This window comes from Giraffa tippelskirchi, chromosome 12, assembly GCF_054371585.1.
Source record: "Giraffa tippelskirchi isolate mGirTip1 chromosome 12, T2T-mGirTip1v1.2.pri, whole genome shotgun sequence".
Taxonomy (NCBI): domain Eukaryota; kingdom Metazoa; phylum Chordata; class Mammalia; order Artiodactyla; family Giraffidae; genus Giraffa; species Giraffa tippelskirchi.
Window position 1 is genome coordinate 39,367,880 of NC_137286.1, and position 114,951 is coordinate 39,482,830.

A 114,951-nucleotide genomic window follows, 5' to 3' on the forward strand; every position below is an offset into this window, starting at 1 on the left:
GACACAAGCTTTGGGTGGCTTCTTCTCACATACTCCACTCTAGTTTACAACTTGGCTCTAAGACTACAACTTAAGACTTGGGCATGAAGGCATTCCTCTGCCTCGTGCCCATTTTTCAAAACAGCAACCTAAAAATATTGCTCTGAGTTACCTCAGTGCTGGGGTCTAAATGATACATGAACTTAAAAACTTTCAAGGGAATTCCATAAAACAAGTTAAAAATTGGCAGACCCTCAAGAAAAATACTTTCAATCATAAATTCTCATCACGCTGTTTTAAAAAAATAGCCAAGATGCTGATCACCATGATTTATAAGAGTTATGAGAATCAAGAGCACAATGAGGGATCATTTTGCACCAGTGTGAAAGGCCATCGTGAACATTTTGCAGAGAAGAAATGGTGAAAATGCACACAGAATAGAGAACCCATTTATGATGCTCATAGCATGTGAAAGATAAAAACAGTATAGAGATGAAAATGGAACTGCTCAAAGAAATAAGGGAGCTTCTCTGGTTGCTCAGACAGTAAAGAATCTACCTAAAATGCAGGAGACCTGGGTTCAGTCCCTGGGTCAGGAAGATCCCCTGAAGAAGGAAATGGCAATCTACTCCAGTATTCTGGCTGGAGAATTCCATGGACAGAGGAGCCTGGCTGGCTACAATCCATAGGTAGGATCACAAAGAGTCAGACACGACTGAGTGACTAACACACTTAAAGATATAAGATTTTGCAGAAGTACTCCAAGGAATATTTGAGAAGATAACATTTCGAAACACACGTGCAACCAAACATTCACTGGACAACACTTTGCAATCGCCCTGAAATGGAAATAAACGTATTGTTTATGGGGAGATAAATGAATAAAGAAAAAGAGGCCCATGAACACAATGGAACATGACTCTACCAGAAGAAAATGAAATAATGTGATTTTCAGGAGCACTGATAAAACTAGAGATGATCAAACAACATGAAGAAAACAAGAAAAAGGTACATATCTTTAGATATCATTTATGCTGGAATTGATAAACACACAACAATTTATTCACTGAGAAACATGAAAACTTAACAACCTAGAAAACAATCTTCTGATTATTAAGGAGAAAGCAAGTGGAAAGGGATAAAATAAAAGGTTATAGAGTAAACAAATATAATCATTCCATGTAAAAAAGGTAATCATCAAAAAAAAAATTAAAAAAAATAAAAAATAAAAATAAAAGGTAATCATCAAAGACATAGGTATAACAAAGGATTTCTATGAACACATTGTAATGAACTCCACAGGAAAAAATGCAAATGTAAATACATGTATATATATATATATATATATATATATATATATATACATATATGTATATGTAAAACTGAAAACACATTCAGTTCACCTGCCACACCCAGCACATTGTATATCAGTGTTACTACAATATGGAATAAAGATTAATTTAAAAAAGAAAGCTAGGGAAGAACACACAAGCTTTTGGGTGTTTGCTCAGGTACATTCCACATTAAATTACAGTCCTGAATGAAAACTCTCTTAAAGCTTTCATTTCCAGGGTAACCACAATTGGGCATTAGAAAATCCTGCAGCCTTGTGGCCATTCCCAGCAACAGCAACCGTAAAAGTTTTCCTTATGAGCACCTTGTCGTTCAGTCGCTAACCTGTGTTCAACTCTTTGCAACCCCATAGCCAGGTATCCCTGTCCTTCACTATCCCCCAGAGTTTGCTCAGACTCATGTCCACTGAGTCGGTGATGCTATCTAACCATCTCTTCCACTGTTGCCCCCTTCTCCTTTTGCCTTCAATTTTTCCCAGCATCAGGGTCTTTTCCAATGAGTCAGCTCTTCGCATCAGGTGACCAAAGTAATGGAGCTTCAGCTTCAGCAACAGTCCTTTCAGTGAATATTCAGGGTTGATTTCCTTTAGGATTAACTGGTTTGATCTCCTTGCTGTCCAGGGGACTCTCAAGAGTCTTCTCCAGCACCACAGTTTGAAAGCATCAATGCTTCAGTGCTCTGCCAGCTCTCACATCCATACATGACTATTGGAAAGACCATAACTTTGACTATACAGACCTTTGTTGGCAAAGTGGTATCTTTGCTTTCTAACACAGTCCAGGTTTGTTATAGCTTTCCTGCTAAGAAGCAATTGTCTTCTAATTTTATGGCTGAAGTCACCATAAAATCCATAAAATCCACAGTGATTTTAGAGCCCAAGAAGAAGAAATCTGCCACTGCTCTGACCTTTTCCCTCTCTATTTGCCATGAAGTGATGGGACCAGATGCCATGATCTTTGTTGTTATTGTACAGTCACTCAGTCACATCTGACTCTTTGTGACCCCATGGAATGTAGCACTCCAGGCTTCCCTATCCTTCACCATCTCCCGGAACTTGCTCAAACTCATGTCCACTGAATCAGTGTTGCTATCTAACCATCTCTTCCACTGTTGCCCCCTTCTCCTTTTGCCTTCAATTTTTCCCAGCACCAGTGTCTTTTCCAATGAGTTGGCACTTCGCGTCAGGTGACCAAAATATTGTGGCTTCAGTTTCAGAATCATTCCTTCCAATGAATATTCAGGGTTGATTCCCTTTAGGATTTGATCTTGCAGTCCAAGGGACTCTCAAGAGTCTTCTCCAGCACCACAGTTTGAAAGCATCAATTTTTCAGCACTCAGCCTTCCTTATGGCCCAACTCTCACATCCATGCACGACTACTGGAAAAAACCATAGCTTTGACTATATGGACCTTTGTCGGCAAAGTAACGTCTCTGCTTTTTAATATGCTGTCTAAGTTTATCAGAGCTTTTCTTCCAAGGAGCAAGTGTCTTTTAATTTCATGCCTGCAGTCACTAATACTAAGATTATGGATCTTAGTATTTTTTAATATTGAGTTCTAAGCCGGCTTTTTCACTTTCCTCCTTCACCCTCATCAAGAGACTCTTTAAAAACAAAACAAACAAAAAAAAGAGGCTCTTTAATTCCTCTTCATTTTATGCCATTACAATGGTATCATCCGCACATCTGTGGCTGTTGATATTTCTCCTGGCAATCTTGATTCCAGCTTGTAACTCATTCAGATGGGCATTGTTCATTATTTGCTCAGCATATAGGTTAAAATAAACAGGGTGACAGCAGACATCCCTGTGTACTCCTTTCTCAATTCTGAACCAATCAGTTGTTCCCTACAGGGTTCTAACTGTTGCTTCTTGACCCGCATACAGGTTTCTCAGGAGACAGGTAAGGTGGTCTGGTATTCCCATCTCTTTAGGAATTTTCCATAGTTTGTTACGATGCACACAGTCAAAGGCTTTAGTTTAGTCAATGAAACAGGTGATTTTTTCTGGAATTCCCTTGCTTTCTCTATGATCCAGCAAATGTTGATAATTTGATCTCTTGTTCCTCTGCCTTTCCTAATTCCAGCTTGATTGTCTGGAAGTTCTCAGTTCACATACTGCTGAAGCATAGCAGAGGATTTTGAGCATAACCTTACTAGCATGGGAGGTGACTGCAACTGTCCAGTGGGTTTGAACATTCCTTAATACTGCCCTTTTTGGGGATTGGGATGAGGATTGACCTTTTCCAGTCCTGTGGCCACTGCTGGGTTTTCCAAATTTCCTGACATATTGAGTGCAGTACTTTAATAGCATCATCTTTCAGGATTTTAGATAACTCTGCTGGAATTCCATCCCTTCCACTAGCTTTATTGGCAGCAGTGCTTCCTAAGGCCCACTTGACTTCACACTCCAGGATGTCTGGCTCTGAGTGAGAGACTACACCATCCCATCATGGTTATCCAGGTCATTGAGATCTTTTTTGTACAGTTCTTCAGTGTATTATTTCTATCTCTTCTTGATCTCTTCTGCTTCTATTAGGTCATTACCATTTCTGTCCTCTATTGTGCCCATATTTGGATGAAATGTTCCTTTGATATTTCCAGTTTTCTATGTCTACCAACTTAAAAAAATCACTTATCTGTGCACCCACTAGATTAGGCACCAACTTTGCCACAAAACTTCCTGTTCATACTCCAGCAGTAGCCCCCAACATAAGGAAATCGTGAACATGTGCTGCTGCAGAAGAAGAGAAATTCTGAGGTCAAGACTCCTTATCCTTAAACAGTTTGCTCTAAGAAACTCTCCGTAACATCCTTAGAAAGCCCTTCATCCCAGATACGTGGCCATGAGGCTGTCAGCTGTCCTCTATGCCTTCATCCTGCCCCCACTTCCACACAGCAGACACACTGTACTCAACCACCCCATTTCAGAACAGGAGTAATTTATTTCTATGGATATGATTTAATAATATTCAGTAAGTATTCAGTAATCAAAGCTTTCTCTAAATCAGGAAAAAAGAATCCAAAGTAATCAGCAAATATTTTGTGTGTATATATATGTATATACATACATGTAATTTAAAAAATCTCCTTCCATAATTTAGTTCTAACTTCTAAGTGATGGAAGCAGTGAAGGACTCAATGTCAAAGCACCCTGTGATAAGGTTTTTTCAGGGCGATCAGGTTCTTGTGCATTATTCATCATGCTTGCTCCAATTCCACAAGGACTCTACCATAGTCACTGGGATGGAGAAAGATCACTAGTTTTCTCTGTGCTCCTATTTTGGCCTCTTCACTTAGAATATGAATCTTCTTTTCTTTCAAATCCATCACAGCTTCATTTATATTATCCACCTTGAGAAAAGGAAATAAACAAGAACACATCTGAGATCACAAAAAAACACCAAATTATAGTATCATAAGACTTAGAAGAAACTTTGCAAACTCATGTGTCTAACTCCTCTGCTTTTGGGCAGAACAAGTCTTTAACCATCACAAAAATCAGCTTAATACTTCTAGAGACCAAATAAGGGCTTGCTAAATTTTCCTACATGAGGAACCACAATGCTTAAGAATTTTCTCTATTAGTAAACATTTCTCCTTAGGACCTAAATGGTGTCTGTTCCACTCCATAGCATGTTCCTGTGGCAGCACTACTGATGATTCTTCACAAATCATTGTTCCTAAGAGCCTTGGGTTCCTCATTTACAAGAAGGAAATGAGGCATGCCATATAAATGGCCAAGAGATCAAAATGAGATAACAGATAAGAAGTTCTTAGCACAATTTACAGAAGGTACTCAACAAATATGAGTGCTTCCCTAATCTCCAAACCTCGCTTCTGCTCAACTGTCTGATTATTACTTTTATTTTGGCTGTGCAGTGCAACATGTGGGATGCTAGTTCCCCAACTAGGGAGCTGTGAGCATTTCTAGGGAGTTACTGAGCATGAGGATGGGTTTGGAAAACCCTAAATTTGCAGATGGTATCGAGGGAGGGTGGTCTTCTGGAGGACTGTGTGTCCTCTAAACCTGAATTTTGTTGCTGTTGTTCAATTGCTCAGTCGTGTCCAACTTTTTGCAACCCCATGAACTGGAGCACGCCAGACTTCTCTGTCCTTCACTATCTCCCAGAACTTGCTCAAACTCATGTCCTTTGAGTCAGTGATGCCATCCAACCATCTCATCCTCAGTCGCCCCCTTCTCCTCCTGCCCTCAATCTTTCCAAGCATCAGGGTCTTTTCCAATGAGTCGGCTCTCCGCATCAGGTGGCCAAAGTACTGGAGCTTCAGCTTCAGCATGAGTCCTTCCAATGAATATTCAGGGTTGATTTCCTTTAAGATTGATTGGTATCGATCTCTTTTCAGTCCAACGGACTCTCCAGAGTCTTCTCCAGCACCACAATTTGAAAGCATCAATTCTTTGGTGATGGCTGACTTTGCAGTCAGCCATCTGACTACAGTCTGACTAACAGGCATCATATTAACTAAAGTTTACATATATATGCATGCATGCTAAGTCACTTCAGTCATGTCCAGCTCTTTTCAACCCTGTGGACTATAGCCTTCCAGGCTCCTCAGTCCATGGGATTCCCCAGGCAAGAGTACTGGAGTAGGTTGCCATGCCTATATATATATATATATATATACCCCCATATATACATATATATGCATGTGTGTGTGTGTATGTACATATACACACACACATACATTGTGTGTATGTACAGGTGCACATGATGTCCACTATACGCATTATTTTTGTTTCCTTTTTTATTTAAGGTGTCTTAGCAATTTTTCCATGTCAGTATATACAGGTCAACAACTTTTAACGTACTACATAGTATCCTAAATAATTATCTTATAGAAATACAAAAGGTGACCTAATCCTTCCCGTACTAATAAACCTTTGGGTTATAAGAAGGAAAATGGGCTCTTCTCAATGGTTAGGTGATAAACTATGCTTCCCTGGTGTTGCCTGTTGAACAAGAGTTTGGTGCGAGTTTGTGGACACCACTCCACTAGCATCTGAGGCCACATGTACACAGCAGGGACTGGCAGAGACAGAAAAAATATACTAGAGTGAAATTAAGAGATGGTGTACAGCTTCAGATATTCTAACAAACTTGAGCTAAAGAAAAAGGGACCAGATGGAATAACAGAAATATTTGAAGAGATACTTAATAATTTTACATAATCAAAGAGAGATATGAGTTCTCAAAGTAAAAATGCACTTGAGAATGAAGCAGAATAAAGACAAATCAGTACCAATACACATAGTAGCGAGACTGAGTAACATTAGTGATACAAAGAATATCTTAAGAGCTCTGCAAGGCAGGAACAGAGGCACAGACATAGAGAATGGGTTTGTGGACACAGGTGGAGGAGGGGAGGGTGGGAAGAATTCAGAAAGTAGTATTGACATATACACACTACAATGTGTAAAATAAATAGCTAGTGGGAAGCTGCTGTATAACACAAGGAGCTCAGCTCCGTGCTCTGTGATGACCTAGAGGGGTGGGATGGGTGTGGAGGGTGAGAGGGAGGCTCAAGAGGGAAGCGATATATGTATACATACAACTAATTCACACTGTTGAACAGCAGAGATTAACACAGCACCGTAAAGCAATTACATTCCAATAAAAAAAGAAAAAAAAAACCTGTATTTAAAGCAAACATTTTCCTAATTGCTGGTGAAAAAATACAGCTTGAGCTTGTTGTTGTTCAGTCACTCAGTTGTGTCCGATGCTTTGCGACCCCATGGACTGCAGCACAGCCAGCTTCCCTGTTCTTCACTATCTCCCGGAGTTTACTCAAACTCATGTCCTTTGAGTGAGTGATGCCATCCAACCAACTCATCCTCTGTCACCCACTTCTCCTCCTACCTTCAATCTTTCCCAGCACCAGGGTCCTTTCCAATGAGTCAGTTCTTCACATCAGGTGGTCAAAGTATTGGAGCTTCAGCTTCAACATCAGTCCTTCCAATGAATATTCAGGGTTGATTTCCTTTAGGACTGACTGGTTTTATCTCCTGCAGTCCAAGGGACTCTCAAGAGTCTTTTCCAGCACCACAGGTTAAAACATCAACTCTTCAGTGCTCAGCCTTCTTTATGGCCCAACACTCTCATCCGTATATGACTATGGGGTAGCTTGAGCTGGCCAAACCAAATCTTTGTGTATCCCTTCATGTTGTTCATATGTGTACCTGATCTCAAGGCCATCTTCAATATGCTTACTTGTATGCTCTGCATAACAGTTGTTGTTCATTCACTCAGTAGTGTTCAATCCTTTGCCACCCCATGGACTGGAGCACACCAGACTTCCCTGTCCTTCACCATCTCCTAGAGTTTGCTCAAACTCATGTCTATTGAGTCGGTGATGCTGTCCAACCAACTCGTCCTCTATCGCCCCCTTCTCCTCCTGCCTTCAATCTTTCCCAGCATCACGGTCTTTTCCAATGAGTTCAATCTTCGCATTAGGTGGCCAAAGTATTGGAGCTTCAGCTTCAGCATCAGTCTTTCCAATGAATATTCAGGGTTGATTTCCTTTAGGATTGACTGGTTTGATATCCTTGATGTCCAAGGGACTCTCAAGAGTCTTCTCCAGGACCATGATTTGAAAGCATCAATTCTTCAGGGCTCAACCTTCTTTATGGTCCAACTCTCACATCCATCCATGACCACTGGAAAAACCATAACTTTGACTATATGAGCCTTTGTAGGCAAAGTGATGTCTCTGCTTTTTGATACGCTGTCTAGGTTTGTCACCACTTTTCTTCCAAGGAGCTAGAAATTTCATGGCTGTGGTCACCGTCCGCAGTGATTTGGGAGCCCAAGAAAATAAAGTCTCTCACTGTTTCCGTCGTTTTCCTGTCTATTTTCCATGAAGTGATGTGACCGGATGCCAAGATCTTAGTTTTTTGAATGTTGAGTTTTAAGCTGGCTTTTTTCACTCTCCTGTTTCACCTTCATCAAGAGGCTCTTTAATTCCTCTTCATTTTCTGCCAGAAGGGTGGTGTCATCTGCATATGTGATGTTATTGATATTTCTCCTGGTAATCTTGATTCCAGCTTGTGCTTCATCCAGTCTGGCATTTCACATGATGTACTCTGCATATAAGTTAAATAAGCAGGGTGACAATATACATCCTTGACGTACTCCTTTTCCTATTTGGAACCAGTCCATTGTTACATGTCTGGTTCTAACTGTTGCTTCTTGACCTGCATACAGGTTTTCAAGAGGCAAGTAAGGTGTTCCCATTTCTTTAAGAATTTTCCAGCTTGCTGTGATCCACACAGTCAAAGGCTTTAGTGTAGTCAATAGAGCAGAAGTAGATGCTTTTTCTGGAACTCTCTTGCTTTTTCTATGATTCAACTAATGTTGGCAATTTGATATCTGGTTCCTCTGATTTTTCTGAATCCAGTTTGTACATCTGGAAGTTCTTAGTTGACATACTGTTGAAGCCTAGCTTGAAGGATTTTGAGCATTACTTTGCTAGTATGTGAAATGAGTACAGTTGTGTCATAGTTTGAACATTCTTTGGCATTGCCCTTCTTTGGAATTGGAATGAAAACTGACCTTTTCCAGTCCTGTGGTCACTGCTGAGTTTTCCATATTTTCTAGCATATTGAGTGTAGCACTTTAACAGCATCATCTTTAGGATTTGAAAGGGCTCAGCTGGAATTCCATTACCTCTACTAACTTTATTCATAGTGATGCTCCCTAAGGCCCACTTGACTTCACACTCTAGGATGTGTGGATCTAGGTGAGTGATCTCACCATTGTGGTTATCTGGGTCATGAAGATCTTTTTTGTATAATTCATCTATGTATTCTTGCCACTTCCCCTTAATATCTTCTACCATTTCTGTCCTTTATTGTGCCTGTCTTTGCATGAAATGCTCCCTTGGTATCTCTAATTTTCTTGACGAGATCTCTAGTCTTTCCCATTCTATTGTTTTCCTCTATTTCTTTGCATTGTTCACTTAAAAAGCCTTTCTTATCTCTCCTTGCTATTCTCTGGAACTCTAAATTCAGATAGGTATATCTTTCCTTTTTTCCTTTGTCTTTTGTTTCTCTTCTTTTCTCAGCTATTTGTAAGGCCTCCTCAGACAACCATTTTGCCTTTTTGCATTTCTTTTTCTTTGGGATGGTTCTGATCCCTGCCTCCTGTACAATGTTACGACCTATGTCCATAGTTCTTCCAGCACTCTATCAGATCTAATACCTTGAATCTATTTGTCACTTCCATTGTATAATCATAAGGGATTTGATTTTGGTTATACCTGAATGGCCCAGTGGTTTTCCCCACATTCTTCAATTTAAGCCTGAATTTTGCAATAAGAAGTTCATGATCTGAGCCACAGTCAGCTCCCAGTCTTATTTTTGCTGCCTGTTTCAAGTTTCTCCATCTTTGGCTACAAAGAATATAATCAATCTGATTTTGGGATTGACCATCTAGTGATATCAATGTGTAGTCATCTCTTGTGTTGTTGGAAGAGGGTGTTTGTTACATACATATACATTATACTTACACTTACATTTATTTATAAATAAATAGCATTATTTTTAAGATATTGTTTTTTTAAAAGGAAGATGGCTGTTAAGGAAAGTGGTTCTCACCAGACATCTAATCTGCTTGCACCTTGACCTTGGACTTAACAGCCTCCAGACCTGAGAAAAATAAATGCATGCTGTTTCTAAATCCCCTGGTTTATGATACTCTGGTTTGGCAGGCTGAAAGAACTAAGATAACACTCCTTCCATGAATGTTACCGCTTGGGCTAGAACCTAATTTTTCTGGCAGGAAGAGGACTATCACATTGGGTAACAGACTCTCATCAAGGTGCCAGATACACAGTGGAGAAACAGTCCCTCCAGGACTGCTGCCCACCTTGTGTTGGGTGCCTCTGAGAAATAGAAGAGATCCCCCTTCTGGGGGACGCAGTTTGGGCTTGGTCAGGGGAACCCAGGCTGGCTGGACGTCAGTGCCTCATACCATCCTACCCTCACCCCAACACCTAAGCATGGGGCCACAGCACGCAGTGACCACGGGCGACACAAGGTCTCAGGTCCACGTTGAAGGGCAGCTTCTCCCCAAAGCTTCCACAGCCTGGACCCTTTCCTCTGGAGCAACATTTCCTCTAAATCCCTTGGACTTCTCATCACCATGCAGCTGCATCTCATGATAAACAGCCAAGGTTGTTTCCAGAGAGGCAGGGTGCGGCTTCTGCTGATTCTCCTTGGGAGAACCCATCTGGTGCTCACGTCTTCATCTCACGGCAGGGGTGGGGGGCTTGGCAGCAGGCGACACAGGGTCCAAAATGAGCATGGTCGGAGGCCCATGTGGATGTGGGGTCCTGGCATCTTAGAGGAAGATGCTATTCAACCCTTTGTGCCCTCCCCACAGCACAGCAACCAGGCGTATCTCAAAATAAAATGCCAGCCAGGGTTACCTCTGACTTTCACAGCCAACACAGACAGCTGGGACACATCTCTCATTAAGTAACTCCAGTGAGCATTTTCGGCACCACCAACTGGAACTCTTACTGGCCATCACTGTGTGGGGAGAGGCAAGTGAAATGTGTGAACTGAAACATGCTAATGCGGCAGGGACCCCCAAACCTGTCCTTCGTGGAGCTGTGAGAGTAGAACACTATCTGGTAGCACAGGCTGGACACAAAACACCAGGAGCAGGGACCGCTGTTCAGGGCAGAGACAACTTACCTGTGAGAAAAATACACTCATTTGAATAAATTTGTTCTAATAAATGGCCTTCCCAGGTGGTGCTAGAGGTAAAGAACCCACTTGCCAAAGCAAGAGATATAAGAGACAAGAGTTCAATCCTTGGGTGGGGAAGATCCCCTGGAGGAGGGCATGGCAACCCACTCCAGTATTCTTGCTTAGAGAATCCCATGGATAAAGGAGCCTGGGGAGCTACAGTCCATGGGGTCCATGGTGTCGCAAAGTTGGACACAACTGAGCTGACAGACACACACAAGAGGAAGAAGCAGCTGCAGTGGCCAGAGAACCCCAGAAGCACCAGAGACCTCGCTCTGGTGGGGGTGGTCTGGGTCTGAGCCCTTCTGAGGAAGACACTGGGGTGGGTGAGTCTTCAACAGAGCATAACCATTCACAGTCAGAGACCCAGAGGCTTCGGGAGTCAAGGTCAGGGACACGGGCCTCCCAGCTGGCACCAAGGGCTGCTTTGAAGGGAAGCATGAGACCCAAAGTCTAAGTGGGAAGGGGCAGGGGCAGGGAAGGGCTACACCAGAGGTCAAAATAGGCAACGGAGGAAGAATCTGAGGCCATCTACAAGTGTTGAGGCTGATGGAGAGGAGAACTGACCAAGGAGGGTAAATAGGCAATGCCCCCAACAGCAACATCCCCCCAAGCTGACCTGGTGCCCCAGCACTGTCCTGAGCCATAGCCCCTCATCCAAAGTCTAGCTCAGGCTCTCTGACCAATCCAGCCTTGCTGCACCCAGCACAGAGCAAGTGGCCAGCAGAGGGGCAGACTCCGTGGTGCATCAGCACCAAGGACAGCGCACGGCCAGGTCCGTCACCATTCCTGAAGAGGACCATCTGTTCGCTGCTAGAACCAACCGGAGGGACCTGGCAAGCCCAAATCCAAGCATCTGTTCACTCCAGCAGTCTGGGCCTGGGCTTGGTCTCCGGTGGAGAGACCAGCTTTTCTCCTGTGAAGGCTGACAGTGGTCCTGGCAGGGTCTGGAGTCCACTCCCATCTCATGGGGCGCCCTTCTGTGCCATACCCGCTTCTCAGTCTTTCTAAACTGTCCGTGGCATGCTCTAATGCAGGTCTGGGAGCTATTCTTGGTTAGCTTCCTATCACCACATGGCCGTGTCTTTCTTAGTAACCAATTAGCACTGACCATGATCTGAGTGCTTTGGGGTGCAAACCCCATGACTGCCTCCGCCATGCTGTTCCATCTCCAAATCTCATGCTCGGCAATGTGGTCTTTCTCCCTGAACAGAAGCTGTTGCTATATATTCTCCTATGGAACCCAGCACTTCCTGGGGAATGTCATGTGAATAATGGATCCCCTGGGATGTGTCTCAAGTTCCTGGAACATGTAGGGGATGCTGACGGTGTTCAGGGATGGAAGATGCAGGGGGGGCAGCACCCTGCCCCAGTCCCTCACCAACCTCTCTGTTCCCTGAAATCTGCCCTGGACACACACCACTGACACATCTGTGCTGTTCAAGTGAAAGCAGTGCAATTCCAGCTCCACACATGGCAGGTGCCCTCCTCCTTGGCACCTGTTCTTATAGACGCTGCCCAGTCACCCCTTGGTGCTCCCACTCAGGAACCTCTGCCCTGGCCATCCACCTGAGATGCTCAGGGCCTTCCCGATGTCCTGCCCCTCAGCCCCCTTGAGGCTCCCAGTCCCCTGATGACCCAGCTCTGTCCCTCTCTCATCACCATCTTCAAGCCAGGTCCTTCACTTCCACCTGTTCTCCTGGTCCCATCACAACCCCCAGACCCCACTGCACATTAAGGACACCCACAACCTCTATGTTCAGCCCGCCTGATTGGTGGATTCCCAAAAGCCCCCCTCAAAGTCCCAGGCCTCCCTGCTTATCACCCACAAGGGAACCTGTCCCCAGGAAGCCTGCCTGGGACTCATGGGCTGGGTGAGGGTCTCCACTAAGCGCCCAGCCCCACCCAGCTGGACGGGGAGTCTCTCCCTCTAGAACGAGGTTCTCCATGCAAGCTCAAGTTGCTTTCATCTCTGCACCCCAGAGCCTAGCATGTGGCAAGGGCGACTTTCTTGGGCCACATGGAGGGCTTGCAGATGCAGCCAGGCCAGGAGATCGGGAGTGGTGTTGGTGGGAGAGTGAGCACTGAAGGAATGCAAATTACGTTCAGAAACTCAGGAGCCACCACCCTCATAGGGAGGGGGGTTCCCCCACACCCGCTAATGCAATAGCAGTTTCTTTACAGCCCAAGCCCCCAATGCACACAGAACTGCCTTGAATCACAGGAACACCCCGAAAGTGAAGTCAACTTAATGCTTAACAATCTTTAAAAAAAACCAAAAGGCATCAAAGGGAACTTCCAGAAATCTCACAGTGAGTCAATAGGACTTGCTGCCCAAACACAAGCTCTCACGATCTAAACTTCTCAAATTTATGAACTCTTCTGGGGAAAAAATAATATTCATGAAGGCTTTAAAAAATATGAAAGCACATATATGAAATGGAATATTACTCAGCCATAAAAAGTGATGAAATTGGGTCATTTGTAGAGATGTGGATGGACTTACAGTTTGTCATACAGAGTGAAGTCAGAAAGAGAAAAATAAATATTGTATATTAATGTATATGTATGGAACCTAGAAAAATGGTACAGATGAACCTATTTGCAGGGCAGAAACAGAGACACAGATGTAGAGAACAGACATGTGGACACAGTGGAAAGGGAAGGTGGGCCAAACTGAGAGAGTAGCATTGAGGTACATATGCTACCCTGTGTAAAACAGATAGCTAGTGGGAAGGTGCTGTATAGTACAGGGAGCTCAGCTCCGTGCTCTGTGATGACCTAGAGGGGTGGGATGGCGGGATGGGAGGTTCAAGATTGAGGGGGATATATGTATACGTATAGCAGATTCACTTTGTTGTTCAAAGACAACATTGTAAAGCAACTATACCCCAATAAAAAAAAATATGAAAGCAGTTCATTCTCTTTTGTCCATAGAATTAGTCAAATAGAAGTTCCTTCACATGCATATAATAATCATATTTTCTTTTTATACACATGTAAGGTTTTTTTTGAAAAATAGCTTTTCAAAAGTGTTTTATTATAATACACACTTACTTTGCTATAATTAAGAGAAAGTACACTTACGCTTAAATCTGCTGGCCTCATTAGCATGCATTTCTTCTCCAAGACTGCCAAACTTCCAAATAATTATTTGCAAAATGGTTATTTACAGCAAACTGCCAATCACACTAAGGCCCCCAAGCTTTCAGAGAAGTGTCATCAGATTCAACCGCCCCTGTGAAATGTATTCAGTCGCTGCCCCTTGCTGCTGGGCTGCCCCAACCACTGGCTGCAGCTGTCTGCACTTGCCGGCAGTACCAGATCCCTGTGACCGACTGAAACCACCTGGGGAGGGACAACAGTCTCAAGGACCACCCCAACCCGAGCAGATCCAGAGCAAGCAGGGAAAGGACCCAAGCTCTGCTGGGCAGCTGGGTGTCTGCTGGGAGCCCTGGCTGCCAATCAGCCTCAACAGGATTGCTTCAGCATTTACTACAAGCATCCAATGGGTGAACAGGAGTGGCCAGGAAGTCCACGCATAACTGAACACGTGGAGAGCTGTCTCGAGTTCTGACCTGCGGGCTGCACAGACACCTTTGCTCTCAGCCCCTCCCTCTGCTTCTCCAGGGCCAGCCAGAATCTTACCTCCTCTTGGGGCCACTTGGGCCTCTCCTCCAGGGTCCTGGTCTTGGTCTTGAAGCTCCCCTGGGCATCGGCAGGGTGCTTGGCCTCAGAAGGGAGGTTCAGCAACTTGGGCTTGCCCTCGTGTCTGCTGGGGCTGCGGCTGGCCTCGGCAGGCGGGCAGACCTCCAGGGAGTCACTGGGCCCTGGCTCCGTCCACTCCTCTGCCACCTCCTGGCACTCATCCATCTCCAGGTGGCATCTCCAGGTAGCCCTGCCTGTCGCAGTCTGTGACCTGCAGGTAGCTGTTGTCCTCAGGGCAGTAGCGGATGTAATAGGTGACGCCCTCCTCCTCTTCGGGCAGCCCCTCATCATAGTCCTCCTCCTCTGAGGTGTTGTTTACTCTAGTTTGAGCTGAAGTACCCGTCGGGGCCACCCTTCTGGGCAGGCAATGGGCTCTCGGGCCGCAGGGCCACCAGCTCCAGTCCAGTGGGCACGTACTCCTCCAGGGCCAGTTCCTCCATGTCCTTGCTCTCAGGCTCTGGGCCCGGCCTCACCCTGTGGTCCAGCAGGCTGCTCACTGCTCTCTGACGCTTCCAGTGGGCCATGGTGGGGCTTATACGGCCATCGTCACTAGGAGGCAGCCACTGCAAGGAGGAAGGATGACAGGAGAGTCAGAATCCAGCCTGAGGAGCACGCCCAAATGACAGGACACCCCACCTCAGCTGACTCTGGTGTCAGGATCATTGCAAGCCCTGCTAAAGAGACATAAGGGCACCAGGGCTGGAGGAGGAAAAGGGGACCCTGGCAACTCCCCAGGACACCTGCTGCTTCCCCCCAACTCCATGCTCATTCATGACTTCTCTTTTATTTAATCAGCATACAGTTAACTAACCATGCGGTGTTAGTTTCTAGTACACAGTAGAGTGATTCAGTTATATACATCTATGTGTGTGTATGTATATATATATATTCTTTTTCAGACCCTTTTCCATCATATATTATTACAAGGTATTGAATATATTTCCCCATCCTGTACCATAGGTCTTTGTTGATTGTCTAGTTTATATATAGTAGTGTGTTATCTGTTAATTCCAAACTCTCTATTTATTCCTCTCTCCACTCTTTCCCCTTTGGTAACCATAGTTTATTTTCTATGTCTGTGAACCTGTTTCTGTTTTGTAAATAAGTTCATGTATGTCATTTTTAGATATGATGATATTATATGATATTTGTCTTTATTTACTTCACTTAACATGATCATCTCTAGGTCCATCCATATCGGTACAAATGGCATTCTTTCATTTTTCATAGCTAAGTAATATTCCATAGGATAAATATACCACATCATCTTTCTTCATTCATCTGTGGATAGACATTGAGGTTGCTTCTACATTTTGGCTACTGTAAACAGTGCTGTACTGAACAATAAGGGTGCATATGTCTTTCTTGGATATAAGCCCAGGAGTGGGGTTGCTGGATCATATAATAGCTCTATTTTTAGTATTTTAAGGAATCTCCATACTGTTCTCCATAGTGTCTGCACCATTTGACATTCCCAGCATCAGTGTAGGAAGGTTCCCTTTTCACCACACTCTCTCCAGCATTTATTACTTGTAGACTGTCTAACAATGGGCTCTCTGGCCAGTGTGAGATGGTACCCTACTCTAGTTCTGATTTTCATTTCCCTCATGATCAGTGATGCTGAGCATCTTTTCATGTGCTTGCTGGCCATCTCACTAATGACTTCATGAAGATGGTTCCTAGGTGGAGGAGCCCAGGTGACCGAGGCAACAGTCGTAAGATGAGGTTATTTGCTCTCAAAAAGAAAAAGAGAAGCCTTCATTCCAAAAACATGATGAAGCCAGGGAGGAGGTGTCCTGGCCTTCCAAGTCTAATCTGCTGCCCCTAAAGCCCATCTCCAGTCTCCTACCGCTCCTCTCTGACTCCCAGCACATACAAGCCTCTGCTTCCTCTTCGCTCCAAACAACACCACTGACGGGATTTTCCAGGAACCGTCCAGGCTGAGTGCCACGCAGACACTGGATGTGAGCCCTAGCCTCACAGGCTCAGTGTGGCGGGGGCCCAGGATGAGGGGACACCAGAGGGAGGATGGTACTGTGGGCCACCAGAAGAGGGATCCCAGGAGGGTGCAAGGGATGAGGCTGCCACTTCACGGGTACAGGTCATGGTACTGCAGGGCACTGCAAAGATCCCATGGGCCCAAACCAGGGAGGTCCTGAACCCCACCATCCCAGAACCCTACGTTTCATCCCACAAACCATAGAGTCCCTGGGCAATTCTCAGCAGGCTCGAGACTCACAGGATTTCTTTTTCAGCCCCTTGGGGAGACAGTGGGGGATGGGTGGCTGGGGGAAGGGAGGTCAGTGAAAACCCCCTTCCCATCCTCTAGGGAATGTGAGTGGCTCACGTGTGGTTTTGTCTCTACAGCATCGCCAGATGCTGGCAGATCCACAGTGCTTCCCCAGAGCAGCTCACACACCAGACACGGCCCCACAGCAGTAAAACTGTCACTGAGATGGACCCTGCAGGGTCTGAGCATCCTCCTCAGTCACCCCATCCCCAAACCTGAAACTGATGGGAACATTTCAGAGACCTGCTCCCAGGGAGAGGCAAGGTGTCTGGTGTTTCCTAGAACACAGGTGACCACAAGGATACACCAAGAGTACAGAGCATCACTTTACAGCAGACTTCCCATGTTCACTTTGCCACACAGCAGAAACCTAACATCGTAAAGCAATTACAGTTCAATAAAAAGACGACAGAGGAGAAAAATGAAAACGGTTATAATTTTTAAAAAGCGTAACCTTTCTGGAAAGGAATTTGCAAATGGAAATTAAAAACCTTAAAAGATGTATGCCCTCTGGTCTGGCAATTCCAAATCTAGGAATGTACACTAGATAAACAATTGTGTATATGCACAAAGATATAGTCTAAAAAGGATGTCCATCTCACCATTACATTGTTTAAAATGAGAAGCAAAATTATTTAATGTCTAGTAACACCCAATTTGTACATTACGATAAAATAGCTTGACGAGTATTACAGTCATTAAAAATATTACAACCATTTCATGAAAAATACAATAAGTAAAATGCACAGATTATAAAATACTATACTCATCTATGAAAATACATATCTATATTAAATAAATGCATTTGTGTAAAAAACAAAATGAATCAAGGTTACAGATGGTGGCCAGACCTGCCCACTCCAAGGGGACATGTCCAGTCCCTCTCATGGGGAGTTTACATTCCTGGCAACTGGGGCAGTGGTGCAGCTCACAGGCCAGCGAACTTCCTAGTGAACACTTCCTGCCCCCCAGGTGGCATGCACATTGTCCCCTGAAACAAAGAGATGCTGCCGAGAACAGCCCACCTCTGTCCACATTCAAAAAATAAGAGGCTCCTTCCTTCTCCCGCCTCAACAAAGAAAGCCAAGTGGCCAAGTCACTGCAGCCAGTCTGCTGAAAAATCATCTCATGCCCTACTTCAGACTGCCCAACAGTGATGGCATTTTATACATAAGACGTCAGGTCTTTTCACTCAAGATATGTCTCCTCGTTTATTCAAGCCTTAAATGTCAACAGCACTGTGGGCTTCTACATAGCTGTAGACACAGGAAGCTTATTCTAAGACATGTTTTTGTAGCCATGGGGAACAGATTTTTTTCTTATATACCTGTTGCTGGTACATTAAAAAAAAAAAAAAAAAAAAACCTCTGATCTTGTATCAGTCTTTTTATTTATTTATTTTTGACTGTGCTGCGTCTTACTGCGAGGCCTTTTCTCTAGTTACGAGTAGGGGCTACTCTCTAGTTGCAGTGCATGGGCTTCTCACTGCACCACAGTGGCTTCGCTTGTTGGGGAGCACGGGCTCTAGGGTGCATGGGCTTCACTAGTTGAGGCATGTGGGCTCATCAGTTTTGACTTCCAGGCTCTAGAGCACAGGCTCAATAATTGAAGAACATGGGCTTAGTTGCTCCACAGCATGTGGGATATTCCTGGATCAGGGAACAAACCCATGTCTCCTGCGATAGCAGGCGGATTCTTTACCACTGGATCACCAGGGAAGCCCTAAAAGCTCATTTTGAAATTCTAATACTTATAGTTGACCATTTATTTTTCTTTTCCAGTATTCTGTCTGGCTGCCCTGACCTTTCAGTTACATGATGGAGGTACTGGGGTATCCCTGACTTTTTCCCAATTGTAATGAAAATACCTTTACTTTTTGAAAATTTTCATTGTAGTTGCTTCACAGTGTTGTTAGTATCTGCTGTACAGCAAAGTGAATCAGCTACACATATACATAAACTCCTTCTTTTTGGATTTCCTTCCCATTTAGGTCACCACAGAGCACAGGACTGTCATACAGGCTTCCCAGGTGGTGCTAGTGGTAAAGAACTCATCTCCCAGTGCAGGAGACATAAGAGATGGTGGTTCGATTCCTGGGTCAGGAAGATCCCTGGAGGAAGGCATAGCAACCCATTCCAGTATTCTTGCCTGGATAATCCCATGGACAGAAGAGCCTAGCTGGCTGTAGTACCCAGAGTCACAGAGTCAGACATGACTGAGCACTCACACAGAGTGAAGTGAGTCAGAAAGAAAAAAACAAATATCTATTAAGGAAAATGCCTTTATCTTTTAACCAGGGCTGGTCCATGGAATTTGGCAATAAGCAGTTCATGATCTGAGCCACAGTCTGCTCCTGGTCTTGTTTTTGCTGACTGTATAGAGCTTCTCCATCTTTGGTTGCAAAGAATATAATCAATCTGATTTCGGTGTTGACCATCTGGTGATGTCCACGTGTAGAGTCTTCTCTTGTGTTGTTGGAATAGGGTGTTCGCTATTACCAGTGCATTCTCGTGGCAAAACTCTATTAGCCTTTGCCCTGCTTCATTCTGTACTCCAAGGCCAAACTTGCCTGTTACACCAGGTGTTTCTTGACTTCCTACTTTTGCATTCCAGTCCCCTATAATGAAAAGGATATCTTTTTTGGGTGTTAGTTCTAGAAGGTCTTGTAGGTCTTCATAGAACCGTTCAACTTCAGCTTCTTTGGCGTTACTGGTCGGGGCATAGACTTGGATTACCGTGATATTGAATGGTTTGCCTTGGAAACGAACAGAGATCATTCTGTCGTTTTTGAGATTGCATCCAAGTACTGCATTTCGGACTCTTTTGTTGACCATGATGGCTACTCCATTTCTTCTAAGGGATTCTTGCCCACAGTAGTAGATATAATGGTCATCTGAGTTAAATTCACCCATTCCAGTCCATCTTAGTTCGCTCATTCCTAGAATGTCAACGTTCACTCTTGACATCTCCTGTTTGACCACTTCCAGTTTGCCTTGTTCATGGACCTAACATTCCAGGTTCCTATGCAATATTGCTCTTTACAACATTGGACTTTGCGTCTATCACCAGTCACATCCACAGGTGGGTATCGTTTTTGCTTTGGCTCCATCCCATCATTATTTCTGGAGTTATTTCTCCACTGATCTCCATTAGCACATTGGGCACCTACTAACCTGGGGAGTTCATCTTTCAGTGTCCTATCCTTTTGCCTTTTCATACTGTTCATGGGGTTCTCAAGGCAAGAATACTGAAGTGGTTTGCCATGCCCTTCTCCAGTGGACCACAATCTGTCAGATTATATTCTTTGCAGCCAAAGATGGAGAAGCTCTATACAGTCAGCAAAAACAAGACCGGGAGCAGACTGTGGCTCAGATCATGAACTGCTTATTGCCAAATTCAGACTTAAATTGAAGAAAGTAGGGAAAACCACTAGACCATTCAGGTATGACCTAGATCAAATCCCTTATGAGTATACAGTGGAAGTGACAAATAGATTTAAGGGACTAGACCTGATGGACAGAGTGCCTGATGAACTATGGACGGAGGTTCGTGACATTATACAGGAGACAGAGATCAAGAAAATCCCCATGGAAAAGAAATGCAAAAAAGCAAAATGGCTGTCTGAGGAGGCCTTACAGATAGCTGGGAAGAGAAGAGAAGCGAAAAGCAAAGGAGAAAAGGAAAGATATTCTCATCTGAATGCAGAGTTCCAAAGAATAGCAAGGAGAGATAAGAAAGCCTTCCTCAGCGATCAGTGCAAACAAATAGAGGAAAACAACAGATTGGGAAAGACTAGAGATCTCTTCAAGAAAATTAGAGATACCAAAGGAACATTTCATGCAAAGATAGGCTCGATAAAGGACAGAAATGGTATGGACCTAACAGAAGCAGAAGCTATTAAGAAGAGGTGGCAAGAATACACAGAAGAACTGTACAAAAAAGATCTTCACGACCCATATAATCACGATGGTGTGATCACTCACCTAGAGCCAGACATCCTGGAATGTGAAGTCAAGTGGGCCTTAGAAAGCATCACTACGAACAAAGCTAGTGGAAGTGATGGAATTCCAGTTGAGCTATTTCAAATCCTCAAAGGTGATGCTGTGAAAGTGCTGCACTCGATATGCCAGCAAATTTGGAAAACTCAGCAGTGGCCACAGGACTGGAAAAGGTCAGTTTTCGTTCCAATCCCAAAGAAAGGCAATGCCAAAGAATGCTCAAACTACCGCACAATTGCACTCATCTCACACGCTAGTAAAGTAATGCTCAAAATTCTCCAAGCCAGGCTTCAGCAATACGTGAACCGTGAATTTCCAGATGTTCAAGCTGGTTTTAGAAAAGGCAGAGGAACCAGAGATCAAATTGCCAATATCTGCTGGATCATCGAAAAAGCAAGAGAGTTCCAGAAAAACATCTATTTCTGCTTTATTGACTATGCCAAAGCCTTTGACTGTGTGGATCACAATAAACTGGAAAATTCTGAAAGAGATGGGAATACCAGACCATCTGACTTGTCTCTTGAGAAACCTGTATGCAAGTCAGGAAGCAACAGTTAGAACTGGACATGGAACAACAGACTGGTTCCAAATAGGAAAAGGAGTACGTCAAGGCTGTATGTTGTCACCCTGCTTATTTAACTTATATGCAGAGTACATCATGAGAAACGCTGGGCTGGAAGAAACACAAGCTGGAATCAAGATTGCCGGGAGAAATATCAATAACCTCAGATATGCGGATGACACCACCCTTATGGCAGAAAGTGAAGAAGAACTAAAGAGCCTCTTGATGAAGGTGAAGGAGGAGAGTGAAAAAGTTGGCTTAAAGCTCAACGTTCAGAAAACTAAGATCATGGCATCTGGTCCCATCACTCCATGGGAAATAGATGGGCAAACAGTGGAAACAGTGTCAGACTTTACTTTTTTGGGCTCCAGAATCACTGCTGATGGTGACTGCAGCCATGAAATTAAAAGACACTTACTCCTTGGAAGGAAGGTTATGGCCAACCTAGATAGCATGTTTAAAAGCAGAGACATTACTTTGCCAACAAAAGTCCATCTAGTCAAGGCTATGGTTTTTCCAGTGGTCGTGTATGGATGTGAGAGTTGGACGGTGAAGAAAGCTGAGCACCACAGAATTGATGCTTTTGAACTGTGGTGTTGGAGAAGACTCTTGAGAGTCCCTTGGACTGCAAGGAGATCCAATCAATCCATCCTAAAGGAGATCAATCCTGGGTGTTCATTGGAAGGTCTGATGTTGAAGCTGAAGCTCCAATACTTTGGCCACCTCATGCGAAGGGTTGACTCATTGGAAAAGACCCTAATGCTGGGTAGGATTGCGGGCGGGAGGAGAAGGGGACGACAGAGGATGAGATGGTTGGATGGCATCACCGACTCGATGAACATGGGTTTGGGTAGACTCCGGAGTTGGTGATGGAGAGAGAGGCCTGGCGTGCTGCAATTCATGGGGTCACAGAGAGTCGGACACGACTGAGCGAATGAACTGAACTGAACTGAACTGAACTGGTCCATGGTAAGGTAGGCATGACCCTCACCTTGGGCGCAAGATGTAACAGGGTGTCAGGAAACTCAGGAATCAAAACAGATACAATTTTAAAGCAAAACTTTTTATAAATATGAAAAATTAATGCAAAAACACCCACAGTGAACAAGATATTAAAATGTTAAAGACAAGATTGATTATTACTGATTTGGTTCTTTGGGCCTCAGGCTCCAATAGGAAGGACTTGGCTGGCCTCTGTGAATGAACCTTTTTTTTTTTTTTTTTAAAGTTTTCCCCATTACAGACTTTCCTGATGGTTCAGTGGTAAAGAATCCACCTGCACAATGAAGGAGACACAGGTTCGACCCCTGATCTGGGAAGATCCCACCTGCTGCGGAACAACTAAGCCCAGGAACTGCAGCTACTGAAGCTTGAATGTCCTAGAGCCAGTGCTCTGCAACAAGAGAAGCACTTGCAATAAGAAGCCCTCACACCGTACCGAAGAGTAGACCCTGCTCACTACAGCTAGAGAAAAGTCCGTGCAGCAATGAAGGCCCAACGCAGCCATAAATAACTAACTAAATAAAAGTATATACAAAAAAAGAACCCATCTTCCAATGCAGGGGACTAGGGTTCAATTCCTGGTTGGGGAACTATTAATAAGATCCCATATGCCAAGGGGCAACTAAGCCTGTGCCCCATAACTAGAGAAAGCCCACAAGCTGCAACAAAGACCTGTCACAGCCAAAATTAAAAGCAAAGTTTTCCCCCATTAAATACAGTGCTGTTGTCGGCTTTTCCAGTGCTTGATGGTGCAAATCATTCTCTTGTCCGTGGATACAAACGGAAGGACCCAGGATGGCTGCCCAGGATGGAGGTCACATTGTTGAAGGTCTGCAGAATTAACCTACAGCACACTTGTGGTGTAAGAGAAAGTCTCCTATTAAAGATCAAGACAGGAGGTCCTTGTTTCAATTCAGACTTCCATTTACTGTCAGGCCCTCAGTATTATATTCAATGAACATATGGATGGCCTTCCTGTTCTGGGAAACTGGAAATGGTGGTCCTGACTGCTGGGCTTGAACAGAAGTGAACAGGAGAACAACCCACACCGGCCTCACTCCCATGAACGCTGTTTTTTATCCTACTATATACAAGGAGTGGAGAAACATTTTTTTTTAATCTTTCAGCCGCGCCACGCAGCATATGGTATCTTAGTTCCGTGACCAAGGATTGAACTCAGGCCCCCTGCATTGGCAGTGCTGTCTTAACCACTGGACTGCCAGGGAAGTCCTGAGAAACATTTTAAGTGAAACATGAAGAAAGAGAATGCAGTAGAAACCCTCTATTAAATATTATTTAATGGCTATATAATGTTTCCTGTTCCAATAAATGTTGTCTGACTCTTCCCCTATTAAATACACGAACTGTGTCTTATTTTTGTGTAATAAATAGTGTCTTGGTATTTCCATAAGGATATGCTCCAGGCCTTTTGCTGCCCTCCAGGACTTTAACCAGGACCCTTAAAAAACTTTTTTTTTTTCCAGTGTGAGGTCCAGTCCTCAGAAAAGGCCCAGGAGGTGTGGGGCCAGGAGTTTTCAACACTTCTGTGGTGGGGGCTGTAGGCAAACATGTTGAGGGTCTCTGCTTATATATATAATTGAAATATACTTGATTTACAATGTTGTATTAGTTTCTGCTGCACAGTAAAGTGATTTAAGGTCTATATATATTTTTTCATATTCTTCTCCATCATAGTTTATCACAGGATATTGAATACAGTTCCTTGGGCTATACTGTAGGACCTTATTGTTTATCCATCCTAGATATCATAGTTTACATCTGCTAACCCCAAACTCCCAATCCTTCTCCCTCCACCCTCCTTAGCCACCACAACTCTGTTCTCTGGCTCTGTGAGTCCATTTCTGTCTTGTAGATAGGTTCATTTGTATCACATTTAAGATTTCACATATAAGTGATATCATATGGTATTTGTCTTTCTGTCTGACTTACTTCACTTACTATGATAATCCCTAGGTCCATCCATATTGCTATATGCCCATGGCCCCTGCATGGGCACATTGAGACAGCTCTGCCTTCCTTGTTGTTGTTGTTCAGTCACTCAGTCGTGTCCAACTCTTTGCGACCCCATGGACTGCAGCATGCCAGGCTTCCCTGTCCTTCACTATCTCCCAGAGTTTGCTCAGACTCGTGTCCATTGGGTCGGTGATGCCGTCTAACCATCTCAGCCTCTGCCTTCCTTGGGCTGCAACTGACACGTCCTCCCACCCCCTCCCTCCCTTCTGACACTGCCCCTCCCCAGTTTCCTTGCAGGCTGCTCCCTCGAAACATCCACACTTATTTAATCCTGCCTTGGGTCTGCTTCTCAGAGGACCTGACCTAACACAGTTCCTTACAGGAAAGAAAACAGTATAAAAGTCACATACACAAAAAACCAAACTCCAGTACCCTTTAGAAAGCACAGAACCAAAGACACAAGTATATTTATGGGTAAATTTACAATAAAAGTGCTAAGAAAATACAAGAGGCAGCAACTACTGTCGCAGGAAGGGGAGAAGTTTACACCCCCAGGATCAGCTGGCTGCTCACCCTCAAGACTTCCTGAACCTCTTTTTTGTGTGTCAAAATAACCCTCAAGCAAAAAAACAACAGCATAAGGCAAATAGTTTAGCCTACCATGCTACATCACTTCTGTCGTGTCCGACTCTTTTGTGACCCCATAGAACGTAGCCCACCAGGCTTCTCTGTCCAGGGGATGGAATGGGTTGCTGTGCCCTTCTCCAAGGTATCTTCCCAACCCAAGGATTGAACTCATGTCTCATTATATCTCCTGCACTGGCAGCCAGGTTCTTGATCACTGGTACCACCTAGGAGCCCTGATACATGATTATTAAACACCCTGGCAACCCCAGCCAGGTAAAGAGATAGACCTTACCGACTGCCCGAGGCCTCCTCAATGCTGCTCAGACACCAACACCCCATCGTGTGTGCCCTGACCACCTTGACTGTGTGGTCATCACCGCCTCATCTCCTTAACCATTTTCCACTGAGCACCCAGCCCTCAACATTGATTACATCACTTTCAATCCATCGGCTTCTACTTCTCTATATACCCTTGCAATTTATTCACTGCAGACACCGAATCATTTGTCGGAGGGCATTTCCCTTGACTGACATTTTGATGACTGTCCCACAGCTGAGGAGAACACCATCCCCTGACCTCTGCACTCCAGCAGACTGGTAGTGGGAAATGGAGGCTGAGTCGGGTTCAGATTAAAATCTGGAAGCAAACGACTTTCCTGGCAACGTGGTGCCCTTCCTCAAGAGCCAGGAGCTCCGGACACCACTCTCTGCTACATCACTTGGCATCAGCACCGCCACCCAGGGTGTCCGTTCATGCATCCACATGCTGGACCCCTTCTGAACACAGAAACCCCCCTGCCACCAGGCTACCCAGTGCTGCAGCTCATACAGGGAAGCAAGACAAAACAATTCAGTCTCTTCTGTTATTTACCAAAGTTCAAAAAAATCATTCTCCAAAGGTGACCAATTAGGTTGTTTTTTTTCCTCAGTATCATTCAGAAGTTATAGAAAACTCTAATTCGAAAAGATACATGTATCCCAGTGTTCACTGTAGCACTAGTTACAAAAGCCAGAACAAAGAAGCAACCTAAATGACCATCAACGGAGGAATGGGTGGAAAAGGATGCGGTACATATACACAACGGCATACCACTCAGCCATAAAAAGAATGAACTAATACCACCTGGAGCCACATGGATGGACCTAGAGATGACCGTACTGAGTGAAGTCAAGTCAGACAGAGAAAGACAAATACCATATGATATCACTTACACAGGGCTTCCTAGGTGGTGCTAGTGGTAAATAACCTGCCTGCCAATGTAGGAGACATACGAGACAGGGGTTTGATCCCTGAGTCAGGAAGATTCTCTGGATGAGGAAATAGCAGCCCACTCTAATTCACCTGCAATGCAGGAGACCTGGGTTCAGTTCCTGGGTTGGGAAGATTCCCCGAAGAAGGGAACGGCTACCTACTCCAGTATTCTGGCCTGGAGAATTCCATGGACAGAGGAGCCTGGCAGGCTATAGTCCATGGGGTTGCAAAGAGTCTAACACAACTGAGTGACTTTTCACTTTTCACTTTTTTCTAATATTCTTGCCTGGAGAATCCCGTGAACACAGGAGCCTGGAGGGCAATAGTCCATAGGGTTACAGAGAGTCAGACACGACTGAAGCAACTTAGCATGCATGAACACATGACTTATATGTGGAATCTAAAAAAGGTTACAAACTTATTTACAAAACAGAAACACTCACATACATAGAAAACAAGCTTATGCTTACTAAAGGGGAAAGGGAAGAGGGATAAATTAGGAGTTTGGAATTACCATATACACATTATTATATATAAAATGGATAATCAGCAAGGGCTTCCTGTATAGCACAGGGAACTCTACTCGATATTCTTTAATAACCTATAATGGAAAAGAATCTGAAACAAAATAGATACCTGTATAACTGAATCACAGTGCTGTACACCTGAAACTAACACAACATTGGAAATGATCTAAACTTCAATTTTTTTAAAAAACGAACTCCAGATTTAAACTTCTTAGATGCATTTCAATCTGCTGCAGTTTTTCCTCTTGCTGATGTTCAAACTGTCCCATCTTTGGTCTCTTCAAGTCCCAGGTTCTTCTAATACCATTCCAGTAGGTCTGAAGGTTCCTCTGCTCTGACAAAATGTTCCAGGTACAACTTGTAGAGTTCCTCTTCTTGACCCAGAATTTGCCATTTGTCCGAGGAGTCCTAGTTTCCTTTAGTAGAAAATTGAATTTCAAGCCCACCATCAGGGGCCTGGGTATCTTCCTACTGTTGGCGAGGTCACCATTTCCAGGCCTCTCTGGACAACAGAGCTGGTTAGGGGAGTTAATGTTTAATGGGGAGAAAGTCTCAGTTTCACAAGATTAAAGAGTTCTGAACATGGATGGTGGTGATGGCTGCAAACAACATGAATGTACTTAATGCCACAGAACTGAACATTTAAAAACAGTGAAAAGAGCCAATTTCATGTATTTTACCACAGTTTTTTAAAAAAGCACTGAATATATCTGATTTATACAATTTTCACACAACAGTAGGATACAAATTTTATTCCAGTTCCCACAGGCTATAAACTAGAAACACTGGAACATATCCAGGGACATAAGACAAAGCGCAAAAAAAATTATGTTGAATTGATTCATAGTGCTTTTCAGGTCTATTATATCCTTCTGCTCTGTATATTTATTCTATTAATTGTTGAGAGTTTGATATTGAAACTCCAGCTAAAAATCTTAATTTAGCTACTTAAAAAATTGTAATATACAGTGGAACTATATATAACTTTGTTCTCTGTTTTCCAAGTCTCCTGTAACTGTGTTATCATACTTTCAAAATTTTTAAAATAAAAGAGAAATAAATACAAAGCATTGAAAATTTTTTCCAATAAGCGAGTCCCACACAAAAGTCAACATTGACCAGGAAATGAGGGTGGTACCCAAACACTTCTAACAAGACTCTCCTTCACTAGTGAGCAACTGTGGGTGAGGATGAACTAAATTTGTTTCAATGTTACTTTTCAATCAAAGTTTTTAGGACAAATACTAAATCATTCATCCTAACTATTTAATAAGCAGAGCTGTTAGGTATTTCTTTTGTCCTGGAGACTATGTGAAATTAAGGCAAAATGAAGGGTGCTGTGATCTGAGAAAGTTTAGGATCCTAAGGAAGGTTCTGGTTTCTTTTCATCTTAACTAACTCCATTGCCATACGATCCAGCAACCCCACTCCTGGACATATACCTGGAGAAAAACCATACTTCCAAAGGATATACACACCCCTATGGTCATAACAGCACTATTCTCAATAACCAAGACATGGAAACAACTTAGATGCCCATTGCCAGATGAATGCATAAAGATGTGGTATATATAACAAGGACTATTACTCAGCCATTAAAAAGAATGAAACAAAGCCATTTGCAGCAACCAGGATGCAACTAGGGATTATCCTACTAAGTGAATTAAGTCAGACAAAAACAAATAGCACATGATATCACTTATATGAGGAATCTAATATATAATGCAAATGAACTTATCTATAAAGCAGAAACAGCCTCACAGACATGGAGAACAGACTTGTGGTTGCCAAGGGGGAAGCAAGTGGGAGAGGGATGGATTGGGAGTTTCACATTAGCAGATGCAAACTATTATATATAGGATGGATAAACAAGATCCTCCTGTATAGCACAGGGAACTACATTCAACATCCTGTGATAAACCATAATGGAAAAGAACATGAAGAGAATGTACACATGTGTATAACTGAGTCACTCTGCTGTACAGCAGAAATTAACACAGCATTTGTAAGTCAACTACACATCAATAAAATGGGGAAAAAAAAACAACAACTCCATATCTTATGTGGCTTCAGGAGAGCAGCTCAGTTTTACTGAGATTTATGTGCGGGACCCAGTATGGTATAGCTCCAGGACCTAGTGCAGTGCCCTCTGGGGAGCAGCCCTCCCGGGGCCCCCATGCTCCATCCAGCCAGCCAGCAGTGGGCAGAGCCAGGCAACAAACCCACTGTGTGACGTGTGAGTCCAGCCATGGCGGTCACCTGGAGGGGCTGCTGTCCTGCGGAGGCCAGTGCACCTGAGCTTGACCATCTGGATACAGCCTCAGACCCCAGCCCACACAGCTGGGGGAGACAGAATGTGCCAGACAGACAGATCCCATCCCAGGTCCCCCGTGTTGACCACACCACTTCTGACAACCCTGCAGGCAGGACCCAGCTGTTCCCTTGGCCGGGCACACTGGGCACAGGGTCAGATGGCCTCAAGGCCAGTGCCCGGCACACACAGTTGTGTCCTGTGTGCACTGGAGCCTGCTTTCCTGCAGGCACAGCCAGGGGGAGCTGAACAGCACTTGGCCGTTGATCAACTGCTTCCTCTTTCTGCATAAACATCCCTGTCAGATGCACACTGCCATCACGCCCATTTCACAGACAGAAAGGAGGGGAAACAGGCTCAGAGAGGTGGGGGCTCACAGGGGACGCCGGAGTGAGCGGGAAGACGAGTCAGGATCTGTCTCTGCCTCGGGCCCCCCTTGCCCTCGCTGTCACCAGCCCTAGACGCCTGCTGCTACCTGCCCTTGCTCATCACCACCAGATCCCCAACCTGCCCCCGCCCAGGTCCCTCTCTGCTTCCCTTTCACTCCCCTCGGCGTCAACCAGCCCTCCTGCCCAAGGGCTCTGTGAACACTGGCCACTCCCACCCTCTCTTTGCGTCCTAACTCTCATCCCCGGGGGCTAAGCCGTGGAGAGGAACTCATGGGTACCTGATGTGCTGGGCCATGGGCGTGATTACCTTGTGCCGGGAGCTGCCTGGAACACCAAGGGATGAGGTGGCCTGTGTGCTGACCCGGCCACCCACCACGTCCACAGTCCCAGGACCGGCCGGGTTGCTATGCTCCTATGCATGTGTGCATGCTAAGACACTTCAGTCATGTACAACTCTTTGTGACCCCATGGACTGTAGCCTACCAGGTCCCTCTGTCTGCAGGTTTCTCCAGGCAAGAATACTGAAGTGGGTTGCCATTCCCTCCTCCAGAGGATCTTCCTGACCCAAGGAGCAAATCTGAGTCTCTTGCATCTCCTGCACTGTCAGGCAGTTTCTTTACCTAACGAGTTATCTGGAAAGTGTTCACTCAAATAGACGTATATATGGTTTTTCCAGGTTCTTTTCCCATTTAGTTTATCACGGAATGTTGCACAGGATCCCTTGTGCTATACAGTGGGTCCTTTTTTATTATATTTTTATAAATAATGTGTATGTTAATCAGAACCAGCTAATTTCTCCCTGCTCCCCCATCATTTTTCCTAAGTCTGTGAGCCTGTTTCTGTTTAGTAAAGTTCATTTATATCTATTTTTAGATTCCATCTAGAGGTGACATCATGATATTTGCCTCTCCCTCTCTTACTTCACTTAGTATTATCTCTAATACTTTCCTGTGGCTGGAAACGGCACACTTGCATCTTATTCATGACTGAGTAATACTGTATTGTGTATATGCACCCCATTTTCTTTATCCACTCATCAGTCCGTGTACTCTTAGGTTGCTTCCATATCTTGGCTAGTGTACACAGTGCTGCCATGATCGTTGGGGTGCAGGTGTCTTAAAATTTTGGTTTTCTCTGAATCTATGTCCAGGTGTGAGATTACTGGGTCACATGGTACCTCGTGTTTAGTTTTTCAAAGAACCTTGGTATTGTTCTCCCTAGTGGATGAAAATTCCCACCAACAGTGTAGGATTCACTTCTCTTCACACCATTTCCAGCATTTATTGTTGTAGGTTTTTTGAGATGGCCATTCTGACCGGTGTGAGGTGACACTTCATTGTACTTTTGACTTATCTTCCTCTAAGAGTTACTGTTGCTGAGTATCTTTTCATGTTTAATGGCCTTTCTATGCCTTCTTCGGAGAAATCTTTGACTCATTTTTTAAATTGGGTTATTTAAAGAAAAAAAAATATTGACCTGCACTAGCTGTTTGTGTGTTTTGGAGATGAATTCCCTGTGGGTATCTTTGTTTGCAAATTTTTTTCCCACTAGGAGGGTTGTCTTTCTCTTTCATTTATGATATTTCTGGGCAAATGGTTTTAAGGTTAATTTAATTTCATTCAGAATTTGCTATATTTGTCAAAGCATGTTCTGCTTGTTTTCGAGTTTCATGGTATCCATTTTTCCACCTAGATCTTTAATCTGTTTGGAGTATATTTTTGTGTATGGTGTTATGAAGTATTCTAATTTTATTCTCGTTTACCTCCTAGAAAGAACCTGCACACTATCCTCCACAGTGAGTTGAAAGTCACTCAGTCGTGTCCAACTCTTTGCGACCCTATGGACTATACAGTCCATGGAATTCTCCAGGCAGAATACTAGAGTGGGGAGCCTTTCCCTTCTCCAGGGGATCGTCCCAACCCAGGTCTCCCACATTGCAGGCGGATTCTTTACTGAGTTATCAGGGAAGTCCTCCACAGTAGCTGTTCCCAATTTCCATTCCCAGCATCGGTGTAGGAGGGTTCCCTTTTCTTCTTCCCCTCTCCAACATTTATTGTTTGTAGTTTTTCAGTGGCCATTCTGACCCATGTGAAGTGATACCTTGTTGCAATCTTGAGTTTCATTTCTCTAATACTTAGCAACATTGACATATTTTCATGTAATGTTTTTTAAAATGGTGTGAGCTAAATCTACCTCTTGACATTGGCTCCTTGACCATCTGCCTTGTTTTGAATTCTTTTCCGGTGACGCCCCCCCTTGGCAGGTGTTTTTTTACCACAGCCCGGAAGGCCTTGTAAGTACTAAGTGCCCATCAGCACAGGCTTAAGTTGTTTTGGAAAGTGCCCACAAGGTGGCAGCATTTCTCCATGCCCCTTTTTTCTTCTTGTAATTTGTTATTTTATATTGGAATAGAGTTGATTTCTGATGTGTCAGTTTTAGGTGTACAGAAATTTGATTCAGTAATCTATAAACATCTATTCTTGTTTGGGTTTTTTTTTCCCCATACAGGTGATTACAGTGTGTTCAGTAGAGTTCCCAGGGCTATTCTTCAGGCCCTTTTTGATCATCTATTTGATATGAATTAGTGTGTATATATGTCAATTTCAAAATCCAAATTGATGCCTCCCCCCTAACATTTTCTTATAATCATAAATTGGTTTCCCACATTTGAGTCTATTTTGTAAGTTAGTTCATCTGTATGAATATACAGCTTCCACCTGTAAGTAATACAATATTTGTCTTTCTCTGACTGACCTTCTTCTGTTGCTGGCCAACACCTTGGCCTTCTCTGCCCTCCGACGCCGAATGAAAACTAGAGAGGCAGAATTTGGAAGAAACAGAATGGTGGCTTTTATTCTCAGCTAGTGGAGAGGGGAACACAGTATGCTCCTGCCTCAAGAACTGTGCCCCTAAGGCAGGTGCTCACAGTCAGCAGCAGTCAGGAGTAGGTGATGAGGAAACAAAGGTGATAGGATCTTGATTTCTTCCTCTTGCATCATTTCAAAGACAGTCATAAACTGGCATCAGTAACCCAGTAACTGCATCTGGCAGTTTGGTGGCTCTGAGGCCTTCTTTCTGACTTGTAACTACAATGGGAAGGCTGTTGTAAAGATAAACATCAAATAGAGGATGTATTTAGCATAGAATCAAGTGAAGTGTAGCTCCTGCAGAGTTAGGGGACAGAAAAGCAAACTTAGTTACAGACATTCGGAATCAGGAGCAGTTAAAGTAAAATAAACTAGGAATGTTCAGGCCTGCTCACTGTTCTTCTTTATCTTCTTTGCTCTCAGAGAAGTGAAAAAGAAAAACTCATTCTTTTTTTTCCTTTTCACTGCAACAATTGCCCCATCAGTTTATTCCCTCCTAACAATGGAGGAAGGGAAATACATCATTCTTGTCTGGCTGAGGACAAACTTCAGTTTTGCTCTGTTTGAAAATCACCAGCTGTTCAGCCCAGGGACCATCTATCTCCTACTTCAAATTTTCCTTGAGATGTGAACCCCAAGAAATCTTTATTGGGGTAATGAAGGACAGATGGTCAGTCTTCTGTAACTTCTTTAATGCTGACACGGGACTCAGAGACCCTACCTAGTTGGAGTCATGGAGCTCTAGCCCTGTTCTATTAATGGGGCCCAGGGTGACTTTTGTGGTTATTCCTGATGGATCTGTTTGGAGGAGTGGCTGTAATCTCTTTGGGGGCATGGGTTTTCTTTGCACATCATCTTTATCTTGATGTGAATCTGTGTCATCTGGAGAGACAAAACACAACAGGTATTTAGAAAACAAACAAACAAACAACAACAAAAAAAATACAGAGGCATAGATCAGTAAAAGTGTTACTGCAGCTAGGAATCAAAGCAGGAGAAAGAACCAAGTCTTGTTTGATGACAATTTTGATTGTGGTCCAGGTAGAGTCAGTGCTTGGGTCATCCTGTCCAAAGGAATGGAGCCATTTGGACTCAGAAGTAGCTGGAGGAATGACAATCTCAACATTAACAGACAAAATGGAAAAAATTAAACCTGAATCCTAATTTAGATTTAACACTTCAAGGAGACTTGTAGCCAGGTAGCTGGTTGTCGAGGTTTATTTAAGTAGGTCTTAACTTTTAAAGTGGCCCTTTACACATTACACATGCATTTTTTTTTTCTGTGCAACATACGGTCCAGAGCAATTTCTTAGTCTAAACATGTAAGAGTTAAAAGAAGAGACCTTTAAAAAGTAAAGTTGTAGTTATCTGCTGCTTTTATTTTTCGAATGGCTGACAGTATCCAAAGTCTAAAACAGCTCAGAAAACTCAAGTTGTTAACAATACAAGGACTTGTCTGAAATCACACCATAGTGTTACCTAGTCAGTTCCATAGCTACTCTATGTTGACTTTAACTGTAATTTTTCCTTAAATAGCCAAAGCGACTGTCACTGTCAATGATGTCAGTGTTTCTCTAGGTACAAGAAGATGCAAGACTCAGGACTTACAAAAAATCTCCTCCTGAAAGTGTTTAACTATCTGAAGGCCTCTTCTGCCAATTTTTCCAGAGCACAGAGTGCCTCATTCCTAATTTCCACCTTGAATTCCTTTCAGGGGGTGTTAAAGGTCAGCAGCTTCAGTGGCCATGATTTAATTTCTGTAGAGATAGGTGGCAAGTGCCAATTGGCTGAGCCCCTTCAGGGTCATGAAGCTGACCATGGTTTGAGGGCATTACATGACCATTTTGTCCCATGGTGCTAGGAATGCTCATTCCCAAGTCTTAATGAATATTTTGTTGATAGGCCACTAAATGTGTTGTCACTGGACTAGGCCATAAAACAGTATTCAAAATTCTCTGGACTACCTGTGCTTCTGAATCTCTTGTGGTCCAGGAAAATATTCCCTTTTGTTCTTTTTTCCCATATCTAGTTACACTGTTGCAACTACTGACCTTATATGGGACTGTATACTATCATTTAATGCTCAAAATTCTCCAAGCCAGGCTTCAGCAATACGTGAACCGTGAACTTCCAGATGTTCAAACTGGTTTTAGAAAAGGCAGAGGAACCAGAGATCAAATTGCCAACATCCGCTGGATCACTGAAAAAGCAAGAGAGTTCCAGAAAAACATCTATTTCTGCTTTATTGACTATGCCAAAGCCTTTGACTGTGTGGATCACAATAAACTGTGGAAAACTCTGAAAGAGATGGGAATACCAGACCATCTGACCTGTCTCTTAAGAAACCTGTATGCAGGTCAGGAAGCAACAGTTAGAACTGGACATGGAACAACGGACTGGTTCCAAATAGGAAAAGGAGTACGTCAAGGCTGTATGTCGTCACCCTGCTTATTTAACTTATATGCAGAGTACATCATGAGAAACGCTGGGCTTGAGGAAGCACAAGCTGGAATCAAGATTGCTGGGAGAAATATCAATAACCTCAGATATGCAGATGACACCACCCTTATGGCAGAAAGTGAAGAAGAACTAAAGAGCCTCTTGATGAAGGTGAAAGAGGAGAGTGAAAAAGTTGGCTTAAAGCTCAATGTTCAGAAAACTAAGATCATGGCATCTGGTGCCATCACTTCATGGGAAATAGATAGGGAAACAGTGGAAAGAGTGTCAGACTTTATTTTTAGGGGCTCCAAAATCACTGCTGATGGTGATTGCAGCCATGAAATTAAAAGATGCTTACTCCTTGGAAGGAAAGTTATGACCAACCTAGATAGCATATTTAAAAGCAGAGACATTACTTTGCCAACAAAGGTCCGTCTAGTCAAGGCTATGGTTTTTCCAGTGGTCATGTATGGATGTGAGAGTTGGACGGTGAAGAAAGCTGAGCACCACAGAATTGATGCTTTTGAACTGTGGTGTTGGAGAAGACTCTTGAGAGTCCCTTGGACTGCAAGGCGATCCAACCAGTCCATCCTAAAAGAGATCAGTCCCGGGTGTTCATTGGAAGGACTGATGTTGAAGCTGAAACTCCAAAACTTTGGCCACCTCATGCGAAGAGTTGACTCATTGGAAAAGACCCTAATGCTGGGAAGGATTGGGGGCAGGAGGAGAAGGGGACGACAGAGGATGAAATGGCTGGATGGCATCACCGACTCGATGGACATGGGTTTGGGTAGACTCTGGGAGTTGGCGTTGGACAGGGAGGCCTGGCGTGCTGAGATTCATGGGGTTGCAAAGAGTCGGACATGACTGAGGGACTGAACTGAACTGAACTGAAAGGTTCATTTACTGAATTAATTACTTATTTTAGGCTTAGTCAATCCTGACTGATCACCTACAAAACCCTTTCTGGGGTCCATTTTCTACAAACCTTTCATCACTTATTTCAGCACAACTTAAACTCTTTTAAGTTTTAGAATATCTGGAAAGATCCTACAACATATTTCTAAAAGTTTTTTTTACATTTAAATTGGGCCTCCACCCACTTGTGGGTGTATCATACTTAGCATGCTGATGTGTTACAAAGAGTGTATTGACACTCAAGGTCTATTGGACTGACTAGTCCACTACAACATATTTCTAAAAGTTTTTTTACATTTAAATTGGGCCTCCACCCACTTGTGGGTGTATCATATTTAGCATGCTGATGTGTTACAAAGAGTGTATTGAGGCTCAAGGTCTATTGGACTGACTAGTCCACCATCCTGAACCTATTTGATTATATCCAGCCTGTGTAATGTCCTTGGATTATGTCATTCTTTCAATGATTGTACACTGCCCCTTTTCTTCTGTTCATTTCCCCCCTCAGATTTTATTCCTATATTCTCATGGGAAGCAGAGGAGTGAAGGGCTACCTTCTGTAATTGCTTTAAAGCTGACTGACCCCCAGAACTCTTCCCTAATGGGGGCCTGCCCTCGTGTCCATGGCAACGGCCTGTAAGACCTGTTAAGACCAGTGAATCAGAGGAAGAGGATGGTGAAGAGGCTTCCCAGGAGGAATGTATTGAAGGGGAAGGTACCATCCCTTCCAACTCTTCTAAGGAGGCACTCTCAAAGGCTGACTATAATGCATTTAGGAATGGAGTTCCTTTATCCATTGTACCCAAGAAAATCCCAAAGAAAATCATAACCCCAGCTGAGTCGGATGATTCAGAAGGTGGGAGAAGAAAGAGAAGGCCGAAACACAGGTAACCGTCCCCTTGACCCCCTCACTTGCCCATCTCCAGAGGGTAACCCTCTGCCCTTCTGTAGCTGGGCTGGGATCCAAAGTCTTCCCTTTAGCTGGGGAAAGAGGACAGGAAACAGAGATCATTCGCCTTTTGGTACAACAAAATCCAGAACCATTTGGGCTGGCTTGGTTTAGTATTTCAGCACATTCATATCATTCTGGTCTTTTCCAGGTGGTGCTAGTGGTAAAGAACCAGCCTGCCAATGCAGGAAACACAGGTTAGATCCCTGGGTTGGGAAGATCCAGCAGAGGAGAGCATGGCAACTCACTCCAGTATTCTTGCCTGCAGAATCCCATGGACAGAGAAGAGCCTGGCAGGCTACAGTCTATACGGTTGCAAAGAAACACAACTGAAGCCACTTAGCACGCAAGGTCTTTCCTTTCAGCGGCTTCCAGAAAACATGAATTGCACTGTTCATCTGTGGGTGATCTCTTCAACTGAGTGCCTGTTCATCTGTGGGTGATCTCTTCATCTGAGTGCCTGGCACCCCAGGGTCCTTTTCTCCCCCTGCCTGATTTCTGCTCTTCCTCCATTCCACACAGCTGGCCATGAATCTGAATAACCACAAGTATGAAAGTGGTAAGCATCTAGCTCATCACTCACAACACTGGGCATCAGAGGATATTTTGGGCTGCAGCTTTCACTCAGAAGATGTCCCCACAATTTGCACCCAGCCCCTAGATTTCGTTAGGCTGACTTATGACCTGGACTGAGCCTTCTGGCCCACCTACCGACAGCTGAGACATCACTGTTCCAATTACTCTCAGCGCTAGAGTGGGAACCTCCAGTTAGCTGACAAGGAAAAATACCAAAATCACCATTGCCCCCACCCCCTTCATAGATTTTATCAGCGATGCAACGAGACCAGGTTAAAACTGTGTTTTCAAGGCAGGTTTTGTGGGGGCTTCAGCAATTAAAAAAAGAAAAAAAATCACCAGCTAGTTTAGTCATGTCCTCCTCCGTTTATCTCCAATGGCATCTGTGCAAGGAGTCCCCAAAGTACTAGGCCGCCAGTGTGACCCCTTCCGAATGTCAGCTCCCCAGGCCAGAAACCCTCCTACTTGATAGAACTGAGAGCCAGGCTCTACTTTTCAGAACAGATTTTGGAAGGGCCCCAACAGCCTCACAAACTTGGAATTGTCAGTGGTAACTAAACTGCAGAGCTGAGGTAAGAACTGCCCGCCCTGTTCATCCCACTCTCCAGTCAGGTCTGTTCCTTCCCTGAGCCAGCTACAGTCCCACAGCTTGCTGCCAGCACCCAAGCTGGCTCCACTAACCTCCCTCTCTCCACAGTGTGTTGGGCAATCCAAACGTGTGGTCCCAAGGAGGTGGGGGAGGACGAAGGGTGGACTGTGTACTAGGTAGACTGCTCTGTCTCAGTGGAACGATTCATGGACATGAGGAGGTTTCAGGTACAACCTCCCTAATCAGTACTTTGAATCTGACCTTTTGGAGCAGGAGATTCGAAAGTAGACAGCAAAGGGAACCTTCCATAAAGTCAGGGACAGGAGAGGCAGAGGGGCAGGATCCTTGCGGATGACAGGGGACTCATCCATGGAGATCCGGCATTTATCTTTCATGTACCTTGTAGCTGCTACCAGTACACCTGGATGCTATGGAGTTGAAAGAAACTGAGGAAGAGGAGGAGCTGGAGTGCAGGAAGGCCCTGCTTCAAAGGGAAACTCTCATCCAAAGTCTGTGGAGTGTAGAGCAGCTCGCCTGCATGCTGCACCTCAGGCAACAGGGCCAGAAAAAACCCTGAATGTCAGGTGAGGGTCCCTGCGCAGGGTCTCACAGGATAAGGGAACAAGGACTATAGTGGCACATGGTGGTGGCCACAGCCGAGGAAGCTAATGGGATGGTCTGGCAGTGGAGTCCGGGAAAAGCTGTGTATCCTGGGCCTTGGGAATGGGTCTCTTGGCTCCTTTTGCATCTGTTCCAAAGCATGCTTGTTTCTAGTAATGACATCCAGCCAAGAGCTGTCTCACTTACAAGACACAAGCTCTCTATATTCCTGTCTTGCAACCCCAAACTCATGAGTGACAACTAGTATGTTCAAACTACCGCACAAGTGCACTATTTCACACACTAGCAATGTAATGCTCAAAATTCCACATCTGTCCAGGTGCCATCTGCAGAATGTCACCTGGCTAAGAGATCCAGCAGCCATCGACTCCTGCTCGCTGTCAGTGAAGATATCTGGACATCTGGAAGCCGGAGTCAGGCTCCCGAGCCTTAAGTATGCCAAACTAGCCTTGGTCACTCTGACCTGGGTAAAGTCCCACTAGCAAACATTACAGCTGGGATGCTCCCCAAATACTCTATGACACTGCCAACAGTGTGGGAACACGGGAGGGAGTGGAACCATTTATTTACCTCCTTCTATGTATTAGGCCCTAGTGATAAAAATTGCAGAAAGAGTCCCAGCAGTCAATACATGTAATGGGGACATGGACAAGTAAACACACCAATTACAATACCAAACACTAAAGATGCTGGAGGGACGCACGTGATGCCATTCCCCTGTGTTGGTAACTGGGCAACAGATTGGGAAAGAGGTGATTGTGTCTCCTTTGCGAATACTAACTCAGGTGGGACCCATGTTTCCACTGCAGAAGGCCAAGCCAGCAGAAGGCCAAAGCCAAAAACCAAGCCCTGACAGGATCTGTGCCACCCTCTTTAACCCCAAGCTAGGCTATCTCTGCAACGGGAAAGAGTTGTTAAGTGGCTTGTGGACTGAATACACTTTTTCCTCCACGCTGGACTCTGGACACAGTGCAGCCGAGGTCCGGGCTCTCACTCTCTGACCTGCCTCTGCATGCCTGCTGCAGCACACCTCTATATTCCTTGCATCAGGCAGGAGTGAATGCAGGAAGGAAGGCCAGCACTCAAGCTCTCCTGGAGAACCACCCCACCTCGGGTTTCCAAAGGGGCAAAGGTGTTACTGAGTCCAAGCTCGCTCTGCTAGCCTAATGACAGGCCAATGAATCTGAGAGACAAGGTGTTGAGGCAAGGCAAGGAAGAGACTTTAATCGAGGAGCTAGCAGACGGAGAAGACGGCAGGCTAGTGCCTCAAAATAACTGTTTTATTTAATATGTTGATGATAAGACATGTCTGCTGCTGCTGCTGCTAAGTCACTTCAGTCGTGTCCGACTCTGTGCGACCCCATGGACTGTAGCCCACCAGGCTCCTCCGTCCATGGGATTTTCCAGGCGAGAGGACTGGAGTGGGGTGCCATTGCCTTCTCCGTAAGACATGTCTATATCATTATAATTAGATCAACAAACTTACACCAGGTACTAATTTAAGATTAAGTACTTCCCAGTTCATGTGAACCTGAAACTCCTTTAATTTCTCTTGTTTTTAGAACTGTTTGGTTTATAAGCATTTATTACTGTTACTTAAGCCAATTAAATAGAGCTCTTTTTACAGATGAACCGCACCAATGTTATTCAAATATATATATATAAACACACAAACAGCGAGGCCTCCAAACTGGCTTGTCTCGTAAAGGAAAAGCCCAGATTGAAGGGGGAAAATGTTCCCGGTGTGTGTACACCGGGGCAACTTGCCCTCCAAAATTGAGCCTCTCGGCTCTTAACACAAAAGAACACAAAACAAGCAGACTGGCTGAACCAGCTATTGAATTGGGCAGACTCACCCTACAAAATAAATCGAGTCCATTGACTCCAGAAGTTTGTCCGTTCCTTGTCTCAACTGCTAAGCGCTTGGGGCGGCCAGTGCTGCTTCAGGGAACCCTGAAGCAGAGAACCTCAGGACAACAAATGGTCCCGACAACTGCTACGGTCTTGCCCTAATATTCCCTGATCGGGGCCAGCTAGCCACAAGCAGCAAGGCTCCTGGCTGGCTAAGCCAAATTGTTATCAAGTCCAAGCTCCTTCTGCTCGACGCACCACACGCCAATGAATTCCAGAGACAAGTTGCTGAGGCAAGGAAGGAACTTTAATCGGGGAGCCAGCTGACCAAGAAGATGGCAGGCTATCACCTCAAAATTACCATCTTGTCAGGGCCTGGTTGCCAGGTTCTTTTATGGATCTGAGATGGAAGGGTGGTGGAGGTAGGTGAGGAAATAAAAGTAAAAAGACTATTCAATCCTTGCAAATATCCCCTAAAATGGGAAGCCTCCTGACAGTCTTTCACAGGTGGGCAGCTCAGGTTGCAGGCCATTATGAATGTTTACAATAACAAAAAGTGTTCAAGTCACAGAAACAGACCCAGGTACTTAATTTAAAAATTAATCCTTGCAGGTTACACTTATTCTCCCTGGGGAACATTCTCACAGTTCTTCCTTGACTCACCCGGAGCTTGCATTCCACAGGTGAGAACAAGCCCACTGGATGATGCTGCACCAACACTATGAGGATTCCCACCTGGGGTGCTACCAGCAGATCGACCTGGGGATCTACCCGCATACACGGGGAAGTACCACCCTTCCTTAAGCACACTGGCTCCCTCTTCCAGAACAGCTGCTTCCAAGGCCAGGGAGGAGTGTGCCAGGGACTCTGTCCGACCTTTTCTGTCTGCCTGATCCCAAATCTGAATTGCTCCTCTCAGCAGGGTAGAGGCGAAGCCTGACACTTGAGAAAAGAGGAAATGGGGTTATCAATTCTACCAGACTCTTTTTTTTTTTTTCACATCTTGAAAAAAATAGGAAGTTTTTTTTTAATTGAAGTATAGTAAATTATAAAGCTGAGACACCACACCTTCCCCCCGGCAAATGTCACAGCACCAAATGTCAGGTTGGTTTATTTCTCTTCCTTGGTTCTTGTCTAGTCGCCACAAAAATTGAGAGCTATGAACCAAAAGTTGTAGAACAACAAATAACAGCTCAGTTCAGCTCAAGCGGACAGATCTTTTATTAGTCCGACACAACCGAAGAAGTCCTCCTCATCCTTCCTATCGATCCCTCTTGGCTTCCCCCTTTAACACTTCAGTCTCCTCCTGTTTATGCCCAGTGCCAATTACAAGTTATATAACAGCAAGTAATGTTGTTAATGTCTTCCATAATCCCATCTGTTATAATTAGATGTAGAATATTCATGAGCCCTTAACGCCTAAGGTTACTTGGAGAAGTCCCACTTCTATCCACTATGTGCTTAGGGCGCCTATGCAGGAGTTGAAAAGTCCCTGTGGTTATTTTGCAGCATATCTGTGAGCTCTCCTGGGTGTCTGCGATGGAGTTTAGAATGGGCTTGCATCCCTTTCAGCCAGGCCTCTCCTTGTTGCTTCTTCCTGACTTCCTATCTGAGTTCTCTCCCCAGTGCCCTGAAACAACAGAAAAAAGCCATCCAGTTCCAGAAAATTCAGAGACAAATGGAGGTGCCAGGTGCCCCGCTTGGGATCCAGTCATGGGAAGCCATTGAGCAGCTCCAAGACAGACCTAAGTTTTTTGTTTTGAATACATAATACATTACATATGGCTCAAAATTAAAACAGTAAAACAGGGCATATGCTTTGAAAAGTGTTAACCTTCCTAGTGTCCTATGGATCCTCTTTTTAATAACTTTTTTGTGTCACTTTCTAGGTTTCCTTCTGCAAATACAAGCAAGCTCATAAGAATATAGAATCTTTTCACTTTTGTAGTCTGAAACAGAATCTATACATACTTTTCTATACTGTGCTTTATTCACTCAATATATTCCGTTCCACTTCTCAAAAGAGCGCTCCTTATTCTCTTTTGTAGATGCTAAACAAACTGTAGCTTATTTTACTGGTCTTTTATGGTGGGTACTTGAATTGTTTCCACTCACTCGCTGTAACAAATAGTGCTCTAGTACATAACTTTGTGTACATATCAATCTACATATCTGCCAGAAGTATCTGTTATTCACATTCCCAGAAGTAGGGTTGCTGAAGCCAAAGGTAAATGGATTTGCATTTTGATAAATATTGCTAAATAGTCCTCTTTAGGTCATGTTCCACTTTTCATTCTCATCAGAGTAACTCTGGGGTTGAGATTTAGAATAAAGGGTGTTTTATAGAGATGATCACAATTTTATAAGCCTATAACACCTCTCTTCTGTCAGCTTCCTCTTGTGTATTGAATACCAGCCTTTTCAACTCTTCCAACTTCTTCCCTGTCAACTCCCCTTTGGGGATCAGTAAATAACTTTTTCTTTCGGAGAAAAGTCAGGCCATTAGGTAAAAAGCTATTAAAGCCTCTTGGTCTCTTTACCTTCCACTCTCAATCTTGTACTCTATTCACATCACTGGGGAAGTGGCAGTCCTTCACTTATCTAGGACCTGTCCTCTGGGTGCTCTAGGTCAAATTGCTACCTAATTCCTGGGCTTCCCTTCTTCCTCCTGTACCTTAAGTATTGCAGTTTTTTCGAGCTGTGCCCAGGGTTGTTTTATCTCACTCTGCCAGATGCCAGGTGGCTTCAACCACCCCTGCTGTTGGCTTATGACTTCTAGATCCTCCATGTCCGGGCCAAGTTGTTGTTCTGAATCTATAGTCAGCTGTGCACTAGACATCGCTGTTTGGCTGTCACACAAGTTCCTCAAACTCAACATGTACAAAATAGAAATTATTCTTGTTTCCTGACAATTTCACTCTGCTCCTGTTTTTGCTATATTCCTGAATGGTCCAACCAATCACCTATTTTAAAAATACTGACTCTAAGCCTATTTCTTAACCCAATATTTAGTTCCTTACCAAGTACAACCATTTGGTCTTCCTAAAATATATCTCAAGTCTCTTTTCTCTTCTGCTCTCATTGTCCCCGCCTCAGTTCAGACTGCCTGAATTACTGACAGCCTCTTGCCTGATCTTTCCACCTCTGGTCTTGAACAAAAAAAACACTATTACTGAACCAGGTAACTGAACCACATTCGTTTGCCTGATGCACAGCAAGCCCGTGCTGAGACCCTGAGGTCTGCAGCAGAGAAAGCGGTTAATCACAGGCAGCCAAGCAGGGAGACAGGAGAACAAATCTCAAATTGGCCTCCCTGAAGGAAGAGGCTTAGGATATTTATGGGGTAAAGAAGGAGCGTGGGGGGACTTTCTGGCGGTCCAGTGACTAAGACTTCACGATCCCAATGCAGAGGACCTGGTTGCAATTCCTGGTTGGGGAACTAGATTCCAAACTAAGACTCAGGACAGTCAAATAAATAGATATTAAAAAAGAGAAGCAGGGTGGTTTGAAGCTTCAAGAAAGGTTATCAAGGTTAGAAAAAGGTGAAGTAATTGGAGCTGTGCACAGGGGTATCTGAGTTACATGGTTCTTCATGGGATGCACATTCAGAAAATGATGGGTGGCATTAGCATGATCTCAGGATGGAGATTTTGGCCCTCCACATTGATAGGCCATTCAGTGGACACTGGTGCAAGCCCAGGTGAATGGTCAGTGGTCTCAACTGGTTTAAGCTGGGCAAAACTAGCCCCATGTCCTGAATAACAATTTAAGCAACTATTACTACATCGACCCCTTGGCTGAAGTGCTGTCTACAGGGGGCAGTTAGAGGAGTTATGTGATACATTTTCTAGGCTGTGAAGCTGGGAGGGTATGCAGTTTGCAGAACAATTAAAGCACTCTTGGTCAGTGAAAGCAAATTACAGGTTATTATTACTCATTAACATACAGATTATAGTTCAAGGAATCTAATTGACTGCCCCCTATGTGATTTCACTGGGTTGAGCTTCAAAATGAAAATTTGCTCATGGCATTCTGCTGCTTAAAATTCTTCTTTGTTCACTGTTGCTCTGAGATAAACTTCAGTTTATCTTAAGATAAACTTATGCTTAAGTGAGGCATGGTCTTCCTCCGGCTCCCACTGTCACACAGATTGAGCTCCTTCCAACAAAGGTGATGTGCTTCCTTGTATTTCACCTGCTGCCTGCTCTACCATCAGTTCCTTTGACCCCGTTCCTCTCCTCCCCTCTGCCAGCTTGTTACAACTGCTGGTTTTCAGACCAGCTCTAGCGTGAAGCAATTCCTGGGCCACCACACAGGTGTGGTGCTAGCCTGTCCCTGCCTTTCCTTCCCCAGTTCTCTCGTAGCATCCTCGGCTGGGATTCTTCTCAGTGTTGCTGTGTTAATACACCCACCAGATTGCATGTTTTTTTGGAATGTCTACTTTGGGATAGGCCCTGGGCTGGGTATTTATCATACATTGTACCATTCAATCTACACAGCAGTCTTTTTTGTGTTTTGTTTTGTTTTTGGGTGCTTAGTGGGGCAGGTGGGATCTGAGTTCCCCAACCAGGGATCAAACTCACCTGCACTGGATCTTCCAGCTCCCTGCACTGGAAGCACAGAGTCTTCATTACTGGACTGTCAGGGATGTCTGAATCATATGTTCTTTGAAGGGAGAGATCGTCTTCTTGCATCCCCAGGATCTAACTGGAACCTGCCATGCAGTGAGAGGAATCCAGCTGATATGAAATGACTAGGAGTAGTTGGGTGCTGCTGCCAACACAGAAGAATGGACTGTAGCCATTTAGTGGCACAAGACAGAGACTGCATTTGCAGTTTTTCTAAGACTTCTTCTTTTCATGCACTTATCACGAGTGTCACATTATTTGTTATAAGACGTCTTCACAGATGGAAAACCTGCTTCTTTCTTCCATAGATATTTACATAGGGAATTTGCCGTCTTGGTCAGTTCCCAGATTGGGTGAAAGCTGTGATATCAGCACTATCGTGATCCAAAGGGTTTTAAAAAGCAAGTTTGTACCCACATTCGAACAGAAACTGAAGCAAGATCAAAAAGTCCTCAAGAAAATCGGACTTGCCTGCTTCCTCCGGTAGTTCCCAGGCCCTGGGGATTGCTCCAAACTGCTTTCTGCAAGCCAGTCTATATTGGGGCTCTTTGCTGATGCCCAGGGATGAAGCCTTATCCAAAGGCCACAGTCACAGCACAGCTTTGAAAGCTATACAATTGAACACTCAATGATCAAGGAGACAGAAGGAAAGGAATAAAGGAGTCCAGGGCCTGGAGGAGGAGAGAAGAGCTTTATGCCTGTTGCTGTCGCTCTAGGTCACCCCACCAGCGACTGTGGGGGCGCCAGAGGAACTGCCCAGTGACAAGAGGTTGGAAGAGCTGAAGGCAGGGGACCAGATCTTCAGCAACAGAGCCGTGGAGAGGAGACGAGAGTTCTTTGACAGCAACAGCAATGGGAACTTCCTGTACAGAATCTGAGCCAGAGACGTGCCACATGACACACAACCGGGCAAGTATATTTGGTTCTGCCTGGGTTTCTGTGTATGGATTATCCACCTTGGAACTGGGGAAAACGATGAGCATGGAATGTGGGATGAAAGGTTTGAATCTGACAAAGGGCAGAGGACTTCACAGGGCAGATGTGCCTGGGAATGGGGCAGTGACCGGCCACATAGAGTCCAGCCTCCTGGAGCACAGCCCCTGCTCTGATCCACAAGGATCTTCAGGACTCACCCTTCCTTGGGCTCTCTGTGTGTTGAAACCAACCTGTATTGCATGTGTTGTTACATGTTTCCATGATACCTGCAATATGTTTGGGAGGAGATCACCTCTTCTTCTTGATTAATGAACACTAACAGTTCTGGAACTGCTTAGTCAATCTGTTATCTTCATTATGTGCAAAATAAAGCAAAACGTAGCAGTCTGTGTTGACTGGTACTCTGTGGGATTGGAAGGGTTTACCTGGGAAGGGAAGGGAAGAGGCACAGAGTCCCCAAATGTAGGGAGAGAGATGAGACCAGAGGAATCACCAAAAAAGGGCTCTGTACTTAACCAGCCCTGCTCAGTGACGGACTTTGACACCTAAAAACTGGATATTAGGCCTCCCCTGAACACCCAGTATAAAGCTGATCCTCTTTTAATTGCTGGGGCTCTGGAAAATATTGGAGTGTGGGGGTCTGTCCAAACACAAAAAATACAGGCCAGGTACAGGTTTTACAGGCTGTCAGCATAATCTCCTGCCACTTCCACAAGCTTAAGCAGAATCTTATTTTACAGTTTTTATCAGATTTTTACAAGACTCTTGTGATCTAGGCAGAACAGATACTAGATTACTTTTACAAATTCAGTCTCAAGGGTTTTTGGATATACCCACGGCCATGCAACTGTGAGTACGTAACAGCACTGAGACTTGAACCCAGGTCTCACTCTTAATTTAAGGCTTCTAAAATTCCAGGAATCCTGGCATCATTTCTGTTAATTCACTGATTCTTTTAGAAATACTTAATGAATATAATCACCAGAAAGTGATTTATCAAAAGACAGAGACATATTCAGGCAACATAAGAGTCCAATGCCAGTTCTAAACAATGTCTCATTTTAACAATTAACCAGCAAAAACGGGCTAGTCAGAATTTAATATATATGCATTAAATATATGCAGAATGCTTTTCTAATGGCAACAGTGGTATCCCAACCCTGTCATTGATAGTCTGTTCATGTATCTTGGTGCTATTTCAAATGTCATTAATAGCAATTATAGCACACTGACTGCTGTTAACTGGAGAATTTGCTCAGTATAAGTGGGCAAGGCCCTATAACATGTCAGTCGAAGGGAATTTAGGTTCTGGTAACAGAGCAGTAGCCACACATGGCCTTTGTTTTCACCACTCTGTCACTTTCATGTAACTTACAATAAAAAAAACAGTATTTTTATGACGTTAGAATGTAAGCTGCCGTTAGAACCTTAGAGCAGCAAGATGCTATTTGACTGCTTAAATAGGCATTTCTAATTCTTGCACATCATTTGACTCGCCCTTTCCCAGGGGACTACAAAAAAATAAAAGCATTTACTACTACCTTGTATGTTTTCCATTTACCTCATCCCCTACCATCCTAATGCTCACTAGCTTAAATCTTTTGTTCTCCATTCTTATAAATGCTAATCTCAGCCTTTTGCACTTACTAGTTTGCTGTCCCCGAATTTTCACTTGGCTGGGTCCTTACCACTCAGGTCTCAGATCAAATGCTACTTTCATAGGCCTTCCCTAATCACCCTAGTCTAAAACAGCTCCCTTCATGGTCTTAACTATCACCACACCAGAATTAGTTTTTCCCAGTATTTGAAATATATTAGTAATGCATAATTCATCATCACCTTCCTTGCCCCATTAGAAAGTAGATCCCAAAACGGCAGGAGACCTATCTGTTTCATTGCTATAGTTCTACCCCGAACATAGTTGTGTGTTTGTTTTTTTCCCCCATCTTTAAGAATTCTTTTTTTTTTTAAGCTAAGTGGCAAGTGGGATCTTACTTCCCTAACCAGGGATTGAACCCATGTCCCCTGCAGTGGAAGCATGGAGTCCTAACCACTGGACCTCCAGGGAATTCCCCCAACACAGATTTCAATATTGGTTGAGTGAATGAAGAAATGGCTGGGAAACCTGATGTGTGTGCTCAGTCACTTCAGTCGTGTCCTATTCTTTGCGACCCTATGGACTGTAGCCCAACAGGCTCCCCTGTCCTTGGGGATTCTCCAGGCAAGAATACTGGAGTGAGTTGCAATGCCCTCCTCCAGCAATCTTCCCAATGCAGGGATCCATCCCATGTCTCTTATGTCTCCTGCACTGGCAGGTGGATTCTTTTCCACTAACTACACCTGGGAAGCCCAACCCATCAGCCAATCCACAATGGCAGAAAGCCCTGCCTTTTACCTTTGCCAGTCAAGGTGGCCTACACTTCCTGCAGGTTGACCTGTCCCTACTCTATACAGTCAGAGTCTCAGATCCTAACCCACAGGCACTGAGGTGTTGGGAATACTGTCATCCTCATCTTATGCCCAAGCTGGGAGGCTGGACAGGGGAATAGGGACTCATTGGGCAGGGGTCAGAAGACTCCATGGTGCCCTATCCCCAGTCAGTCCTACTTCCTGACACCATGAAGGACTTTCACATCACACTGGATGAGGGTGAGCTGCATTAGAGGGCACATGTGCGGCAACTGCTGGAGGAGGCAACAGATGACAAGATCACCCAAGCTGGAGTGAAACTGACCCTGGACGGAATGGGCAACTCACAGAAACCTTGGGGCCAGACTCAAGAGGCTAGCAAACTTATGACAGAAGGGACTCAAGTCCCTGTGACCTGGAGGATGTATGTGTCACTCATCTGCGAATCGCAGCTTCTTCCTTTCTGTGCAGCTGAGATTTGATCTAACTAAAGGGGAGGGGGTGAGAAGAAGCTCAGTAAAAAATACTTGATGAGCACAGAAGGTTTGTTGTTTTTGGTTAATCTATTATGGAAGTTTTCAAACAATCAAAAGCAGACTATTGGAATGCAATGAACCCCTGTGTACCCATCACCCAGCTTCAATATTTAACAAATGGCCAATCGTTCTTTGTTAACATGAATACCAATCAACTCCCATATTTCCCAGGGCTTTCTGGAGACATACCATAGACTCCTCTGCCAGGACCTCACTAAAAAGCAAAAGAGAAGCCAGCTACAGAAGCCACTGTCTCCAGTCTAAAAGCAGTATTTACAGAAACAAAAACTAGTTTCTCAGTGGGGTCAAGCCTAAAAAAATTGGAAACAGCATTCAATTTAACTCATCTTTAACTACTCCCCTATGCTTCCCCCTCCAACAAAACAACCCTGGCAAAGCAAAATCCAGTATCATGTTATACTGTGGAAATTCAATATTTTGAATAACACTCAGAATCTAGACTTCAATGATTCTACCAACAGCAGTATAATACAGAATTTTAAATGCTTTTATTAAAGAAAACACTGACAAAAATGTCAGTGCCTATAAAATAGCTCGGAGTTTATTATGAATTTGTTATTCATTTTTTTACCTTCCAGTTTTATTACACTATAATTGATAAAAGGCACTGTGTAAGTTTAAGGTATACAGCACAATGATTTGATTTACATGTATCATGAAGTGTACCACAATGTTTCGTAAACATCCATCATCTCATATAGATAAAAAATTAAAGAAATAAAAAATTACTTTTCTTATAATGAGAACTCAGTATTAATCTCTTAACAACTTTCATAAATAACATACAGTCATGCTATGTTTATCATGTTGTACATTATATTCTTATTACTTATTTATCTTAAAACTAATTCATCTGGACTTCCCTGGTGGTCCAGTGGTTAAGAATCCGACTGCCAATACAGGGGACATGAGATCAGTCCCTGCTCTGGGAGGACTGCACATGCCATGGGGCAACTAAGTCTGTGCACCACAACTACCAAGCCCACACACCCTAGAGTCCGCGCTTTGCAAGAGCCCGTGCTTTTCAAGAGAAGCCACTGCAGTGACAAGTCTGTGCACTGCAACTAGAGAGTAGCCCCCACCCACTGCAACTAGAGAAAGCCCACAAAGCAACGAAGACCCAGGGCAGCCAAAAATAAATTAAGAATTAAATTAAAAAAACTTTCAAAACTGACTTAAAACCTTTTGATTGCCCTCATCCAATTCTCCCTTCTCCCCACCCCAAGACTCTGGTAAGCTAAAACCCTAATCTCTTTTTTTATGAGTTTGTTTTTGAAATATAATTGACTTGTAACACTGTTAATTCTTGCTAGGGAACATAGTGAATATTAGTAAATATACTTCTATACATTTCAAACTGATCACCACAATAAGTCTAGCTACAATATGTCACCATACAAAGGTATTACATAGTTATTGACTATATTCTGCACACTTTCCATTTCATACCTGTAACTCATTTATTTTGTAACTGGAAGTTTGTATTTTTCTTTTTTTTAGTTTTGCTGCACTGGGTCTTAGGTGCTGTGGGATCTTCATTGCAGCATGCAGGATCTTTCAGTTGTGGCATATGGGATCTCAGTTACCCGACCAGGGATCAAACCCACATCCCCTGAATTGCAAGGCAGAATCTTAACCAGTGGATGACCAGGGAAGTCCTTGGTAGTTCTATTTTTCAACTTTTCCATGGTGGTTACTCCAATTTACATCCCCACCAACAATGCACAAGACTTCCCTTTTCCCAGTATCCTCACCAATACTTGTTATCTGTCGTCTTTAACAGTAGCCATTCTGACAGTTGTGAGGTGATTATCTCATTGTGGTTTTGATTTTCATTTCCCATTTGATTAGTGATGTTAAATAAGCATCTTTTCATGCACCTGTTGACCATCTGTATGTCTTCCTCGGAAAGTGTTTATTCAGGTCCTCTGCCCATTTTTTAGTCAGGTTGTTTTCTTAATATTGAGTTATGTAAGTTCTTTGTATATTTTGGATATTAACCCCTGATCAGTGTTGGTGAGTATATAGAAAAGCCGGAACCATCATATACTACTGGTTGGAGTGAATTAGTACACCACCTTGAGACTGTTGGCAGTAACTGCTAAAGTTAAACTCTGAATGTGTTTTGCTACCGCTACCAGTCAGCCAGGAGGCCTAGACCAAGTTACTGAAGCTCTTCATGTACAACAGATGAGGCTAGAGGCTCTCACTGGCCCCCTCTCTATTGCAGCATTTTCAGGGGTTCTGAATCACCAGCCTAGATCTACAGGATCATCAGTTTCTGCATCAGTTCAGTTCAGTCGCTCAGTCGTGTCCGACTCTTTGCAACCCCATGAACTGCAGCACGCCAGGCCTCTCTGTCCATCACCAACTCCCAGAGTCTACCCAAACCCATGTCCATCAAGTCGGTGATGCCATCCAACCATCTAACCATAACTATGCATAGTTTCTGCATAGTTTTAATATATTCACTTCCAAGACATTTTTTCCTAGCTAAGAAATCCCAATGTAAAGGTTGCCTGTCCTAGTTGAAGAAAAGCTTTTACACAAATACTAGTTGCCTATACCAGATGGCAATATCAATATCCACATAATCAAGAGTGTTTAAAAGAATTTACTGAGACTTCCCTGGTGAGCCAGTGGCTAAGAATGTACCTGCTGATGCAGAGGACATGGGTTCAATCCCTGCTCTGGGAAGATTTCACATGCCGTGGAGCAACTAGGCCTGTGCGCCACTACCACTGAGCCCATGCTCTAGAGCCTGTGTTCCACAGCAAGAGAAATCATCGCAATGAGAAGTCCATGCACCACAAAGAGTAGCCCCCACTCCTCACAAGAGAAAGTCTGTGTGAAGGAATGAAGACCCAGTGCAGCCTAAAATAAATAAATAAAGCTGTATCGTTCTCATTATGCCTAAGTGTAATCATTATACCAGAGAGTTAAGCAAGAAGCATTAACTCTCCCAGACTTCAGACAATACTGCAAAGCTACAGTAATCAAAACAGCATGGTACTGGCACAAAATTAGACATTTGGATAAAAGAAACAGAATAGAGACCCAAAATAAACCCATACATCTATGGACAATTAATCTTCAACAAAGGAAGCAAGAATACACAATGAGGAAAAGACAGTCTCCTTCAGTAAGTGGTGTTCAGAAACACTTCCTAGATATGTCACTGGGCAGTGTGTGTCACCCCACCTGTTCTGCCCCCAACCACACCAAGATGCCCCCACCTCTCCAAGGCTGCTCAAGCCCGACAGTCAGGACCCACCACCTCTGGCTCTGACCTGCCCAAACCACATTATCCCACCACCAGACATTTGGCCCCCACCCCCATACCAGGTACCCCAACTTGAGACTGGCCCCTCTGCCTGGAGGCTCTTCTGGCCTGAGCTCTAGATGGGCAAATCCACCCACTCTTCCAAGGGGGTACCAAGTCCCCTCTGCCCCATGCTAGGTGCTCACACCTTCCAGCCTAGGCTCCTCTGGGGCCAGAGTCACACTCGGGGTCTGATCTCCCACACACATCCCATCAGCCCCCCTCCACTCCTCTCCTGACTCCACCCAGTCTAGACAGGAATCAGAATGATGGAACAGAGCAGGCACTTGGGAAATACCTGTTGGATGGACTGCTGGATGGCTGGATGGTTGGGTGGATGGACAGGTGCTGGACTGATGGCTGGATGGATGAAAGGATGGATAGATGGTTGGATGGATGTATGGACGAGTGGATGGCTGGATGGATGAACGGTTGGATGAGTAGATGGGTGGTTTGATGGTTGGAAGGACAGACAGCTGGATGGATGGATGAGTGGATGGGTGGATGGACAGATGGATGGATGGATGGGTGGACAGGTAGGTAGGTGGATGGATGGATGAGTGGATGGATAGATGGATAGATGAATGGATGGATGGTTGGATGGAGCCCCTGGCAAAGGGGCTCAGTGGTAACCAAAGAGAAGGCACCCGCCCCAGCACTAGCACTGCAGAGACCTCACAGATGAGGGGGCTGGGAGGGAATGCTAGGGGCTGCCATTTAAGTACCTGGCACCCCTTTTTCCATTATCAGATAAGTCATCTCATAATGGATGAAAGGAGCAACACATGCAGAGTTAAGGCAGGGTCCCAAAGCTGGGAGTGAGGAGAACACTGCCATATCCAGAAGCCCCCAGGGCAGCTCCCTCATTAAGTCGATGCAAGCAAGAGATGTCTCTGCCTCTGGCGGGGTGGGGGGGTGGGGGTGTCACAGCCACTGAAGCTGCATCGTTCTCACTGCTGATTAAGCACTGACCAGCTTGTGATCAAGAAGAAAACCATTCCTTGAGGAAACACAATTAACTGAAAAGCCGAAACCCATGAAAGCCCAAAGGAGACACACAATCAAGAGCTCTCAGTCAGGAGGGGCTCCTGCTCTGAAGAGTTGCAGCGCAGGGATGTTCCCCCAAGAGCAGATGGCACCGTTCACCCTGCCACACACCAGCTCCCTCCTGTCCGCCCCCTGAAGAGCAGGGAAAGGTCACTGGTAGAATCTTTGCTGCACACGGACACGGAAAAAGGCACGTCCAGGCAGGGCTGAGGTCAGGCCTGCCTCAGGGACTCAAGATCAAGCAGTCAGGCCAGGTGGGCAGTACCAGGACGTGCTCTCTAGCTAGAGATATAAGGTAGCTCCTGGTGTGTAGGCCTAGCAGGCAAGCTGGGACACACACACACAAAACACACGACTGACACTTAGCAGGCACTCTACTGTAACAAACGTTCATGCACATATTTCTGGTCTTGCTCCATCCTCGCCATAGTGGCTGGCTGGCAAGGAGGGAAGAGCAGGCCTCAATGTGCCCCTCTCAGAGGAGGCCCTTGCTGGCCGGCAGCTGCTGGAGGTTTCCTGGACCTCCTAATTCCCCATTCCATAGCTGTTACCGTCTCTGACAGATATCAGAACACACGGCCCATCATCACACTGGAAGACCCAAGAACACAAACTGCATTTCATTGGAGATACGTGCACCCTTGTTGCCCAGTGAGGGTGGGGTGGGGTGGGTTGAGAAATCCATCACTGCTAAACACCGGCACTGGCTCAGCAAACAGGTCTCCTAGTTTCCAAATAATGGATCTTTCCAAGACTTTGACAGACCAACCCGGGAAAACTACACAACATTTCTTTTTCCAACTTTAAACTTTTCTTTTGTATTGGGGTATAGCCGATTAACAATGTTGTGATAATTTCAGGTGAACAGCAGAGGACTCAGCCATACATATAAATAAAAATCTCTCACAGTAAATATTACAGGCTACTCAACTACAAACACCACAAATGAGTAAATTATCAGATGTGGTATTTGTGGGCTCCAAGAAGAAAGACTCATCACGGACAAAGAGCTCCACAAGCTGAATATTCTAGAATATGTTCAGTCTACAACCACTGTCCATGCCCAGCAACATCAATACACTACTGCTTTATTTAAAAAAAATAGCTCTTTTTGGAGTGGAAAATTAGGTCTGGAATTAAATTTCTGTACCTGTGTTAAACCATATGCTAAGAGTGAACCATGTGAATTCACTTTGTTAGTATTTAATTATGCTTCCAGAGTTCAAAACCTGAGTTGGTCAATACGTCTGTCCACCAAATCAGGCAATTTTTAAATCTTTCCCCCCTTTCTTGGTAGATAAACCCATTGAAGTTTGAGTATAAACTCCTTGAAATACCATTTTTAGTCACTAAGTTTGTGTTAAGGCAAAAAACTCAAGCTGTCATAAAATGTACCAAAACCAGAAAACAGCTGAGCTAATGACTTATTAGTCATGAGTTTGAGCAAGCTCCGGGAGTTGGTGATGGACAGGGAAGCCTGGTGTGCTGCAGTCCATGGGGTCACAAAGAGTCGGACATGACTGAGCAACTGAACTGAATAACTATTACATATTATACCAGAAAACAAGAAATATGCCAAAAAATGTATAACAAAACAGCTGTATACCCTAGTGTCTATAATATTTTCATCATACTACAAACGGTTCAGCTTTGCTCCAATATGTATTTACGTTACAACCGTGCAAGAACTAAGAAGCATATGCTGCTATCATTTTATGACACAAAGCCGCCTTGTAAATTATAAATAAAAATTGCTTTAAAAAATCTAGTACTTTTTATTTCAACCACTGAAATTTAAAAAGTATTTCACTTGTTTATCCTTTATGGCAACTTTTACAAACCGAAATAAAAAAGAAAAAAATTAACTTTGAAATACTGAAGGAAAAGACTACCTGAGTACAGTTATCTTTCAAAGACAAGCTCTACACGGAAACTCTTTTGTGGCCAAAATGAACCTAATGAGCCTCTTGAAAAGAACATCATTTAACCCTTTAGACCACTTAAGTATTCAAAGTTATACTGCCGAACAGTCATAACGTCACTTGTTGGGAGTTAGTCCAACAAATCTGAAGAACCATAAGCATAGAAGCTCACCCTATACCTTAAATCAATGGGCTATATAAGGTATCCAAGAATAGCTAACAAAAGTTGTAGCTGTGCTTTCTCAAAGTCCAACTAGTCAAAAGCTACATTGCAAAAACAAATTCAGTTAAAGAAAAATACTTATAACACATTATTTTTAAAGTTCATTAGTTTACACAGGCAATAAGCTATTCTGCTGCAGCAAATAGCAAAGTGACAGATGAAAAACATCTTGTGTTCTTCTTGTGGGCTAAGTCGTCTCAGTCGTGTCCGACTCTTTGTGACCCTATGGATCATAGTCTGCCAGGCTCCTCTGTCCACGGAATTCTCCAGACAAGAATACTGGAGTGGGTTGTCATGCAGTTCTCCAGGGGGTCTTCCCAACCCAAGGATAGAACCACATCTCTTATATCTCCTGCACTGGCAGGCAGGCTCTTTACCACTAGCACCACCTGGGAAGCTCCATGTTCTTAAAAGCAGCCAAACAAATTAAACTAAATTAATAGAGGAAGTCATTAACCACGAAAAAGTGATGACCATCTGGTTTTGGATTTTAAAAGTTTTTATCAGAGGCAAACCATGAGAACCACAATAGTTTAAGTTATTCCAATCGCTATTTAAAATTGTTCCCCAGTGTGTTTCTGCTGCCAGAGCAGAAAAAGCTACCAGTTTAGTAGAGCTTGCCAGGAGCTGGCAACAACAGAAACAATTTTTAATGACATAAATGATCAATAGGACTTAAAATGCATTTATAAACTGTATTGGTATTATACCATTAAGATATATGTACACACACATAAGGTTCTTGACCATCTCCATGAATCCAATTTCAGCCATTTTAGAACTTTAAAAACATACATCTATTATGTATTCAAAATAAGTAAAATGATTAGCAACATATTTTTCCCAGACAAAAACTATTCACCAAGAACACACAGAGAAACTGCCTTTAACTAAATATTACACTGTTTATTATACTGCTTATTTTTTAAAAAACTACAACTGTCAAATATAGTTGACACATTTCAAATATCTGTGCTAAAAGTTAACAGAAACAAAATACTAAGAATACTAAAGCATCATCCCATTTATCTCTGGCTAAATGTAAAATCAGTTTTTATTACCTGAACATAACATCAATACACAGAAAAGGAACCCCCCAGGATTCAAATTTTGCCCAACAATCCAACAAATAAAAGTTAAATGTACTCATTTTAAATGTTAGCTTTATCTTTAATGTAATTACTCAGTGCTTACTCAGCGAACTATCAGTCAGTCAGTTCAGTGGCTCAGTCGTGTCCCACTCTTTGTGACCCCATGGACTGCAGCACACCAGGCTTCCACAGTCCATCATCAACTCCCAGAGCTTGCTCAAACTCGCGTCCATCGAGTCTGTAATGCCATCTAACCATTTCATCCACTGTTGTCCCCTTCTCACCCTGCCTTCAGTCTTTCCCAGCATCAGGGTCTTTTTCAATGAGTCAGTTTTTCACATCAGGTGGCCAAAGTATTGGAGCTTCAGCATCAGTCCTTCCAATGAATATTCAGGACTGATTTCCTTTAGGACTGACTGGTTTGATCTTGCAGTCCAAGGGAGTCTTCTGCAACACCACAGTTTGAAAGCATCAATTATTCGGCGCTCAGCTTTCTTTATAGTTCAACTCTTACATCCATACATGACTACTAGAAAAAACCATAGCTTTGACTAGACGGACCTTTGTTGACAAAGTAACGTCTCTGCTTTTGAATATGCTGTCTAGATTGGCCATAGCTTTTCTTCCAAGGAGCAAGCATCTTTTAATTTCATGGCTGCAGTCACCATCTGCAGTGATTTTACAGCCCCCCAAAATAAAGTCTGTCACTGTTTCCATCGTTTCCCCACCTATTTGCCATGAAGTGATGGGACTGGATGCCATCATCTTAGTTTTTTGAATGCTGAGTTTTAAGCCAACTTTTTCACTCTCCTCTTTCACTTTCATCAAGAGATTCTTTAGTTCTTCGCTTTCTGCCATAAGGCTGGTGTCATCTGCGTATCTAAGGTTAGTGATATTTCTCCCAGCAATCTTGATTCCAAGCTTATATATGTTGTACCATTGTTTAACAAGAGAAACTTACAAGTTTAAAAAAGAATCATGAAAAAAGCTTTCCCATTATTCATATTTTCACCATTACAGAAACTCAATTCTTCTTCAGTGTTTTAATAAAATTGTTAGTTCCAAAAGAATATTCCTTTTTCCTTACAAGAAAGGAACTAACTAACTTTGCAACCCCATGGATTGCAGCACGCCAGGCTTCCCTGTTCTTCATTATCTCCTAGAGTTTGCTCAAATTCATGTCCACTGAAGTCTGTGATGCTATCTAACCATTTCATCCTCTGCGGCCCTCTTCTCTAATTCACTGCGGCAGCAGCACATGGACACACCTTTACTCTATTTCCTCTCCCACTATCATTCCGCCAGTTTAGAAGTAAAGCACTTCTTCCAGAAAGCCATCCTTAACTATCCCAAATCTGCGTGATTTTCCTTTGATGTCCTACAGTGAGGATTAATTTTTTGTGCCATGGATCCTTCACAGTCCGGTTGTCTTTGGGCGTTCACCCAGAATTTTTATACAAACATGTAAAACAGTACTACAAAAGAAACCAACTGTATTGAAAGAGTTATAGAAACATTTAGAATATCATGTGCTGTGGTATTCTATGAGCTCCTTAATTGCTACAACAAACATTTAGCTGCTGATCCAAGAACTACCACAATTCTGAAATAACGAACAGCATATATTACATCTGAATGTATCTCCCACAACTTTATGCTGGGATGTGAAAACATACAGCTAATACTACTGTGGGAGGGTTGTTTTGCTTTTTTGTGGGGGAGGAAACCTAATCATAACTGAACTACAAATTTTAATTAGAGAATAGAAAAAAAAACTTTCTCCCGTCAAAGTTCAAGGGGTGTTCTGAATTATAAACACCCTACATCAAGAATCTTTGCTCTAAAACATCTGGTTTCAAAAAAGCAATCCACAGAAGTAGTCACATGGCTTCTCTGAGTGGGAGAAAGCAGGTATTAAGAGTCAGTTACAGGGAAAACACCCTCGGCAACCTCTTAAATATTCCATAGTTACAATACGCTTGGGTTTTGTGTATATGACTAAAAGTAATTCTAACGCACATCAAAGTTTGAAAATCCATACAATTTTTTGCAGACATCTCGACATCCATGGTAACCCCCGTGGTAACTAACACGTACAGCCATAATAATGAAGGAGAATTTTAAAGTTGCTCGCCTTACAAAACTTTAGTTCCACTTTACTGTTAAGTCTCCACTTCAACGTAACTTAATAGGTGCAGTAATTGTGAAAATTACAGAGCTGTCTTCCCCTGGAAATCAAGCTCTCTACAGTCAGCCTACACGTTGATCGGAGATAGTAAAAACTCAACTTTCAAATCACTGTTAATCAAATATTACCGCAATTAGCCAAACCACTGCCGTACTTAAAAGGCTGACATCAAGGTAACGGGACTGCTAAATGAAAACATATTAAGGCAGTTCTCAGTTATTGTTTTATAAGCCACCGCGCGCCAAGAGCGCGCTCACGTTCCCATAGGACCTTGGCACTCGGCTTTTCGGACAGCAAAAGGATACCTTCGGGCGACACAAAGCCGACTCGGATGCTCGCGCTTTTTTCTCCTGTCCCCACCCAGCTCTCCCCAGGCCACTGCGGAAGAACTGGTTCCCGCTCCGAGGCGGGGGAAGAAGGAGGTGTTCCTCTGCCCTAAAGCCGCGTGTGCGGCCGCGAGCCGAGAACCCAGGCGCCGGCGCCTGTGATGGGGCGGCCATCTTAAAACGCAGTTCTCCCATCCCGAGGCGCAAAGCTCACGCTCTCCGCGAGGAACTTCGCCTCCCGGCTCCAGGCTGCCCCGGAGTGCCAACCCTCGAATGCCCACGCGGACGAGGGAGCCCCGCACGGCGCCCGAAACAGCCACAGCCGCCGCCGCCTCCTCACCCCCACGCCACATCACTTCCCCTAACGGCCGCCAAGGAGCGCCTGCCCGCGCCCTCTTCCTCTCAACGACAATCACGGTACCAAGGCTGTGCCACGGGGCAAGGGCTCCCTCTCCCACTCTAACGCCTGCCTAACGCTTTCGCCTCCCAAAGTATTTTTTTCCTCACGACGCACAGAAATACCCCGCCGCGATGCGCTTCCCCCGCACAAACCCTGCCCACCGCGTCCCCAGGTCGCGACCCCCGCCATCGCTGGCCCCGTCTCTCTCTCCGGCGCCGTTAGATGCCTTTCCCCAGGGGTTCAGACTCACCTTCCTGGAATTTAAGTCTCCAGGCCCTGCTTCGGAGTCATTTATAAGTGATTCACCGCCGCCTCCTCCTTCTCCACCTGCCGCAACTACCGCCCTCTACTCTACCCCACGCAGCTTCGTGTCACAGGCGCCATCAGGCACCGCCAACTTTACATACTGGGCCGGATTTGCCACCGCCCGCAGAACCCATCTCCCCAACCCAGGGAATCGCCGGTCCAGCCAACGGCTGCCCACCGTGCACGGGCCCCTGCGCCCGCGCCGACCTGGGGCACGCCGGGATTGGTAGTTCCCACGCCGTGGAGGCGCACCGCGGGGCGCGGACCGGTCGGAGGCCTCCCGCACTCCTACACCCTTAATGCCCAACCCCCACTCCCGCCCCCGAGGCGCTGGCGTTTTTCAGTTCAGTTCCGTTCAGTCGCTCAGTCCTTTCAGACCCTTTGTGACGCCCATGGACTGCAGCACACCAGGCTTCCCTGTCCATCACCAACTCCCAGAGCTTGCTCAAACTCATGTCCGTGGAGTCAGTGATGCCATCCAACCATCTCATCCTCTGTAGTCCCCTTCTCCTCCTGCCTTCAATCTTTCCCGGCATCAGAGTCTTTTCCAATGAGTCAATTTTTTGCATCAGGTGGCCAAAGTATTGGAGTTTCAGCTTCAACATCAGTCCTTCCATTGAATATTCAGGACTGATTTCCTTTAGGATGGACTGGTTGGATCTCCTTGCAGTCCAAGGGACTCTCAAGAGTCTTTTCCAACACCACAGCTCAAAAGCATCAGTTCTTCGTTGCTCAGCTTTCTTTATAGTCCAACTCTCACATCCATACATGACTACTGGACGAACCATAGCTTTGACTAGATGGACCATTGTTGACAAAATAATGTCTCTGCTTTTTAATATGCTGTCTAGGTTGGTCATAACTTTTCTTCCAAGGAACAAGCGTCTTTTAATTTCATCTGCAGTGATTTTGGAGCCCAAGAAAAGAAAGTCTGTCACTGTTTCCATTGTCTCCCTATCTATTTGCCATGAAGTGCCATGATCTTCCTTTTTTGAATGTTGAGCTTTAAGCCAGCTTTTTCACTCTCCTCTTTCATTTTCATTAGAGGCTCTTTAATTCCTCTTCACTTTCTGCCAAAAGGGTGGTATCAGCTGCGTATCTGAGGTTATTGATATTTCTCCCAGCAATCTTGATTCCAGCTTGTGCTTCATCCAGCCTGGCATTTCGCATGATGTACTCTGCATATAAGCGAAATAAGCAGGGTGACAATACACAACCTTGACATACTCCTTTCCCAATTTGGAACCAGTCCATTGTTCCATATCATTCTAACTGTTGCTTCTTGACCTGCATACAGATCTCAGGAGGCAGGTAAGGTGGTCTGGTATTCCCATCTCTTGAAGAATTTTCCAGAGTATGTTGTGATGTACACAGTAAAGTCAGTAAAGCAGAAGTAGATGTTTTTCTGGAATTATCTTGCTTTTTCGATGATCCAAAGGATGTTGGCAATTTGATCTCTGGTTCCTCTGCCTTTCCTAAATCCAGCTTGAACATCTGGAAGTTCACGGTTTATGTACTGTTGAAGCCTAGCTTGGAGAATTTTCAGCATTACTTTGCTAGCTGTGAGAATAGTGCAATTGTGTGGTAGTTTGAACATTCTTTGGCATTGCCCTCCTTTGGGATTGGAATGAAAACTGAGCTTTTCCAGTCCTGTGGCCACTGCTGAGTTTTCCAAGTTTGCTGGCATATTGAGTGCAACACTTTAACAGCATCATCTTTTAGGATTTGAAATAGCTCAACTGGAATTCCATTACCTCCACTAACTTTGTTCGTAATGATGCTTCCTAAGGCCCACTTGACTTCGCATTCCAGAATGTCTGGCTCTAAGTGAGTTATCACACCAATGTGGTTATCTGTGTCATAGAGATCTTTTTTATGTAGTTCTTCTGTGTATTCTTGCCACTTTTTCTTAATATCTTTTGCTTCTGTTAAGTGCATACCATTTCTGTCCTTTATTGCGCCCATCTTTGCATGAAATGTTCCCTTGGTATCTCTAATTACAGCCTAGATTTAATTTTACATTATTGTCAGGGTGAGAGAAAGCCCTGTTAGGTTAGCCTGGTTAAGCTTTGACTAACCCACACAAAAGTAGGGGAAAGGCCCAGTTGCAGAGGTCTATAGGCAATATAGGACTGCAATGATGTGGGCTTGGGAATGGCCAGAGAGAAATAGCAACTTCTGAAGCCCCTTGTCAATAGCATTTTGAGCAGCTTCTGCACAGGGAAGCTTCAGGGCCAGCAATCTGGCCAGAAAGGGAGTAGGTCATGGAGTCTGCATCTGGATGTTTCATCATTCAGCAAGCTCACTGCCAGTTTATTTGGTGGGACTGACGGCCATCTCTGGGGTCCTGCGCCTTCCCTTCTCCACCAGGGTCCTGCGGAAATGGGACAAAGCGGGCGACACTGGGCAGGCTGAGGAGTCGACCTCTGGCTTTTTGAGATGATATAGCTCTGGCCGCCACCAAAAGAGGCAACCGTGAATAAAACTACATGATACTAAAAACAAAAAAACATGATACTGACATTGGGGTTCTGTACCTGTCTTACATGTGCAATTTTTGTCACTTAATTGTTATTAGGGAACAGTTAGGTGCTGTTACTGAATATACATGAGGCTGCCCGCAATGCAGGACAAGCGCGACCCGCAGGTTCGCTCCTTGGGTGGGGACTATCCCCTGGAGAAGGAAATGGCAACCCACCCCAGTATTCTTGCCTAGAGAATTCCATGGACAGAGGAGCCTGATGGGCTGCAGACCATGGGGTCACAAAGAGTCAGACACGACTAAGAGACTGAGCACTATTGAATATACACATAATTTAAAGGAATTTTCTCCTGTTGTTCACCTGTTCAAAAAGTCCTTAGTTTGCTCAGCTGCAAAATGGGGAGAATAAGACTACCTACCCATCAGTTTCCTATGAGAATTGCACAGACAGGCTGAATGGCGAACTGGTGCTCAACAAACGGTTAAGGAGGACACATCCCAAAGTCCTTACCTTGGAGTTTGAAGTCCTTGCACAAACAGCCCCCAACTGTCCCTCCAGGCTTTATTCTTGTCCTCACAGCTTTCTGAACCCTCCTATGAACAGGGTGTGCACCCCATGAATTCCAGACCCCTCTTCATTTATCTGACTCCAGTTTCTCCTTCAACTTTCCCTTAATACAACCCCTTCTCTGACCACAGAAACCCACAAAGAACCCTCAGTCCCTTTTTCTGTACAGCATCTGCTCTGTACTACTCCTGAGAATATCGAAGAAAGAGGCAGCGGCCTCCTTGTGACCCCACCACCACACCAAAACTCTGAGATAAATGTCTTGTTTTAACATTTTGAATACAAAATATTTTAAAATCATTGAAAAAGTGAAAGTTGCTCAGTCATGTCTGACTCTTTGTGGACCCATGGACTATACAGTCCATGGACTTCTCCAGGCCAGAATACTGGAGTGGGTAGCTGTTCCCTTCTCCAGGGCATCTTCCCAACCCAGGGATTGAACCCAGGTCTCCCGCATTTCAGGTGGATTCTTAAACATTAAACACCTCCCTATTCCCCCTCTGCCCCTGGTAACCACCATTCTACTTTTTAAATATTTATTTAATATTTATTTATTTGGCTGCACTGGGGGCTTCCCTGGTGGTTCAGCGGTAAAGAACCCGCCTGCAATGCAGGAGACCTGGATTCAATCCCTGTGTTGGGAAGAGCCCCTGGAGAAGTAAATGGCAACGCACTCCAGGATTCTTGCCTGGAGAATACCATGGATAGAGGAGTCTGGCAGGCTACAGTCCATAGGGTCACAGAGTCGGACATGACTGAGCGACTAAAACCATCACCACCTATCTGGCTGCACCAGGTCTTAGTCGAGGAACACAAGATCTTCCACCTTTGTTTCGGCATGTCGGATCTAGTTCCCTGACCAGGGGTCGAACCCAGGCCCCCTGCATTGTCAGTGTGTAGTCTTAGCCACTGGACCACCAGGGAAGTCCCTTTGCTTCCATCTTTTGACTCCTGTGAATCATGCTGCTCTGAATGTGGTGTACAGATATCTGGCCGATTCCCTGCTTTCAGTTCCTTTGGGTGTCTATGCAGAAACGGAATTGCTGGATAACGTGGTAATTCTATGTGTAATCTTTGGAGGAAGTTCCTTTGGAACTTTACCCTCTATTGTAAGTCACCTCCATAGTGCTGGCCTCTGGTAGGAGACGGAGGGGAAAGATGAGATGAGAGGGGAGGCTGAGATAAGGCAGGGCTTAAGGAGGTCTAAGAAGCTCAGCAATTTGTGAACACCTGGGAAAGTGAAGTGAAAGTGCTAGTCGTTCAGTCATGTCCGACTCTTTGTGACTCCATGGATTGTAGCCCACCAGGCTTCTCTGTCCATGGGATTTCCCAGACAAGAATAATGGAGTGGGTTGCCATTTCCTCCTCCAGAGGATCTTACCAATCCAGGGATTGAATCCAGATCTCCTGTATTGCAGGCAGATTCTTTACCGTCTGAGCTACCACAAACATGCTGGTTGCCCTTCCTTGAGCCTCACTGAGTGTAAGGAGGAAAGCTTTCCTTATTGCAAAAAGGCACAACTTGATTTCCACTGGATATTGGGCCTGGGGACCCCTAGAGTTAGAGGGTGGAGGATGGGTGGCCAAGGTTGCACCAGTTGGCCTGGCGGCATGGCTGGGACCCCTCTGCCTCACTGCATCCCAGTCCAGCATTTCCTCCTCTCCTCCCTCCAATTCTCAGTTTGCCTGTTCGTATTCAGAAGAAGAGGGTGAAGCCAGAGTTGAGGCATGTCTGCAATCCAAACACTCTTGAAACTGTAATAAGGAAATTGCCTTGAGAGGAACTGTAGCGTCTTCCAGTGTCATCATGGAGATGGCTGAGATGAGCACTCTGAAGACCCTGGTATGCCCATCTTCTTTTCTTCTCCCTCTGGGTGTACCAGCCGAAGCTAAACCCCACTCCTTAGTGGTCTGGAGAGATCTTTGTAGCCAGCACCATCTTTCTGCTATTTCCTTTAAAACTCTCCAAGGTCGTCCACTGCCTCAGGATCAAGCCCCAGGTGCAAACACCTTAACAAGACCTGTCTGGTCCTGGCCTGATCTTGCTTCAGTCTACCTCTCTGGTCTTGATTACCCATCCCCTTTGCACTAGATGCTCCAGCCACATTGGGCTAGAAAGAGCAAAGCCCAGTGGACTTTCAAGCTTCCAGGATGCCATGTGTATTTTTTGTTTTTCTTCTTTTTTTCTTGGCCATGCTGCTCAGCATGCAGGATCTTAGTTCCCCAACCAGGGATCAAACCCACAGCCCTTGAAGTGGGAGTGCAGAGTCTTAACCACTGGACTGCCAGGGAAGTCCCCCACAGTTAATGTTTAAAGACACTGTGAGAGATGGGAGGTCCAGAGATGATGGCCTGGAATTGTCCTCAGTCTTGGTTGGCTGAAAAGGAATTAAGTATCATTGGAAGAGCTTGGTGCTCCAGGGCCAGGCAGACATGTGAAGGGACCAGGGCTGCCTGAGAGACTAGAGGTCTGACCTCAGGGGAGCCGCTGCCGGGCAGGCAGGCCCAGCACCACCAGCTCTTCTGACTTTATGTAAAAAGGAACCAGAAATCTGGATTTTAAGCAGAAAGGCCCAATTTACAAATGTTGACAACTCTTTTAAAATGCCAAGATGTGTCGGCTGAACAAAACCCACCTGCAGGTCACTTGTAACCTGAAGACTGCCAGTCTTCACCTCTGGAGTGAACTGAGTGAGTCCCTGAACCTTTCAGGATGGGTTCAGTGGGCGGGCACAGGCCTCCATGCCTTCCTGCTGTCTCAGATTGGGTGGGAAGAGTCCTGCCACCAAGGGTGAGAGCAGGTGCCCCATGCCTGTCACCAAAGACACCCCTCCCTAGCAGCCAGCACCTCCCACCCTGAGTCCCCCAGTCCTCAAGGAATTAGCACCTGATCTGGTGGGTCAGACCAGGATGCCAGGCTAGGACATAATGGGGGTGGTGGCTCAGGCAGTGATGGGAGGGAAGCAGGTGCAATAGCAAGTGCAGAGTCAAGTCTAGAGTCCAACTTCCTGTGCCCGTGTCCCTGGGGGTTATTCTGAACCCCTCACCCTTTGTCTCTGTGGCCAATGTTTCTCATAATAGTGTCAATTTCGTCTCTTGTGTCTGAAATTTGTAGTGTATGTGTTATTGACACTTTTATCTTTTTGTTTTCTGTTTTACAGTATGAAAGTGAAAGTGTTAGTCACTCAGTTGTGTCCGTCTCTTTGAAACCCCATGGACCCACCAGGCTCCTCTGTCCATGGGATTCTCCAGGCAAGAACATTGGAGTGAACAGCCATTCCCTTTAGGGGATCTTCCCAACCCAGGAATCGAACCTGGGTCTTCTCATTGTAGGCAGATTCTTTACCATCTGAGCCACTAGGGAAGCGTCTTTTACCATATAGAGCTTCTCATTTAGTTTTCCAAGTGAACATTAAAGTCAGCTTGTCTGACTGCAAGAAGGAAAAAAAAGTGCTTCTATTTCTTATGGGATCATGTTAAATCTACAAATGAGCTTAGGAAGAAACGAGTACAGTCTTCCACGTTTAGGACATAGTGTGTGAGGTTCTACTTGTGTGCCTTTTGGCGATAGTATCATTTTCCCATATATGTGTTTCACACATCTCAAGTTCACTTCTCAATATTTTTGCTTTAATTAACATTATAAATGAAATATGCTCTTTCATTATGTCTTCTAACTCCCTTTTGTTTCTTGTCGTTGTTCAGTCATGAAGTCCTACTTGTTGTGACCCCATGGACTGCAGCATGCTCATGTCCTTCACCATCTCCTAGAGTTTGCAAACTATGTCCATTGTGTTGGTGATGCCATCCAACCATCTCATCCTCTGTCATCCCCTTCTCCTCCTACCCTCAATCTTTCCCAGCATCAGGGTCTTTTCCAATGAGTCTCCTCTTTGCATCAGGTGGCCATCGTATTGGCCAGTGAGTCCTTTAGCATCAGCCCTTCCAAAGAATATTCAGGGTTGATTTCCTTTAGGATTAACTGGTTTGATCTCCTTTCCAGTTCAAGGGACTCTCAAGAGTCTTCTCCAGCACCACAATTCAAAAGCATCCATCTTTCGTTTCTGCATGAAGGCTATTTTTCATGTATGTCAGTTCATCCTTTTTGTTCATGCTGTTCACAGACTATGCCTGGCCATCTGCCTCCCCCTTGTGGGGACATGGGTGCATTGCCCATTCTAGCCCCTGTGGTTGGATGCACCCTTTGCCTTAACTGCCTTTTACCAAAACTCCATTCGTTCTTGACTCACTGGAACTCATCTTCTAGTAATCTTCTCATGAAAGATCCATCCATTTGACTAGTATTTCCAGAATTCATACATGTTTTTAAATTATATGTCTGTAGCCTTTATCCATGAAGAAATAGCCTAGATGGGTATAAACATTTCTCAGCTCACACCTCTTTATTTCTTTCAGTATCTTGTAAATGTGGCCCCCTGTGTCTTCAGGCATTGAATTTGGCTGCCAAGAAGTATGTTACCAGCCTGACTTTCTTTGTAGCTGACATATTCAAGTTATTCTCTTTATCTTTAAAACTTAATAATATTATGAGGCTATCATGGTGTTGATTATGTTAGGACAGTTTCCTTGTATACAGTATGCCCTTTCAGTGTGTAGATTGAGTGTTTACATCAGAAGTTCTCTCTTTTGAAAGACTAAATCTGTGAGTGCTGGTCTTAGATTTCGCTTTTAAAACTGCCATCTCCTCTGCTCTGGATTCTCCTCCACTTTTCTCTGATTGAATATCCAAGATCACTCTACGATGGCTAACCATTTTTGTCTCTTCTTTTCCAACACAGACATCATATATTTTTATTTTATTCTTTTAATTATTTTTTATTTTTTTATAAAGTTTTATTAAAGTATAAAGGAGATAGAGAAAGCTTCTGACATAGGCATCAGAAGGAGGCAGAAAGAGTACCCCTAATTATTTTTAAAAATTTTATTGTTGGAGTATACTTGCTTCACAATATTGTGTCAGCTTCTGCTATACAACAATGTATATCAGCTATCTTTATACATATATCCCTCATTTTGTTTCTTCTTAATTAATGAAAGGATATTAAGGGGATTGTACATCTTAAGTTCTTTTAGTATTTACATTTGTGTACAAGCAATTTTTTCTGAAATGATGAGATAAAGCCGAATATATGTGCATGGTGATTGTTGTTGTTGTTTAGTTGTTAAGTCATGTTCGGCTCTTTGCGACCCCATGGACTGTAGCCCACCAGGCTTCTCTGTCCATGGGATTTCCCAGACAAGAATACTGGAGTGGGTTACCACTTCCTCCTCCAGGGGAACTTCCTGACCCAGGGATTGAACCCATATCTCTGTGTCTCTTGCATCTCCTGCACTCATAGGCAGCCACTAGGAAGCCCTCCTTTACCTCTAGTCTCTTCTGTGCCATTTGCCTGTAGCCTTTAGTCTACGACTCTTCTATTTTGTTCACTTTACTAATTTTCATTTTTTACAGTCCTTACTATGCTGGCTGTTCCTGTTCTCTCTCTGCTCCCTTATAACTGAATTTCATCTCTGAAATTATTTTAACCTTTTTTTTGGTTTGTTTTTCCCGAGTTTAGTCAACTCTTGTTTCACATCTCCCTGTGGGCTCATATGTCTCTGCTTCAAGGTTTTCCTTCATGGAGGGGATGCTGTAGTGCTAAGTTAAAGCATGATATACCCCTTTGAGAGACAAAGCAAAATACACCGTTTAACTTGAGGTCAAACCCCACTTGATGTTCCTTTAAAGACAATACAAAATAAAATGAATTAGAAGTTTAAAGCACGTCACTAGCAAACTGTGCTAGAGGGTAAAACCCGTACCTGCTGCCCCTGGGTCACCTGCCATGCATGACAGTCACAAACCCATGTGGAACCCACAGAAACTGCTCCTAACAGATGACTATTCTAGAACAATGTTTCCCAGATTGGCTTGATTTGAAGATCCATGGATGCTTATTTAGAGTACTTGGCATGGAACTCTCCTCAATGTTATGTGGCAGCCTGGATGGGAGGGGAGTTTGGAGGAGAATGGATTCATGTATATGTAAGGCTGAGTCACTTCGCTGTTCACCTGAAACTGTCACAACATTGTTAATCGGCTAGACCCCAATACAAAATAAAAAGTTCAAAAGAAAAAAATAGAGTCCTTGGGTCCGTTTTCTAGACACTCTGGTTGGGTTGTCTGCTGCGTGGGGGCTTGCCTTGGGCGCCTTTACCAAGCACTCCAGGGAGCCATGCGCCCGGTCTACAGAGGGAGCCTCTACCCGCTGCCCCCACCCACGGGTGGGATGCTGGGCCAACCCTCTCTGTTGTCGTAGTGACTCTTGGAACTTTGGGAGTAGCTCCTGGGTGTGGTCCAAGAGCGGCTGTTTGGGAGCCAGCCCGCAGTCTCCCTGGGCGTTGACTCGCCGCATTTCAGCCCTGGGAGGGCCAGCCTGTGTGTCACGCCACACCAAGGCAGGACCTAGCTAGTCTGAGGTCGAAGCAGGGCAAGCCGCCCTTATCTCCCAAACCAGAGCACAGTGCCGCCCAGCTCCATCCACCTGAAAAGGAAAATCCGGGGGCAAACCGGTTTTTCCCTTATGGGGGGAGGGGCGTGGGGTGGGGATGAGTTGGATGGAGTTGGTGAAGAGGATTAGCTGTGTAACTTTGTCAACACTAGAGGGCAGCACGGAGCCAGTGTTTCCGATTTACAAGAAAATCCACTATTCATGGTATTCTATCTTAGATTTTTATGTATTTATTGATTTGCCTTTCTTTTTATGCTATGACACCCTTGCTACGAATCTTGGGGAAATGACACCAAACTCACAGCCAGCACCTGGGGGTGGGGAAGGAGAGGAGGAGTAAGGAAGAGGAAGTCAGGTAAACCTTGGCAGGAGCCCTGTCCCCCGTTTCCTGGAGTGGTGCCTGGGGGCTCAGTGTCAGAGATGGGGTTCTTGGTGCCAAAGGAAGCAGCATGCGGGAGACCAGAGATGGGGTTCTTGGTGCCAAAGGAAGTGGCATGCTGCTGCTGCTGCTGCTAAGTCGCTTCAGTCGTGTCCGACTCTGTGCGACCCTATAGACGGCAGCCCACCAGGCTCCGCCGTCCCTAGGATTCTCCAGGCAAGAATACTGGAGTGGGTTGCCATTTCCTTCTCCAGTGCATGAAAGGGAAAAGTTAAAGTGAAGTTTTTCAGTCGTGTCCGACTCTTAGCGACCCCATGGACTATAGCTTACCAGGCTCCTCCGTCCATGGGATTTTCCAGGCAAGAGTACTGGAGTGGGGTGCCATTGCCTTCTCCGAAGTGGCATGCAGGAGACCCTAGGTGCTCAGTCAGGATGGGAGAGAGAGGCTCCAGGGCAGGAACAGGTGAGGATGAGCCCAAAACAGGGAGGCTCCCAGCTCACCAGCTGTCAGCTTCTCATACGCTTCCCCAGTGATGAAGGGGCCCAGCCACACCTGCCGCCTGAGCCAGTGGGACAGCAGAGGTGAGACCTCCTGGTGGAGGTCCCGGAAGGATCTGAGTGAGGCTGCAACAAGGCCCTGCACCCACGTGTACCATCCCCTGCAGAACTTCACACCCAGGTCTCCCTCCACCAGCGACTGGCACAGAGCCGGGAAGTCCGCCTCCAGCAAACCAAGCAGTGGCCTGGCCAGGCCCTGGGCTGTGCTGCTCTGCTGGGCCTGCTGTGCAGGGGGTCTGCAGGGCATCTTAGTGCAGCCTCCGCCAACCCCCCAGCAAGGCTGCCGCTCTGTTTGAGGGCAGAAATGGGGTAACTCCCACTCTCTCTCCCCATTCTCTCTGCCCCTGACAACAGGGGTCAACACATCACTAGGGTGCTGATCTCACCAGGCCCAGAAGCGCCCCTGCAGATCCCAGACAAACCTGCAAACACGGGCCTCTGCCCCAGCCTTTCTGATGTGGGCCCAGGTTCCTCCCCCCAACCTGAATCAATCCATCAGGGCAGAGAGGGGCCCATCTCTCGTCGTCACTGCCTTGTCCACCTACACATTCTCTCATGGGAAAGCTTGCTGGCCGGCCTGCCCTAGAAAGGCTTGCCAAAGCTCCCTAGGTCTGCAGTTCACCACCTGACAGCTGAGCAGTGTGCCACCAGTCTATCCTGTCCTGGGTACAGGATGTGAGCTCCTCTGGCCAGGATCCTTGGATTCCTGGGTCCTGCACCAACACACATTCGCTGGATGAATGAATGTAGGAGCAGGTGGGCCACCAGCCCTCTCTCCCCTTCTCTGGGAGGAGATGGGCAGGCCTGGCCCCAAGCCCCCTCCTGGGTGACTCTCTGTGGTGCCCCATCTGACCCAGGTCCTTCCTCACAAACTGCAGCAGCAGTAACAGCTTTTTTGGTATGCTGCAAGGAGGGCACCCGCTTTTCAGCCCATGTCTCAGCCAGGTGATGTCTCCAACTGTTCTTTAGCATCTACAGTAAAGAGGAAATACTTAAAACGGTTAGTGGTGGTTTTGAAAGCTCTAGACATAATGCCCCTACCGGTGCAGAGGTTCTGTGTACACCTCCATTTGGTTTCCTTCTTATTCTTTTTATTGGCTGTGCTGGGTCTTCCTTGTTGCATAGGTTTTTTTCTCTAGTTGTGGCAAGCAGGGGCTACTCTCTAGTTGCCGTGGAAGGGCCTGTCATTGTAGTGGCTTCTCTTGTTGCAGAATACCGGCTCTAGAGCACACACTCAGTAGCTGTGGTTTGGGCTTAGTTGCTCCACCGCATGTGGGATCTTCCCAGATCAGGAATCGAACCCGTGTTTCCTGCATTGGCAGGCAGATTCTTTACCACTGAGCCAACACGGAGGCCCTTTCTAGGCATTCTTATCTTCTGAGATTAAGCAATCATTCAATTGGAAACCTAGCATCACTTTAATGAAATTTCCCTTTAAATCAGTGTGTGGGCAATCATGTCTGACTCTTTAGGAACCCCTGGACTGTGGCCCACCAGACTCCTCAGTCCATGGGATTTCCCAGGCAAGAATACTGGAGTGGGTTGCCATTTCCTCCTCCAGGGGATCTTCCCCACCCAGGGATTGAACCTGTGGCTCCTGCATTGGCAGGAGGGTTCATTACCGCTGAGCCTCCCAGGAAGCCCTCCATACAGTTTCTTTAATCACGGAGACATCTGGTCTCTGTGGCCCTTTCCTGTCCTCAGTGAGGGTTGCAGGGGCTCTGAGCCTCCACCTCCTCCTGGGCCACCTGTCACAGGTCTCTGTCTTTTGCATTCCAGCCGGGATCCCTCTGAGGGCCTCTGCACTTTGCAGTGGGCCCTGGGAAGGACTGGGGGTGGGATAACGCCAGCCGGGCGGGACTAGTAAGATCCTACTCTATGCTGCCTTGCCCAGTGCCCTACAGGGCGGCAGGCTGTCACCGGGTTTCCTGGGAGAGGCTGGGGGGGGGGGTGCCTGGGGCTGGCCGCCCTGCGGGCGGGGTACACACGGGAGAGCTGGGCTTCCTCTCACTCAATGTGCCTCTCTACAAACACCGATCCTGATCCTGTCGCTAGAAGCTAAGCTGGACCTTCGCAGCTGCATGAATGTGACACGGTTATGGATCCCTTCCGAGACCCGCAGAAGCCTGGCGCGCTCCGGGACAGACCGGCTGGCGGGGCGCATCCTCCTCCACGCGGGGCCTCCCAGGGCTGCCCTCGGCCCCAGCCGCCCAGGCTCCGTCTGGAACGCGTGCCTGTGGGCGTGTGTGCCGGCCGGTCTGGACATAGGCGCGCGCTCCAGCTAGGGGAGTTTTTGTCCCCTTAGTTTCTCCAGAAGGAGAGGCATAAACACGCCTACGCAGAAAACAAACCGTAGGCAAGTCACAACACAAAACTCTCTCTGCCGAGATCGGAACACGATATACTGCCACGGAGAGGAATTAATTATAACGCTGTGTGGGTCCTTGGAAAAAGCTGGGAACCGAGGGAGTAATTCTTGGGCACACTTCCTTTTCTTCTCCTCCTCCCGGGAGGGGAGGGCAGTGAGAAAGGTGCCTCCCACCCCCCTGCACCTCCACCCACCTACCCTCAGGGAGAACCCCTGTTCGGTCTGCCTCCGGATGTTCTAAGTATCTGACTGACTGTGTGTGTGTGTGTGTGTGTGTGTGTGTGTGCGCGCGCGCGCGCGCGCGCGATCTCAGTAGTAAAGTCCCAGGAAAAGGGATTTGCTTTAAAAAAAAAAAAAAAAGAAGAAGCTTACAAATAATTGGTCTACCCAATGTTTTAAAAAATATTTATATTTGGCTGCACCGTGTCAAATATAAATGAGATGATGAGATGGTTGGATGGCATCGCCGACTCAATGGACATGAGTGTGAGCAAGCTCCCGGAGTCTGTGATGGACAGGGAAGCCTGGCGGTGCTGCAGTCCACGGGGTCGCTAAGAGTCGGACACGACTGAGCGACTTAACAGATTGACTGCACAGAATCTTAGTTGCAGCAGGCGGGATCTAGTTCCCTGTCCAGGGATCCAGCCTGAGACCCCTGCACTGGGAGCTTGGAGTCTTAGCCACTGGACCACCAGGGAAGTCCCGTAACCAGTACTTTTTTAAGTTTCAAGAGGAAAGCAAGTGAGGGGCATGGCTGGCACACGGTCAGTACCCAGGACAGGTTGGCACTTCCTTGGGGCGCTTTCCTCCTTCAGCGTTTTCGTGTATCTCGTCTTCACAGGCTCCCAAGGCAGGTCCCTGTGTTACTGATGGCACAAGTGTCAGTCGGTGGCAATGTGGCTCCAGAGTCCAGATTCTGGGCTATATCATGACGTGGTCGTAGGTGTCCTTAGAGAAGACCGTGCCGTCGCCTACGTACAAGGCGGCGGGCCCCGCGGCCACAGCTGGAAGTACAGCATGGACGTGAAGCTGAGCTCAACATCCTGCGCGCCGCAGTGCAGGGCGACCAAAGGTTCATCTTCGCGGGCCTGCTGCTCACCAGCCACCGGCACCAATTCCACCAGGAGGTGGTCAGCTACCACCGGATCCGCGCGCAGGAGCGCTTTAGGAGCAGCGGCGCCGCGAAGCTTCGCCCCGCTGCCTCCAAGACCAAGCGGCCGCCGGGTAGGCCAGAGGCCGAGGGCACGCCGGACCCCAAGCGCACCTCGCGGGGCCCGCGGGGCCGGCTGCCCACCGAGCCGGTGCTCAAGGAGCGCGCGAGCCTCGGACCAGCGGCGGGCATTCGGGCGGCGACGGCCGGGCCCCCATCGCAGCCTCCGCGCGCCGGGGAGCCAGAGCGTCCCTCAGGTGCAGGCGGTGGGCGCGCTGCGGCCGTGCGCCACGTACCGGCAGCAGAACCGCTTGCCGCCAGGCACCCGGGAGGGGGCGGCGGGGGCGGAAGAACCCAAGTGGCAGAGCTACACCGACGGCTTTGGCGGGGCGCGCGCCGGCCTGGAGTTCGCGTATGCCAACGCGCGGGCCGTGCACTTGAACCGTGAGGGCAGCGGGGGTGCGGGGTTCGCGCAGGGGCGCTGTCAGGGAGAGAACTGCTCGTTCTACTTGCGCCCGAGATCCAGCGCTGCTGCTTGCACTGCTACCGCGGGGGGCCGCGGCGGCGGCGGCGCGAGGAGCCTGCGGCCTGGCTCCTGAGCGCGCGCCGCGGCCCCGCCTGCCCGGCTGTCCTCTCCACGCGGTCAGCGTCTCCTTCGCGGTCGGATCCATCCGGAGGCCAGCGATCCTCCGTCCGTGCTGTGTATGCGTTTGGTCACCGGTTCCTAGTGGTGCCGGAACCTGCACTGATGCCAGCCACCCAGGTAGTAAGTACACAGATAGGACACAAGTCATGCTGTTGGAAGTGGTGTGCTAGCTGGCGTCTGCCTCGTGCCTGTGGGAACTCAACAGCCATTGAATGGGTAGAGAAATAAAGACATTTACAGCCCTTTGCTTTTTGATGGGTGTTTTACATGCTTTGGGGGAGGGGGCTTTTTCTCCCTAACCTTGGCAACTGACCTCTTCCATGGAGCAGTCACCTGCGTGCCATCTGGCCCACTCAGGGTTTTGAAGCGAACTTGCCTCCCTGGGATGCCGGTGGCGGCTCTGCCCTGGCCTCCCACCTGTGCCCCACCCCGTCTCTCCCCGTCCCTTGAGGAGAGGGGGCTTGGATGCCCACTAGCGCCCTGGTGGTCCCGGTGGCCCCTTGAGGAGCACTGGGTTCCATCTCATAAGCAAAACCTCCTCCCACACCCTCAACTCAACAGCGACATTCACACACCATCAGAACCGCCAGCAACTGCAGAATGGGTACCTCCCCGACAGCCTACCTCTCAGGTTGAAGGCTTCTCGAACTGTAAGATGCACACAAGTCTTCTGGAATCTTTAAAGAAGATTCTGACTTAAGTGTGAGGCAGCCTGAGATCTCTGTATTTCTTTCTTAAAAAAAGAAAGAAAGAAATTGGCCACCTGGGCTTGTGGAATCTTAGTTCCCTGACCAGGGATCGAGCCTGAGCCCCCTGCACTGGAAGCCTGGAGTCTTAACCACTGGACCACCAGGGAAGTCCCTGAATGAGGTATTTCTAATAAGCATAAACACGGGACACGATATCTCCATACTCTAAAAGAGCTGTACATAGATGTCTTCTTTTGTCACCATATCTCCTGGTCACAGATCTTTGAATCCTGTTCTTTTCAAGTTCCTGACCATCCAGTAAACTGTTTGCCCCAGCCCATAAATCAATGTAGATTGGGATTTCTTTTTTCTCTCTCTCTTTTTTTAAAAAATTTTATTTTTTTAACACCAAAAACATTTTGTATTGGGGTATAGCCAATTAACAATGTTGAGTCAGCTTTAGGTGAACAGTGAAGGGCCTCAGCCATACATATATATGTTGTATCAGGATTTCTCTACAGTGGCGCTAATCACATTTGGGGTTATTTTTTTTAGGGGAAAGTCCTGTGTGCATTATAAGTGGAGCGACGTCCTTGACTGACCTCTAGCCCCTAGAGGCCAGTAGCTCCCTCCACCTAAATATGACCATCAAAAATATTGCCAGACATCGCCAAAGATTCCCAAAGTGGTAGGGGAAGGGGAAGAATCACTCGTGTAGGTGAATTCTTCTGGCCATCTTTCAATCCAGAAAAGGAATAATCAGTCATTCTGCTCAAGTGCCATCCATGGGGATGGTTTCCCTTCCCTGCTGTCTTCCAGAAACACTTGATATTGGAGCTTTCATGCCCTCATAGCCAGCTCTCAGCAGAGCCAGTGCATCATGGAGAACAATCTGAAATCAGGCTGCCTTGACCATCTGGTCCCTGGGAATGTCCCAGGAGGTGTCAATGGAGAGAAAGGAGTTCACAAGCAAGAGGACATGTTGCAGGGTCTGAGCCACCTGTTCACTCAACTGACATGCACCTTCTGGGTTTTCTCAGGCTCCCACGCATCACCTCCGTGAGATGACAGATTGTAGCCATGTGGACCTGACTTCATGGGAGGGTGGGCCAGCTCACATTCAGTCCACCATGCACTGAGCTCAGGACTGCATTTCGCTGACATCCCTGCCAGCTGTTCAGTCCCAACTAAGACCCAGTAGTAGCCAGGAGCTGTTTCTTGAAAAGAGGAATTGTCATATGCAGAGAGGAGGGCTTGGCTTTGTCCAGAACCCTGGCTCTCTGCTTTGTGGTCTGCCCCCAGGCTCTCTGCAGCTTTGCTATTGGCCTCAAACACTTAGTGCCATTGGGTCTGTTAGGAGATGAGGTTAGGGGCCCCCACCCATACCTGGTGGCCTTATAGGTTCCTTGGTAAAGGCTTTGGGAGGGCACAGCCAAATGGCCCACATGCATGTGTGCTAAATTACTTCAGTTGTGTCCAATTCTTTGCGACCCCAGGGACTGTAGCTCTCCAGGCTCCTCTGTCCATGGGATTCTCCAAGCAAGAATGCTGGAATGGGTTGCCTTGCCCTCCTTCAGGGGACCTTCCCGACCCAAGGATCAAAACTGCTGCATTGGCAGGCAGATTCTTTACCACTAGTGCCACCTGGGAAGCCCAAACAGCTCACAGGTTGCCTTCAAAATCCAAGAAATGGGGACTTCCCTGGTGGTCCATTGGTTGAGACTTTGTCTTCCAATACAGGAGGTGCAGGTTAGGTCCCTGGTCAGGGAGTTAAGATCCCACATGCCTCTGGGGCAAAAAACCAAAACAAAAAACAGAAGCAATATTGTAACAAAGTCAACAAGGCTTTTTAAAAACTACAGTTGGGCATGTTTTGACAAATGTCTACTCCCTGGACACTACCTGGACAAGCTCTTATCCAGGCCATTCTAGATTTGCTCTGTCCTTACAAACACACAAAGGGAATCCAAATATGTCCTGTTTGGGGCCAGTTCTCATTTGTTGCACAGGTTTTGGGGATTTACCCAGATTGGTGTGGGCCTCAGTCATTTGTAGCTGTTTTACTGCTGGACAATGTGACTGTACCACAATTTGTGTATCCAGTTTTCTGTTAGTGAACAGGTTGCTTCCAGTTTGGGATATTTTGAATAAAGCCACCATGAGCCTTTGTGAATGTTTTGTGGACAACAGGTTTCACTTCTTCTGGGTGAATACAAAAGAAGCAAAATTCCTGGCCCACAGAATAAGTATATTTTTCACTTTATTAGAAATTTCCAGGGACTTACCTGGTAATCCAGTGATGAAGACAACACACCTCCAATGCCGGGCGTGTGGGTTCAATCCCTGGTTGGAAAACTAAGATCCCACATGTTGCAAGGCCAAAAAAAGAACAAAATTCCAAACAGTGTTTCTAAATACGTTTATTGGATTTCCAGTCCTACCAGCAATGGTTTTGGTTACTTGAGACATGAGCATACCATGTCCATCTTTTCTGGTTCCCTGTGCAATAGCCCCCTCTACCTTCCAGCCACCCCCTGTCCCTGGAGCAGCCTGGGTGGATGTGGACTCCTGGTATATACAGACTTTTACACACCTGAGTGGGCATGTGTGTAGAAGCACAGGGCTAGGCAGGCTCCATGGTGTGTTTGCACAGAGCTGTGCCATCTGTCTTTCCTGCCTCTGCCCTCTCCCCATAGATCCCTTTCTCCTGGAAGCTGAGCTCTGTCTGTTCTCTGCCCTGGCCACGCCCATACAAGCGCATCTCCTTGCTTGCATGTTTGGCTCTGGGACATCAGGACTTCTGTCTGATTTCACCTGATGCCCAGGGGGCGCAACCCATAGGTGTGATGGCACCTTTCCCCTTCATGTGGAAGGGGAGCTCTCCCCTGTGTGCCAGTTGAGCCTAGCAGGCAGCTGCCCAGGGAGTGGGGCTGAGGACCCTCTTTGTATTTCCCAGAGCCCAGCTAGGCTCCAAGCAGGAATCTCTGGATAAGAAGTGGAGAGTTGCATCAGATGGAGAAGGGGTTAAGGGCGTTCCGGCAGGTAGAGTGAGCATTCCTTACACAAACACTGACCTGACCTGACCAGGAAACTGCTCTGTGTTGGGCACGCCCATGCAGGGGACCTGCCCGGGAAGAGGACAGACCAGCTTCCTGCCCCCCGGGGTCAGGAAAGGGGCGGTGACGGATTACTGTAGAAGCTCCTGGCAAGAGGATGGACAATGAAAATTGCCCCATGGCAGTGGGCACTTTGGAGAAGGCAATGGCAACCCACTCCAGTACTCTTGCCTGGAAAATCCCATGGACGGAGGAGCCTGGTAGGCTGCAGTCCATGGGGTCGCTAAGAGTCGGACATGACTGAGCGACTTCACTTTCACTTTCATGCATTGGAGAAGGACATGGCAACCCACTGCAGTGTTCTTGCCTGGAGAATCCCAGGAACGGGGGAGCCTGGTGGGCTACCATCTATGGGGTCGCACAGAGTCAGACACGACTGAAGCGACTTAGCAGCAGCAGCAGTGGCCACTTCCACCCTGGGTCCCAGGACCAGGGGAAGCTTCAGGGAGCCCCTGCAGGAGGCTTGGGGATGTCCTGGCACTGCACGACCATGTTTACACCACCCCAGAGGATCATCACGGCAGCTTGTGGACCAAGAAACTGTGGCCCAGTGAGAGTAACAACATCCACCTTGGGCAGCACACAGCGCCATCTGCCAACCCTGAGTTCCACATTTGTCCCAGATGTGCCTGCAGGGAGAGGGGAAGCTGGGGGTCTCAGGAAGGCCATGTGTCCAGCAGCTGGCGGTGCTGGCCTGCACTGGAGGTGGGGGGCCAATAGGAGCATCCTCTCTGGGCTGATGATCTCCACCTGTCGATGACACACTTGCTTGGGGGCCCCAAAAGCAAATCCTCGCCCCAGCCCAGGCTGCCCCCAGGAAGACAGCATAGCCCACCCTACGCTGCACTCTGCTGTCCCTGCCCCCTGCCTGTCCAAGTGGAACACACACGACTATGCATAGCGCTGTCTGCACTCTCGACCAAGGGCTGGCACATGGTCCCATTCTGGCAGGAGAGGTGCCTTAAAACAAGCCCCAGGGAAGTGGTCAAGACCCCTTGGCAAAGTGATGGGGATAGTCTTGCCTTCCTAGGGCCCCCTCCAGCCTGGCAGAGCCCTGATATCCACTAGATCCAAATGTTGGTCTGAATTCTTGGATTTGCAGATCTCAGTAAAAGCAGCAGAGCTGGCGGAATGACAGCTCAGTGTGGAAACAGGGTTGGGAGTGTGTGGGACTCAAGAATGTATGGGATTTGTGTGTGTCCTTTGCCTCTAGAAGCCTGGCCACCTGAGGTGGGGGGCTGGGAGGAGAGGACGGGGAGCCCAAAGGGCAAGCAAGTGACTCAGAGAAGGTGATGGGGCCTATGTGTGCTGTGCTAAATCGTTTCAGTTGTGTCTGACTCTGCGACCCCCTTGACTGTAGCTCACGAGGCTCCTCTGTCCATGGGATTCTCCAGGCAAGAATACTGGAGTGGGTTGCCATTTCCTCTCTTCCAGGGGATCTTCCCAACCCAGGGATCAAACCCTCATCCCTTACATCTCCTGAATTGGCAGATTCTTTATCACTAGTGCTACCTGGGAAGAGTCCTGGGAAGTGAAATGACACTGCCCCAACTGGGGTCTAAGGTGTCCTTTGGATTGGTGACTAATTCTAAATCTGTTGATTAATCATTTTAAACATCTACAGTAGTAAACATATTCATTCTGCCCTTCACAGCCAGCTGGAGATTATATGTGAGTTTTGCATTTGCTTCTAGGAAAGAGGGAAGGCAACCTGCCAGTCTCCCTGGGGACAGACTAGGTGGCCATGTAGGCACCACAGCATGCCCAGCTCTGCCCCCCTGGTGGTCAGGACCTGAGGCTCCCGGGAGGCTGTGAAGGAGGGTCCCTCAAGCAAAGTCCCCTTTCCTGAGACATCAGACCTGCCAGAAGATCCACAGCAGGGTTTTCATCCTTTTGTTTCCTATACACAGAGGGGGACAAAAACCTCGGCAGGTTGTCTTTAGCAAAACAACCATGCACTTCTTTCAAACCTAATCTTTTGGCTGGTTAATTCTGTAGGTCTAGATTTTGCTGCTGTTTGTGCTCTGTGATCTGAAATATGTAATGGATTGTGGTGCACCCAGCAGTAAAATTAATCAGAAGATTGGACTCAACACAATTTTTTAAAACATTTTTTTGATATGGATTATTTTTAAAGTCTTTATCAAATTTGTTACAGTTGTTGTCCAGTCTGTAAGTCATGCCTGACTCTGCAACCCCAGGGGCTGTAGCACGCCAGGGTTCTCTGTCCTCTACTATCTCCCAGAGTTTGCTCAAATTCAGGTCCATTGAGTCAGTGATGCTATCTAGCCATCTCATCCTCTGCCATCCCCTTCTCCTCCTGCCTTCAGTCTTTCCCAGCATCAGGGTCTTTTCCAATGAGTTGTCTCTTTTTGCTTCTGTTTTATGTTTTGGTTTTTTAGTTGCAAAACATATGAGATCTTAGCTCCCTGACCAGGGATCGAACCCCTACTCTCTGCAATAGAAGGTGAAGTCTTAACCACTGGACCACCAGAGAAGTCCTCAACATTATGTTTATGATAAAACAAAGACCAATCTCTTTGCCACCAACAAGAGGATTGGGGATATGCCCAATCCATTCATTTCCCTGCTGAGAATGAATAATGACATCAAGCAATCCACTTCAAAAACAACTTTTTATTTAAAAATTATCACCACCATCAGTTAGATTTTTTGATACCATGTGTTAAAAAGTTCTTCTCTGGGTGCCTGAAAGAGATGCAATAGATATAATCACAAATCCCTGCCTCTAAAGGAAAAATGTTTTAAAAGTAGTTTTAACCTTTGAATATTTTTGAAGGCTCCTCTGCACCACTTCCAGCCTCCAAAAAAAAAAAAAAAATCCTAGGGCCCTTTCCCACTTGGTCAATGCTTGTGCTTATTTCCTGCTGCAGGTATTGTGATTCTGGCAGCCATATGACAGGTGCTTTGTGACCGTGGATGAAACTCATTGGGTTTCATCTCCTGTGGATGCCCTGGGCTCCCAGATGCCCAAGGGTGGATGGTGAAAATTGTGCGTCAGGAGAGGGCAGCGAGTCCCTGGGCAGAGCCTGGCTGTGAAGAACGCTTGCTGGGAATCCCTGGAAGTGGTCAGGTAATAGTTGCGATGCTCCTTTGTCTTTGCTTTCTGTTACAGATGGTGATGAACAGAATATTTGGGTCCCCATAAAAATTCATATGTGGAAATTTTATGCCCCAGTATGATGGCATTTGGAGGTGGGACCTCTGGGTGATTAGGTCATGAGGGTGGGGAGCTTGTGATGGGATTAATGTCCTCATAAGAAGAGGCCAGAGCTGCTTCTCTGTCTCCTTCCACCTTCCTCCATCTCTCCCCTCCCCCCATGTGTGAACACAGCAAGGAGAAGGCCCTCTGTAAACCCTGTAGATGGCCTGGGCCCTAGAATCCTGCTTCCCCCCACTGCTCCCGCGTCCACCTGGCCTGGAGATGAGAAAGTGTTCGGTGAACCTCTGCTAGAGGAGAGGACCAGAGAGGGCGGAGGAGCTGGAAGCCAGGCCAGGGGACGGGGGGACAGAGGGACGGCTAGAGTGCACACCTTTCAGGAGCACTGGAGACCAGTCCCCAGAGGCTCAGGGCAGGGGTGGGGTGGGGAAGGCCAGCTGGGCAGAATGAAGAATAGCAGGGCTGGGAGGACTGGCGAAGGGGGAGGACACACCAGGAGTGACCCCTGGCAGGGGAGAGGGCCTGCGGGAAAAGGCCTACGCATCCCCCAGTCAGCTGTTTCTTGGAGGAGAAACGAGCCTCAGGCAGAAGGTCTGGGTAGGGTGGCCAGATTAGAAAGAAAAACTAAAATGTAGGATACCCAGTTGAATCTGAATTTCTGATCAATGATGAAGACAGAATTTAGAACATATACTAACAACAATTTTCCGTTGACTTTCTACTCAAATTCAACTGGTGTAGGAGTCTCTTGGGGCTGCTAGAACAGAATTCCAGAGCCTGAGCAGCTTATAAACAGCAGAGATTTGTTTCTCATGGTTCTGAAGACTGGGAAGTCCCATAATCAAGGTGCTAGCAGGTTCATGTGTGGTGAGAGCCCATTTCGTAGTATTTTATTTATTTATTTATTCTTGGCCACGTCGCATGACATGTGGCATGTGGGATCAAACCCACATTCTCTGCATTGGGAGCCAGACTCTTAGCCACTGGACCACCAAGGAAGTTCCTCTGGGCTGTCCTTAAAGGACACCAATCCCATTCATGAAGACCCCACCCTCATGACCTCCCAAAGGCCCCCTCTTCATCCCATAACCTAGGAGATTAGGACTTAAGGCAGGAATTGTGGGGGCAGGGTTGTCACATAGAATCTGAGTCCACAGCATGTGGGCATCAGGATTTTCTCTGGCAAGCCGAGCTTAGTGACCTGAGGGACAGGTGTCCCCTTCAACTACCCACGCACAGAGGTGGGAGAAGGACCATCTGTGCTTATGTTGACATTAAACCATCATGAAAACTTCATTCCTAGAATTCACCTCTCTTCCTGTCTGAATCCTCTGAACTGTGGGACTTCTCTTGAGATAGAAATCAACCTGGGAGAAAGGAAAGAGTTGAAGAGAACCTGCTACTGCTGATCACCCGTCACTGGACTGCCAGCCACAGGCCTGTGGGCGGGGTGAGCTTAGTGGGGGTGGGGGCATGGGGAACCCAGGACGTGCTGGCTGAGGGCCCTGTGGCTCCCTGCTCCGAGGGACCATCTACCTCCTGGCCTCCGCAGCCCTCGACCATGGAGGCTGCTCCCTCCTGACTGTGGAATTACCTGCTGAAGTCTGAGAAATAGCAGAGCAGAGCAGCAGGGGCTCAAAATGGGCTCAGAGGCCACAGGCAAGGGGAGGGGCAGCTGCAGGGAAGGGACCAACCCTCCCCACAACCATCCCCCTGCCCCCAGGGTGGATGTAGGGGTGAGGCTGGCCTGTCTGAGGGTCTTGCCTGCAAGCCTCTGAGAGAAAAGACTCCAAATGTCAGGCCTGGCAGGGCAGCCGCAAGCCTGGCTGTGATGTGGCCTTCACGGAAGGAAGAGGAAGTGCATGTACAGGAGGCCTTGGCTGAGGGGAATGAGAACCTCTGTGTGTGTGCGCATGTGTGTGCGCATGTGCATATGCATGTCCATGCCTGGTAGCATGTCTGCCCAGGGAGCTGTCTCTGGTTTCTCTGGGGATCTCCTGTGTACACATTATGCCCATCTCAGGGGCACGTTTCTCTTTTTTTTTCTTCTTTTTTAAATTATGAAAGTATGATAACATTTACAGGAGACTTGGAAAATACAGAACAAAGTCACATATAGTTCCACTATATATTACAATTATTTTTTAAGTAAATAAATTAAGATTTTTAACTGGAGTTTCAATATCAGACTCACAAAAAATTAATAGAAAGAATAGACAGAGAAGTAGAAGTATATAGTTAGAGCTGAAAAGCACCACAAACCAATTCAATACAATAAAGATTTATATAATTTTCATACAACAGCAGGATACAAATTCTATTCAAGTTCCCATAGACTATAAATCAGGAGTCACTAGAACATATCCAGCGGCGTAAAACAAGGTGCAAAAATTTCCTGGTCTAAAGGTGATGAAATCATACAGAGTCTGTTCTCTTATCACAGTGGAATTATATTAGAAATCAATATCAAAAGATATTTGAAAATAACCTACATATTTTCAAGTGCAATGTGACTGTTACCAAGAGAGATCTCTGACTTAGCCATTGAAAGGGGTGCACATTCCTTCCTCCACAGCTACCCCCCAGTTCTGCTGGAGAGAGGATAGAGGGGCGACAGGCCTGCTCTGTTCCAGGCTGAGATCTGGTTGTCTCCTCTCTCTTGCTGGAAGGTGTCCTGTGGGGGTTTCCCTCTGGTCCCAGGTGCCTGGAGCCTCCATCTGCTGCAGCTTGGGGCCCACAGTGGGCAGGGGTCGCTGGGGTGGGAAGGTTTGAGGTGAGTCACTCTTAGCTCCCCAGCCCAGACATCTCCTTGTGCCAAGTTGACTGCCTTGGGGGGAGGCGGGGCGGGAGTCCCAGTTTGTCTGGAAGCCCCAGTAAATAAACAGGAAATTCCCAAGCAGCTCATGAAAATGATTTTGTGTCCAGTGGGGGTGCAGATGGAGAGTCTTTTGGAAAAACAGGACTCAACGTTCACACTTTCTTCCCGGGCTCACTTTTTCCCAAAGAGATGTTTTGATAAAGTTGTGAATAGATTTTACACGTGCATGATAGAAGGACATGGAAAGCAATCTGCAAAGGGGTGGAAACCAGATTTAGGTAAAGAGAACAGTGAGGCGGGGAATTGGGGTCTGGTCACCCACACTCCAAGGCCGCGTACGGCCGCCTGCAGAGTGTGTGTGTTGTTTGGGTGTCCTGGCTGGTGTGAGCCCCGATGAAGATGCCCAGTGAGAACTTCTGCACCCATGCGAGCTGACTATGTGCATATCAAATACAACATCAAAAGCAGAATTCTGGGAACTCCCTGGGGGTTCATTGGTTAAGACTGCCTTCCAGGTCGTCCCTGGTGGCTCAGTGGTAAAGAATTCGCCTGCCATTCAGGGAATATGGGTTTAATCCCTGGTACAGGAAGATCCCATATGCAGCAGAGCAACTAAACTTGTGTGCCACAACTACTGAGCCTGTGCTCCAGAGCCTGTGCTCCGCAACAAGAGAAGCCCATGCACCACAACTAGAGAGTAGCCCCTCCTGCTGCAACTAGAGAAAAGCCTGAATAGCAACAAAGACCGAGCGCAGCCAAAAATAATAATAAATAAATAAAACTAAAAAAGACTTCACCTTTCAATGCATGGGGTGCAGGTTCGATCCTTGGTCAGGGAACTAAAGTCCCACATGCAGAAGCAATATTGTAACAAATTTAACAAAAACTTCTAAAATGGTCCACATCAAAAAAAATATCATTAAGAAAATGAAGCAGAATCCTGCTTTCTGGCAGCAGACATGGCCCACTGTGTGAGTGGACAGCCCTAGCCTGAAATTATGCTTCTTAGTCAGCGGTAGGTGTTTCTTTGGTCACAAGCCCTCCTTTGTCACTTGCCTTCACTGTTTCGAGTCCTTTTGCAGGATCACATCCTCAGGAAAGAAGCACTGCATCAGGTGTGTGCAAATAGCTGTTGAGGGATGCTGCTGGTGCCACAGGACATGGAGGTGGGCAGAGCCAACAGTGGCTGGACACCAGCCACACAGTCGCTGACCTCAGCCACATGCCCCAGCGGAGACCAGAGGAGAAGGGCCAGTGTGCCCTGAGAGGTGACAAGTGTCCCCATACCTCCCAGAGGCTGAGGGGTGGGGGCTAGAGGGGCACTCGGAATCTGGATGAGGTCATGTTGATGTCCACCGGGCTCTGCTCAGCTAGGATTAGGCTGACAGGACTGGAAAGGACCTGGGTCTCATCTCCCTGCTGACCCACCAGCCCGAGGAGGATGCAGCTGGTTAGGGTGGAAAGAGCAGCACTTTCCTGCACTTAGAAGCCGATCAGAGCCAATATGGGCCCCGGCTCAAGTGTGATTCTTCAGCCTCTGTCTTTTTTTTCTCCTTGACCTCTGCCTCATCCCTCCCAAAGTGGGCCCCAAACTGACCCTGTCCCATGTTCCATGCCTCTGCCTGGGCCAAGACGCCCAGGACAGGGGCGGCCATGAGTGGGGGTCCTAGGCCATCAGGGTGTGGGACCTACCTGCAGACCTAGAAGGTTGCGGAGGCCTCCAGCCAGGACCAGAGTACCTTCTGCTGCCTCAGGGCCTGTGGGTGGGCTCCTCCCAACTACCGACCAGGGTTCTTGGCCTCCTTAATCAATAGAAATTGATTAGAGGCCAGACAAGAGATTTAGGCAAGGCTTTATTGGGGTCTCTGCTACAGTGGGGGGATGGGGGGAGGCAGTGAGAATAAACAACACGTTCCCTTACTTGCTCCCTGAGGTGTGGGTGGTGGTGAGCTGGTTTCTTATATGGGGTGAGGGTCAGGGTGGGTCCAGGGGTGGGGCTGGAGTGGGGCTTAGGTGATTTGTGTTGAGTGGTGCTGTGTGTGCAGGGGGCGTGTGCAGTACGCTGCTTTGCTCCAGGCTCTTCAGAAGTGGCAGTTGGGCTTTTTTGTTTTTTGTATCTTATCTGTTGTCCATAATTTGCCCCAACTGCTCAGGCACACAGTATATGTATATATATGCATATGTGTGTGTGTGTATATATATATATGTATGGGGGTTTGATATATATATACATATATATATATATATATATAGAGAGAGAGAGAGAGAGAGGGACTTCCCTGATGGTTCAATGGGTAAAGAATCCACCTGCAATACACTGTTCGATCCCTGGGTTGTGAAGATCCCCTGGAGGAGGGCGTGGCAACTCATTCCAGTATTCTTGCCTGGAGAATCCCATGGATAGAGGAGCCCAGCAGTCTACAGTCCAAAGGGTTGCAAAGAGTTGGACACGACTGAGCGACTAAGCACACACACACACACATATATGTATATATGGATATATATGTGAATATATTGTTTAGATGTGATTAACATTTGAATCAGTACACTTTGAGTAAAGCAGATTATCCTCTGGAAAACGGGTGGGCCTTACCCAATCAGTTGAAGGCCCTTTGGTTGTTGAGATGTCACACGGTATACAAAAATTAACTCCAAAAGAAACATAAATCCAAGTGACATACCTAAGACTATAAAACTCTTAGAAAGAAACAGAAATAAATCTTTATTACCTTGGGTTAGACTAGATACAGCATCAAAAGCAAAGGCAACAAAAGTAAGAAGACAACCCACAGAATGGGAGAGAAAAAACTGCAAATTGTGTATCTGATAAGGAAATGCACTCAGAATATACAAAGAACCATGACATCTCAACAACAAAAACTCAAATAACCCAATTAAAAATGGGCAAAGGATCTGAATAGATATTTCAACAAAGAAGTCATAAGATGTTCAACATCATTATCTGACAGGCAAGTACAAATCAAATCCACAATACTAGTTCACACTCACTAGACTAGATCCAACTAGAATAAAAATCAAATTACAACAAGTGTTGGCAAGGAAGTATGCCTGACTGCATGGAGTGCAGGTGCCAGAGGATCAGGTGCGGGACTATGAAGCCCACCAACACAACCACTTCCCTTTCAGTGCTTGCCAAGCATCAATGCATCAGTTGTGATCTCTAATGCATGGACATAGTTCAGTGGGAGACAGCTGGCAGAAAATGGGGTGGATCACACATCAAGTGTATCACACACAAGGCGAGCTGATGTTTCCTAAATTTTGCATCAGTTACAGATTCACATTTATGTTTGTGTGTGTGCATCTATACAGAAAATGTGCATGTATCACAGAGAGGGTGAGTGCAGGGCACATACAGCCAGTGTTTCTTGTGAAAATTGTCTACGTTATAGATAAACATTTGTCTACACATGTACACAAGTTTATACACAGATGCATATGTACATGTGTACACTTGTGTGTGTGTGTGTATGTGTGTATATGGGGTTGCCACGTGAATTGTGTCATCTCCTGTGAGTCACAGCCAAGGATGTTGGAGAAACCCCTTTGTATTCTGTTTACCTAAAGAGAAAGGAACACTAGCAAGCCAAAGTTCCCTTGATCTCAGGAAGCCGTTAGCAGACACATTCAGCGGAGCAGGGCCAAGACGTGGGGGAAGACTGGGTGCCCGGCGGCCACTACAGACACTGGAGGGAATGTTGACATGGCCCATGGATGTCCAGGAACAACTTGAACTTAAGATGCAGGAAACAGTGGCTCTAAGATGCGGCCACAGCTTCCCTGGTCCTCACATTCTTTACCTGTCTTACCTGCATCTTGAGGCCGATTTGAGACTAAGCATGATGTCACCTGTGAAGGTCCTTACCTGTGGCCCTAAGGAGACCCTCCTTCCTTTTCATTCTCACACGCAGAGGTTTTTCACTTGCAGAGAAAACCCAAGTCATCTCTGACATCCGCTTCAGTGACAAAGGCCTCTTAGGACCAACCCCACCCCTCTCGCGTGCAACTCGCAAAGGAACAAGACGGTAGACATAAACTTAATAACTAGCAACAACAACACACCCTGAACCCGCCCGGTCCCCCAGCCAGTGTGCGTAAGACACACACAGGAAGGAAGTGGCCGAGTGATTCAAAGAGGCTGAGCTTCAATGTCTCAGGAAAGGAATATTTTCCGACCAACCCGCCCCGTCTGTGGTTGGGAACAAGGTCTCAGATGTAGCCTTGGCCAGCTTCCCTTCCCCCACTCCCTCCAGCACTGTAGACAAAACAGTGAGACCAGGTCCCGCAGAAAGGCACCCTGCAGCCCAGCAAACCTGCTCCCACTGGTGCTTGGGACAGCACTGTGGTCCTGGCCGTCCAGCAAGCAGGCGTGGGCAGCCACCCGGTCTGAAAGGGCTGAGGGAAGACCTCCAAGAGGCCTGTTTCTCTGTGTGCTCCCAGCTACTGACTCACCAACAAACCTGTTTTTGATTTCTCTTCATAACCAGCTTCAGGCCCTGGCAGGTCTAGCCCTATGGAGGGAGTCACTACCTAGCAGAATACCTTCCACACCCCAGCGACCTGGGTCGGGGGGACCCGGCTCTGAGCCCGTCCTGCCCCTGCCACACACCCCAGGGCCAGGCTCAGTGGATGGCCAGCACCCTGATTCATCTATGCCCTTTGTTCTCCACCCCTCCTCTCCATCCTCCGTCCGCAAGCCCATCCCCGAAGCCTAGGTCAAGGCCACTTCCTCTGTGTACCCTCCCTGCCTGTCTCTTGTTGGGACTGATCTGGCGTTTTACTGTGTCGGCCGGTGCCTGTCTAGCTGTGTGAGTCTGAGCAAGAGGACAAACCCTCTGAGCCTCCTTCCCCATCTGCAGAACGGGGATGATCAAGATGCCAGCTGGGACAAGATCACGGCTGCAAGGCACTGAGCTGATGCGTGGTACCCCAGGCTCCAATACCAGCTGTCAGGAGAGTACTGGCCTTCCATCCTCTGACAGGCATAATCTCCTGCAGTAGGATTCATTGGGCCTCATTCCATCTTCCCTTAGTGCCTATAGCATCTTCCCTGCATGCAGCAGGCGCTCAAAAGAGAAAGGTGAGGAGCTGTGTCTCCTAGCTGTCTGGGGCCTGGGGACCCTGTGGGGTGGAGGGCAGCTGAGAGACAGATCATGTTGAACAGCACTCCCCCCCCTGGAATGGGCAGGAGCAGCTGGGGTGGCTGCGTCCCGGAGGAACTAGCTCAGGGCCAAAGATGGCAATCAGCGTCGGCCCTGCTCCAGCCAGGCCAGCCTGCCTCCAGACTAAGGGCTTGGGAAGAACTCGCAGGCTGAGCGTCCAGTGTGGGCATGTCTTAGTTGATGATCCCTGGGGCCCTCAAGGACTCTAGAATCCAAGCATCCCCACCAGCAGGGAGAAACCAAGCACACTCACCTGCAGAGGCCAGTGATGACCGGGGCACTGAGCTGTCACAGCCCCAGTGAACACGAGGCAGCCACCATGGGCACAGGAGCCTGGATGCTTGTCTTCATCCTCTGGAGGCCAGCGAAGGAAGGAGGATGGAAGGCTAGCATTCCTGGGCCCTGGAGTATGCTCAGGCTGAGGGAGACCCCAAGAGGGAGGCAGTCTCGGCCTGGTGTGGGGTGACTCGGCATGCCACGTGGTCTAAAGAGACCAACAGCCAGACACATCCATCCAGGGAGAATAGGGGCTGGGCCCTGTCCCGTGTTGTGGAAGTTCTAGGACAGGAAGCCAGGCCACCACCAGCAGAGGCTAGACTTCCCCCTGGGCCAGTCTTCTGCCTCAGCACAGAAAGCCCTGCATATCCTGATGAAGTTCAGAGACAGGTGGGGGCCAGTGGTCTGTGTGGTTCATTTGAATATCCTACTGGTGCTGGGGAGCTTCCCTAGTGGTAAAGAACCTACCTACAATGCAAGAGACATAAGAGACCTGAGTTTGATCCCTGGGTAGGGAAGATTCCCCCAGAGAAGGGAATGGTTGCCCACTCCAGTATCCTTGCCTGGAGAATCCCAGGGACAGAGGAGCCTGGCAGGCTATAGTCCATGGGGTCACAAAGAGTTGGACACGACTGAAGTGACTTAGCATGCATGCACGCACTGGTGTCAAGGGTTTTGTTGCTGAAGTCACTCAGATTTTCCAGGCAGAGGCTCAAGTTAAAAACAAACAAGTTGTTCTTGAGAATCTCAGGACAGAGAATTGTTGAGGGTTTCTGGCTTTACCCAAACAAACGGACTGTTCTCAGGTTTGTGAACTAGAGAGGCTGGCAGGAGCAAGGCCGAGAGACTGGCCTTGGATGGATTGACCCAGCAATGGGGCCTGAGAAGAGGGGTGCCTTTGAAAGAAGGGTTATGGAGGGGAATCTCAGTGGGGTGGACCCAGGGAATCATGTTTCCCTGGCAATCAAAAGCGAGGACCTGGTCACCACCCCCCCAGGCATGGATCACAGCCTGAATGCCAGAGCTGTGCTGGGACTCGCCCAGCCCTCTGGTCGAGAGGCTTCTGGGCTTCTGTGCTGCTGACATCGTGCAGGGTCCCCTGATCCTCTAGCTCTCCTCTCTGCTGTGCACTGTCTTCTCTCCTCAGGCCTCCTCCCTCCCCAGCTTCTGCCTGTGAAAAAAGGCAGCAGAGAGAAATTCTGAGACCCCTGCCTGCCCTGTGCTCAGAACCTTCTCTCCTGTCCCACCTGTGGTACAGCCCACCCTCCACGGGTGCACCCAGGGTGGAGCTGCAGGGGCCAGATTTACCCTGCCTCCCGAAACTACCAACACAACCAGACAAGCTCGTGAACAACAGGACATTGGTCGAGGAAGGATGGTGGTCCCTGGGAGATGGGAAATGGATGGGTGGGCCCCGTGGTGGCCCTACTCACTGCCCGAGAGGTTTATGGGCTGCAGAGCACACAAGGGGCCTTCTGGATGAAAAGAGAGGGCCCCTCAAATTCAGAAGATGGAGCTGGACATCCAAGGAGATAAAGGCAGCTAGAGGTTTTAGGACAGAGGACCCCAAGGGGACTGCTGCTGAGACAGAGCCATGGGGGTGTGCAGGGGGCTCCCTGGGGGCACTCCCACATGCCTGTGAAGAGCACTGTAAGGAGAAGAGACCAGTGCTGTGTGTTCACATGGGGCTCCACCTCCGCCAGCCAGACTGGAACCTCACATTCACTGAGTAAGGGATTCACGGAGCAGCAGGGGTGGGGGATGCTCAGGGTTAAACCAGACTCTCTGGTCTAGACTGAGCTCAGCTCCAAACTCACCTGACAGATCACAAAAGCAAGACCAGAAAAGATCAAAAAGCTTCTAAGTAACTTAATTGCATCTCAGAAAAAAAACCTCAAGAATATTTCTCAAAATACAAAAATATCAAGCCTCCAATCTAGTAAAATCCACACTACCTAACATCCAATTAAGATGAACTTGCAAAAAAATTTTTTTTCAATTTTAAAAACCAAGGGAAAAACAATTAAAAACAAACAAACAAAAAATAGGATGACTTTGCCTGAGAAGAGGCAGGAAGACGTATGTCTAAGGAGGACAGCTGGGCATGGTTGGCTGGCCAGCACAGAACGTCTTGTTTGGGTCAGAGGCTATGTCTGCCTGGGTGGCAGCTATGTAGGAGCAATGCTCAAGAGAGTCCCCTCTCTTAGGTGATGATGAGGGGGGCGGGGTGGGGAAGAGGTCTTCAAATACGCCCATGAACCAGGGAAAAAAGTCTCAACTCCACATCTGCCTCCAATAACATGGCATGGAAAGGTTTCGCACTTGCTCTCATCTCTCTCCTCCTATTTTCCCTCTTTATTGTGAATATAATATAACATCCATAAAAACGCTTAAACCGTAAGTCCTCAGGGACTTCCCTGGTGATCCAGTGAGTAAGACTAAAGGCTTCCACTGCAGGGGACACAGATTCGATCTCTGGTTGGGTAACTAAGATCCCACATGCTACATGGCCAAAAAATAACCCCAAGACAAAACAAACAGAAAACTATAAGCGTTCAACACCAGCCAGACGCATCCCAGTAGTCCCTCCTCCCTCCCTGGATTTCTGGCCCCCCTTCCCTGGGTTTCTGCCCCTGGCATTCCCAGGTAGCACTTCTTGAAATGGTTTTATGGTTGACCAGGCATTCTTGTGTCCAGTGATGACAGCTACACAGCTTAGTCTCCAGCATACTTTGAATAAACGTGCAAAAGCAGTCTTGGTCCTGATCTGAGAAGAAAGGGTCCAGTCTTTCACCAAGTACAATGCTACCTGTGGGTGATTCACAGATGCCTTTATTGAGTGGAGGATGTTTCCTTCTGTTTCTTAGCTTTGTGAGTAATTTTTATCATACAGGGGTGTTGGATTTTGGCAAATGATTTTTTAATAATTTTATTTATTTATTTTTTGGCTGTGCTAGGTCTTCTGTGCTGCGAGGGCTTTTCTCTGGTCGCGGCGAGCCAGGGCTACTCTTTGTTGCCGTGCTGGATCTTCTCATTACAGTGGCTTCTCTTGTTTCAGAACACTGGCTCTAGAGCACAGGTTCAGGAGTTGTGTGCACCTTAGTTGCCCTGAGGCATATGGGATCTTCCCAGACCAGTGATCAAACCTGTATACCCTGCATTGACAGGTGGATTCTTAACCACTGAGCCCTCAGGGAAGCCCCATCTATTTCTTTTTAAGTCAGTTTTGGTAATTGGTATCTTTCTAGGAGTTGGTTGATTTCATCTAAGTTTTCTAACTTGCTGACATAGAGTTGTTCATAGTATTCCTTTATGATCCTTTTTATTTCCATAAAGTTGGTAATATCCTCTCTTTCCTTTCTGATTCTAGTAATTTGAATCTTCTCTCCTCTTTTTAGTCAATCTAGTTAAAGGTTTGTCAATTTTGTTGAACTTTTCAAAGAACTAGCTTTTGGTTTCACTGAATTTTCTATTGTTTTTAGATTCTCTGTTTCACTACTTTCTGTTGTAATCTTTATTATTTTTTTTCTTCTGCCTTGTTAAGATTTATTTCACTCCTTTTTTCCCCCAGTGTTTTTAGCTGGAAGATTAGATGTTAGATTATTGATTTGGAGATTTTTCCTCTTTTTTTTGCCTCAAATGCTGAAAGATGATGCTATGAAAGTGATGCACTCAATATGCCAGAAAATTTGGAAAATTCAGCCATGGCCACAGGACTGGAAAAGGTCAATTTTCATTCCAATCCCAAAGAAAGGCAATGCCAAAGAATGCTCAAACTACCGCACAATTGCACTCATCTCACACACTAGTAAAGTAATGCTCAAAATTCTCCAAGCCAGGCTTCAGCAATATGTGAACCGTGAACTTCCAGATGTTCAAGCTGGTTTTTGAAAAGGCAGAGGAACCAGAGATCAAATTGCCAACATCCGTTGGATCATCGAAAAAGCAAGAGAATTCCAGAAAAACATCTATTTCTGCTTTATTGACTATGCCAAAGCCTTTGACTCTGTGGATCACAATAAACTGTGAAAAATTCTGAAAGAGATGGGAATACCAGATCACCTGACCTGCCTCTTGAGAAACCTGTATGCAGGTCAGGAAGCAATAGTTAGAACTGGACATGAAACAACAGACTGGTTCCAAATAGGAAAAGGAGTACGTCAAGGCTGTATGTCGTCACCCTGCTTATTTAACTTATATGCAGAGTACATCATGAGAAACGCTGGGCTGGATGAAGCACAAGCTGGAATCAAGATTGCCGAGAGAAAGATCAATAACCTCAGATATGCGGATGACACCACCCTTATGGCAGAAAGTGAAGAACAAAAGAGCCTCTTGAGGAAAGTGAAAGAGGAGAGTGAAAAAGTTGGTTTAAAGCTCAGCATTCAGAAAACTAAGATCATGGCATCTGGTCCCATCACTTCATGGGAAATAGATGGGGAAACAGTGGAAACAGTGGCTAACTTTATTTTTCTGGGCTCCAAAATCACTGCTGATGGTAACTGCAGCCATGAAATTAAAAGACGCTTACTCCTTGGAAGGAAAGTTATGACCAACCTAGACAGCATATTCAAAAGCAGAGACATTACTTTGTCCACAAAGTTCTGTCTAGTCAAGGCTATGGTTTTTCCAGTGGTCATGTATGGATGTGAGAGTTGGACTATAAAGAAACCTGAGCACAGAAGAATAGATGCTTTCAAACTGTGGTGTTGGAGAAGACTCTTGAGAGTCCCTTGGACTGCAAGGAGATCCAACCTGTCCATCCTAAAGGAGATCAGTCCTAGGTGTACATTGGAAGGACTGATGTTGAAGCTGAAACTCCAATACTTTGGCCACCTGATGCAAAGAGCTGACTTATTTGAAAAGATTCATTTGATGGTGGGAAAGATTGAGGGCAGGAGGAGAAGGGGACTACAGAGGATGAGATGGTTGAATGGCATCACCAACTCAATGGACATGGGTTTGGGTGGACTCTGGGAGTTGGTAGTGGACAGGGAGGCCTGGCGTGCTGCCGTTCATGGGGTCACAAGGAGTCAGACACGATTGAGCGACTGAACAACTGAACTGAACATGGCATGTGGGATCTAATTCTCCACCCAGGGATAAAACCTGTGCCTCCTGCATTGGAAGCACAGACTCTTAACCACTGTACCACCAGGGAAATCCCTCTCTTTCTTAATGTGGGCATTTAAAGCTATAAATTTCTCCCTAAGCACTGCTTAAGCTGAATCCTATTAGTTTCTGAACTCCGATTAGACATATTTTGGACATCCTGGACTGACACCACACAACTCTTAACTGTCTCTTATGTTTTTCATCTTTTTGCCTTAGTCTGGGAAGTTTCCTTGACACTGTTTTCCAGTCCTTTTCCTGATTTTTTTTGTATGAGAATCAAATTTTTAATCTCTCTGAACTTTTTCTTGTTCCCTGACTTTTCCTTTTTCTGGATACCTGTTCTTGTTTTGTGAATGCAGTACCTACTCAAATATCTCTGAAATGTTAACTATGATTTCTAAGTTCAGCTCATCACCTTTATTATCTGTCTTCCCCGGACAGCTCTTACTTGGTTAATCCGGGTCCTTCTCTCTTGTGGTGACTATTTCCCTCAGTTGCCAGTTTGCACATCCGAGATTGAGGCATTTGGACAGCCAGCAAGGCTCCCCCCGTGGTCTGAGGCTGTTTCCTCAGCAGGCCTCGCCCCTTCCCGGGAAGGCTGGCTCTGGCTCTGTCCAAAGAGTGACTCATCGGTAATACGTTATCCGTAGCCTTCAGTGGAGGGGGCTGGGCCTCTTCACCCCAGAGACCTGGCCAGTGATACCCCCAGGGTCACTTCCAAGCCCAAACAGGACAATGCCAGCTTTCTGGTGGAGCCTCCAAACAAGCGGAGCGCTCACCCCGAGGCTCTGTGAACAGTCCCTCCACCATCACTCCCCTTCCCCGCAGGAGAGCACCCAGCCAGTCCCGTTCATCAACTACAGACTCTGAGCTCGCAGCCTCCCCAGGTGCTGGGGAGCCTAGCACCTCTACCCGGGCTGCCTCCTGCACACAGGCTGAGCTGCAGTCTCCTCTACCTTGGCTTACAAATCTATACGGTCATGCCTGTTTTTATTTTCTGAAACTATGTCAGGAAGGAGCCCACTGATACTCAACTTTGCCCCTCGCCCATCCCTCAGGTCTGCTTGGGATGGTGCTAAGTTGCCATTTCCAGGGGGGTTGGTGAGGGGAGGAGAGTGAAAGGGTGCTCTGTCTGCCCCTGGACACCTGACCTGGTTCCCTTGCACACCTATAAGTCCCAGAGTTGGACCATAAAGAAGGCTGAGCACCAAAGAATTGATGCTTTTGAACTGTGGTGCTGGGGAATACTCTTGAGAGTCCCTTGGACTTCAAGGAGATCAAACCAGTCAATCCTAAAGGAAATTAGTCTTGAATATTCATTGGAAGGACTGATGCTGAAGCTGAAGCTCCAAAACTTTGGCCACCTGATGCGATGAGCCAACTCATTGGAAAAGACCCTGATGCTGACAAATATTGAGGGCAGGAGGAGAAGCAGGTGACAGAGGACAAGATGGTTGGATGGCATCATCGACTCCATGGACAAGAGTTTAAGCAAACTCTGGGAGATAGTGAAGGATAGGGAAGCCTGGATTATTGCAGTCCTTGGGGTCACAAAGAGTCGGACACAACTGAGTGACTGAACAAGTCACAGACACACACCATTGTCATCACAGTCATGGTAACACGGCCACATGTAGGAGGTCTCGTCCCTGACAAGACTGGGGTCATCCCTAAGTAAATTGCCTGAGCTTAGCTATGGTGCTCCTGTGCAGTGATATCACTTGTAATCACTGGCTAACTTTTTTCATGAGAAATGTAATTCACTCTAAAACCCTCTGACAGTGGTATAGCAGCTAGGACCGTCTTCAGCTGTGAGCGAAAGATATCCTAAAACAACAGTGACTTAAACAAGACACCAGTTTCTCCATGTGTGAGGAGGAAGGTCTGTTAAGGAGGCTGCAGCATATTGAGGCTCTGGCTCCACCCCTCCCAGGCTCACCTATGAGCATCTTCCATTCCTAGGATTATCTCATGGCCCAAGGTGACTGCTCCAGCTCCAGCCATTATGTTGACATTCCAGCAGCAGAAGAATAAAAAGGGAGGAAGGACTTGTCCTATACTTTTAAAATTACTTCCTGGAAAATTAAATTAAATTAAATTAAAAAGAAAAAACACATAATTCCTGGAATGGAAGTTATTCTTGGTGATGCCACTCATACCCCATTGGTCAGAATTGGTTCAGATAGCCATGTGCCACTCTCAAAACCAAGGGTTCCATTATTAAGGAAAGAGTAGATATAGTGGGGCCCACTGAGGGAGCCCAGGCAGACACCACCCTGAGTTTACTCTCCCAGTGGCCTGCATGCCCTGGGCACTTGGGAAGATAGCCAGTCCACTGTCCGTAGCTCAGGTGACCCAGTCACTCCCCACCTCCTTTGCTATGGTCTGAGCATCATGCCCCCCCGAAATTCACACGTTGGAATCTGTACACTCAGTGTGATGGTTTATTGGTGGGTGCTTAGGTCGTGATGATGGAGCCCTCAGCAATGGGTTTAGAGATTATTCATTAGAGATTACAAGAGACATGGAGCTCCTTAGACTGTCCCTTCTGCCTTTGTGAGGACACAGTGAGAAGTCTGCCACCCAGAAGAGGGCCCTCACCCAACCCTATAGGCACCTCAATCTCAGACTTCCAGCCTCCAGACAGTGAGAAGTATATTTCTATTGTTCATAAAACACCAGTCTGTGCTGCTTTGTTACAGCAGCTGGAAAGCATGATGACATCTTTTCTGGGCCTGTCATTCTCTGTCTGGAGACAAGAATTCTGGGGCCAGGGTATTCCCTGGTGGCTCAGTGGTAAAGAATCCACCTGCCAATGCAGGAGACACGGGTGTGTTCAATCCTGGATCTAGGAAGATCACACACAATCCAGAGCAAGTAAGCCTGGGTGCCACAACTACTGAGCCTGTGCCCTAGAGCCCAGGAACTGCAACTACTGAGGCCCGTGTGACCTAGAACCCATGCTCTGCAACAAGAGAAGCCACCGCAATGAGAAGCCCATGCACCACAACCAGAGAGTAGCCCTAGCTCTCAGCAATTAGAGAAAAGCCTGCACAGCAATGAAGACCCAGCACAACCAAAATAAATTAATTAATTAAAAAATAATAATTATTATGGGGCCAGAGTTAATGAGCCATCACTTGCCAGGCACCAGGTTTCATTGCAGCCTTTGAAGCTTTGAAGACATCACCAAGCCCAGAGCAGAGGCTCTTCCCCAGGGTGGTTCCCAGCAGAAAAAGCCCTAAGAGAATCAGGGACTTCTGTGTCACCAGACGTCACGGGGGCCGGGGGAGGCTGTCCGCTGGAGTTGACAACAGTGCTGTGCAGAGAAAGTAAACGGAAAACCACCCACAGCCACCCTTCCTCCTGTTCTTGGGGCCTGGGCCCTGTGCCTTGGTTCTGGTGGAAGGAGCTGGGCTTGGAAGGGCCCCCAAGAAAGGAGGGATGGGTCACGGGGATGCTGGCCCGACCCCCCAGTGCAAGCTTTTTCCACAGCAGCTTCCCCACATTTCCCGTCCCCTGTTTGGATGAGGCCCTGTCAATGCTGTGGGCTGGGCCAGAGCGTTTCTTCCTTCCCTGGGAGGCCTGCCCTGCAGAGAATTCCAGATAACAAGCTGTCTGGTGTCTGCTTCCCCAGCTCCACCCTGGGCTTCCTGCCGTGGTACAGCTCACATCCCAGGCTGGTTGTCTGGAACATGTGCTTGCTGGCTGGGGGAGGGAAGCACTGGGCCCTGCTGGCTTTGCATTCAGCCGCCCCCCCCCCACTACCCCCCACCCCACCATTGAGCCTTTCTGCCTCCCCTAACTGAAGCTGCCTTTCCAGGGCCTTTGTTATCTGTGGCTACCTAGGGGAACCTGGGCCCACATTGTTTGCCCAGCATCTCTGTCTGTACTGCTTCCCTGGTGGCTCAGACAGTAAAGAATCCGCCCGCAATGCAGAAGACCCAGGTTTGATCCCTGAGTTGGGAAGATACCCTGGAGAAGGAAATAGCAACCTACTCCAGTATTCTCGCCTGGAGTATCCTGTGGACAGGGGAGCCTGACAGGCTACAGTTCATGGGGTCACAGTCGGACACAACTGAAACGACTTAGCACGCATGCACAGGACTGTTCCGGAGGCACGTGAGGCAGTCAACTCTTCAGAAGACTCAGTCCCAAGCCCAGGGTCCCCTCCCATGTGCCAAGCAAGATGATTGGCCAGAGACAACCCAGACCCTAACCCCATCACCATAAAGCTGAAGACTGGGAGCCACATGGCAGAGCAGTCCTCCTGGGTTCTCTTAACCTCCTTCTTTCTGCCCAGGAGCCTCTTCCCAATAAAGTCTCTTGCTTTGTCAGCATGTGTATATCCTCGGACAATTCATTTCTGAGTGTTAGACAACAGCCTACTCTTGGGCCCTGGAAGGGGTCCCCCTCCCTGTAACAAATTTAATTCCCTCCTGACATCATCTACCAGGAGAGAGCACCAGATGCCACAGGTTAGGGGTTCAGTCCTGCAAGACAGCCCCTACTTCAGACAGTCCCAAGCCCAGGTTGTCACCTGTGCTTCTGACCAACTAGCCACAAGTTGGAGGGTCTCGAAACCTGCTCTTCAGGTTCTATTAATTTGCTACAGCAGCTCACAGAATTCAGAGGAACACTGACTTACAAGCACCAGTTTAATGTAAATGGTGTTTAAAGGACACAGGTGAGGAGGTACATTAGGGAAAGTCTGGAGGGGTCCAAGCGCCAGTGCTTCTGTCCCTGTAGAGCTGGGCTGCGTCATACCCCGACAGGTGGACATGCTCACTCACCCTGAAGCTCATCCCATCTCCTCATTAAAGAGTTTTTATAGAGCTTAATCTGTAGCCCCAACCCCCTTCCCAGGCTTCCCTGATAGCTCAGTTGGTAAAGAATCCGCCTGCAATGCAGGAGACCCCGATTCGATTCCTGGGTTTGGAAGATCCCCTGGAGAAGGAATAGGCTACCCACTCCAGTATTCTTGGGCTTCCCTTGTGGCTCAGCTGGTAAAGAATCTGCATGCAATGAGGGAGACCTGAGTTCGATCCCTGGTTTGGGAAGATCCCCAGGAGAAGGGAATGGCTACCCACTCCAGTATTCTGGCCTGGAGAATTCCATGGACTGTATAGTCCATGGGGTCACAAAGAGTCGGACACAACTGAGCGACTTTCACTAAACCCCTTCCCAGGGGTCAGCGGGTGGCGCTGCAAGTTCCAAGTAACCAAGAGGTTATTCTTGGTTTTGATGCTGACCCTATCCTCAGTCATCCCATTAGTATAAACTCAGCTGGGCTCCAAGGGCTCCTGATGAAGAACAGAAGACACTCACCACTCAGGACATTCCAAAGGTTTAGGAGCTCTGCCGGGCCCTGGGTGAGATTACATACATGTCTTCTCCTTTGTTCGTTATTCTTATGATTATTATCATTGGAATATAATTGCTTTACCATGTGGTGTTAGTTTCTGCTGTACAACAACATGAGTCAGCTATATGTATACATACATGCCCTCCCTCTTGAGCCTCCCTCCCTCCCACTCCCCTGGTAGCCCAGTGGTAAAGAATCCACCTGCTAATTCAGGAGACGTGGGTTCGATCCCTGAGTCGGGAAGATCCCCTGGAGAAGGAAATGGCAACCCACTCCAGTATTCTTACCTGGGAAATCCCATGGACAGAGGAGCCTGGCATGCCTTTGTCCATGGGGTCACAAAAGAGTCGGATATGACTTAGTAACTAAACAACAACACACATAGATGATAATGCTCTTTCCAACCTTTTTCTTCCCACTCCCCACCCCCCATCATCCCACCCCTCTAGGTCATTAGAGAGCACCAAGCTGAGCTCTCTGTGTTATACAGCAGCTTCCCACTACTTACTTTATACGTGGTGGTGTATATATGTCAAAGCTATTCTCCCAGTTTATCTGACAGTCCCCTCCCTGCCCATGTTCACATGTCCATTCTCTATGTCTGAATCTCTACTTCTGTCTTACAAATAGGTTGATCAGTACCATTTTTCTAGATTCCACATATAAGGGTTAAATATACATTATTTGTTTTTCTCTTTCTGACTTAACTTCACTCCGTATGATAGTCTCTAGGTCCATCCACAGAGACTAAGTCACAAGTCTCTACAAATGACCCAGTTTTGATCCTTTTTTATGGTTAAGTAAGAGTCCATTGTATGTATGTATGTATGCATATCTTCTTTATCCATTCCCTAACCCTAAGACCAGATACATTTTTTCTTAGCCCATGGGCCTCGTCACCCTCTGCCCTCCTCCTGCCAGCCTCATCAACCTCTGCAGCTTGCCTTTGCCCTTCTCTATTTGGAAACTCTGCCCAGGTATCTGCCAGGCTCCTTAGCTCACCTGGTCCAAGTCCTTATTTAAATATCACCTGTTGGGGAGGACTTCCTGATCAACCCCTTTATGGCTGCTGAGCCCCCTCCACTAGGGTCCCCTTCTCTTTCTTATTGTTTTCTTTTCATCCTAATCACCACCTGACATGTGGGCTTAGAGGTTTACTGCCCCTTCCCCAATTAAAATACAAGCATGAAAGTGGAGGTGGGGGATTTCCCAGTAGTCTAGTGGTTAAGACTTTTTACCTTCCAAGGCAGGGGGTGAGGTTTCAATCCCTGGTTGGGGAGCTAAGATCCTACATGTCTTGTGACAAAAAAAAAAAAAAAAAAAAAACCCATAAAACAGAAGCAATACTGTAATGAATTCAATAAAACCTTTAAAAATGGTTCATATTTTTTTAAAAAATCTTTAAAAAAAAAGTAATGGGAGCAATTAAAAAAAAAAAAGTGAAGGTGGCCCTCACTCCAGCGATGCTGGGAGAGAATGACTGTGAAGACATCCCTTTCCCAGTGAGAAACCCCAGGCAGAGGGAGGGGAGGGTGGCCTGGGAGTAGGACTACCCCTGGTAGGTACTGAGAACCACTTGAGCGGCCTGTGAGTCCAGGCCATACTGATGGATGCTCGGTGGTCTGAACCACCCTCTCCACGGGTAGCACAGTAGAACAAAGGGATCATGAAAGCTATGAAGGTCATCCAGGAAACAGGGAGGTATGGGGACAGGCCAGGCCTGAGGCCCGACAAGTGCCTGGGCCACAGGACCCTCCCTTCCAGTGGCCGGCGCCCCTGGGCCGTGCAGCAGGCACACCTGGCACATGCACACAGGCGAGCCACTCTGACTCAGAGCTCACCCCGGTCTGGCACCCAGCCCGTGGACGGCAGTTAGTCTTCAGCACCTTGGGCCAGGTCTGGGTATAAAGGCAGCAGGCCTGGGCCTGGACCCAGAGCAGCGGACGTCCAGGACCTCCTGGGGCCAGCCTGGCACCTGTGTGGGCCCGCTTCTCTGATGGTTTGGCACATGGACTCCAGAAAATGCAGGGGTGCAGACACCCAGCCTGGTGAGCTTTCCTTCTCAGAAAGGGCTGGGCTGAGGGACCCCTTCCATTTCCAAAGGGGGCTCTGCCCCATGGGAAGGGGGTGGGTAAGCCAGGCCAGGGGGGGCCACCTCTTCCAGGAAGGCTGCAAAGGGCAGCAAGCAGGGCTCTGCCCAGGACACACAGGATGCTCGGGGTAGGGCTGGGGGTGGGGGTGGGGCTGTCTCCCTCAGCACTGTCTCCATGGAAACCTCTCTGCTGATACAGGCCCGCCCAGTGGGGTGGATCAAAGAGCTGAGTGAGTGTGCATTTTGTAGGCATCTGGGCTGGCCCTGTGCTTCCCAGGCTTGGCTACAGAGCCCTTCGCCCACGGGGGCATGTGTGGCTGCCCTGGGCAGGCGGGGAGATGGGCACCATGGTGAGGTCTCTACCTGCTGACTCGTGGCTTCTAAAACTTGGGCTTTCTGCCTGGTCTCTCCAGTGTCTGGAGACCGCGGGCAACGTACCTGACACTGTGACCCCAGGGCAAAGGTGGCTCAGAGGGTCCTGGGTGGGCCCTGGGGATGTGAGCAGCCCCCAGAGGCACTGGCCACTTGCTGCACAGCCCATGGACACTGGCCACTTCCTCCAAGGCCATTCCTGCACCATTGTGGTAAGAGGGGAAGCCACCCTGAGCACTTGCCCAGAACAGGCACTGGATGGGAGTCAGCACTGGCTGAAGGGCTGGCCCCCATACCAGGCGGCTCCCCACTATCCATCCCACCTCCCCACCTGAGCAGATCAAAGCCAGTAGCTGGCTCCGCATTAGGGGGGCACTTTCTCCCCTCCACTTGTCATAAGTCAGTCCCGTGCCCTGACGCTTATTCCCTGGCGGAAACGGCCCTGCCCCTGGGGCTGGGCTCTCACACGCGTGGGGGCGGGAAGCCTGGAAAATAACATCATTACTGCCCCACCCGAACCTGGCCTGTTTAGTGGTGGGACCTGTCCAGGCAAAGGCCTTAGTCGAGCCGTCTGGCAAATAACCGGGTAGCTGTCCGAGTGGAGCCCAAGCGCAGACCTGCGTTTAGCAGGCTCCTTATTAGGCTAATTACGGCTCTGCGGCCCCATACAGCACGAAAGGAAGACAATCTCAGCGCTAGCCAGGATGGCAGATCTAAGGCGGTGTTTGCCTTGGGAGGAGTCTTGCCAAAAGCAGGAGGGAGACAGATGGAAGAGGGGGTGGTGACCCCAGGAAGAGTCGAGGAGTCTGCAGACCCCACACTGGTCCCCAAACTCTGCCCCCTTTCCTCATCTGTCAAGTTCATCCCTCTGCGTGTATGAGGTGCCAAGAACCGGGTTTGGTCCCTAATAATGTTACCAAGAAAACTGGCTTCCAGCTGTACACAGATCAGCTCATTTAATCCTGCCAACGAACCCATAAAGATGAGGAGTCCGAGGCCTGGGGAGGTCCAGTGACTGCCTAGCTAACTGTCAGAGCCGGGAACCCAGAAGCAGCGCCTGCCGGGAAGGAGAGCCAGGTCCAAGAACCTGCCAGAACCAGAACAGACAAACGAGTGGGATGTGGGATGTGGGATGTGGCCTCGGGGCCGCCCCAGTGCCCCTCCCTGGAGGGCCGGGCCCCCAGGCTTCCGGCCTGCTGGACTCCTCAGCCCCGAAGCCAACGCGGCGTCCCCGGCGTCCCAGGGAGGGGAGGCGCTGCGCCCCAGGCCTTACTCATCGAGTCCCCGAGTCCCCGTGGGCGCGGTCCAGCAGCTCCCTTGGCTCCTGTCTGGTAACTACGTAATTACGCCGGGCGTGGCCTGGGCCCAGAGCCAGGTGACCTACCTGTCCACCAAGCACACCACTGCCCTAACCTGACCTCCAGGCCCTGGCCTCCCTCAACACCCTTCCCCCACCCCAGGCAACTTCTCAATTTGGACTCGTGGGAAATGACCCCGGGCTGTTTGGGCGGCAGGGTCAAAGGCAAGACATGGACTGGAGGAAGGAGGAGGCCCAGTGGGTTCACAAGGTAGGGGTGGGGGGAGGGGGGAGGGGTGGGGGAGGGGTGGGGGGAGGGGGGGGGAGGGGTGGGGGGAGGGGTGGGGAGAGGGGTGGGGGAGGGTGGGGGAGGGTGGGGGAGGGTGGGGGAGGGTGGGGGAGGGTGGGGGAGGGTGGGGGAGGGTGGGGGAGGGTGACACTGACCAGGTGAGCTCAGGAGCCTGTTTTCTCACCTGTCAAGCGATGCTTCCAACACGGTCCTTTATTCATACATGCACTCGGGGAACTTGGGTGAATTTGTATTAGACACTTACTCACACAGTTTCAGCAAACTCTGGGAGATGGTGGAGGACAGGGAAGCCTGGCGTTCTGCAATCCATGGGGTTGCAAAGAGTCGGACTCGACTTAGCAACTGAGCAACAATAACAACAACTTACTCCTGTATCAGACGCTGCCCCAGGCACCCAGAAGCCATCTGCAGACACTTGGGAGGAGGCTGGGCTGTGCTTAGTCACTCGATCGTGTCTTTGAGACCGCATGGACTGTAGCACACCAGGCTCCTTTGTCCATGGGGATTTTCCAGGCAAGAATACTGGAGTGGGTTGCCATGCCCTCCTCCAGGGGATCTTCCCAACCCAGAGATCAAACCCAGGTCTCCTGGATTGTGGGCGGATTCTTTACTGTCTGAGCCAGAGGGAAGCCCAAGAATACTGGAGTGGGTAGCCTAGCCCTTCTCCAGGGGATCTTCCAGACCCAGGAATCGAACCGGGGTCTCCTGCATCGCAGGCGGATTCTTTACCAGCTGAGCTACCAGGGAAGTCCAATGGGGGAGGCAGGGAACATCCAAGAGAGAAAAGAGAAGGGGGATGGCAGTGAGGAGAGAAGGAAAAGTAGATGCAGGGGGCACCTTCAGAGTGGATGAAAATGATCTAACCTTGTAGTGATGGTTGCATGTGTCTGGGAATATATTAAAATCCAGTGAACTGTGTACATCAAATAGGTGAATTGTATGATATATAGATTATATCTCAATAAAATTATAGGAAAAAAAGTACACCCAGAGAAATCTTGCTACCACTTGAATCCCCTCTGCCCACAGCCACGTGACTTCTTTTTGCAAAAACTGATATACAAAAAATTTTTAATATCTTCTACTTTCTTACACAAGTGGTAGTATCTTATAGGTACTATTTGACATTTTACCTTTAAAAAAAAACACACAAAACTTAGGACCCTCTAATGCTGGCTGTTCCCATCTGTGCTCTGCTTCTTTTTTTTTCTTAATTGTTTATTTTTTTTGGCCACACCGCAAGGCATATGGGATCTTAGTTCCCTGACCAGTGAATGAACCTTTGCCCCCCCTGCATTGGAAGGCAGCGTCTTAACCACTGGACCACTGGGGAAGTCCCTGTGCCCTGCTTTTTGATGGGTGCACAGTACTCCCTGGTGGGGTTGAACACCTAGGCCTGCCTGTGGCTTGATTCCCCAGGGAAGGTGCCCTGATCTGAGAGTGCGCTTTCCCCACTATGGCCATGGAACAGGCTTGTTCTCCTTTCAGCCATGCAGATGGTGTTTGACTGTCCAAAGACAACTCTATCTTCTCATCTGTAAACCGGCTATTGTGGGAATCACGCTTGTTGGCACAGGTCGGGGGTGTAGAACAGTGTCTGGGACATAATGAACATGATTTGAGTGGGATTCCAGAGGGTAAAAGTAAAATGTTGGCTGCAAAGGAGCAAGAATCACAGAGGGACCAGACTTCCCATCAGAAGCACTGGGTGTAAGAAGACAGTAAGTATTTTGAACCCAGTTTTCCATATAGGCAGACCTTGGAAAGACTGAGCGTTCAGATCCAATCACCACAGTAAATACTGCAGTAAAGCGAATCACATGAATTTGGGGATTTCCCAGTGTATATAAAATTTATGTTTATACTTTAGTCTAGGAAGTGTGCAGTAGCTTTGTCTAAAATTGTACACACATTAATTAAAAATTGTTTGTTGTTTAGTTGCTCAATCATGTCCAACTCTGTGCAACCCTATGGACAGACTGTAGCATGACAGGATCCTCCGTCCATGGGATTTTCCCAGTAAGAATACTGCAGTGGGTTGACATTTCCTCTTCCATAATTAAAAATACTTTATTGCTAAAAAAAATGCTGTCATCTGACAATGCAGCATTGCCACAGACCTTCAACTTGTGAAAATCAAAATATCTTTGAGATGCAATAAAACGAGGTCTGCTTGTATTCGGCCAAATTACCAGTCACATATGCGGCAGAACATCAGTACTGTCACACCTTCGAGGATTCAAAAACATACAAGCCTCCCACACATCCTTTCTTGGACAGTTACTAGAGGATGTTTTTCAGCAAAATGATAAAGAAAACAGAAAAACATGGTATTTGGACTCCAAAATTACTGTCCTGGTGCAGGAAAGAAAGTCCTGGAGTTGACAGCTCAGCACAGCCAGGTAGGGGTGAGAGTAGGGAAAGGGCTGGGGAGGAGGTCATAAAACAGAGAAACTGAGGCTCAGGCCAAGGCACCTTATTAGTTTGCTAACAAGAAGGAAGAAAGGCATTAAACACTACAGAGAGGGACTTCCCTGGTGGTCCAGTGGTAAAGAATCTGCCTGCCAATGCAGGTGATTCGGGTTTGATCCCTGGTTCAGGAAGATTCCACAAGCCACAGAGCAACTAAGCCTGTGCACCATAGCTACTGATACCACGCTCTAGAGCCTGAGCTCTGCCACAAACAGTAGTTCTCACTCTCAGCAACAGAGAGTGAGACTGCATAAGCAACAAAGACCCAGCGCAGCCAAAAATTAAGTAAATAAGTTAATTTAAAAAAATAAAAACTACAGAGAAAAACATGTATACTACAAAATTAAGTTCTAGATACAAGGCAAACTAAAATGAGATATGATTTTTAACTACTGTTGGAGTGTAAAATGTGCTCACCCAGTTTGCCTTGAATGCTGAAAATATCTTCCTGGAATGGTCCAAGATGAGGATGACTGTAGGTTCACAGAGAAGACTCTGCCTTCATATCAGGAAGCCCGTTAATCACAAAACCCAAGGACAGATAAGTGTTCCCCTGATGCTTTAGGGAATAACCAACAAGGTATTTAAAAACAGAAATGATATAAAAGGCTTATCCCTGGAGTGGTGGAACTTTAGGGGGGAGGGTCAGGGGTGAGTGGGGAAGAGAGAAACATTTTATCACTACGTTTTGGAAGGGTATTATTTGGTTGTTTAGGTGGCTCAGTGGTAAAGAATCCACCTGCCAATGCAGGAGACACAGGAGATGTTAGATTCGATCCCTGCGGGGTTGAGAAGATCCCCTGGAAAAGGGAATGGCAACCCACTCCAGTATTCTTGCCTGTGAAATCACATGAACAGAGGAACCTGGAGGGCTAGAGTCCATGGGCTCACAAAGTGTCAGACATGACAGCATGTATGCACACACACACTCACATTTGGTTGTTTAATCTTGTTCATATGTATTACTTTGATTAAAATTTGTAAACAGGAAAGCTATGATCACATGACTCCCAAAGTTCACCACACCATGATCCACAGAGTAAATACAGTTTGCTGTTTTACTTTGTAAAGCATTTTCACTGGCACTTTCACAATGTTTCACAGCCCTTGTGTAAGGAGCATGCATCCTGTATACACTATTGTATACGAAAAGGGGAAAAAAGACCAGTTTCAAATATTTACCTAACGGCACAGTGCCAGAGGGGTTGGGGGTGGGGTGGGTAAAGAATAATAATAATAAGTATAACAGCTCCCCCCATTCCCCAGGTGGATGCTTCAAGGTACCAGAGAAGGTAACAGGACAACTGCCTGCCCTCGGGGCCGCATCCTCCATAGTTTCATATCAATGAATCTTTCTCTTGTTTCTGAGGATCCCAGTGCCTGCCTTCTCTCCTCACAGTTCTATTTTTATTTTTGGTCACTGCATACGGCTTGTGTCCCAGCCAGTGGCTGTTCTCCGGGTGCCAGACCCCCTGGCAGCACCAGTATTTTAGGAGCAGAGCTCTTCCTGGGACAGGCACAGCCTGCTGACCTGCTGGAGGAGCCCAAATGACACACACGGGTCCCATCCGTGGACAATGTAAAATTGTCCAACATTTCACATCTGAAGCAAATATGGAGAAGGAGACAACCCCAGAGCTCCCACCACCCAGCTGGAATCCTAAATAAATGCTGTGATGAAGGTACCTGTGAAAGCCCCTTGGGCCCTTCTAAGCCACCTGAGCCTGCCCTCCCCACGTCCTCTGGACTCCAGGATATGGGTACCAATGTTGATGCTCAAGGAACAGGGTCATGGCTTCAGGTGCTTCCCAGATTTCACAAGCTGGCCGCTACAGCAGTCTTCCTGTTTGCAGCTCGCCTTCTTTGTGCAGCAGTGTTTTTGGATATCGTAAGGTTAATGTCCTCGATTCTGCATTGGTCACTGCACAGATGTGCAGATAGCCAGTGGATGTGTCCCTCCTTATGTGGATGCATGAGGGGGCCTTTGGGTGTGTCCAGGTTTTGCTCTCCTGGAAGGTACTGCTATGAAAGCTAGTAGACATCTCCCGGGGAGATGGGGTAGGTGCCCCCAAGTTAGCTTGGGTAAGTTTTTAGCCTCACAAAACTGCTAATGAAATATTTTTAATTATGGTTTTAATTGGAGGATAATGCTTTATAATTCATATTAGTTTCTGCCATATATCAACACGAATCAGCCATCAGTATTTATATGTCTTTCATTCCAAACATTATACCTGAGTAGTTTTGAAATTTAGAGAATTAGCCAAAATAAGTAAGCAAAAGTAACCTATGCTTTCCACTACTTAAAGATAGCAAGTGCTTGAGCTTTGTCTTTTACCAGTATTTTTTTTTTACCAGTATTTTTTTTCTGTGCTTATAAATATGTAATCACAATTACATAGCTATAGAGAACATTTTTAAAAAATAAAATGCGGGCACTTCCCTGGTGGTCCAGGAGCTAAGACTCTACTTTCACTGCTGGGGTCTAGGTTCAGTCCCTGGTTAGGGAACTAGGATCCCACAAGCTACATGGCATGACCAAAAAGAAAAATGTGATTATACTTTGCATGTTGCTTTATAACCTGCCTTTTCACTTAATAATATAGTGGATATGGAACATACTGGATGTTACATAGTTCATTTAACTAACCTCTATTCCTATTTATGCTATTTAAAACATTTTGGTAATTTTAACAAATAACTTTAATTTTTTTATTATTTAACATTTGCTGCATTCATAGGAGTATGTGTAATAGAGGGGACTTTCCTGGCAGTCCAGTGGTTAAGAATCCACCCACCAATGCAGGGGATATTGGTTTGTTCCCTAGTCCGGGAAGATCCCACACGTCTTGGAGCAACTAAACCTGTGCACCACAACTACTGAGCCTGTGCTCTAGAGCCTGTCCTCCACAACAAGAGAAGAGAAGCCACGGCAATGAGAAGCCTGAGCACCACAGCTAGAGAGTAGCCCCTGCTCACCACTGCCGGAGTCCTGCTCCAGCTGGTCCAGGGGTTCCCTCAGGATGTATGGCATCGGCGAATGAGAAGACACAGCGAGTCTTAGTGTCTCCAAGTGTCTCCTGACTTTATTGTTTTCAAGACAGCTTTTATATTTTCAGTTGTACATAGAGACAAATGTAAAGTGTAAAGTCATGCCAAATCAAATCAATGGGTCAGCAGTTTTTGACCCTTATCGGAACCAGGACACTGTTTGTGTTTTTAGTTACAAAAAGCTTAAAGTTGTTTACATCATCTTCTGGCCTGGAGGCCTGCTAACATCTGGTGACTCTTTTATTGATAAGGGTTGATCAGCCAGGACACTTTTGCATCAGGCACAGAAAGTACCAGGGCTACATTTTTTTAAAGAATACAGGCACAGCAGATTATGACAAAGAAAGAATTCACAAACTCAGAGTTTCAAGGTAAAACCTGTTTTCTGTACTCTATCTTATGCCTTGAGCCTAACAGAGAAGAATGTGGTCCCATAAAGTCATGGCACAGCAAGCTGAAAACAATGTAGCGCCAAGGTCAGTGCTTAGCAAAATCACCAGCTGAGTTAACAATCGTCTTATTATTTGTATTAAAGCTAAACTTCTATTTATATAAATATCTAACTATTATGCTTTCATTATATAGGCTAAATACGTTAAGAGCAAAAACATAGTGAGTAAATATAGACTAAGTAACAGTTTCATAAAGCAATATCTCTTATATTTCCTAATAAGCCTTTTTTTCTACGAAGGGCTCTGTGCCCACTGGGGCTTTCTGTGTGGAGGCTCTCAATGTTGTTTATTGTTAAGGAGCAGTCATGCACACTAGCTCCAAAGGCACAGGTACATTTATTAAACAAACTAATATGCTAGCAGGAGGAATTTAGATTAGTATACCCTATATCTTAGATAATTTTATTAGGGTGTTACCGTTCAGGGGCCTTGTCGATTGAGGTTTCAGATTGATCTATTTTAGAAGAGAATCAGGAAAGGCCTTTTGCCTAAGTCACAGAAAATAAGAAGAGGTTTATTACAGCAAACATCAGAAAGACAGATATCATCTTTAAGGTGAGCGCTGAGGCAGCCTTCCAAGAATCCCTGAGGCCTGAGTAGCTCTGCTCGATCAGTCCTTCTCCTCATGACTCTGTCATGGGTGGGATCTCGTGAGCTGGCTCCTGGCACACCACAACTAGAGAAAGCCCATGTAGCAATGAAGAATTAATCACAGCCAAATAAAAAGGAATATATATATATATATAATGGAAGTTTCGACCCCTATCCCAGCGAGATCTCATCTCTGATACTTGCTGTGTGCACCTCCCTACCCTGTGTCCCCCACCACAGAGGATTTGGGGTGTGTGCTTCCACTGCAGTCAAAGTCTATGCACTAGCAGCTGTGTTCCCGAATGGAAAGTTCACAGAAGAAATCCCCCAGACCATGGATGGGAGAGAGCGGCAGAGTCCTGGATGAGCCACCCTCCCAGCTCTGGGTCCAGGCAGTTAACCCTCTGGAATGTGCTTACGGTTGCAAAGAGCAATGAATGGCCCGCATAAAAAATCTACAAATAATAAATGCTGGAGGCTGTGTGGAGGAAAGGGAACCCTCCTACACTATTGGTGGGAATGTAAATTGGTATAGCCACTATGTAGAGAAGTATGGAGGTTCCTCAAAAAACTAGAAATAGAGCCCATATGTCCCAGGAATCCCACTCGTGGGTATATAACTGGAGAAAATCATAATTCAAAAAGATACACATACCCCAACATTTATTGCAGCACTGTTTACAATAGCCCAGGACATGGAAGCAACCTAAATATCCATCAACAGAGGAATGGATAAAGAAGATGTGGTACATAGACAATGGAATATTACTCAGCCATAAAAAATAACTAAATGATGCCATTTGCAGCATCATGGATGGACCTAGAGACTGTCATCAAGTGTTAAGTAAGTCAGGCAGAGAAAGACAAATATATGCTATCATTTGTATGTGGAATCTTAAAAAGTAGATCAAACGAACTTATTTATAAAATACAAATAGAGTCACAGATGTAAAAAACAAACTTATGGTTATCAAAGCGGGGGGGTACAAATTAGGAGATTGGGATTGACATGTATACAGTACTATACATAAGATGGGGCTTCCCAGGTGGTTCAGCAGGTAAAGAATCTGCCTGCCAATGCAGAAGATGCAGGACACTCAGATTCGAAACCTGGGTCGGGAAGATCCCCTGGAGTAGGAAATGACAACCCACTCCACTATTCTTGCCTGGAGAATTCCATGGACAGAAGAGCCTGGAGGGCTACAGTCCATGGGGTTGCAAAGAGTTGGACACGACTGAGGACCCATGCATTATATATAAAACAGATAACCAACAAGGACACACTGCATAGCACAGGGAACTATACTCAATACTCTGTAATGACCTATATGGAAAAGAATCTAAAAAAGAGTGGATATATGTATAACTGAATCACTTTGCTGTACAGCAGAAACTAACAACATTGTAAAATAACTATACACCAATAAAAAATTAATAAAAAGGAAATAAAGGAAGAGCAGGAGACAGAGAGGGGAGTAGCTTACATTCATCAGGGCCAGTGTTTGGTACTCATTTTCCCAGAGCAATAATGGATCACCAAGCAGCAGCTCTTGTGTGGCTGGTGTGTGTGCTGATGACTCTTCCTGGGAGGTCCAAGGAGAAGCCTATTGACTGCGTAAACCATATTGATAATTACTGCTGGTACTCACGCAGGACTCCTGTGGAATTCACAGATAGCTCGTTGCCCCATTGTATTAATAGGTGTTGGGAATGGAAGACACCCTGACGAGGGCAGGGGTAGAGGACTCACCCCAGGGGCCACTCACTCCTGTGGAGCTGCGTTCCTAAATGAGGGTGACCATGATGTGAAACTACAGTGGTCCCCATGCTTCTCGGTCAACACCTGCTGATCCAGGGGCCGCTACTGCAGGATCTCCGATCCTGGCTGTCACCAGGTCAATATGCTTTCCTCCTGAAAGGCCCTAGGAGTGGTACTAATGCAGAAAGTCCCCCAGAGGACAGAAGAGGCTTGGCTGGGGGGCTGCTTGAGCCACCCACGTGCCTGGAATAAGGTGCACAGTCTAGCCTGCACCTCAAGGCCCTCTGCCTTGAGCCCAACTCAGCAAAGGCCAGTCCACACCCCATCAGGATTGCCAAAGCCATGAGGAGATAGTTTTGGATTTTCCCTGAAATACACTGTGTCCTCATTTTGCCTCCTGATCAGGCTCCCCTGCATAATGCAGATCCCTATCCAGCAGTCCTGGCAGGCTCTACCTGTGCTGGGAAACCCCCTCCCCCAGCCAGTGGGGTGCTACTGCAGGCCAGTGCCAGGACATGGGAAATGCTTGGCCAGCCTCTGTCCTCTCAGTCAACACTCCCTCCACCAGACACACCCCCCACCTGCTCAAAGACAGCTCTCTGGTCAACCCCCTGCACCAGAGATCTTCTGCAGGCCAAGCTGGCCGGGCCGGGTCCCCCAGTATTCGGTTGGGTGAGATGGGTCTGTCCCAGTCCGGAGTGGCACATGCAGTAGGCTCAGCTGCAGTCACATTCTCGCTGACATCCTGTTGGCCTACTGGTGCTAGAATTCTCACTCTGGTAACCAAGTCATTGCCCAGTGTACACCTATGTGCACACTTCCCTCACACCCTCAGCACTGCACCTGACTGCCTTCAGTTTGATCTTTTCACCTGATAAAAATGCAGAGGGAGCAGGACCCAGTGCTGAGGTCCCACCTGTATAGCCCCTTCCCCCATGGTTGATGTGCTGTGTTTGTGGACACAGGCTAGTACATTTGCTTTTCAAGCAACTGGGAAAACGTATAGGGTTTTTTCCCCCTCTTCTTCACCACTGGAGACCTCTTGGGGGTCTCCAGGGATCCCAGGTTCCTGAGACGGGGGCTATCTGAATGCCAGGCCCCGCTTGGAAAGGACCAATGTCACAACCTATGGCTGCTTTTTTCCCATCGATATTTTTGAAGCTTTCAGGCTCTTAGCACATGATTATTTATGGAAGTGGCTCCATCTTGCTTGCAGCTGTCTGGGGAGTTGTGAGCAACCAGGAGCTGTCTCCATAAGGTACAACCACAGCCGTCCAGAGAACATGTTCCCTCCCACTGAGACTGGGCTCCAGAAAGACTTTTGTTTAAAAACGTGTGCATGTTTTCCTGACAGTTCAGTGTATGCAGGGGGTTCCCTCCCCACCCCTCCTCCTCCTCTATGACACGGAAAACAAGCTCTCATCAGGAAACGCCTGGCGAGTGTGGATGGAGCTTTAGGAAAAGGCATCTTTGGTCACCTGCAAGGCCTTCCTTTGTTATTGCTACTTTATGTTTGTTCATGGTTTGCATGTAGCCTATGGAGAGAGAACAAGAGGTGGTCATGGAAGAACCCCAGTTCTGGGTCTGCGCCTGATGGGCTGTGACCGTGGGTTGGAAGCACAACTGCGGTCCAGGACCCTCCCCCAGCCCCTGTCTGGCATGGACCGGCCCTGCTGCAGGGAGCAGCTGGGCAGTTCACGGCCACAGATTCAAGTGGGCTCTGGCATCAACTGGGCATCAGGGCTTCCCTGATAGCTCAGTTGGTAAAGAATTTGCCTGTAATGCAGGAGACCCTGGTTCAATTCCTGGGTCAGGAAGATACCCTGGAGATGGGATAAGCTACCCGCTCTAGTATTCTGGCATGGAGAATTTCATGGGGTCGCCAAGAGTCCTGGCGACTAAGCGACTTTCACTGGCATCAACAGACATCACCCTGCACCCCATATTCCAGGATCCCTGTCCCTGTCCCCATGGTCCTAGGCTGGCCCCCTTGGTGTGCTTAAGGGTCGGCTTCCAGGCTGAACTAAGGGTCGAGCTGGCTGCATAGAGAATTTTCTGGAACAAGTACTGCACCCTGCACGGGAACCTGCCTTCTCAGAGCTCCTGGGGACTGGAATGGTGAGGCTGAGCTTTCTGGGATGTGGGGAAGGTGATGAGCCAAGGGCACCAGGGTAGTGGGCCACCAGGACAATTTGTGCTTGTTGTTCAGTCACTCAGTCGTGTCTGACTCTTCGTGACGCCACA

The 114,951-nt window shown here is 46.8% G+C and overlaps 2 protein-coding genes and 1 pseudogene across 12 annotated transcripts; 1 reads left to right on the forward strand and 2 right to left on the reverse strand.

The window, feature by feature from the left end:
• Window positions 1-1,019: 1,019 nt before the first annotated feature.
• On the reverse strand, window positions 1,020-60,114 carry LOC145528351 (uncharacterized). 9 transcript variants are annotated; one of them, XR_014070320.1, is made up of 5 exons: window positions 59,850-60,114; window positions 37,162-37,447; window positions 34,659-34,807; window positions 33,329-33,489; window positions 32,567-32,904 (listed from the first exon to the last, which is right to left on the reverse strand). XR_014070320.1 is itself a non-coding variant. In XM_081546648.1 (3 exons), the coding sequence occupies exons 2-3, from the start codon at window positions 15,097-15,099 to the stop codon at window positions 4,530-4,532; spliced, it is 504 nt and encodes a 167-aa protein (XP_081402774.1). In that variant the 5' UTR covers window positions 15,100-15,371; window positions 59,850-60,114; the 3' UTR covers window positions 1,020-4,529. The 9 variants fall into 9 exon arrangements, 1 of the variants encoding a protein (XP_081402774.1); XR_014070314.1 differs by lacking the exons at window positions 32,567-32,904; window positions 33,329-33,489; window positions 34,659-34,807; window positions 37,162-37,447 and adding exons at window positions 4,259-4,682; window positions 10,776-10,878; window positions 14,749-15,371; XR_014070317.1 differs by lacking the exon at window positions 37,162-37,447 and having other exon boundaries at window positions 32,567-32,840.
• Window positions 42,214-46,056, forward strand: LOC145528354 (neugrin-like; annotated as a pseudogene).
• On the reverse strand, window positions 50,565-60,114 carry LOC145528353 (uncharacterized). 3 transcript variants are annotated; one of them, XR_014070334.1, is made up of 2 exons: window positions 56,836-60,114; window positions 50,565-51,400 (listed from the first exon to the last, which is right to left on the reverse strand). XR_014070334.1 is itself a non-coding variant. In XM_081546662.1 (2 exons), exons 1-2 carry the CDS (start codon window positions 59,550-59,552, stop codon window positions 58,161-58,163), a joined length of 390 nt encoding a protein of 129 aa, XP_081402788.1. In that variant the 5' UTR covers window positions 59,553-59,755; the 3' UTR covers window positions 56,480-58,160. The 3 variants fall into 3 exon arrangements, 1 of the variants encoding a protein (XP_081402788.1); XR_014070333.1 differs by having other exon boundaries at window positions 50,565-51,417; window positions 54,984-60,114; XM_081546662.1 differs by lacking the exon at window positions 50,565-51,400 and having other exon boundaries at window positions 56,480-58,176; window positions 59,179-59,755.
• Window positions 60,115-114,951: the final 54,837 nt, after the last annotated feature.

Excerpts from the sequence above, each read along its gene's own strand:
- LOC145528351 (XM_081546648.1), bottom strand. The coding sequence starts at position 15,099 with ATGATGAGGGGCTGCCCGAAGAGGAGGAGGGCGTCACCTATTACATCC. Across the intron at positions 4,683-14,748 it reads CCAAGTGGCCCCAAGAGGAG|GTGGATAATATAAATGAAGC; the intron begins GTAAGATTCTGG and ends CCTTTTCTCAAG.
- LOC145528353 (XM_081546662.1), bottom strand. The coding sequence starts at position 59,552 with ATGTGGCGTGGGGGTGAGGAGGCGGCGGCGGCTGTGGCTGTTTCGGGC.